General features: G+C 44.7%; 3 protein-coding genes across 4 annotated transcripts; 1 reads left to right on the top strand and 2 right to left on the bottom strand.

Moving 5' to 3' along the window:
* Positions 1-41,698: 41,698 nt before the first annotated feature.
* Positions 41,699-49,919, bottom strand: LOC121553442 (prohibitin-2-like). Of its 2 annotated transcripts, none has more exons than XM_045205383.1 (10): positions 49,815-49,919; positions 46,696-46,828; positions 46,519-46,603; positions 46,309-46,388; positions 46,011-46,195; positions 45,606-45,735; positions 45,303-45,406; positions 44,652-44,729; positions 44,221-44,297; positions 41,699-42,685 (listed from the first exon to the last, which is right to left on the bottom strand). In XM_045205383.1, exons 1-10 carry the CDS (start codon positions 49,833-49,835, stop codon positions 42,664-42,666), a joined length of 915 nt encoding a protein of 304 aa, XP_045061318.1. In that variant the 5' UTR covers positions 49,836-49,919; the 3' UTR covers positions 41,699-42,663. The 2 variants fall into 2 exon arrangements, with proteins under 2 accessions (XP_045061318.1, XP_045061319.1); XM_045205384.1 differs by lacking the exon at positions 41,699-42,685 and adding an exon at positions 42,763-43,165.
* A 729-nt stretch (positions 49,920-50,648) lies between these two features.
* On the bottom strand, positions 50,649-81,481 carry LOC121534107 (retinal rod rhodopsin-sensitive cGMP 3',5'-cyclic phosphodiesterase subunit delta-like). Its single transcript, XM_045205788.1, has 5 exons — positions 81,116-81,481; positions 65,077-65,165; positions 60,086-60,211; positions 57,191-57,296; positions 50,649-51,217 (listed from the first exon to the last, which is right to left on the bottom strand). Exons 1-5 carry the CDS (start codon positions 81,181-81,183, stop codon positions 51,136-51,138), a joined length of 471 nt encoding a protein of 156 aa, XP_045061723.1. The 5' UTR covers positions 81,184-81,481; the 3' UTR covers positions 50,649-51,135.
* A 3,567-nt stretch (positions 81,482-85,048) lies between these two features.
* LOC121534106 (occludin) lies at positions 85,049-112,510 on the top strand. The gene is made up of 8 exons (XM_041840567.2): positions 85,049-85,321; positions 89,869-90,683; positions 90,915-91,085; positions 103,136-103,293; positions 109,056-109,268; positions 111,344-111,515; positions 111,954-111,995; positions 112,105-112,510. The coding sequence occupies exons 2-8, from the start codon at positions 89,889-89,891 to the stop codon at positions 112,204-112,206; spliced, it is 1,653 nt and encodes a 550-aa protein (XP_041696501.1). The 5' UTR covers positions 85,049-85,321; positions 89,869-89,888; the 3' UTR covers positions 112,207-112,510.
* The last annotated feature ends 31,669 nt before the right edge of the window (positions 112,511-144,179 follow it).

Here is a 144,179-nt window from a genome sequence, read left to right as displayed (position 1 = left end):
TTTCTCTTTGCTTATTTGATCTGTCCTTGCCATAACATGGACTTGGTCTTTTACCAAATAGGGCTATCTTCTGTATACCAACCTACCTTGTCACAACACAAAGGTGCGCTAAAATAGGGTTAGAGCAAAAACCTACAGGACGGTAGCTCTCCAGGAACAGGGTTGGAGAGCCCTGATCTAGAACCTTAAAGGGTTCTTCGGCTGTCCCCATAGGAGAACCCTTTTTGGTTACAGGTAGAACCCTTCACAAGGCCGCAGGGCCAGACGGATTACCAGGACGTGTACTCCGAGCATGCGCTGACCAACTGGCAAGTGTCTTCACTGACATTTTCAACCTCTCCCTGTCTGAGTCTGTAATACCAACATGTTTCAAGCAGACCACCATAGTTCCTGTGCCCAAGAACACTAAGGTAACATGCCTAAATGACTACCGACCCGTAGCACTCACGTCTGTAGCCGTGAAGTGTTTTGAAAGGCTGGTCATGGCTCACATCAACACCATTATCCCAGAAACCCTAGACCCACTCCAATTTGCATACCGCCCCAACAGATCCACAGATGATGCAATCTCTATTGCTCTCCACACTGCCCTTTCCCACCTGGACAAAAGGAACACCTACGTGAGAATGCTATTCATTGACTACAGCTCAGTGTTCAACACCATAGTGCCCTCAAAAGCTCATCACTAAGCTAAGGACCCTGGGACTAAACACTTCCCTCTGCAACTGGATCCTGGACTTCCTGATGGGCCGCCCCCAGGTGGTAAGGGTAGGTAACAACACATCCGCCACGCTGATCCTCAACACGGGGGCCCCTCAGGGGTGCATGCTCAGTCCCCTCCTGTACTCCCTGTTCACTCATGACTGCATGGCCAGGCACGACTCCAACACCATCATTAAGTTTTCCGATGACACAACAGTGGTAGGCCTGATCACCGACAACGACGAGACAGCCTATAGGGAGGAGGTCAGAGACCTGGCCGTGTGGTGCCAGCCAGGACAACAACCTCTGCCTCAACGTGATCAAGACAAAGGAGATGATTGTGGACTACATTTACATTTACATTTACCTCCGACCGCAAGGCACTACATCACTGGGGCCAAGCTTTCTGCCATCCAGGACCTCCATACCAGGAACCCCCCCCTTTACGCTGCTGCTATTCTCTGTTTATTATCTATGCATAGTCACTTTAATAACTCTACCTACATGTACATATTTCCTCAATTACCTCGACTAACCTGTGCCCCCGCACATTGACTCTGTACCGGTATTCCCTGCATATAGCCTCGCTATTGTTATTTTTACTGCTGCTCTTTAATTATTTGTTACTTTTATTTCGTATTATTTTATATTGTATTTTTTTTGGTATTCTTTCTTAAAACTGCATTGTTGGTTAAGGGCTTGTAAGTAAGTATTTCACTGTAAGGTCTACACCTGTTGTATTCCGCGCATGTGACAAATCACATTTTATTTGATTTTGAAGTACTCTTCATTTCCCATACAACTGTGCAGTTTCACGTTTGGAGTGGAACCACCAACTATGTCCAACCAGCATCCCTTAAGAGCTGTTGTGGTGTGGGATTATATTTACTTACATTCATTCATTCAATGTTTTATTTATTTGGTCAGGATAGTCCACTCAGTAGCCCTAACAATTGCCACTGCTTTCCAGTGAGTCCTTCTTCCCCATCATTATCCACATATGGGCTATGAACATCACTTAACATTATTTTTTTAATAGTGAGTAGAGAACAGAGTTTACATCAAAGGTGAGGCTGCTGAACTGCCAGACCACGTCAACGGGTTGTTCGTGGTTTTGGGGGAAAACCTCTGCAGTGCGCTGCACCCCCGCTGTCTTTGTCCTTTGCTATTTATCGGATAATGACCGCACGTAGACTAGGGTAGATAAACTAGGCTAACTATCTGTAAACAGCGACAGATTAAGTTCATAAGGAGGCCTAATGCATTATATTAGAATATAATTTCAGTGGCTGGTATCACTTGTGGAAAAGAACTGTTCATGCGCAGGTAAAACAGAAAAAATGTATTTCTTCTGAGACGGAAATACTGACTGTAATGCATTTTGCGATTTCAAATAATTTAAAAATATATATATTTCGATTGTATAAAAATCTTTATTTGGGTGTGATTAGTTATCGGCTGTGTGAAAGTACGTAAAACAGATGCGAAATGTAAATAAATCATATCCTTAATGTTATATTTCTATTAGAAGAAAGCGGAAAGGCAGAGCAAAATGGAGTTAGGTCCAGAGCGCAGCGCCACCAGTAGAAAGAGCTGCATCGTCACTTCTTCTTCTGCGCGGTAACAGTGCAACAAAGGCAATTCGTTGTTCCTCCATGACAGGGTGAAAGAACAGGCATCTTTAATGCGAAATGGCGGACGGTGGAGGAGGGAAGGACAGAGAAATTTGACACTGCGCATTCAAAGCTGCCAGGCGGCGAAAAAAAGACATGGAGCTGGAATCCGGAGTGGATTCCGGACTGCCTCGCTGATGTTTGTTCAGTGTAGTCTGCAGTTCCTGAACTGCCCTTGCTAGTCCGTTTCTTCTCTATTAGATAACAGTTTGAACATAAACTCAGCTGCCTTTATGTATGTTTAAACAGCTACCACAAAATGAAATACAGATGAGGTCAGGACATGTATGAATGCAATTCAATGGCCATAAGACGAAAGGGAGATGTCCAAGACATTTTCACAACACTATACCCTATTAATGGTGACTCATTCAACTCTATATATGTACAGAGTTGTCATGCTTTATAGTCTGCTCTTCCCGGGGATGATAGGCATATGAATAGTCCTGTTAAGTAAAACTAAGCTGTTACTGTTGTGTTATAAATACTCTAATCACAATCAGGGACTGGGACCCCATAGGTAGTCATGACAAAGGTGACCTTTACAATGTTATCAACACCACTGAAGAAGAGGGGCAGCTGTTTCACACACACACACACACACACACACACACACACACACACACACACACACACACACACACACACACACACACACACACACACACACACCACATGCACACATGAGAGAGTGAGTGTGAGAGAATGAGAGAGAGAGTTGGGGTAAGAGAGAGTAAGTGACGGAGAGAGAGTTGGGGTGGGAGTGAGAGATAAGGAGAGAGTTGGGGTGGGAGTAAGAAAGTAAGAGAGAAAGTTGGGTTGGGACTGAGAGAGTGAGAGAGAGTTGGGGTGGGAGTGAGAGAGGGAGAGAGTTGGGGTGGGAGTAAGAGAGGGAGAGAGTTGGGGTGGGAGTGAGAGAGGGAGAGAGTTGGGGTGGGAGTGAGAGAAAGAGAGAGAGAGTTGGGGTGAGAGAGTGAGAGTTGGGGTGAGAGAAAGAGAGTGAGAGAGAGAGAGAGTTGGCGTGGGAGTGAGAGAGAGTGTGGGGTGGGAGAGAGAGGAATGTGTGAGGGAGATAGAGTTGTGGTGGGAGAGAGAGGAATGTGTGAGGGAGAGTGAGTTGTGGTGGGAGAGAGAGGAATGTGTGAGGGAGAGTGAGTTTTGGTGGGAGAGAGAGTTGTGGTGGGAGAGAGAGGAATGTGTGAGGGAGAGAGAGTTGTGGTGGGAGTGAGAGGCATGTGTGAGGGAGAGTGAGTTGTGGTGGGAGAGAGAGTTGTGGTGGGAGTGAGAGGAATGTGTGAGGGAGAGAGAGTTGTGGTGGGAGAGAGAGGCATGTGTGAGGGAGAGTGAGTTGTGGTGGGAGAGAGAGTTGTGGTGGGAGTGAGAGGAATGTGTGAGGGAGAGAGAGTTGTGGTGGGAGTGAGAGGCATGTGTGAGGGAGAGTGAGTTGTGGTGGGAGAGAGAGTTGTGGTGGGAGTGAGAGGAATGTGTGAGGGAAAGTGAGTTGTGGTGGGAGAGAGAGGAATGTGTGAGGGAGAGAGATGTGGTGGGAGAGAGAGGAATGTGTGAGGGAAAGTGAGATGTGGTGGGAGAGAGAGGAATGTGTGAGGGAGAGTGAGTTGTGGTGGGAGAGAGAGGAATGTGTGAGGGAGAGAGATGTGGTGGGAGAGAGACTTGTGGTGGGAGAGAGATGTGGTGGGAGAGAGAGGAATGTGTGAGGGAGAGAGATGTGGTGGGAGAGAGAGGAATGTGTGAGGGAGAGAGAGATGTGGTGGGAGAGAGAGGAATGTGTGAGGGAGAGAGTTGTGGTGGGAGAGAGAGGAATGTGTGAGGGAGAGAGTTGTGGTGGGAGAGAGAGGAATGTGTGAGGGAGAGAGTTGTGGTGGGAGTGAGAGATGTGGTGGGAGAGAGAGGAATGTGTGAGGGAGAGAGATATGGTGGGAGAGAGATGTGGTGGGAGAGAGATGTGGTGGGAGAGAGAGGAATGTGTGAGGGAGAGAGATGTGGTGGGAGAGAGAGGAATGTGTGAGGGAGAGAGATGTGGTGGGAGAGAGATGTGGTGGGAGAGAGAGGAATGTGTGAGGGAGAGAGTTGTGGTGGGAGTGAGAGATGTGGTGGGAGAGAGAGGAATGTGTGAGGGAGAGAGATGTGGTGGGAGAGAGATGTGGTGGGAGAGAGAGGAATGTGTGAGGGAGAGAGATGTGGTGGGAGAGAGAGGAATGTGTGAGGGAGAGAGTGGTGGTGGGAGAGAGAGGAATGTGTGAGGTAGAGAGATGTGGTGGGAGAGAGAGGAATGTGTGAGGGAGAGAGATGTGGTGGGAGAGAGAGGAATGTGTGAGGGAGAGAGTTGTGGTGGGAGAGAGTTGTGGTGGGAGAGAGTTGTGGTGGGAGAGAGAGATGTGGTGGGAGAGAGTTGTGGTGGGAGAGAGAGATGTGGTGGGAGAGAGATGTGGTGGGAGAGAGAGGAATGTGTGAGGGAGAGAGATGTGGTGGGAGAGAGAGGAATGTGTGAGGGGGAGAGTTGTGGTGGGAGAGAGTTGTGGTGGGAGAGAGAGATGTGGTGGGAGAGAGTTGTGGTGGGAGAGAGAGATGTGGTGGGAGAGAGATGTGGTGGGAGAGAGAGGAATGTGTGCTGTAGTTCCACTCATGTCCGTACAAGTCGTGTTTTCCTGATAAGAGCAGAACCATGGCACTGCTGATTTCCTGTGAAAATGAGCTTCCTCTAAATATAGCAGGAATAAGACATTCTAAATGGAGAACCGTGCCTTATCCCCGGGGGCAATATGTGATGATAGCCTTCTGTTTACTTACTTCAACACAGTTGGTCAAAGTTCATTTTAAAGTAAGGTAACCCTACTCAAGTGAATGTGTCCTACTGCACACATGCATAGGCTTAGACATTGTTGTGTGACAGGAATCTCATGAACAGCACACAGCTTGTCTGTCTCCATCGCTGTCTCTCGTCTAAGCACACTCCTTCGTCTCACGCCTTTCTCACTCCTTCTTTGAGTAAATAGTTGTTCTCAAGTTAATTTGGTCACCGGGGCCTACTCCCATACAGCTAGCCCAGTCCTCCTCCTCCTCCTCCTCCTCCTCCTGACCATATATGGGCCTGGCTGAGAGAGAGAGAAAGAGAGAGAGGGAGAGAGATAGAGAGAGAGAGAGAGAGAGAGAGAGAGAGAGAGAGAGAGAGAGAGAGAGAGAGAGAGAGAGGGAAGGGAGAGAGAGAGTAGAGGGAGAGAGAGAGAGAGAGAGAGAGAGAGAGAGAGAGAGAGAGAGAGAGAGAGAGAGAGAGAGAGAGAGAGAGAGAGAGAGAGAGAGAGAGAAAGGGAGAGAGCGAGAAAGAGAGAGAGGGAGAGAGAGAGAGAGAGAGAGAGAGAGAGAGAGAGAGAGAGAGAGAGAGAGAGAGAGAGAGAGAGAGAGAGAGGAGTGAAGGAGGCAACTCCAAGAGGAAATGAGAGGGAGAGAGAGAAAGGAGGGAGGGACTGAGAGTCAGACAGGGCTTCTCAGGGCGAGGACTGTAGGACTGTACCACCACCACAGGACTGTAGGACTGTACCACCACCACAGGACTGTAGGACTGTACCACCACCACCACAGGAATTCACAGTTTGAACTCCTGTCAGAGAGAGAGAGAGAAAGTGGCGGGAAAATATTTATTTGTGTGAGCAATCGGGGGAGGGCTGCACAAACCCAAGACAGATTGTGTAAAACTTTATTTTACAGTGCAACATGTTGACCAATTGTAATAACTCATTATTACACTGTACTACAACAATAAGAAGTAGCCTTCCTGAGAACTGTTCAACTCAGCAATAGAGTACCAATATAATACTAATATCTATTACATAACACTGTGGTAACACCTGCATTGAAACAATGACAGAAAACATCATAGGAAAATTGGAGGGAAAACGTTCTTTGTTGGAGGGCTCAATGCCAATATTCTAAATGTGAAAGGTTGAACACTGAACAATACATTTAATGGCAACAGTTTGTTTCTAAAGACTCCGTGAACAGTCTTTAAATGTCACTTTGAAGAAAATACTTTTGACGGATAAAACGTTTGTAAGTGGTTTAAGGTTTCGGGAAATCACACAGTGTATCTAGCCTCAGCTTCCTGTTGTAAATAAAAGCAAAAGCCTTTGACCTATGTAGTATTTCCTTGATTGTTTTCATCAATTGAATGGAGATAACAGAAAACACCCAACGCTTGTTTTTCCTTTGCAATATGACAGACAGGGTGTTCTATTGTGCACATTTCTTATTTAGTCATCTAAATGTAAGGTCTTACGTCTCTATTGTGCTAGCTACACACTGGAAGTTGACCCAGATTGACTGTTTCTAAAGCAGAGCAACATAGCTGGGTGAAGGTAACATCCTAGGTTGGGCTACTCTTTCTTTTCAACTGTGTTTTCTCAGGCAGCTGATTCATTGATGAAGAATGTGTGTTTTCTCCACCCTGTTAAGATAGAGTGGAAGAAAAAACATCAAGAGTGAAACATAACTGACATTCACAAGTAGGATTAAACTATACAAAACACCTTCACATAAAAAGTAACAGTTGAATATGTATACATTACATTACCTGATGCCAAAATAAGCTTCATTTACCCTCATATACTGTTTCTCAAAGGATAGAGGAGGGATTAAAATGTTTGGAGGCGGGCTCCACACAGAGGGTTGCACAGACACAGTGCAGTACAACTAAAGAGGAATTTTTTTTTCGAGGCCCACAACCTCAAAACATGTAATACAACTATCACTAGTCCAGCTATAGGCCTGCTTTCTGTTTAGGCTCAAAACAAAAGCTTGTGAAACCATGATGCAGTGAGCAGGAGGAGGGTGGGAGGACAGGATCAGGAGGAGGACTGGAGGACAGGATCAGGAAGAGGACAGGATCAGGAGGAGGACAGGATCAGGAGGAGGACTGGAGCAGGAGGAGGACAGGATCAGGAGGAGGATAGGATCAGGAGGACGACAGGATCAGGAGGAGGACAGGATCAGGAGGACGACAGGATCAGGAGGAGTGCGGGGGGACAGGATCAGGAGGAGGGCGGGAGCAGGAAATGCCGCTGAGAGGTTTAGTCAGCTCAGCTAATGCTCCTTTTAGCCTGTCTAATTGACCTGCGTTGCCCTTGGCTATTCTCCCTGGGAAGAATACAGGACTGTAGCTACAGTAGCTATACTTCCATACTGTCTAATTGACCTGCGTTGCCCTTGGCTATTCTCCCTGGGAGGAGTGAGGTAATGTAGCTACAGTAGCTATACTTCCATACTGCAGCAGCCAGGGGAACCACGTGAGGGTAAACTCCACTGGAGGCTAGTGTGATGGATGATGCATAGTGCTTATTGGCCGGCTCTGTGATAAATTGATTTAGTCCTGATATGAGGGATCACATGACCAGCCTCTCAGAGACGCCTTCCCCTTGTGTCTTTCTCCACCCCTCTCTTCCCCTTGTGTCTTTCTCCCCCCCTCTCTTCCCCTTGTGTCTTTCTCCACCCCTCTCTTCCCCTTGTGTCTTTCTCCACCGCTCTCTTCCCTTTGTGTCTTTCTCCACCCCTCTCTTCCATTTGTGTCTTTCTCCACACCTCTCTTCCCTTTGTGTCTTTCTCCACCCCTCTCTTCTATTTGTGTCTTTCTCCACACCTCTCTTCCCTTTGTGTCTTTCTCCACCCCTCTCTTCCATTTGTGTCTTTCTCCACCCCTCTCTTCCCCTTGTGTCTTTCTCCACCCCTCTCTTCCCTTTGTGTCTTTCTCCACCCCTATCTTCCCCTTGTGTCTTTCTCCACCCCTCTCTTCCCCTTGTGTCTTTCTCCACACCTCTCTTCCCTTTGTGTCTTTCTCCACCCCTCTCTTCCATTTGTGTCTTTCTCCACCCCTCTCTTCCCCTTGTGTCTTTCTCCCCCCTCTCTTCCCTTTGTGTCTTTCTCCACCCCTCTCTTCCCCTTGTGTCTTTCTCCCCCCCTCTCTTCCCCTTGTGTCTTTCTCCCCCCCTCTCTTCCCCTTGTGTCTTTCTCCACTCCTCTCTTCCCTTTGTGTCTTTCTCCACCCCTCTCTTCCATTTGTGTCTTTCTCCACACCTCTCTTCCCTTTGTGTCTTTCTCCACACCTCTCTTCCCTTTGTGTCTTTCTCCACCCCCCTCTTCCCTTTGTGTCTTTCTCCACCCCTCTCTTCCCCTTGTGTCTTTCTCCACCCCTCTCTTCCACTTGTGTCTTTCTCCACCCCTATCTTCCCCTTGTGTCTTTCTCCACCTCTCTCTTCCCTTTGTGTCTTTCTCCCCCCCTCTCTTCCCCTTGTGTCTTTCTCCCCCCCTCTCTTCCCCTTGTGTCTTTCTCCACCCCTCTCTTCCCCTTGTGTCTTTCTCCACACCTCTCTTCCCTTTGTGTCTTTCTCCACCCCTCTCTTCCCCTTGTGTCTTTCTCCACCCCTCTCTTCACCTTGTGTCTTTCTCCACCCCTCTCTTCCATTTGTGTCTTTCTCCCCCCCTCTCTTCCCCTTGTGTCTTTCTCCACCCCCTCTTCCCCTTGTGTCTTTCTCCACCCCTCTCTTCCCTTTGTGTCTTTCTCCCCCTCTCTTCCCCTTGTGTCTTTCTCCCCCCTCTCTTCCCCTTGTGTCTTTCTCCACCCCTCTCCTCCCCTTGTGTCTTTCTCCACCCCTCTCTTCCCCTTGTGTCTTTCTCCACCCCTCTCTTCCCCTTGTGTCTTTCTCCACCCCTCTCTTCCCTTTGTGTCTTTCTCCACCCCTCTCTTCCCATTGTGTCTTTCTCCACCCCTCTCTTCCCCTTGTGTCTTTCTCCACCCCTCTCTTCCCCTTGTGTCTTTCTCCACCGCTCTCTTCCCCTTGTGTCTTTCTCCACCCCTCTCTTCCATTTGTGTCTTTCTCCACACCTCTCTTCCCTTTGTGTCTTTCTCCACCCCTCTCTTCCCTTTGTGTCTTTCTCCACCCCTCTTTTCCCCCTTGTGTCTTTCTCCACCCCTCTCTTCCCATTGTGTCTTTCTCCACCCCTCTCTTCCCTTTGTGTCTTTCTCCACCCCTCTCTTCCGTTTGTGTCTTTCTCCACCCCTCTCTTCCCCTTGTGTATTTCTCCACCCCTCTCTTCCCTTTGTGTCTTTCTCCACCCCTCTCTTCCCCTTGTGTCTTTCTCCACCCCTCTCTTCCCTTTGTGTCTTTCTCCACCCCTCTCTTCCCATTGTGTCTTTCTCCACCCCTCTCTTCCCTTTGTGTCTTTCTCCACCCCTCTCTTCCCATTGTGTCTTTCTCCACCCCTCTCTTCCCTTTGTGTCTTTCTCCACCCCTCTCTTCCCATTGTGTCTTTCTCCACCCCCTCTCTTCCCCTTGTGTCTTTCTCCACCGCTCTCTTCCCCTTGTGTCTTTCTCCACCCCTCTCTTCCATTTGTGTCTTTCTCCACACCTCTCTTCCCTTTGTGTCTTTCTCCACCCCTCTCTTCCCTTTGTGTCTTTCTCCACCCCTCTTTTCCCCTTGTGTCTTTCTCCACCCCTCTCTTCCCATTGTGTCTTTCTCCACCCCTCTCTTCCCTTTGTGTCTTTCTCCACCCCTCTCTTCCCTTTGTGTCTTTCTCCACCCCTCTCTTCCCTTTGTGTCTTTCTCCACCCCTCTTTTCCCCTTGTGTCTTTCTCCACCCCTCTCTTCAATTTGTGTCTTTCTCCACACCTCTCTTCCCTTTGTGTCTTTCTCCACCCCTCTCTTCCCTTTGTGTCTTTCTCCACCCCTCTTTTCCCCTTGTGTCTTTCTCCACCCCTCTCTTCCCATTGTGTCTTTCTCCACCCCTCTCTTCCCTCTGTGTCTTTCTCCACCCCTATCTTCCCCTTGTGTCTTTCTCCACCCCTCTCTTCCCCTTGTGTCTTTCTCCACCCCCCTCTTCCCTTTGTGTCTTTCTCCACCCCTCTCTTCCCATTGTTTCTTTCTCCACACCTCTCTTCCCCTTGTGTCTTTCTCCACACCTCTCTTCCCTCTGTGTCTTTCTCCACCCCTCTCTTCCCCTTGTGTCTTTCTCCACCCCTCTCTTCCCATTGTTTCTTTCTCCACACCTCTCTTCCCCTTGTGTCTTTCTCCACCCCTCTCTTCCCCTTTTGTCTTTCTCCACCCCTCTCTTCCCCTTGTGTCTTTCTCCACACCTCTCTTCCCTCTGTCTTTCTCCACCCCTCTCTTCCCTTTGTGTCTTTCTCCACCCCTCTCTTCCATTTGTGTCTTTCTCCACCCCTCTCTTCCCCTTGTGTATTTCTCCACCCCTCTCTTCCATTTGTGTCTTTCTCCACCCCTCTCTTCCCCTTGTGTCTTTCTCCACCCCTCTCTTCCCATTGTGTCTTTCTCCACACCTCTCTTCCCTCTGTGTCTTTCTCCACCCCTATCTTCCCCTTGTGTCTTTCTCCACCCCTCTCTTCCCCTTGTGTCTTTCTCCACCCCTCTCTTCCCTTTGTGTCTTTCTCCACCCCTCTCTTCCCATTGTTTCTTTCTCCACACCTCTCTTCCCCTTGTGTCTTTCTCCACCCCGCTCTTCCCCTTGTGTCTTTCTCCACCCCTCTCTTCCCATTGTTTCTTTCTCCACACCTCTCTTCCCCTTGTGTCTTTCTCCACCCCTATCTTCCCCTTGTGTCTTTCTCCACCCCTCTCCTCCCCTTGTGTCTTTCTCCACCCCTATCTTCCCCTTGTGTCTTTCTCCACCCCTCTCTTCCCCTTGTGTCTTTTTCCACCCCTCTCCTCCCCTTGTGTCTTTCTCCACCCCTATCTTCCCCTTGTGTCTTTCTCCACCAATCTCTTCCCCTTGTGTCTTTCTCCACCCCTCTCTTCCCCTTGTGTCTTTCTCCACCCCTCTCTTCCCCTTGTGTCTTTCTCCACCCCTCTCTTCCCCTTGTGTCTTTCTCCACCCCTCTCTTCCCCTTGTGTCTTTCTCCACCCCTATCTTCCCCTTGTGTCTTTCTCCACCTCTCTCTTCCCTTTGTGTCTTTCTCCCCCCCTCTCTTCCCCTTGTGTCTTTCTCCACCCCTCTCTTCCCCTTGTGTCTTTCTCCACCCCTCTCTTCCCCTTGTGTCTTTCTCCACCCATCTCTTCCCTTTGTGTCTTTCTCCACCCCTCTCTTCCCCTTGTGTCTTTCTCCACCCCTCTCTTCACCTTGTGTCTTTCTCCACCCCCTCTCTTCCATTTGTGTCTTTCTCCCCCCCTCTCTTCCCCTTGTGTCTTTCTCCACCCCTCTCTTCCCCTTGTGTCTTTCTCCACCCCTCTCTTCCCTTTGTGTCTTTCTCCCCCTCTCTTCCCCTTGTGTCTTTCTCCCCCCCTCTCTTCCCCTTGTGTCTTTCTCCACCCCTCTCCTCCCCTTGTGTCTTTCTCCACCCCTCTCTTCCCCTTGTGTCTTTATCCACCCCTCTCTTCCCCTTGTGTCTTTCTCCACCCCTCTCTTCCCTTTGTGTCTTTCTCCACCCCTCTCTTCCCATTGTGTCTTTCTCCACCCCTCTCTTCCCCTTGTGTCTTTCTCCACCCCTCTCTTCCCTTTGTGTCTTTCTCCACCCCTCTCTTCCCATTGTGTCTTTCTCCACCCCTCTCTTCCCTTTGTGTCTTTCTCCACCCCTCTCTTCCCATTGTGTTTTTCTCCACCCCTCTCTTCCCTATGTGTCTTTCTCCACCCCTCTCTTCCCATTGTGTCTTTCTCTACCCCTCTCTTCCCCTTGTGTCTTTCTCCGCCGCTCTCTTCCCCTTGTGTCTTTCTCCACCCCTCTCTTCCATTTGTGTCTTTCTCCACACCTCTCTTCCCTTTGTGTCTTTCTCCACCCCTCTCTTCCCTTTGTGTCTTTCTCCACCCCTCTCTTCCCCTTGTGTCTTTCTCCACGCCTCTCTTCCCCTTGTGTCTTTCTCCACCCCTCTCTTCCATTTGTGTCTTTCTCCACCCCTCTCTTCCCCTTGTGTCTTTCTCCACCCCTCTCTTCCCCTTGTGTCTTTCTCCACCCCTCTCTTCCCCTTGTGTCTTTCTCCACCCCCCTCTTCCCTTTGTGTCTTTCTCCACCCCTCTCTTCCCATTGTGTCTTTCTCCACACCTCTCTTCCCCTTGTGTCTTTCTCCACACCTCTCTTCCCTCTGTGTCTTTCTCCACCCCTATCTTCCCCTTGTGTCTTTCTCCACCCCTCTCTTCCCCCTGTGTCTTTCTCCACCCCTCTCTTCCCCTTGTGTCTTTCTCCACCCCTATCTTCCCCTTGTGTCTTTCTCCACCCTCTCTTCCCCTTGTGTCTTTCTCCACCCCTCTCTTCCCCTTGTGTCTTTCTCCACCCCTCTCTTCCCCTTGTGTCTTTCTCCACACCTCTCTTCCCTCTGTCTTTCTCCACCCCTATCTTCCCCTTGTGTCTTTCTCCACCCCTATCCTCCCCTTGTGTCTTTCTCCACCCCTATCTTCCCCTTGTGTCTTTCTCCACCCCTCTCTTCCCCTTGTGTCTTTCTCCACCCCTCTCTTCCCCTTGTGTCTTTCTCCACCCCTCTCTTCCCCTTGTGTCTTTCTCCACCCATCTCTTCCCCTTGTGTCTTTCTCCACCCCTCTCTTCCCCTTGTGTCTTTCTCCACCCCTCTCTTCCCCTTGTGTCTTTCTCCACCCCTATCTTCCCCTTGTGTCTTTCTCCACCTCTCTCTTCCCTTTGTGTCTTTCTCCCCCCTCTCTTCCCCTTGTGTCTTTCTCCACCCCTCTCTTCCCCTTGTGTCTTTCTCCACCCCTCTCTTCCCCTTGTGTCTTTCTTCACCCATCTCTTCCCTTTGTGTCTTTCTCCACCCCTCTCTTCCCCTTGTGTCTTTCTCCACCCCTCTCTTCACCTTGTGTCTTTCTCCACCCCTCTCTTCCATTTGTGTCTTTCTCCCCCCCTCTCTTCCCCTTGTGTCTTTCTCCACCCCTCTCTTCCCCTTGTGTCTTTCTCCACCCCTCTCTTCCCTTTGTGTCTTTCTCCCCCCTCTCTTCCCCTTGTGTCTTTCTCCCCCCTCTCTTCCCCTTGTGTCTTTCTCCACCCCTCTCCTCCCCTTGTGTCTTTCTCCACCCCTCTCTTCCCCTTGTGTCTTTCTCCACCCCTCTCTTCCCCTTGTGTCTTTCTCCAACCCTCTCTTCCCTTTGTGTCTTTCTCCACCCCTCTCTTCCCATTGTGTCTTTCTCCACCCCTCTCTTCCCCTTGTGTCTTTCTCCACCCCTCTCTTCCCTTTGTGTCTTTCTCCACCCCTCTCTTCCCATTGTGTCTTTCTCCACCCCTCTCTTCCCTTTGTGTCTTTCTCCACCCCTCTCTTCCCATTGTGTTTTTCTCCACCCCTCGCTTCCCTTTGTGTCTTTCTCCACCCCTCTCTTCCCATTGTGTCTTTCTCCACCCCTCTCTTCCCCTTGTGTCTTTCTCCACCGCTCTCTTCCCCTTGTGTCTTTCTCCACCCCTCTCTTCCATTTGTGTCTTTCTCCACACCTCTCTTCCCTTTGTGTCTTTCTCCACCCCTCTCTTCCCTTTGTGTCTTTCTCCACCCCTCTTTTCCCCTTGTGTCTTTCTCCACCCCTCTCTTCCCATTGTGTCTTTCTCCACCCCTCTCTTCCCTTTGTGTCTTTCTCCACCCCTCTCTTCCCTTTGTGTCTTTCTCCACCCCTCTTTTCCCCTTGTGTCTTTCTCCACCCCTCTCTTCCATTTGTGTCTTTCTCCACACCTCTTTTCCCTTTGTGTCTTTCTCCACCCCTCTCTTCCCTTTGTGTCTTTCTCCACCCCTCTTTTCCCCTTGTGTCTTTCTCCACCCCTCTCTTCCCATTGTGTCTTTCTCCACCCCTCTCTTCCCTTTGTGTCTTTCTCCACCCCTCTCTTCCCATTGTGTCTTTCTCCACCCCCCTCTTCCCCTTGTGTCTTTCTCCACCCCTCTCTTCCCATTGTTTCTTTCTCCACACCTCTCTTCCCCTTGTGTATTTCTCCACCCCTCTCTTCCCTTTGTGTCTTTCTCCACCCCTCTCTTCCCCTTGTGTCTTTCTCCACCCCTCTCTTCCCATTGTGTCTTTCTCCACCCCTCTCTTCCCTTTGTGTCTTTCTCCACCCCTCTCTTCCATTTGTGTCTTTCTCCACCCCTCTCTTCCCCTTGTGTATTTCTCCACCCCTCTCTTCCCTTTGTGTCTTTCTCCACCCCTCTCTTCCCCTTGCGTCTTTCTCCACCCCTCTCTTCCCATTGTGTCTTTCTCCACACCTCTCTTCCCTCTGTGTCTTTCTCCACCCCTATCTTCCCCTTGTGTCTTTCTCCACCCCTCTCTTCCCCTTGTGTCTTTCTCCACCCCCCTCTTCCCTTTGTGTCTTTCTCCACCCCTCTCTTCCCAATGTTTCGTTCTCCACACCTCTCTTCCCCTTGTGTCTTTCTCCACCCCTCTCTTCCCCTTGTGTCTTTCTCCACCCCTCTCTTCCCATTGTTTCTTTCTCCACACCTCTCTTCCCCTTGTGTCTTTCTCCACCCCTATCTTCCCCTTGTGTCTTTCTCCACCCCTCTCCTCCCCTTGTGTCTTTCTCCACCCCTATCTTCCCCTTGTGTCTTTCTCCACCCCTCTCTTCCCCTTGTGTCTTTCTCCACCCCTCTTCTCCCCTTGTGTCTTTCTCCACCCCTATCTTCCCCTTGTGTCTTTCTCCACCCCTCTCTTCCCCTTGTGTCTTTCTCCACCCCTATCTTCCCCTTGTGTCTTTCTCCACCCCTCTCCTCCCCTTGTGTCTTTCTCCACCCCTCTCTTCCCCTTGTGTCTTTCTCCACCCCTCTCTTCCCCTTGTGTCTTTCTCCACCCCTCTCTTCCCTCTGTCTTTCTCCACCCCTATATTCCCCTTGTGTCTTTCTCCACCCCTCTCTTCCCCTTGTGTCTTTCTCCACCCCTCTCTTCCCCTTGTGTCTTTCTCCACCCCTCTCTTCCCCTTGTGTCTTTCTCCACCCCTCTCTTCCCCTTGTGTCTTTCTCCACCCCTCTCTTTCCCTTGTGTCTTTCTCCACCCCTATCTTCCCCTTGTGTCTTTCTCCACCCCTCTCTTCCCCTTGTGTCTTTCTCCACCCCTCTCTTCCCCTTGTGTCTTTCTCCACCCCTCTCTTCCCTTTGTGTCTTTCTCCCCCCCTCTCTTCCCCTTGTGTCTTTCTCCACCCCTCTCTTCCCCTTGTGTCTTTCTCCACCCCGCTCTTCCCTTTGTGTCTTTCTCCCCCCTCTCTTCCCCTTGTGTCTTTCTCCACCCCTCTCTTCCCCTTGTGTCTTTCTCCCCCCTCTCTTCCCCTTGTGTCTTTCTCCACCCCTCTCTTCCATTTGTGTCTTTCTCCACCCCTCTCTTCCCCTTGTGTCTTTCTCCACCCCTCTCTTCCCCTTGTGTCTTTCTCCACACCTCTCTTCCCCTTGTGTCTTTCTCCACCCCTCTCTTCCCCTTGTGTCTTTCTCCACCCCTCTCTTCCCCTTGTGTCTTTCTCCACCCCTCTCTTCCCTTTGTGTCTTTCTCCACCCCTCTCTTCCATTTGTGTCTTTCTACACCCCTCTCTTCCCCTTGTATCTTTCTCCACCCCTCTCTTCCCCTTGTGTCTTTCTCCACCCCTCTCTTCCCTTTGTGTCTTTCTCCACCCCTCTCTTCCCCTTGTGTCTTTCTCCACCCCTCTCTTCCCCTTGTGTCTTTCTCCACCCCTCTCTTCCCCTTGTGTCTTTCTCCACCCCCCTCTTCCCTTTGTGTCTTTCTCCACCCCTCTCTTCCCATTATTTCTTTCTCCACACCTCTCTTCCCCTTGTGTCTTTCTCCACCCCTCTCTTCCCTCTGTCTTTCTCCACCCCTCTCTTCCCCTTGTGTCTTTCTCCACCCCTCTCTTCCCCTTGTGTCTTTCTCCACCCCTCTCTTCCCCTTGTGTCTTTCTCCACCCCTCTCTTCCATTTGTGTCTTTCTCCACCCCTCTCTTCCCCTTGTGTCTTTCTCCACCCCTCTCTTCCCCTTGTGTCTTTCTCCACCCCCTCTCTTCCCCTTGTGTCTTTCTCCACCCCTCTCTTCCCCTTGTGTCTTTCTCCACCCCCTCTTCCCTTTGTGTCTTTCTCCACCCCTCTCTTCCCATTGTGTCTTTCTCCACACCTCTCTTCCCCTTGTGTCTTTCTCCACACCTCTCTTCCCTCTGTGTCTTTCTCCACCCCTATCTTCCCCTTGTGTCTTTCTCCACCCCTCTCTTCCCCCTGTGTCTTTCTCCACCCCTCTCTTCCCCTTGTGTCTTTCTCCACCCCTATCTTCCCCTTGTGTCTTTCTCCACCCCTCTCTTCCCCTTGTGTCTTTCTCCACCCCTCTCTTCCCCTTGTGTCTTTCTCCACCCCTCTCTTCCTCTTGTGTCTTTCTCCACACCTCTCTTCCCTCTGTCTTTCTCCACCCCTATCTTCCCCTTGTGTCTTTCTCCACCCCTCTCCTCCCCTTGTGTCTTTCTCCACCCCTATCTTCCCCTTGTGTCTTTCTCCACCCCTCTCTTCCCCTTGTGTCTTTCTCCACCCCTCTCTTCCCCTTGTGTCTTTCTCCACCCCTCTCTTCCCCTTGTGTCTTTCTCCACCCCTCTCTTCCCCTTGTGTCTTTCTCCACACCTCTCTTCCCCTTGTGTCTTTCTCCACCCCTCTCTTCCCCTTGTGTCTTTCTCCACCCCTCTCTTCCCCTTGTGTCTTTCTCCACCCCTCTCTTCCCCTTGTGTCTTTCTCCACCCCTCTCTTCCCCTTGTGTCTTTCTCCACCCCTCTCTTCCCCTTGTGTCTTTCTCCACCCCTCTCTTCCCCTTGTGTCTTTCTCCACACCTCTCTTCCCTCTGTCTTTCTCCACCCCTATCTTCCCCTTGTGTCTTTCTCCACCCCTCTCCTCCCCTTGTGTCTTTCTCCACCCCTATCTTCCCCTTGTGTCTTTCTCCACCCCTCTCTTCCCCCTTGTGTCTTTCTCCACCCCTCTCTTCCCCTTGTGTCTTTCTCCACCCCTCTCTTCCCCTTGTGTCTTTCTCCACCCCTCTCTTCCCCTTGTGTCTTTCTCCACCCCTCTCTTCCCCTTGTGTCTTTCTCCACCCCTCTCTTCCCTTTGTGTCTTTCTCCACCTCTCTCTTCCCCTTGTGTCTTTCTCCACCCCTCTCTTCCCCTTGTGTCTTTCTCCACCCCTCTCTTCCCCTTGTGTCTTTCTCCACCCCCTCTCTTCCCCTTGTGTCTTTCTCCACCCCTCTCTTCCCCTTGTGTCTTTCTCCACCCCTCTCTTCCCCTAGTGTCTTTCTCCACCCCTATCTTCCCCTTGTGTCTTTCTCCACTCTCTCTTCCCCTTGTGTCTTTCTCCACCCCCTCTCTTCCCCTTGTGTCTTTCTCCACCCCTCTCTTCCCCTTGTGTCTTTCTCCACCCCTCTCCTCCCCTTGTGTCTTTCTCCACCCCTCTCTTCCCCTTGTGTCTTTCTCCACCCCTCTCTTCCCCTTGTGTCTTTCTCCACCCCTCTCTTCCCCTTGTGTCTTTCTCCACCCCTCTCTTCCCCTTGTGTCTTTCTCCACCCCTCTCTTCCCTTTATGTCTTTCTCCACCCCTCTCTTCCCTTTGTGTCTTTCTCCACCCCTCTCTTCCATTTGTGTCTTTCTCCACCCCTCTCTTCCCCTTGTGTCTTTCTCCACCCCTCTCTTCCCCTTGTGTCTTTCTCCACCCCTCTCTTCCCCTTGTGTCTTTCTCCACCCCTCTCTTCCATTTGTGTCTTTCTCCACCCCTCTCTTCCCCTTGTGTCTTTCTCCACCCCTCTCTTCCCCTTGTGTCTTTCTCCACACCTCTCTTCCCCTTGTGTCTTTCTCCACCCCTCTCTTCCCTTTATGTCTTTCTCCACCCCTCTCTTCCCCTTGTGTCTTTCTCCACCCCTCTCTTCCCCTTGTGTCTTTCTCCACCCCTCTCTTCCCCTTGTGTCTTTCTCCACCCCTCTCTTCCCCTTGTGTCTTTCTCCACCCCTCTCTTCCATTTGTGTCTTTCTCCACCCCTCTCTTCCCCTTGTGTCTTTCTCCACCCCTCTCTTCCCCTTGTGTCTTTCTCCACCCCTCTCTTCCCCTTGTGTCTTTCTCCACCCCTATCTTCCCCTTGTGTCTTTCTCCACCCCTCTCTTCCCCTTGTGTCTTTCTCCACCCCTCTCTTCCCTTTGTGTCTTTCTCCACCCCTCTCTTCCCCTTGTGTCTTTCTCCACCCCTCTCTTCTGTTTTTCTCTTTCTCTTCTTGCATGCATTACAGTACGTGTAGAGTAAATGGAATGTGTAAAAATTTTTTTTAAGATAAATAGATTTTGGTTAAACCTAATGAACTTGTGTTACTGTGTGTATAACCTACTTTACAGTACCAGCAATTATCCAGGATAAATAAATCAAATCAAAATCCAGGCCTATCATTATGGTTTCTCTCAGTAAATCCAGGCCTATCATCAGTGGTGTAAAGTGCTTAAGTAAAAATACTATAAAGTACTACTTAAGTAGTTTTTTGGGGTATGTGTACTTTACTATTTATATTTCTGACAACTTTTACTTTTACTTCACTACATTCCTAAAGAAAATAATGTACTTTTTACTCCATACATTTTCCCTGACACCCAAAAGTCCTCGTTACATTTTGAATGCTTAGCAGGACAGGAAAATGGTCCAATTCACGCACTTATCAAGAGAACATCCCTGGTCATCCCTACTGCCTCTGATCTGGCTCATTAAACACAAATGCTTCATTTATAAATTATGTCTGAGCGTTGTAGTGGGCTATCTGTAAATGTTTTTTTATTTTTATGGTGCTGTCTGGTTTGCTTAATATAAGCGATTTCAAATGATTTATACTTTTACTTTTGATACTTAAGTATATTTTTGCAATTACATTTATTTTTGATACTTAAGTATATTTAAAACCAAATACTTTTAGACTTTTACTCAAGTAATATTTTACTGGGTGACTTTACTGGGTCATTTTCTATTAAGGTATCTTTACTTTTACTCAAATATGAAAATTGGGTACTTTTTCCACAACTGCCTATCATCATGGTTTCTCTCAGTAAATCCAAGCCTATCCTCATGGTTTCTCTCAGTAAATCCAGGCCTATCATCATGGTTTCTCTCAGTAAATCCAGGCCTATCATCATGGTTTCTCTCAGTAAATCCAGGCCTATCATCATGGTTTCTCTCAGTAAATCCAGGCCTATCATCATGGTTTCTCTCAGTAAATCCAGGCCTATCCTCATGGTTTCTCTCAGTAAATCCAGGCCTATCATCATGATTTCTCTCAGTAAATCCAGGCCTATCATCATGGTTTCTCTCAGTAAATCCAGGCCTATCCTCATGGTTTCTCTCAGTAAATCCAGGCCTATCATCATGGTTTCTCTCAGTAAATCCAGGCCTATCATCATGGTTTCTCTCAGTAAATCCAGGCCTATCATCATGGTTTCTCTCAGTAAATCCAGGCCTATCATCATGGTTTCTCTCAGTAAATCCAGGCCTATCATCATGGTTTCTCTCAGTAAATCCAGGCCTATCATCATGATTTCTCTCCAGATAATCCTTTCTATGTATTAGTATGATGACCCACATCCACTCTCATTAACATGTGTCACACAGGCTGTAAATGTGTGTGTGTGTGTGTGTGTGTGTGTGAGAGAGAAAGTGAGACACAGAGAGCAGGCATGCATTATGTGTATTATGACAATACGAAGTGTATAGGCTTCAGCCTGCCATCTCAGATTCATTGTGCTTCAGTGGACGCACAAATTAAGTCTGAAACCAATAATATGTCAGTTACAGTATGCTGTGTAAACACTATCCTGGGGTATTATTTAATAAACAATCACTCCTTTACGGTTAAGACGCCATTTTGACTATAGAAAATTGTTAATCTCAGCAGGAATTCTTTGTTTTTCTACTGTATCAGTAAACTTAATGTTTTTTAGTACTAATACTTCACGCCACAAACTGATACAAAAGTCTGTGATAGCATTGCAGTATAGTCTGTAAAGTAATTTATTCAGTTTCATAGCATTTTCTTCCAGCGTGATCCACAAACCGTTTATAAGGAAGTGGAACAATTACCTGACGTCCCACAATTTATATTAATTACAGACTATTATATTGCCGGTAGTAAATAAATGTAAATGGGTACACAAAACATGGCCTCAAGCTGAATTCTAGCCTTATTGGAGAGACAAATCATTCATTTATTTCAATAAATCATCAAACAAACAGCCACTGTAGGCCTTGTGACTCATGCACAGTCTTTTCTCTTGGAGTCCTTCACTGAAAATGTGCTATTATCAGTCATTCACAGGGCAGAGTACAACACACAGGAGAATGGTACTTCCTGTTCATATAGAGAAGAGTGAATAAAAGTCTGGGGAACTGTAGCCTGCCATTAACCTCATATGTCCACAGTCTAACTGCACCTTCTGGCTTTGTATTTGAAACATGTGTTCTGTCCATCTTCTTCCCAATTGGACATATTCTAACATGCAGCCTCTCTGCTTGCAGTATGTCTATGGTATATAACCTATGGACATCCAGTTTAAGGCATATAGTGAGAGTTATGTAGCTGTCTAAATAGCATATAAGCCTATGAAGAGGAAGTAATTAGTAGGCCAAAGGGTATTTAAAGAGGCAGAATCTCCCCCAAAGAAAGCCCCAGAAATGTTCTGAAAATAGAAATCCCTAGAACAGGGGTACTCAACTCTGACCCTACGAGGTCCGGAGCCTGCTGGTTTTCTGTTCTACCTGATAATTAATTGCACACACCTGGTGTCCCAGGTCTAAATCAGTTTCTGATTGGAGGGGAACGATTAAAAAATGCAGTGGAACTGGCTTGGAGGTCCAGAGTTGAGTTTGAAGGGGACTAGAAGGTAGAAAGTTAAGATTACATTTTCTTTCAACCTCAGTTCATAGAAAGTGTGATGTATTAGTAAGCTGAGCCTTGAGCATGCATGCACTGCATACAGTTATATCAATCTCACTTCCATTTTCAGTATAACAGCATTCTAAAGAGCTCTTTTATGTGTTAAAAGGAAGTGTCTATGAGACTAACGGCTAAACCATGACGCTTCTGTATCAGGGAATTTCTACTGATTATAACCTTGACCTCCACTCACTTCTCCTCACAAAGTAAAAAAAAAAAAAAGTACTCGCATTACTTTGAGGTAGATTTGTTGACGAAAGGATGGATTGTCAATCTGGTCTAAACCCATGTTTTGTACCCACACAAGGCATGTTCAAAACAGCATGTAGTTTACAGAGAGCAGATATATTTTGTGATGTGTATGTATGAAATTTATGTCACATCAGCTGCTGCAGGAAGAAAACTGGTGCGTGACACAGGAAGAGTGCTCGTCTGTAGCCCGCTGGGTGTGTCTCAGAGATGCAGCATCTCACAGACGCAGCCTAGTGATTCAGCCTAGTGATTCAGCCTAGTGATTCAGCCTAGTGGAACCCAGTAAACGTGCATCAGTGGGCTTTCAGAGGCCATCTTCACATCACTCTGACAAGCACACTGACAGCTGGAACAGGGAGGAGAGGAAGAGAGGAGAAAAACAGAGGGGGGAGGATGGGATAGATGATAAGAGGAAGAGATGAGAAAAGGAAGAGATGATAAGAGGAAGAGATGATAAGAGGAAGAGATGAGAAGAGGAAGAGATGAGAAGAGGAAGAGATGAGAAGAGGAAGAGATTATAAGAGGAAGAGATGAGAAGAGGAAGAGATGAGAAGAGAGAAGAGTGGAGACGAAGAGAGGGGAGGAGAGAGATAGGGCAGCATGAGACATGGAAGAGGAGAGGTGAGAGATGGAAGAGGAGAGAGATGGAAGAGGAGAGGTGAGGATGAGAGATGGAAGAGGAGAGGTGAGAGATGGAAGAGGAGAGGTGAGAGATTGAAGAGGAGAGGTGAGAGACGGAAGAGGAGAGGTGAGAGATGGAAGAGGAGAGGTGAGAGATGGAAGAGGAGAGGTGAGAGATGGTGAGATAGGGAAGAGGAGAGGATGAGAGATGGAAGAGGAGAGAGATGGAAGAGGAGAGGTGAGGATGAGAGATGGAAGAGGAGAGGTGAGAGATGGAAGAGGAGAGGTGAGAGATTGAAGAGGAGAGGTGAGAGACGGAAGAGGAGAGGTGAGAGACGGAAGAGGAGAGGTGAGAGATGGTGAGATAGGGAAGAGGAGAGGATGAGAGATGGAAGAGGAGAGAGATGGAAGAGGAGAGGTGAGGATGAGAGATGGAAGAGGAGAGGTGAGAGATTGAAGAGGAGAGGTGAGAGACGGAAGAGGAGAGGTGAGAGACGGAAGAGGAGAGGTGAGAGACGGAAGAGGAGAGGTGAGAGACGGAAGAGGCGAAGTGAGAGACGGAAGAGGAGAGGTGAGAGACGGAAGAGGAGAGGTGAGAGACGGAAGAGGAGAGGTGAGAGATGGAAGAGGAGAGGTGAGAGATGGAAAAGGAGAGGTGAGAGATGGAAGAGGAGAGGTGAGAGACGGAAGAGGAGAGGTGAGAGATGGAAGAGGAGAGGTGAGAGATGGAAGAGGAGAGGTGAGAGAGGGAAGAGGAGAGGTGAGAGACGGAAGAGGAGAGGTGAGAGACGGAAGAGGAGAGGTGAGAGAGGGAAGAGGAGAGGTGAGAGAGGGAAGAGGAGAGGTGAGAGAGGGAAGAGGAGTGGATGAGAGATGGAAGAGGAGAGGTGAGAGATGGAAGAGGAGAGGTGAGAGAGGGAACAGGAGAGGTGAGAGAGGGAACAGGAGAGATGAGATGGAAGAGGTGAGGTGAGAGAGGGAACAGGAGAGGTGAGAGATGGAAGAGGAGAGGTGAGAGACGGAAGAGGAGAGGTGAGAGACGGAAGAGGAGAGGTGAGAGAGGGAATAGGAGAGGTGAGAGATGGAAGAGGAGAGGTGAGAGATGGAAGAGGAGAGGTGAAAGATGGAAGAGGAGAGGTGAGAGATGGAAGAGGAGAGGTGAGAGATGGAAGAGGAGAGGTGAGAGATGAGGCTGTATAAGAGAGGAAAGATGAACATGGAGGAAGGCAAAAAAAGAGATTTGAGGAAGAGGTAGATAAATTAGAGGAAGAGAGAGGGTAGACAAAGAAAGGGAAGACAGAGAGAGAGGGTATACAGAGAGAGAGGATATACAGAGAGAGAGGGTAGACAAAGAGAGAGGGTAAACAGAGAGAGAGGGTAGACAAATAGAGGGTAGACAGAGAGAGAGGGTATACAGAGAGAGAGGGTAGACAGAGAGAGAGGGTAGACAGAGAGAGAGGGTAAACAGAGAGAGAGGGTAGACAGAGAGAGAGGGTATACAGAGAGAGAGGGTAGACAAAGAGAGAGGGTAAACAGAGAGAGAGGGTAGACAGAAAGAGAGGGTAGACAGAGAGAGAGGGTAAACAGAGAGAGAGGGTAGACAGAGAGAGGTAAGACAAATAGAGATGGAAGACGGTAGACAAAGAGACAAATAGAGAGATGGTTGACAGTAAAGACTGATATCAATTTCAAATCAAATCTAATAAAATGTTATTTGTCTCATGCTCCAAATACAGTGAGGGAAAAAAGTATTTGATCCCCTGCTGATTTTGTACGTTTGCCCACTGACAAAGACATGATCAGTCTATAATTTTAATGGTAGGTTTATTTGAACAGTGAGAGACAGAATAACAACAAAATAATCCAGAAAAACGTGTCAAAAATGTTATAAATTGATTTGCATTTTAATGAGGGAAATAAGTATTTGACCCCTCTGCAAAACATGACTTAGTACTTAGTGGCAAAACCCTTGTTGGCAATCACAGAGGTCAGACGTTTCTTGTAGTTGGCCACCAGGTTTGCACACATCTCAGGAGGGATTTTGTTCCACTCCTCTTTGCAGATCTTCTCCAAGTCATTAAGGTTTCGAGGCTGACGTTTGGCAACTCGAACCTTCAGCTCTCTCCACAGATTTTCTATGGGATTAAGGTCTGGAGACTGGCTAGGCCACTCCAGGACCTTAATGTGCTTCTTCTTGAGCCACTCCTTTGTTGCCTTGGCCATGTGTTTTGGGTCATTGTCATGCTGGAATACCCATCCACGACCCATTTTCAATGCCCTGGCTGAGGGAAGGAGGTTCTCACCCAAGATTTGACGGCACATGGCCCCGTCCATTGTCCCCTTGATGCGGTGAAGTTGTCCTGTCCCCTTACCAGAAAAACACCCCCAAAGCATAATGTTTCCACCTCCATGTTTGACAGTGGGGATGGTGTTCTTGGGGTCATAGGCAGCATTCCTCCTCCTCCAAACATGGCGAGTTGAGTTGATGCCAAAGAGCTCCATTTTGGACTCATCTGACCACAACACTTTCACCCAGTTCTCCGCTGAATCATTCAGATGTTAATTGGCAAACTTCAGACGGCCCTGTATATGTGCTTTCTTGAGCAGGGGGACCTTGCGGGCGCTGCAGGATTTCAGTCCTTCACGGCATAGTGTGTTACCAATTGTTTTCTTGGTGACTATGGTCCCAGCTGCCTTGAGATCATTGACAAGATCCTTCCGTGTAGTTCTGGGCTGATTCCTCACCGTTCTCATGATCATTGCAACTCCATGAGGTGAGATCTTGCATGGAACCCCAGGCCGAGGGGAGTTTGGAATCTGATTGATTGATTGCTTCTGTGGACAGGTGTCTTTTATACAGATAACAAGCTGAGATTAGGAGCACTCCCTTTACTCGTTACCTGTATAAAAGACACCTGGGAGCCAGAAATCTTTCTGATTGAGAGGGGGTGAAATACTTATTTCCCTCATTAAAATGCAAATCAATTTATAACATTTTTGACATGCGTTTTTCTGGATTTTTTTGTTGTTATTCTGTCTCTCACTGTTCAAATAAACCTACCATTAAAATTATAGACTGATCATTTCTTTGTCAGTGGGAAAACATACAAAATCAGCAGGGGATCAAATACTTATTTCCCTCACTGTACAACCTTACCGTGAAATGCTTCCTTACAAGCCCTTAACCAACAATGCTGTTTTAAGAAAATAGAGTTAAGAAAATATTTACTAAATAAACTAAAGTAAAAAATAAATAAAATAAAGCCCTTTGAATTCAATTCAATTCAAAGGGCTTTATTGGCATGGGAAACATATGTTTACATTGCCAACGCAAGTGAAACAGATAATAAACTAAAGTGAAATAATCAGAAATGAACAGTAAACATTACACTCACAAAAGTTTCAAAGGAATAGAGACATTTCAAATGTCATATTATGGCAATGTACAGTGTTGTAATGATATCTCACAAAAAGCATCTTTCGTTTTCTGACACGAAGGAAATGGACCTTCAATTAGCATTAGTAGAACATGTTTATTGAGGGTTATAGAGAAAAGGCAAGGCGAAGCCTTTTGGAGACATGGGTCCCATCATGCCTGGCGAAAACCAAACACTGCATTCCACAGTAAGAACCTCATACCAACGGTCAAGCATGGTGGTGGTGGTGTGATGGTTTGGGGATGCTTTGCTGCCTCAGGACCTGGATGACATGCCTTAATAGAAGGAACCATGAATTCTGCTCTGTATCAGAGAATTCTACAGGAGAATGTCAGACCATCCGTCTGTGAGCTGAAGCTGAAGCGCAGCTGGGTCATGCAGCAAGACACTGATCCAAAACACACAATCAAGTCTACATGAAAATGGCTAAAAAGCTAAAATGTTGAAGTTTTGGAATGGTCTAGTCAAAGTCCAGCCCTAATCCCAATTGAGATGTTGTGGCAGGACTTGAAACTAGCAGTTCATGCTTGAAACCCACAAATGTCGCTGAGTTAAAGCAGTTCTGCTTGGAAGAGTGGGCCAAAATTCCTCCACAGCGATGTGAGAGACTGTTCAACAACTACAGGAAGCGTTTGGTTGGAGTCATTGCTGCTAAAGGTGGCACAACCAGTTATTGCGTAAGGGGGCAATTACTTTTTCACACAGGGGCATGAGGTGTTGTATAACTTTGTTTATGAAATAAATGAAATAACTACGTAATTCTTGTGTTATTTATTCACTCAGGTTCCCTTTATCTAATATTAGGCTTTGGTTGAATATCTGATTACATTCAGTATCAAATACAGTATATGCAAAAGTAGAGAAAATTAGAAAATAGGGGAAAATACTTTTCCACAGCACTGTATCTGTCCTATATATACTGTAGCTCCCCCTATGTATGTAAACAGAGCTCCCCTCCACCCTCCACCCTTCACCCTCCACCCTCCACCCTTCACCCTCCACCCTTCACCCTCCACCCTCCACCCTCCACCCTTCACCCTCCACCCTCCACCCTTCACCCTCCACCCTCCACCCTCCACCCTTCACCCTCCACCCTTCACCCTCTCTCCTCCTTGATCTCCAGCAGATGAAAATGTATGCACTCACTAACTGTAAGTCGCTCTGGATAAGAGCGTCTGCTAAATAACTAAAATGTAAAAATGTAAATGATCTGTCCCTCTCAGCTCATCTTTGAAAGGAGCTTTCCCACTGGGTACAGACGTCAATTAATTGATTCAACCAGTGTGCTATGATGGAACCATCTGAAATTACATGTCCTAGGTGATGGTCCAGGGTCCCCTCTATGTAACAACCACACCGGTAAGTCAGACAAAGGGAGGTAGTGTAAGGTTGCATTTTTATTCACATTTTCATATAAGTAAAAAGGTATCTCTATTGTCATGGCTCTGTGATGTGGTAAGGTTCTTCTGGCACAAAATGGCTGCCGTGGTGGGTGATTGAGGTGGACTAGCTAGCCCAATACATGTAAAAGGCTTTGACATGGAGTGAAAGTACAATCCATTATCAAATGATTACATGAAAAGCAATATCAGTCCACATTAAATAGAAGAGTGATCTCTCATCCTCCCTTCCTCCTCCTTCTCCTACATCCCCCCTCGCTCCGTCCCTCCCAGTATATCTTCTCTCCTCCCTCCTACCCCCGTCCATCAGTCACTTCCTCCCCCCCTTCTCCTCCCTCCCTACTCCCCCGGTCTCCTGTCCTTATCTATAAAGCCCTAGTGCTTACCCCTCAGACAGCCCCGGGGGAGGGCGGGAGGAGAGGGGGTGGGGTGGGGGGAGGGACTGATGGAAGGGTAAGCACTAGGGCTTTATGGATAAGGCCAGGAGACCGGGGGACGCGCACACACACATGACCTCCTCCACTCCTGCAGTAATAATGATGAGTGAGAGGCAGAAGGTGGTGGTGGGGTCTCTCTCTCTCTCTCATATATATATATATATATATATATATATATATATATATATACAGTGGGGAGAACAAGTATTTGATACACTGCCGATTTTGCAGGTTTTCCTACTTACAAAGCATGTTGAGGTCTGTAATTTTTATCATAGGTACACTTCAACTGTGAGAGACGGAATCTAAAACAAAAATCCAGAAAATCACATTGTATGATTTTTAAGTAATGTACTGTAGCCCATCCCAGCCTTGTGCAGGTCTACAATTTTATCCCTGATGTCCTTACACAGCTCTCTGGTCTTGGCCATTGTGGAGAGGTTGGAGTCTGTTTGATTGAGTGTGTGGACAGGTGTCTTTTATACAGGTAACACGTTCAAACAGGTGCAGTTAATACAGGTAATGAGTGGAGAACAGGAGGGCTTCTTAAAGAAAAACTAAAAGGTCTGTGAGAGCCGGAATTCTTACTGGTTGGTAGGTGATCAAATACTTATGTCATGCAATAAAATGCAATGTGATTTTCTGGATTTTTGTTTTAGATTCCGTCTCTCACAGTTGAAGTGTACCTATGATAAAAATTACAGACCTCTACATGCTTTGTAAGTAGGAAAACCTGCAAAATCGGCAGTGTATCAAATACTTGTTCTCCCCACTGTATATAAACAGTACCAGTCAAAAGTTTGGACACACCTACTCATTCAAGGGTTTTTCTTTATTTTTACTATTTTCTACATTGTAAAATAATAATGAAGACATCAAAACTATGAAATACAGTGGCTTGCGAAAGTATTCACCCCCCATGGCATTTTTCCTATTTTGTTGCCTTACAACCTGGAATTAAAATGGATTTTTGGAGGGTTTGTATCATTTGATTTACACAACATGCCTACCACTTTGAAGATGCAAAATATTTTTTGGTGTGAAACAAGAAATAAGACAAAAAAACAGAAAACTTGAGCGTGCATAACTATTCACCCCCCCCAAAGTCAATACTTTGTAGAGCCACCTTTTGCAGCAATTACAGCTGCAAGTCTCCTGAGGTATGTCTCTATAAGCTTGGCACATCTAGCCACTGGGATTTTTGCCCATTCTTCAAGGCAAAACTGCTCCAGCTCCTTCAAGTTGGTGTACAGCAATCTTTAAGTCATACCACAAATTCTCAATTGGATTTAGGTCTGGGCTTTGACTAGGTCATTCCAAGACATTTAAATGATTCCCCATAAACCAATTGAGTGTTGCTTTAGCAGTATGCTTAGGGTCATTGTCCTGCTGGAAGGTGAACCTCCATCCCAGTCTCAAATCTCTGGAAGACTGAAACAAGTTTCCCTCAAGAACAGTTTCCCAGTCCCTGCCGATGAAAAACATCCTCACAGCATGATGCTGCCACCACCATGCTTCACTATGGGGATGGTGTTCTTGGGGTGATGAGAGGTGTTGGGTTTGTGCCAGACATAGCGTTTTCCTTGATGGCCAAAAAGCTCAATTTTAGTCTCATCTGACCAGAGTACCTTCTCCATATGTTTGGGGAGTCTCCCACATGCCTTTTGGCGAACACCAAACGTGTTTGCTTATTTTTTTCTTTAAGCAATGGCTTTTTTCTGGCCACTCTTCCGTAAAGCCCAGCTCTGTGGAGTGTACGGCTTAAAGTGGTCCTATGGACAGATACTCCAATCTCCGCTGTGGAGCTTTGCAGCTCCTTCAGGGTTATCTTTGGTCTCTTTGTTGCCTCTCTGATTAATGACCTCCTTGCCTGGTCTGTGAGTTTTGGTGGGCGGCCCTCTCTTGGCAGGTTTGTTGTGGTGCCATATTCTTTCAATTTTTTAATAATGGATTTAATGGTGCTCCGTGGGATGTTCAAAGTTTTTGATATTTTTTTATAACCCAACCCTGATCTGTACTTCTCCACAACTTTGTCCCTGACCTGTTTGGAGAGCTCCTTGGTCTTCATGGTGCCGCTTGCTTGATGGTGCCCCTGGCTTAGTGGTGTTGCAGACTTTCAGAACAGGTGTATATATACTGAGATCATGTGACAGATCATGTGGCACTTAAATAAAGTCCACCTGTGTGCAATCTAACGAATTATGTGACTTCTGAAGGTAATTGGTTGCACCAGATCTTATTTAGGGGCTTCATAGCAAAGGGGTTGAATACATATGCACGCACCACTTTTCCGTTATTTATTTTTTAGAATTTTTTGAAACAAGTTATTTTTTTCATTTCACTTCACCAATTTTGACTATTTTGTATATGTCCATTACATGAAATCCAAATAAAAATCCATTTAAATGACAGGTTGTAATGCAACAAAATAGGAAAAACGCCAAGGGGGATGAATACTTTTGCAAGGCACTGTAACACATATGGAATCATGTAGTAACCAAAAAAGTGTTAAACAAGTCAAAATATATTTTATATTTGAGCTTCTTCAAATAGCCACCCTTTGCCTTGATGACAGCTTTGCACACTCTTGGCATTCTCTCAACCAGCTTCACCTGGAATGCTTTTCCAACAGTCTTGAAGGAGATCCCACATGTGCTTAGCACTTGTTGGCTGCATTTCCATCACTCTGCCGTCCAACTCATCCCAAACCATCTCAATTGGGTTGAGGTTGGGGGATTGTGGAGGCCAGGTCATCTGATGCAGCACTCCATTACTCTCCTTCTTGGTAAAATAGCCCTTACACAGCCTGGAGGTGTGCTGGGCCATTATCCTGTTGAAAAACAAATGATAGTCCCACTAAGCCCAAACCAGATGGGATGGCGTATCGCTGCAGAATGCTGTGGTAGCCATGCTGGTTAAGTGTGCCTTGAATTCTAAATAAATCACAGACAGTGTCACCAGCAAAGCACCCCCACACCATAACACCTCCTCCTCCATGCTTTACTGTGGGAACTACATGCGGAGATCATCCATTCACCCAAACCGCGTCTCACAAAGACACGGCGGTTGGAACCAAAAATCTCCAATTTGGACTCCAGACCAAAGGACAAATTTCCACCGGTCTAAATATATTTTGATTGGTTTAACACTTTTTTGGTTACTACATAATTCCATATGTGTTATTTCATAGTTTTGATGTCCTCACTATTATTCTACAATGTAAAAAATAGTAAAAATAAAGAAAAACCCTTGAATGAGTAGGTGTGTCCAAACTTTTGACTGGTAGTGTAAAATATTGAACAAAAGTGTAAACGCAACATGCAACAAATTCAACGATTTTACGGAGTTACAGTTCATTTAAGGAAATCAGTCAATTGAAATAAATTAATTAGGCCCTAATCTATGGATTTCACATGACTGGGCCGGGGTACAGCCATGGGTGGGCCTGGCTCCCAAGTGGGTGGGCCTGTGCCCTCCCAGGCCCACCCATGGCTGCGCCCCTGCCCAGTCATGTGAAATCAATAGATTAGGGCCTAATTAATTTACTTAAATTGACTCTCAATTTCTCTCTCTCTCTCTCTCTCTCTCTCTCTCTCTCTCTCTCTCTCTCTCTCTCTCTCTCTCTCTCTCTCTCTCTCTCTCTCTCTCTCTCTCTCTCTCTCTCTCTCTCTCTCTCTCTCTCTCTCTCTCTCTCTCTCTCTCTCTCTCTCTCTCTCTCTCTCTCTCTCTCTCTCTCTCTCTCTCTCTCTCTCTCTCCATTATGGAGTACATGCTGAAGGCAAGGAGGGTCATGTGACTCATTCCCCAAGTGGGGGCCAACCGATATGGTGCACCAGTTTCCACCCATCATGCACCAGCAGAACAGACAGAGGGCATTCTCTAGATGGATGCCTTGAAAGGTGAACATATTTTTTTCCCGGAAGAATCTGTAGGCATTTTCCATACCGAGCACAAATATATTGTATTGAGTATTTATTTATTTTACAGAAGTGCTGGAAAAACAGCATTTCAGTGTGCCCCCTTAACATTTACATTTACATCATTTAGCAGACACTCTTATCCAGAGCGACTTACAAATTTGACACAGCATTGCAGTGTGCCCCCTTGACACAGCATTGCAGTGTGCCCCCTTGACACAGCATTGCAGTGTGCCCCCTTGACACAGCATTGCAGTGTGTCCCCTTCACGCTGATCCCAGACATTTGCCTGGGGGCAACTTCTACCCGGAACCATGTTTGCACATGCCTGGAGATCAAGAATGAGAGACACAGGAGACACAGGGCTGTCCAACAGCTGTTTCATGTTCAACACTTTTCGTGAGAGATTGCTGCAGCTGTATCCTAAATCATGTATGCAAATATTCCCAAATTAAGTTGAGGAATGCAGCGGGGGTTCACCCAGAGTTTGTGAAGACGTAGCTCCATAAGACATAAATCAATTTCTATAGTTTAATACGTTATAGTTCCTTATTGGCCAAATGCCTTAAGTAACATGATGGGGGGATGCTTTCATTCACACAACACTGCACAACAAACAGTGACATCAATCTATATAATACATAGTCATTTATGTACTAGTTTCAATAACTTGCTTTCAATGTCTATCTAAGATATATTATTATGACAAAGACCTTTTGAAATGCATTGCCTTTGGCAAAGGCCAACACTCAAAAACACTTCCTTTATTAGGCAGGAACATCAAAACCACAAAAAGCCAGACCACATTTCATGCCATTTTGGCACAAGCTCTCCTGACTTCATCACACTTATTATGCCCGTGTGTGCCGTTCAGGGTCTGTGTTGAATCGGGGAGATAGCCTTACCCCTGTATGCCACCTGACAAAACAGACACAACATGTGAGAATGGGGACTACAGATAATACAAACTGAGACAAAGGAGGAGGGGGAAGGGGGGGGTCGGACCTGAAAGAAAGCAGTGAAATGTAAATGGCGAGAAGATGAGTCACAGAAAAGAGGGAGAGAGAGAGGGACTAAAGGAGAGGTGTCAAGTTTACTCACAGTACCTCTGTGCGTATGTATTTACATATTCAGCCTGAACCAGTGCACGTGGGAGAAACCATTATGGCAGGAATAGAGGGGGTAAGAATGCTTAGGAATGTGCACCCATTTGGCCAGCGATGACCTTCGAAAGCCTTTAGTATAGCAGAATAATGACATAACATAGCACCCTCAAACTCAACTCTGGACCTGGACGCCAGTTCAACTGCTTCTTGTTTTCACTGTTTCCCTCTAATCAGGGACTGATTTAGCACTGGGACACCAGGTGGCCGCAATTAATTATCAGGTAGAACAGAAAACCAGCAAGTGCTCCGGACCTTGTAGGGTCAGAGTTAAATAGCCCTGACATAGCGGTTCTCTACTGGTGCATCAGGACCCACTGGTTGGTCAGGGCCAGTCCCTCTTGGGTCACGGCTAAAGGAACATGGCTTAGTTTATCTATTGGGTAATTTAAGCCTGTTCAGCTTTAGGTGGGCCATTCATAATGCAAGAACTCTAGGCAGCTGCCAATGATATAAGCAACATCAGCACCTTATTACTAAATACGTCCAGACAGACATTCCTTCATTCCCCTCATGATCACTGTTATGGCATTAGGTCAGCTCTCTCTCACCCTGCTGGCAGACATCTCATTCAGGCTGACTGTTCTCTGTGGCAGATCTTTTCTGTGGCAGGTATACTGACGCTCTTTTGTGGCTCAGAGTTTAAGGATCTTTTGAGAAGAAACATGAGGCTGCAGATTATTCATTCACTCTGGACGGGAATTCACATTCTATCATTCACAGTTTGCTCCGAATTGGAGCCAGACAAGATATGATACTTACTGAGCCCATGTCTGTATAGGAGGAAATGCCTTATAAGCACTGAACAATGGACAGAGAAAAAGGGCCATCTTGGATCAAACACCAACACCATCAGCTGAAATGATAACAGTTATTGGTCCTGTACATTTTTCATCCTGCAATTTTATTTCCAAATGGCCTGAGACATACTTGAGAATAATACCATAGAATAGTCTCCATTAAATGTCTGTTTTGTCTCTGCTTGATGTGACTGTAGAAGGGAACCATTGATGTGACTGTAGAAGGTAACCATTGATGTGACTGTAGAAGGTAACCATTGATGTGACTGTAGAAGGTAACCATTGATGTGACTATAGAAGGTAACCATTGATGTGACTGTAGAAGGTAACCATTGATGTGACTGTAGAAGGTAACCATTGATGTGACTGTAGAAGGTAACCATTGATGTGACTGTAGAAGGTAACCATTGATGTGACTGTAGAAGGTAACCATTGATGTGACTGTAGAAGGTCACCATTGATGTGACTGTAGAAGGTCACCATTGATGTGACTGTAGAAGGTCACCATTGATGTGACTGTAGAAGGTAACCATTGATGTGACTGTAGAAGGTAACCATTGATGTGACTGTAGAAGGTAACCATTGATGTGACTGTAGAAGGTAACCATTGATGTGACTGTAGAAGGTAACCATTGATGTGACTGTAGAAGGGAACCATTGATGTGACTGTAGAAGGTAACCATTGATGTGACTGTAGAAGGTAACCATTGATGTGACTGTAGAAGGGAACCATTGATGTGACTGTAGAAGGGAACCATTGATGTGACTGTAGAAGGTAACCATTGATGTGACTGTAGAAGGTCACCATTGATGTGACTGTAGAAGGTCACCATTGATGTGACTGTAGAAGGTAACCATTGATGTGACTGTAGAAGGTCACCATTGATGTGACTGTAGAAGGTAACCATTGATGTGACTGTAGAAGGTAACCATTGATGTGACTGTAGAAGGGAACCATTTAAGAGCACTGTGAGTCTTCTATCCCCCTTCTTGTCCCTATCTAAATGATAGAAAGAGGAACAATTGTTCCCTGCAGCCCTCTTCAGTTCAAACTACGTACTGCAACCTCACGACCAAGCTGTTCACCCCTGCCCTTAGGCACAGATCTAGGATCAGCTTATCCTGTCCAGTCCCTAACCATAAGGGAGACTAAAATAAAAACGGACATTAGATCAGTGTCTAGGGGCAACGTCACCACACTGCCTGTTGGCATTTTCAGTCAGGACCATAGCAGTTTTTTTTGGCGACACTCATTTCAAACAAAGAGAATGAAAAGGGTATCACACAGCCACACTCCTCTCCTTCAGCACTTCACGTCATCCACTCAATTTGATCGCTGGTTATAAGCATTGTGGTTTTTAAAGTCAGTTTCCAACTGAGCCGACATATGCAGCACAATCGCGTTTATGGAAACGAAGGCTGTTCTGACAGGCGTGGTTGTGGCTAGATATGTTTGAGTCGCGTCTGGGACAATTTTAGCATTTTAGCTAACCCTAACCTTAATGTAATTATCCTAACCTGCTACATTAATTATCCTAACCTGCTACATTAATTATCCTAACCTGCTACATTAATTCTCCTAACCTGCTACATTAATTCTCCTAACCTGCTACATTAATTCTCCTAACCTGCTACATTAATTCTCCTAACCTGCTGCGTAAAGCTCCTCTGACCTGCTATGAAAAGTAACTTCTGCTGGACTCCATCTGGAACAGTGTGGGTTCCGAATAACTCGATACTCCACATGCAGCGTTTACCATGAATGGGATCTCAACAAACGCGGGAACATTGCCTTAAAAAGCCACAATAGCCTATAATTTACAGCTAAGCCCAGTCTAAAGTCAACCCCTAGACCCCACATCCAGCTTCAAAGAGCTCTACTACGGAGCTCTCCGCCCCTCACTGGGGCAGCGTTTCCTGGGGCACACTTCCTCCTAGTCAGAACAGGATGCAGTGGTTCATCAAAACAGCTAAGTACAGCAGAGCGGACAGAGGGGAGCTCTGGGGTGGGCTACACACACACACACAGAGCTCTGAACACACAACTTGGAGAATGTTGCTAGATCATTTATTGTGGATTGATCTAACCAAATCTACTCAAATCTATCACATACTACACTAGGTTTGGCACCCTATTCCAGAACAACCCTAATTGTCTTTCTCAATTATCAGATCCGCGAGGGAGAAGCAGGTTGAAACCAGACGCTGCGAAGTGAGCCGGGATGCTGGGACAGACCATGTGACCACGTGAGTGAGGAAGCAACTGAACATACCCACCAGTCAGCAACCAGGCCAGCATCATCCATAATGACCCACCAGTCAGCAACCAGGCCAGCATCATCCATAATGACCTGCACGCTCAGAAAGCGGGTTAATCTCTAGCCTCTAGCCTGTTCACACACTAAAGCACAAGACCCCTGTACGACCACCTGGCTCTGCCTGACCACCTGGTTGAAAAACAGAGATGTGCTGCAGTGCATGAGTGATGACAGACAGAGGCTGGCTGCACCTGAGGTGATTACGGTACTCCGTGGAGACCGCAAAAACACACACACACACACACACACACACACACACACACACACACACACACACACACAATGGTCACAAACACACCACACAATTTACAAAAGCACACAGTCATTTTTTGGAAACACACACAACATACATAACACTCAGGAGAACACAGGCGCACACATTACATTTGAGTCATTTAGCAGATGCTCTTATCCAGAGCGACTTACACCAGTGAGTGCATACGATTTCATACTAATGCCATAATGCCATTAATACAGGTCCCTGGATACCCAATCTTTTTAATGAGCAATTACTAAATGTCTTCTAATTCTATGAACACACAGGATCAAATGGACCACATGATAGAGCAGATCTGTCTATAGTGGTCCAACGGTTGATCCTACCACCTACCTGATGTGGCCTGGTAAATCAAAAATCTGTTCATATGGAGAAACACTGCATGGTAAAACTGACCAGAGAGCAGTGGAGCTTAATGACAGTGTAGGGTATACAGTAGAGAGACGGAAGCATGTACACACACACACACACACACATAAACACACACTCAAACACACACTAGAGAGGCTAAAGAGAGTACATAGAGATGCTAATGGAAAGCTAGCCCCGTCTCTGGATTACCCTCAGAGCTGATAATCCTGTGTGTCCTTGGAGCCCTGTGCAGCCCTCTCAATGACACTGCGCACACACACACACATTTACCCTCAGCCACAGACAACCAGATGCTATGCCACACACACACACACACAAACACACACACACACACACACATTTACCCTCAGCCACAGACAACCAGATGCTATGCCACACACACACACACACACACACACACACTTACCCTCATTCGTTCTACCAGACACACAGAAGCTCCAGCAGACAGTAGCTGATGTAATGGGGATACAGTCCAGACAGTGATTTTATATTCCCATTACATATGTGTTACTGAGGTCGTACGTAGTAAAGTACACCTACAAATGAGAGAAAGGAAACCACTGTCAGAACACAGATCTTTGCCTGCATGTCAGCTACTGCAGTCTGCTGCACATTCAGACAATGACAGAATGAGAACACAGAACACAGAACACATTATGGTGCTGTGTAAAAACTGGAACATTGTAATAAGGCTCAAAGAGCGGGACTGAAATAGCTGCTGCTGAGCCGGTAGGTGTGGTATCATGGCAACTAGAGGCTCAGGTTTTATGTCACAGCAGATCCCCATGGCAACCGGCCCAGATCGCCTGTCACAGCGTGAGGTCAGTGTTTCTATGGAAACACACCAGCTGAGCAGTAAGCTGCTGCTGCTGCCTCCCCTCCTTTCTGATCAGAGTGAGCGAGTGAACAGGAAAGTGGGGGGAGGGGGAGGGAGAGAGAGAGGGAGAGAGAGAGAGAAGGAGAGAGAGAAGGGGAGGGAGAGAGAGAGAGAAGGAGAGAGAGAGAAGGAGAGAGAGAAGGGGAGGGAGAGAGAGAGAGAAGGAGAGAGAGAAGGGGAGGGAGAGAGAGAAGGAAAGAGAGAAAGGGAGGGAGAGAGAGAGGAGAGAGAGAAGGGGAGGGAGAGAGAGAGAAAAGGGGAGGGAGAGAGAGACAAGGGGAGGGGGAGGGAGAGAGAGAGAAGGAGAGAGAGAAGGGGAGGGAGAGAGAGAAGGGAGGGCGAGAGAGAGAAGGAGAAAGAGAGAGAGAAGGGGAGGGAGAGAGAGAAGGGGAGGAGAGAGAGAGAAGGAGAGAGAGAGAGAAGGAGAGGGAGAGAGAGGAGGGAGAGAGAGAGAGAGAGAGAGAGAAGGAGACAGAGAGAGAGAGAGAGAGAGAGAGAGAGAAGGGGAGGGAGAGAGGAGAGAGGAGAGGGAGAGAAGGGGAGGGAGAGAGAGAAAAGGGAGCGGGAGAGAGAGAGAGAGAGAGGGGCGTCAGTAAGAGAAATATGCATATTCAGAACTGCCTGTAATAGTAGCAGACTTACAGGAACAGGCAGCTAGCACACAGGAACAGGCAGCTAGCACACAGGAACAGGCAGCTAGCACACAGGAACAGGCAGCTAGCATACAGGAACAGGCAGCTAGCACACAGGAACAGGCAGCTAGCACACAGGAACAGGCAGCTAGCACACAGGAACAGGCAGCTAGCACACAGGAACAGGCAGCTAGCACACAGGAACAGGCAGCTAGCATACAGGAAGCTAGCACACAGGAACAGGTGCTGCCTGCGGTCAAAACTGACCCATTAAACAAAGCGTTACCTCTAAACCTCTCCTGTATGCAGTGCTTCTACAAGCACAAGCATCCTGGCAAACACACACGCAGAAATACAACCTTCATTGCACAGAGATTGTACACCACAATCATTCACGTCGGTGCACATCCACAATACATGCAGCAGCAGCATGTCTGTGATTAATGTACAAGTTACTAAGATGTTATTACTTAAAAACCTACATTGAAAACCTGCATTGTTAAATTATGTCATAGGATTGCATGAAGCCTGAAAATGATTACATTATAAGATTTGATCAAATAACGACCAAGGCTTCTCTGCAGTGTCCCTAGATTATATCAAGGTTTAAGGAGTTCCATAGCTTTGCAAGGGGCGCCATCAGGTGGGGAAAAGGTGGAACTACACCATGTCATAGAGCAAGGACTTGTCATTTGAGAATAAAATCAATTCGGAATTGAATTTGGGGGGAAATGAAATTTTGTAAATAGCTAAAATACTTAACAATAAATGATCTGTGGGTCATCTGTTTATTCTAAATCATTCATAAATATGATCATGAACTGCTAAACTATTTGTAGAGGAACAGCAGATCATCGGTGGTGTGATAATGGACATTGTAGTGTGGACTATCAGGGTACAGGCCATTTGAATGGGCGGCTGGTCCTCTATGGATCTACAACAGGGGTGGGAAACATTCGGCCCATTCGATCTGGCCCGCCGGGACGTTTAAGGAAAAAAATATTATTTAAAAAATTGTTTAAAGAATTATTATTTTGGGTAAATAAACTCTCCAGGCCACTCTTGAACGTTTTAAACTAGATAGAAAGTTTGTAGAAATTATAATGGACCTATATACGTTTTCAAATAACTATCCTTTTTCTGGCACGCAAATTGCTTTTGACGAACAAATCGGTCCCCCCAAAAAAATCTGTGCAGCCCTCAGCTGAATTTTTTAATCCCAATGTGGCCCTCGAGCCAGAATTATTACCCACCCCTACTCTACAATGTTCAGTTAGTTTTAGCATGTTGAGCAATAGCAGACACCCTTCCAAAAATACCACTTCCAATGTTTTCCTTACAATTTACGCAGCTCATTGGTGCCCTTTAAAGAACGCAAATACAAAGAAACCAATGGGAGAGCTGTACGTGATTACGTCTTGCTGGGGGACAGTAGAAAGGATTGTGCCATAACTGAGTAACTTATCAAAACCCTTTGTATTGAGACTCGAAATTGAGCTCAGGTGCATCCTGTTTCCATTCACCATCCTTGAGATGTTTCTACAACTTGATTGGAGACCACCTGTGGTAAATTCAATTGATTGGACATGATTTGGAAAGGCACACACCTGGCTATATAAGGTCCCAATGTTGACAGTGCATGTCAGAGCAAAAACCAAGCCATGAGGTCAATGGAATTGTCCGTAGAGCTCCGAGACAGGATTGTGTCGAGGCACAGATCTGGGGAAGGGTACCAAAAAATGTCTGCAGCATTGAAGGTCCCCAAGAACACAGTGGCCTCCATCATTCTTAAAAGGAAGAAGTTTGGAACCACCAACATTCTTCCTAGAGGTGGCCGCCCGGCCAAACTGAGCAATCGGGGGAGAAGGGCCTTGGTCAGGAAGGTGACCAAGAACTCGATGGTCACTCTGACAGAGCTCCAGAGTTCCTCTGTGGATATGGGAGAACCTTCCAGAAGGACAACCATCTCTGCAGCACTCCACCAATCAGGCCTTTATGGTAGAGTGGCCAGACGGAAGCCACTCCTCAGTAAAAGGCACATGACCGCCCGCTTGGAGTTTGCCAAAAGGCACCTAAAGGACTCTCAGACCATGAGAAACAAGATTCTCTGGTCTGATGAAACCAAGATTGAACTCTTTGGCCTGAATGCCAAGCGTCACGTCTGGAGGAAAGCTGGCACCATCCCTACGGTGAAGGATGGTGGTGGGAGCATCATGCTGTGGGGATGTTTTTCAGCGGCAGGGACTGGGAGACTAGTCAGGATCGAGGGAAAGATGAACGGAGCAAAGTACAGAGAGATCCTTGATGAAAACCTTTTCCAGAGCGCTCAAGACCTCAGACTGGGGCGACGGTTCACCTTCCAACAGGACAACGACCCTAAGCACACAGACATCACAGGAGTGACTTCGGGACAAGTCTCTGAATGTCCTTGAGTGGCCCAGCCAGAGCCCGGATTTGAACCCGATCGAACATCTCTGGAGAGACCTGAAAATAGCTGTGCAGCGACGCTCCCTATCCAACCTAACAGAGCTTGAGAGGATCTGCAGAGAGGAATGGGAGAAACTCCCCAAATACAGGTGTGCTAAGCTTGTAGCGTGATACCCAAGGCTGTAATCGCTGCCAAAGGTGCTTCAAAGTACTGAGTAAAGGGTCTGAATACTTATGTAAATGTGATCAGTTTCTTTACTATAATAAATTTGCAAAAATGTCTAAAAGAGTTTGTTTTCATTATGGGATATTGTGTGTAGACAATTTAATCAATTTTCGATTAAGGCTGTAATGTAACAAACTGTGGAATAACAAAATGTGGAAAAAGTTAGGGGTCTGAATACTTTCCGAATGCACTTTATATCCTATTGTTTTGGCAATATCGCAATATTTTTGTGCTAGTTGGCTGTTCATGCATAACAACTCCACTATTTTTTCCTTCACAGCTTGTTCTCCATCTTTTTAAATAGGAAGCCAATTCAGTTTCATCACTTTTATTTCCATGACTGATAAACTCATTTTCTCATGGCTCTCTCTTGTCCCTCTGCAGCAGACATATGGTGAGCAATAGGTTTGGAACATCGAATCGCAATAAAATCACCGTTTTTGAATAACAATACATATAGAATCGTGATATCTTATCGTGAGGTCCCTGGCAATTCCCATCCCTATTATGAGGCTGATGTTCTACAGGCCACAGAAGGGGAGCAGTGGGCCCAGATTCAGAGGCTGATGTTCTACAGGCCACAGAAGGGGAGCAGTGGGCCCAGATTCAGAGGCTGATGTTCTACAGGCCACAGAAGGGGAGCAGTGGGCCCAGATTCAGAGGCTGATGTTATACAGGCCACAGAGGGGGAGCAGTGGGCCCAGATTCAGAGGCTGATGTTACAAGCCACAGAGGGGGAGCAGTGGGCCCAGATTCAGAGGCTGATGTTATACAGGCCACAGAAGGGGAGCAGTGGGCCCAGATTCAGAGGCTGATGTTATACAGGCCAGAGGCAGAAAGCAAAAACGGTTTAAGCGCCACAAAATGGGTCTACATGTAGGCTTCTTGTGCATTTGGAATGTTCATGTTTGTTTCCATTTTGAAAATGTTCCTTCGTGTTTGTGCCCAATGAACACTCCCCCAGGATTAAACATCAGTGCATGTATTAGTCAACAAGTATATATTTTCGATTCCCATCTCAAGGATCACCAGGGGAGTATACAGCAGCAACAACACTTTCAATCCATTAAAGGAAAGTCATGTAGATGCTTTAATTCCACTGTGGATGTACAGCTAAAGATTCCCCTAGTACAATAACAGGCTGTACTGTTACCTAATATGTCTGATTTAGTCATGGGAACATCTCATTTCTCAGAAGAACTGAACAAGTGAGTAATTTTATAACAGTACTTACATAATGTGTGTTTTTCTAAACAAACATGCACCTACACACACACGAGGACATGTAAAAAGATGTTGAAATAAAGCATATTTATTGTGCTGTCCACCATTATTTTCAGTCATGTTTCAATCCCCTCTAGGTGAACAATGTAATAACACTTGGAAGAACAAAGCCTTTCTGTCAGCTCCAAACTAGTGGATGGAATATTTTTTGCACACCTTTGATCGCCACGAGGAGTAGTGCTGTTCCCCAGCAGAGGTGTATCGGAGAACATGGTCATCATTGAACAACACAACGACACAGGGCAGCTAGGCCCAGCAGTTAACAACAGTAGTTACATAGAAAAGAGAAGACCTAAGTCATCATTAATTACACAAGCACAGCTTTAAATAACAAACAACCGTACACCGTTCCAGTTCAGTCTTTGTCCATGCTTACACTTGACCAAGTACACATCCGATGCACCAAGGCTACGTTTAGACAGGCAGCCCAATTCTGATATCTTTTCCCACTAATTGGTCTTTTGACCAATCACACCAGATCTGCTTCAGAGCTGATCAGATTGATCAAAAGACCAATTAGTAAAAAATAAAGATCAGAATTAAAGAGTCTAGTCCTGCTGTCCTCAAAAAACACATGTACACAAACAGATCTAGGGCCAGACAGAACAAGTAGGGTTGTTACCTATATCATTACGGCATCATCTGCACAGCTTATTGATAACGGAGCAGCTGATTACGTTGCTATATGCTAGTGCCATTTGGTTTGATTCCACAAAACACTATTGATTCTAAATCCCATTAAAGATATCATCCATGCGGGTTCCATCTGAATCTAGCCATGTCAGATACACAGCACTAGTCCCCATAGGTTTACTGTCCAGAGCAATCCAATGCTTTACAGTCTTCATCAGCGAGTTGGTAAGCCACTTGGATACAATCAGAGATATAGGCAGGTGGACAGAGAGAGACCGACACAGGTCTTAGCTGTAGAGGTAGCCTCAGACAGGTGGAACGCTAGAGGCTTCTCAAAAGCCTACTTCTTCCCCAGAGACAGACTGAAATGAAAGCAGAGGGGGGTTGCACGTGTTAATGATAAATACTATTCTTTATAGTCATTTTCTAAAACCAAAAGAGGATTCACGATAAGGCAATCATAAGGGGGAAAACATAACAGCAACGCAAATTAAAAAGGAAGATTTGGATAAAATGTAATTTAAAGCACTCTAAAAAGTGCTTGGATGACACAAAATGGTGATGTGGGATTTAGTAATGAGTGAGAAAAAGTCATATATTTGTGCATTTCTTCAAGGCTCTGACAAGACACTGACTTCAGTAAACATGTCATCAACACACACCTGATGGACAGAGGGTTGCTTTGCTGACATGTTTCTGAATATCTCTTATTACGTTTGTCTTTGTATTATTGTCAACTGCATAATAATAATATAACATGTATTTGAGGAAGGAATGACAGGCGTTTGGCACCAGGTTCTGTCTCCGTTTCTGTGAACAGTTATACATGGACACTGAAGATCCTTGGCAGCATTAAGATAAGAGGAAAATTATTTCAGTGTGATACAGAGTTCGACCAGTCATTCCCATTCCAGTGACCAGGCAAAGCAGTGAGATGGAGAGCAAAGACCAGGGTCGTGTTCATTAGCGTACACCGTAACAAAACATGTTAATGTTTTGTAAGGAAAACTAGCGTTTCTTATTGGATAGTCCTTTCCCGTTTCAGCCTGTTGTCTTCCATTTGGTGCCTAATGAACACCCCTGGTGGTCGGTCATAGGTCAAAGCTGTGAAAATGACATGGCATGCACACTGGAGGGAATGTGAGAAGAGCAGTCATTAAATGTCATGGTTTTGCTAAAAATAAAAATAAATGTTCTCTTTGAGCTACAATTGCGGCTTCAAAAAAACTCATTCAGGGCATCTTTAGGGAATTCATACTTTTCCATAGGAATTGTGATAGCGCAGGAATGTATTTTTCCAATATTGCCATTGATTTTCCCCAGCACCTGTAATGCACTACACAGTGTGCGAAACTGTGGATGTGAACATTCATGCCAGAGCTGACCTTGAGGCAACTCAAACAAACCATCTGGGTAATGTTGAGCCATGCAAGAGAGGACAGAGCCAGACTAGGACATGATGACGTGAGAGTGAAGCTAAGAGAGAGTGAAGCTAAGAGCCAGTATGAAAATGTATGCACTCACTAACTAAATCGCTCTGGATTAGAGCGTCTGCTAAATGACTAAAATGTAGAGTGAGGCTAAGAGAGAGTGTGAGGCTAAGAGAGAGTGTGAGGCTAAGAGAGAGTGTGAGGCTAAGAGAGAGTGTGAGGCTAAGAGAGAGTGTGAGGCTAAGAGAGAGTGTGAGGCTAAGAGAGAGTGTGAGGCTAAGAGAGAGTGTGAGGCTAAGAGAGAGTGTGAGGCTAAGAGAGAGTGTGAGGCTAAGAGAGAGTGTGAGGCTAAGAGAGAGTGTGAGGCTAAGAGAGTGAGGCTAAGAGAGAGAGTGAGGCTAAGAGAGAGAGTGAGGCTAAGAGAGAGTGTGAGGCTAAGAGAGAGTGTGACGCTAAGAGAAACATACTTGTTAAAAGAGTCGTCTTGAAGGTTGAGGACCAGGTTGTCTGCAGAAAGGTACACCTTGTTCTGGGACGTTGCCACCTGAGACAACAGAACAGACAACACACACTGTTGAAAACACAGCGTCACAGCTAGTCTTGCAGCAGCTCATAGTATGAGGGTAAACAGCCATCCTTCAACCCCATTGGCTCAGAAAATAATCGAAGATACCGATGTAACCAGCTAACTGCACTGTGGGTTACCATAGCAATGAGAACCAAACAGCCACAACAAGAACAGGCTGCTAAAATGAATGACCCCATTCTGACTGGAACAATAACATCAAAGGTTTAGTAAACATTTCCTCCATACTTAATTAATAAAGTAGTTATGAGGACATAACTCAATTGATATCCAATTCCTTTATACAGGAACAAGGCCATGATTAGAACTCACAGTCTTAGCAATGGCCTGGGCAGCTCTGATTCGTCGAAGCTTCAGATATCCAGGATTCTTTGTCACTGCTTGTCCCAACTATAGCACAAACACAAAAGAGCCAGAATGAAGGAATGCTTAATGAAATTCATATAACATGTCAAAACTATTACAATGTAAATTGACATTCAATCCGTCTGCCTGCATATTTCAAGACATGGCATATGAGGGTGCAGTGAGATACCCGATGGATTGGACGATACTTTTCTCGTCAATCATCTTGGGAAAACATGTACGGTATACTTAACTGGAAATCAACCAATTCTCTGTCGTTAACACAATGGAAAGGTCAAAAGCTTTATTATCTAAATGTTGAAAGTGCGTGGGCGACAGAGAGAAACAAAATGGTGCAGTTTGAGGCCATGTGGCGGAGAGTGATGCGGGCGCTGGAGATGGGGGGGTGAGCAGGTGGGTCAGGGCAGGGGTGATGTTGTGGATGTTGGTGTGAATGTTTTTTATTGTACAAAAAAAAAAGGAATTCATAAAACACGTTAAAGTCAATAAAAAACAATTGTAGACTAGAATAATCAGCCTGGGTTTTGAAGTGACGTGAGGTCATGCGAAGAGGAGGGGGCAGATTGTCTGAAGGTTGTGGTGAAGTTGACGTGTTACCATCTTGGCAGCCTCCGCCTCTCCCTCCGCCTGAATAATCTTGTGTCTCTGGTCCTGTTTGGCTTTCTCCACATAGAACTGGGCTCTCTGGGCCTCCTGTTGGGCTGTAAAGACACACAAGCTTTGTTTAAACTCAATGCATGTTCTCACACACGGTAGCGTACTGGGAACCTCCCCCTTCACACACACACACACACACATATATATGCAGACAACCTAAAACACAGGCAAGTATGCACCCACAGACAGCCATATAACCCCCCCCCACACACACACACACACACACACACAATGGGTACGCACCAACTTGTTTGGCCTCTACAGCAGCAGTGTACTCCCTGCTGAAGCTCAGCTCTGTGATGGCCACATCGTCCAGGATGATGTTGAAGTCTTTGGCTCTCTCAAACAGATCCCGTCGAATCAACAAGGACACCTACAGTAGACACCAGAACGCAGCACAGACTTATAAACCCCGTCAAGAAAAAGGCTAAACATATGCAGGAGTTCAAGTTTCAATCTACTGTGTGTTCATTTTTTAAGCAGAGACCGGCAAAGTACACAACCTTGGTCCCATATAATCCATCACTTCTGTGTGGCAGCACCTGTGCTCCCTGAGATGAGCTGTAGGCTACCTGTGCTCGTCCCTGTGCCGTACCTGTGCTCCCTGAGATTAGCTGTAGGCTACCTGTGTGAGTCCCTGTGCCGTACCTGTGCTCTCTGAGTGATGAGCTGCGAGGCATTGAACTTGGCCACCACGCTCTTCAGCACCTCGTTGACGATGGAGGGTAGTACTCTCTCATCATAGTCCTTCCCCAGCTGCTGGTACATGGCGGGCAGGTTGGCAGCCACAGGACGGGACAGCACACGCAGCCCAATGTTTATCATCTGCAGATCTACACAAGGGAAACAGAGAGAGAAGTTACAGGGCTGTATCTTCTTTACTGATCTGCTGGACATAATGTATTGGTCTACTTGTGTCCATCCCTCCATTTCAGCCATCATGTACCTTTGCTTCCAGTTAGTGAAGCGATCTTCCTGGGCCTGGCTCTGATGTCATAGATGATTGGGTACTGGATCCATGGTAACCTGAAGAACAACAAAAACTGTTCAGTTACAATACGGTCATGTGAATTCAGTTTTGCTTCAAGTTGGAGCCTATTAAACATGACGACCCTGGCTTTATGATAAACCCCTGAGACAGAGTCAGGCAGTGTACCTGAAGTGCAGTCCCTCAGCCAGCACTGTGTCCATCTGCATCCCCCCGATTCTGTTGAAGATGATCGCTCTCTGACCTCCATCCACTGGGAACAAACCATTTCACACAACATTAGAGGGGTGCTCTCATGATTGTGATAATAGTGTTACCCATTCCACAACCAGAGGTTAAGCCTACCTGTGAATGTAGCCTCTTTGACGCCATAGGCCAGAGCTCCAGCCCCAATGAGCAGCTTGAGACCCATCCCTGCTCCCTTGCCCCCCGCGCCAGACATACGACCAGCAAGGTCCCGCAGGTGTGTCAGGAGGCGCTGGGAATACCGAACAAGGACGTCATGTTAGGTATCTGACAGAGCCCCTTTCTCCACAAATTACTACATGGCTTCCTCTACACTTGTTCAGTTATTAGGCCAGTAATACAGTCAACATTGGAGGGCTTGTTTGATGGTCCAGTTAACACCACTACCCCATCTGGTGGTCTTGAGGGGTACTTGTGGTCAGGACCTGCCTGTCATTTCATATTCACCTCGAATATTGACCATCTCTAATACATTTTAGTAATTTAGCAGACACTCTTATCCAGAGCAACTTACAGTTAGTGAGTGCATACATTATTTTTTTATTTTTCATACTGGCCCCCCGTGGGAATCGAACCCTGGCGTTGCAAGCGCCATGCTCTACCAACTGAGCTACACGGGGCCCATATACACTGCTCAAAAAAAATTAAGGGAACACTTAAACACAATGTAACTCCAAGTCAATCACACTTCTGTGAAATCAAACTGTCCACTTAGGAAGCAACACTGATTGACAATAAATTTCACATGCTGTTGTGCAAATGGAATAGACAACAGGTGGAAATTATAGGCAATTAGCAAGACACTCCCAATAAAGGACTGGTTTTGCAGGTGGTGACCACAGACCACTTCTCAGTTCCTATGCTTCCTGGCTGATGTTTTGGTCACTTTTGAATGCTGGCGGTGCTTTCACTCTAGTGGTAGCATGAGACGGAGTCTACAACCCACACAAGTGGCTCAGGTAGTGCAGCTCATCCAGGATGGCACATCAATGCGAGCTGTGGCAAGAAGGTTTGCTGTGTCTGTCAGCGTAGTGTCCAGAGCATGGAGGCGCAACCAGGAGACAGGCCAATACATCAGGAGACGTGGAGGAGGCTGTAGGAGGGCAACAACCCAGCTGCAGGACTGCTACCTCCGCCTTTGTGCAAGGAGGAGCACTGCCAGAGACCTGCAAAATGACCTCCAGCAGGCCACAAATGTGCATGTGTCTGCTCAAACGGTCAGAAACAGACTCCATGAGGGTGGTATGAGGGCCCGACGTCCACAGGTGGGGGTTATGCTTACAGCCCAACACCGTGCAGGACGTTTGGCATTTGCCAGAGAACACCAAGATTGGCAAATTCGCCACTGGCGCCCTGTGCTCTTCACAGATGAAAGCAAAAAGCAGGTTCACACTGAGCACATGTGACAGACGTGACAGAGTCTGGAGATGCCGTGGAGAACGTTCTGCTGCCTGCAACATCCTCCAGCATGACCGGTTTGGCGGTGGGTCAGTCATGGTGTGGGGTGCCATTTCTTTTGGGGGCCGCACAGCCCTCCATGTGCTCGCCAGAGTTAGCCTGACTGCCATTAGGTACCGAGATGAGATTCTCAGACCCCCTGTGAGACCATATGCTGGTGCGGTTGGTCCTGGGTTCCTCCTAATGCAAGACAATGCTAGACCTCATGTGGCTGGAGTTTGTCAGCAGTTCCTGCAAGAGGAAGGCATTGATGCTATGAACTGGCCCGCCCGTTCCCCAGACCTGAATCCAATTGAGCACATCTGGGACATCATGTCTCGCTCCATCCACCAACACAACACCACAGACTGTCCAGGAGTTGGCGGATGCTTTAGTCCAGGTCTGGGAGGAGATCCCTCAGGAGACCATCCGCCACCTCATCAGGAGCATGCCCAGGCGTTGTAGGGAGGTCATACAGGCACGTGGAGGCCACACACACTACTGAGCCTCATTTTGACTTGTTTTAAGGGCATTACATCAAAGTTTGATCAGCCTGTAGTGTGGTTTTCCACTTTAATTTTGAGGGTGACTCCAAATCCAGACCTCCATGGGTTGATACATTTGATTTCCATTGATAATTTGTGTGTGATTTTGTTGTCAGCACAATCAACTATGTAAAGAAAAGTATTTAATAAGATTATTTCATTCATTCAGATCTAGGATGTGTTATTTTAGTGTTCCCTTTATTTTTTTGAGCAGTGTATTATGGAACTGTGGATTGTGCAAGTCATCGAGTACTGAATGTGCATGTAAACTAGTCACGTTTATGTTCAAGTAGCACTTAAATCGACGGGGCTCCCGAGTGGTGCAGCGGTCTAAGGCACTGCATCTCAGTGCTTGAGGCGTCACTACAGACCCCCTGGTTCGATTCCAGGGTGTATCACAACCGGCCGTGATTGGGAGTCCCAATTGGCCCAGCGTCGTCCGGGTTTGGCCGGTGTAGGCCGTCATTGTAAATAAGAATTTGTTCTTACATTTTAGTCATTTAGCAGACGCTCTTATCCAGAGTGCATACATTATTTTTTTCATACTGGCCCCCCGTGGGAATCAAACCCACAACCCTGGTGTTGCAAACGCCATGCTCTACCAACTGAGCTTCTAAATAAAGGTACAAATAAAAATAAATGTATTCCACGTAGAAACGGATAGGCAAGTTGCCTGCATGTGTGATGACATTGAATGAATGACTTGGAATATGTGTTGGTTCTGTTAGCTAGTTATCATATTTTGGTAACTGCCTGTCAGGCTCGTATGTTATTCCAAATACCAATATTTTCCCACACTTCAGCAAGAAGTTAGTTAAGTTTAACTAGCTAGGAAATATTATCAAAGGCATTTAAGTTAGCTAGCATCTGATGCAACGTGAGAACTGGCCTGTTTCTAGCTGGTTAGCGAACAGTTTAGCTAAGTTGGCATTGGCAAACCTTCACTTCCATATGGAATCTAAAAAATACTTGCTATAGTTTGATAGTTAGCGGTCATAAGCTTTGCAGAGAAGATATGAGTCTTAAAAACGACCTGCCAAGCTAGCCAATTAACCATAGCTAACTAGCTATTAGCTAACGTTTGCTATCTATCTCTCTCCTCTCTTAAGTATAGCCTATAAGTCATAATATAACACACGTCTGGAATACAAACAGCGTTTACAAGCTGACACTATAACAAGTAAATCTTGCCTATGTCTATAGTAAGTACGGTTGATAGTTATTTTAAATACTCACGTTGGGCTCTTTATTCTCCATGCTTGCAGTGCAGTCGATATCCAAGGTCGTCACAACCAACCTCACTCATTTAGGTGTAAGGCTTTCTGGGACTTGAAGTTCACTGCAGCTATAAATTACATAGCCACCCTGTGGTGGGCTAGTCTGTATTTTATGAAACAGGCTTGCATTCAATAGAGTACAATCAAAGGTAACTGCCCACGGGTTTATTGAAAATAGTTGAGTGTCTGTAGTCAAAATATGAATGAATGTTTAGTTCGAATTTGCATATAGGTGCCTCATACACTTGCCAAGTTTGGGATCCCAGGAGGCAAAATATATTGCATGAACCACTTCATCATTCTGTTGCAGATATTTTTTTATTTAACCTTTATTGAACTAGGCAAGTCAGTTAAGAACACATTTTTATTTACAATTACGGCCTACACCGGCCAAACCCGGACGACGCTGGGCCAATTGTGCGCCGCCCTATGGGACTCCCAATCACGGCTGGTTGTGATACAGCCTGGAATCGAACCACCTGTGGACGTCGGGCCCTCATACCACCCTCATGGAGTCTGTTTCTGACCGTTTGAGCAGACACATGCACATTTGTGGCCTGCTGGAGGTCATTTTGCAGGGCTCTGGCAGTGCTCCTCCTTGCACAAAGGCGGAGGTAGCAGTCCTGCTGCTGGGTTGTTGCCCTCCTACGGCCTCCTCCACGTCTCCTGATGTACTGGCCTATCTCCTGGTAACGCCTCCATGCTCTGAATACTACGCTGACAGACACAGCAAACCTTCTGCCTTAGACCGCTGCGCCACTCGGGAATTAAACTTCACCAACCACAAAGAAAATAATTAGTGGACATATTTTAATCCATAATTCATGTAGTAATAAACAGTCTATTTTACAGGATTAGTTACAGCAAAAAAAAAATAATGCAAACAACGAGAATATCAGCAACCACAACTGGAAGCAAACATCAAAAACAAAAAGTGACAATGGAGCAGTGTACATCGCAGGGTGACAAGGAAAAAATAATGTACAAATAAAATAATTTACAGGTTTCTTGCCATGAGCATCATCTTTGCCCATACATATATAGATATTTACATACAAAAAGTATCGTCTGCCAAGAAGCCAGTGTGATCTTGATGACTTTGTTGGATGTTGGTTTCTTCCTGCATTGTTCCCTTTATTGCTGCGGTCACCCGTCACTGTAAAGAGAAATACGTGGCCTCCTGTGACCATTGGATAACAACAATCAGCTGTGTATGCATGGTCCTGGTTTCCCCCCCACTTCAAGGATTAATAGAAAATAAAAAACGAAGGTGTTCCTCTTCAGACATAGAAAAGTCGTACTCGGGAGGTGCTGACGTGAAGATCGTCATCAAAGAACTTGGTCTCTATAACAACGTTTCCACTACAAGGGAGAGAAACGAAGAAACATTACAATTCAGCACACGCTAACCTCTACCTGCAAAACATGAGACAAAGCAGTCCCATAACAAGGACATTGCAGTTTACAGGAAGTTTGGTGTAGAATAGATAAAGTATTGTAACGACCCTGTATTGTGTTCTGTGTTCATGGATGTGTTATCGTTCTCATGGGTACTAGCAGGGGTTAAATATGCCAGGACAGATGGAAAGGTTGGGGGGTATGATGGGTAATCCCGCGGGATTTTGGGAATGATTAAATAGGGGTTACGGTCTCATCTCTCTCTTCTGTTCGGGACCCTTGATTTGACATGTTCTATTTGTGTATGTTTGAGGTTTAGCGGCGTGGGTTGTGGCCTGAACAATAGCCCATTTAGGAATAAACCTGTGTTCTGCCTGTACACCTGGTGCCCGTCTCTCTTTTACTTTATGACCCAGCTGGGTCATTACATTGGTGTCAGAAGTGCTTTCGAACGACGGGATAGATCGAGATTAGGCGAGTTAGCTGTTTCAGTATAGGCCGTGGTTAGCTTTAGCGTGACTCGCATCTACGGTCAGGATGATCGGGGCGAGGCGGAAAGTTAAGGAAGAGTCGGACAAAGTGGCCGTTGTGGGCTCGGGTGTACCCGGTCGGGAGGGTCAGGCGATGACGGCTGTAGAAGAGCTGGAGAGCCACATGGCGGGAGTTAAATTGTCAGTCAGCAAGATGGCAGAACGGGCGGGTTTTCCTTCAAACCGCTCGACCAGAACAGACGTCACGGCGACGGAGATATCGACGTCACCGCGTGCGGAAATGGCTGGACCTCCTTATGTAAACAGAGATGGCAGCGCCCTATTGCCATTAGCCACGGTAGCGGCTAAACTCCCAAAGTTCAATGGACAAGGTAAATGGGAAGTTTTTTTCACTCAATTCGAGTTGTTGGCTAGAGCCGGGAGGTGGTCTGACGAGACGAAAGGGTTACAGCTTGCCCTGAGCCTGTCAGAGGAGGCGTCGGAATGCCTGCTAACGCTAGCCCCCGGACGAGAGGGGCGACTACGGTGCGCTAGTGGAGGCATTGGGGGGGCCGTTTCGGCAGCGATGCACAGCCCAACATGCTGCGGATTGAACTGAATAACAAAAAGAGACTTCAGGGGGAATCATTAAAGGCGTTGGCAAGTGATATTCTGAGCCTGACCAGGCGGGCTTATGCAAATATGTCGATTGGGGTGCAAGACGAGCTGGCACGGGACAGTTTCATTAGAGCGCTCTCCCCCACCGAACTGGGTAAGCATGTGCAGATGTCGGACCCAGCATCTCTGCGGGCTGCAGTGGAGATAGCCAGGAAGAGGGAGCTGATCTGGGGTGAGGGAGTGAGAGTGGAGGTTGCCAGTCAACCAGAGGTGAGAGCAGCGGCGGCCGGGGTGCTGGGGGTCACCAAACCAGAGTGGGTCGACGAGTTGGGAGGGTTAGTCAAGACCGCTCGCTTGTCATTGAGAAGGGCTCCAGACAACATCGCAGTGTCAGCTCAACTTCCATTGTCTGCTGGGGTTGTGGCCAGACTGGCCACATTCAGCGGGAGTGTGGCAGATTCTCCAGTCAACAGGGAAACGACAGCGGGTTCTCGCGCAGGGGGCAGCGCGGGCCCATTCCTCCGCCCCGAACCCACAGTAAGCAGAAGATGTACCCAGCAGTGCAGGCAAGAGGGTGGGGACCTGCTTCCCCAGGGTGTAGCGGCCACCGTGTTTCCTAGTCCGGTAGTTGTGGTGGGACGTACCACCATTGGGGACTTCTGCAATGTCATCGTCAAGGTAGAGGGGGTGGAATGTTTGGCCCTGGTCGACACGGGCTCTACAGTAACCCTGGTGAGACCAGACATACTACCTGTTGGGGTGCGGGTGGAGCCGACCTTTGTCCAGCTACGGACTGTCACGGGGGAGCTAGCCCCCATGTTAGGGAAGTGTCGGGTGTCTGTGACTGTGGGGGGAGAACTGTGGGGTGTCCGGTGTGGGTAGCAGCGGTACAGGACCCCTGTATACTGGGAATGGACTTTTGAAAAACTGTGGGGCTCAGTTGGACTTAGCTTCGGGCACTTTGAGGCTGTCGGGGGGCCCACAGTGGGAATGTCGCCTACGGGAGGGCCAGCAGGGGGCAGGGCTGTCCCTCCGTCTTCCTCCAAGCTTGCCGAAACTCCACTGGTCGTCCCGGCTGCTCCTTGGTCGTTGTTCCATCCCAGCAGCTGTCTCCGGCGGCAACGACCTTCACTCCCCATAATGGTGCAAGCACAGGCATCCCAGTAGCCCAAAACACACTGGCTCCTTCACCCCATCAGCCCGACGGGGGAAGGAGGAAGTTATCGACGCCGTTGAGGCTGTGTGGCTGAAAAACTGTCAAGGTCTGGACGAGGGACAACAGAGACAATTAAAGCAGCTGCTGTTTGACTTTAAAGATAGCTTCGCTTGGGGGAAGATGAGGTAGGGCAAACGCACCTGGTTCAGCACGACATCGACACTGGGGACAACCAACCCATTAAAATTCGGCCCCGTCGCATTCCCCTTGCCAAGAGGGAAGCAGCAGCCACAGCTATTGCTGACATGTTGCGGGCTGATTTCATTGAGCCATCAGATAGCCCGTGGTCCGCGCCGGTCGTCATGGTGCCTAAGAAAGGGGGTAAACTTAGGTTTTGTGCGGACTACAGGGGCCTAAATTCTGTCACCATTAAAGACTCTTACCCCATACCGAGGATCGATGAGTCGCTAGACCACGTCAGAGGGTCCTCGTGGTTCTCTTCCCTTGATCTGCGCAGCGGCTACTGGCAGGTGCCCTCTCGCCTGGGGCACGTGAAAAACGGCCTTCTCCACGGATAGGGGCCATTGGCAGTTCAAGGTGCTGTGCTTCGGGCTTTGTAATGCTCCTGCCACCTTTGAGAGGCTCATGGACAGAGTGCTGGCGGGGGTTCCGAGAGACGAGTGTGTCGTGTACCTAGACGACATATTGGTACATGGCACGTCGTTTGAGGGGGCACTGGGGGCACTTAGGCGAGTGCTGGAGAGGATCTCGGGGGCGGGGCTAAAATTACACCCGGAAAAGTGCCATTTCATGCAAAGGGAGTTGGCGTTCCTGGGTCATCAGCTGGGTGGTGAGGGTATCAGCACGTTGCCAGACAAAGTGGAGGCTGTGAGGGGGTGGCCAATTCCAAAGGAAAAAAAGGAGGTTAAGAGCTTCCTGGGTCTGGCATCCTACTATCGTAGGTTTGTGAAAGGGTTTGCGGGGATAGCAGCTCCTTTGAACCACCTTCTCAAGAAGGACACTGTCTTTCAGTGGACCGAAGAGCACCAGCGGGCGTTTGAGGCCCTCAAACGTGCCCTGGTGGAGGCCCCTGTCCTGTCCTCACCAGACCCAAACCGTCCGTTTATTCTGGACACCGATGCAAGCAATGAGGGCTTGGGGGCCGTGCTGGCTCAGCGTGGTTCTGACGGGGAGCACGTAGTAGCTTATTACAGCAGAACTTTTGATAAGGCTGAAAAACGCTACTGCGTGACAAGGAGGGAGCTTTTGGCTGTCGTGGCAGCAGTACGCCATTTCAAGTACTACCTGGGGGGCCTGCCGTTTGTGGTGCGGACGGATCACTCCGCCCTGCAGTGGCTTCTCTCCTTCAAGGAGCCAGAGGGTCAGATCGCCCGCTGGTTGGAGGAGCTGCAACCCTACGACTTCCAGGTGGAGCACAGGGCCGGCCTTCGCCACAGCAATGCAGACGCCTTGTCCCGCCGCCCGTGTGCTGAGGACGGCTGTGGGTACTGCGCCAAACGGGTGGAGCGAGAGAGGGAACTGTGCATGGAGGAGGGAGTCACCGCCACGGTGAGTCAGCTGAGGGTGACAGAGTGCCGGGAGCTTGAGGCTGTGGACGTCGGGGAGTGGAGGCGTCGCCAGGAGGAGGACGCAGAGCTGCGTCCTGTGCTGGGGTGGGTGGAAGAGAGAAGACGACCGCCATGGGGGGAAGTAGCCCCTCTATCACCAGTCACCAAAGGACTCTGGGCTAAATTCTCAGTCCTTAGAGTGGCTGAGGGAGTGCTCCAGAGGGGGTGGAAAAAGCCAGCTACTGGAGAAATGACGTGGCAGGTAGTGGTTCCCAAAAAGGCTGCAAGGGAGCGTGTTACAGCAGCTTCACGGGGAGTAGGCGCAGGGCATTTTGGGGTCTCCAAAACGTTAAAGCGCGTACGTAAAGGCTTCTATTGGGCCAGGCACAGGAGGGATGTGGAGGACTTTTGCAGGCAGTGCGATGAGTGTGCTGCTAAGAAAGGACCTCCAGGTCAGTCACACGCCCTCCTACAACAATTCCCAGTAGGGGAGCCCATGGAGAGACTGGGGGTAGACATAGTTGGACCGTTTCCAATCACAGACAGCGGTAACAGGTGGATTCTAACTGCTATGGACTACTTCACCAAATGGCCAGAGGCTTACGCTCTCCCAGACCAGGAGGCAGAAACAGTAGCTGATGCATTGGTAGGGGGAATAATCAGTCGGTTCGGGGTGCCACAGTCTATACACAGCGACCAGGGGAGAAACTTTGAGTCACGGGTGTTCTCAGAGTTGTGTAGACGGTTAGGCGCGGAGAAGACGCGCACTACTCCGCTTCATCCCCAGAGTGATGGGCTGGTGGAAAGATTTAACAGAACATTAGCACAACAGCTGGCTATCGTTACCTCAAAACACCAGAGAGATTGGGACACCCACTTACCGTTTATTCTCATGGCATGTAGGTCGGCTGTTCAGGAATCGACTGCGTGCTCCCCCAGCGCTACTAATGTTAGGTCGTGAGTTGCGCACCCCAGCCGAACTGACGTTTGGCCACCCTCCTGATAACGACGACGGGGTTTTGCCTGGCCCGAACTATGTTCAGTCGACTGCAGAACCGGGTTAGAGGCGGCTCACACCTTCGCAAGAGAGCAACTCGAGAACGCAGGAATGCGCCAAAAGCGCCACTATGACTCACGCGCTAGGGGGAGGCACTTTGGAGCGGGAGAACGCGTGTGGCTTCACAACCCCACGCGCAAGAAGGGGCGGTGCCCAAAGCTGGACAGTGCCTGGGTGGGGCCGTGCCTGGTGATAGAGAGAGTGGGGGAGGTGACGTACGGGTGGAGGTTCCCCACGGGGCAGGAAGGTGGTGGTCCACCGGGACCGATTGGCGCCCCTACAGAGGGAGGAAAACGGTAGGGAATGGAAGTGAGGACTCTGATGTGAGCACACGGGGACAGTCTAGCGAGGAGACTCTAATGCAAGCTGAGCCTGGGACGGGGGCTGCCTCTTCGGGGGTGCTGGAAATGACATTGGGGCAGATGAGTGTTCTGGGGGTCCACCAGTGAGAGTCAAGGGAAGGCACAAGAGACTGATGCGACCTCCGGGTCGCTTTTAAGGATTTTGTTTTGTAACCCTAGGGGCTAGGGTTTAGAAAGGAGGGGGCTATGTAACGACCCTGTATTGTGTTCTGTGTTCATGGATGTGTTATCGTTCTCATGGGTACTAGCAGGGGTTAAATATGCCAGGACAGATGGAAAGGTTGGGGGGTATGATGGGTAATCCCGCGGGATTTTGGGAATGATTAAATAGGGGTTACGGTCTCATCTCTCTCTTCTGTTCGGGACCCTTGATTTGACATGTTCTATTTGTGTATGTTTGAGGTTTAGCGGCGTGGGTTGTGGCCTGAACAATAGCCCATTTAGGAATAAACCTGTGTTCTGCCTGTACACCTGGTGCCCGTCTCTCTTTTACTTTATGACCCAGCTGGGTCATTACAGTATGAAGGAATATTTGGATGTAGCCTCATGACTTATTCAAGATGCAGCCTAGTGAGTGACAGTTCTATACTACTGACAAACAATTGCACAACACAAATGTAGGACAATGACCAGAAGTCCCAACAACGCATGCAGAGAAATGCAAAAAGGCTGAAATAGTTTATAAAAAAAATATATTAACTCTTACGTTAAAACATTTGCGGGCATCATCTGCGACTCTGGAGCCGCCTCTATCAAAGACTGCCATGTGTTTGTGGAGTTGGGAATCACAAAGCCAAACTCAAAGAACCATTCTGCAGGTAGAGGAGAGAGCCATCCAAAATACATTAAATGAGTGTTTATTCACGGATATGGTATTCTTTAGTACATACAGGCAGAAAGGAAGAGGCGATGCTAGAGGGATAACTGAGCCCAAAATCTATCTTCTCCAGCAGGTGGCGTTGACATTAATCTTTTCGCTCACCAAGCGAGGAGTTTTTGTATGGAGGTCAATGAGTGTCGAATTTGGTTAACAACAAATGTACTGGCTTATTTACTATGCGTGGCTTATTAGACCGAATACAAGTTTCGTAATGATTAGGTTGTTACGAGTGTATTGATATAAGTAGGACACATGAAATCCTGGCAACTACAAAAAAACATCGGAATTGTGCCTGGTCGACACTAGTTACCACAGCCACAAAGTCATAAACCCCACCTATTTCTAAAATGTATCTTCTTAAAATTTGATTTTAAACCTCACACTACCCACACTGCTAACCTTATGCCTTACACTAATCTTATTTTTTACGATATAGCCAATTTTGATTTTGTAGCTGTGGTAACCATCGTGCCTGTTGTTCACACGCGTATCTGTCCTCTCATTGGCTAGAATGGTCCCACCTGATCTTGCCTCCTCCCGACTGCCATTTTTGAAGACATTTACTTGTTAGAGCGACCAGATGGTCAATATAATGGATAATCTGTGATACAGGTAACTGCAAAGATGAGGCATACAAAGTATATTGAACAAAAATATAAATGCAAATTGTTGGTCCCATGTTTCATGAGCTGAAATAAAAAGATCCCAGAAATGTTCCATATGCACAAAAAGCTTTCCATCCCTGTCACTGAGCATTTCTCCTTTGCCAAAATAATCCATGTCTCAAATTGAGGGAGCGTGCACTGCAGGAATGTCAAACAGAGCTGTTGCCAGATACGTTAATGTTAATTGGTCTACCATAAGGCCAACATCGTTTTAGAGAATTTGGCAGTACGTCCAACCTGCCTCAAAACCGCAGACCACATGTAACCACACCAGCCCAGGACCTCCACATCCGGCTTAATGGTGTCGCATCCCTCCAACGGAGTTGCAGACACTTCTAGAATCTATACCAAGGCGCATTGAAGCTGTTCTGGTGGCTTGTGTTGGTCCAACGCCCTATTAAGGTATTTGTCTGTAATTATGGCCTTTTGTGGGGAAAAACTAATTCTGATTGTCTGGGCCTGGCTCCCCAGTGGGTGGGCCTATACCCTCCCAGGCCCACCCATGGCTGCACCCCTGCCCAGTCATGTGAAATCCATAGATTACGGCCTAATGAATTTATTTCCTTCTATGAACTGTAACTCAGTAAAATCTTTGAAATTGTTGCATTTATATTTTTGTTCAGTATATATTGAAAGCAGTTGCTTTCACACAGGTGTGGTTCCTGAGTTAATTAAGCTATTAACATTCCGTCATGCTTAAGATCATGTATGAAAATGCCCAATACCCCATTATTTTGGCTACCATGGAAAGAGGAGTCTCAAAAGAGCATAGCAGGTTTAATGTGTGTGTGTGTGTGTGTCTCAGTCACCAGATCTCAACCCAATTAAACACTTATGGTAGATTATGGAGCGGGGCCTGAGACAACATTTTCCACAACCATCATTATTTTTATTTTTTTATAGAATTTCTCGTAGACAAATGGTGTCGCATCCCTCCAAAAGAGTTCCAGACACTTCGAGAATCTATACCAAGGCGCATTGAAGCTGTTCTGGTGGCTTGTGTTGGTCCAATGCCCTATTAATTTTTTTATTTTTTTTATTTCACCTTTATTTAACCAGGTAAGCCAGTTGAGAACAAGTTCTCATTTACAACTGCGACCTGGCCAAGATAAAGCAAAGCAGTGCGATAAAAACAACACAGAGTTACATATGGGGTAAAAAACATAAAGTCAAAAATACAACAGAAAATATATATACAGTGTGTGCAAATGTAGCAAGTTATGGAGGTAAGGCAATAAATAGGCTATAGTGCAAAATAATTACAATAGTATTAACACTGGAATGCTAGATGTGCAAGAGATTATGTGCAAATAGAGATACTGGGGTGCAAAAGAGCAAAATAAATAACAATATAGGGATGAGGTAGTTGGGCGGGCTAATTTCAGATGGGCTGTGTACAGCTGCAGTGATCGGTAAGGTGCTCTGACAACTGACGCTTAAAGTTAGTGAAGGAGATAAGAGTCTCCAGCTTCAGATATTTTTGCAATTCGTTCCAGTCATTGGCAGCAGAGAACTGGAAGGAATGGCGGCCAAAGGAGGTGTTGGCTTTGGGAATGACCAGTGAGATATACCTGCTGGAGCGCAGACTACGGGTGGGTGCTGCTATGGTGACCAATGAGCTAAGATAAGGCGGGGATTTGCCTAGCAGTGATTTATAGATGGCCTGGAGCCAGTGGGTTTGACGACGAACATGTAGTGAGGACCAGCCAACAAGAGCGTACAGGTCACAGTGGTGGGTAGCGTATGGGGCTTTGGAGACAAAACGGATGGCACTGTGATAGACTACATCCAATTTGCTGAGTAGAGTGTTGGAGGCTATTTTGTAAATGACATCGCCGAAGTCAAGGATCGGTAGGATAGTCAGTTTTACAAGGGCATGTTTGGCAGCATGAGTGAAGGAGGCTTTGTTGCGAAATAGGAAGCCGATTCTAGATTTAACTTTGGATTGGAGATTCTTTATGTGAGTCTGGAAGGACTATATTGGTGTTTCCTTTATTTTGGCAATTACCTGTATATAAAAAGCATGATTATTGAAACAGAAAAAAGAGACTAGTACCTTCTAAGCACTGGCCTTTGAAGAAAACCTTCTGCTCAAGGCGGAACTTTTCCAGTTTTTCTGACGAAGAGAAATTTAACTCTCTGGACACAGCTTTGCACTTGAGGATTTTCTTGGGGACTCGAGCTGCAAGGAAATGAAAGGGACTGTCAACCTACTAATTAGGAGAGAAAAAAATGCAACACAAACAACAACATCATGGGGCCTCATTTATAAACCGTGCATACAGTGCCTTGCAAAAGTATTCATCCCCCTTGGCGTTTTTCCTATTTTGTTGCATTACAACCTGTAATTTAAATTGATTTTAATTTTATGTAATGGACATACACAAAATAGTCGAAATTGGTGAAGTGGAATGAAAAAAAAAAACTGAAAAGTGGTGATTGCATATGTATTCACCCCCTTTGCTATGAAGCCCCTAAATAAGATCAGGTGGAACCAATTACCTTCAGAAGTCACATAATTAGTTAGATTGCACACAGGTGGACTTTATTTAAGTGCCACATGATCTCAGATATATATATATATATATATATATATATATATATATATATATATATATATATATATATATATATATATATATACACATATATATACAGTGGGGTAAAAAAGTATTTAGTCAGCCACCAATTGTGCAAGTTCTCCCACTTAAAAAGATGAGAGAGGCCTGTAATTTTCATCATAGGTACATGTCAACTATGACAGACAAATTGAGAATTTTTTTCTCCAGAAAATCACATTGTAGGATTTTTAATGAATTTATTTGCAAATTATGGTGGAAAATAAGTATTTGGTCACCTACAAACAAGCAAGATTTCTGGCTCTCACAGACCTGTATCTTCTTCTTTAAGAGGCTCCTCTGTCCTCCACTCGCTACCTGTATTAATGGCACCTGTTTGAACTTGTTATCAGTATAAAAGACACCTGTCCACAACCTCAAACAGTCACACTCCAAACTCCACTATGGCCAAGACCAAAGAGCTGTCAAAGGACACCAGAAACAAAATTGTAGACCTGCACCAGGCTGGGAAGACTGAATCTACAATAGGTAAGCAGCTTGGTTTGAAGAAATCAACTGTGGGAGCAATTATTAGGAAATGGAAGACATACAAGACCACTGATAATCTCCCTCGATCTGGGGCTCCACGCAAGATCTCACCCCATGGGGTCAAAATGATCACAAGAACGGTGAGCAAAAATCCCAGAACCACACGGGGGGACCTAGTGAATGACCTGCAGAGAGCTGGGACCAAAGTAACAAAGCCTACCATCAGTAACACACTACGCCGCCAGGGACTCAAATCCTGCAGTGCCAGACGTGTCCCCCTGCTTAAGCCAGTACATGTCCAGGCCCGTCTGAAGTTTGCTAGAGTGCATTTTGATGATCCAGAAGAGGATTGGGTGAATGTCATATGGTCAGATGAAACCAAAATATAACTTTTTGGTAAAAACTCAACTCGTCGTGTTTGGAGGACAAAGAATGCTGAGTTGCATCCAAAGAACACCATACCTACTGTGAAGCATGGGGGACCAGGACGACTAATCCGTGTAAAGGAAAGAATGAATGGGGCCATGTATCGTGAGATTTTGAGTGAAAACCTCCTTCCATCAGCAAGGGCATTGAAGATGAAACGTGGCTGGGTCTTTCAGCATGACAATGATCCCAAACACACCGCCCGGGCAACGAAGGAGTGGCTTCGTAAGAAGCATTTCAAGGTCCTGGAGTGGCCTAGCCAGTCTCCAGATCTCAACCCCATAGAAAATCTTTGGAGGGAGTTGAAAGTCTGTGTTGCCCAGCGACAGCCCCAAAACATCACTGCTCTAGAGGAGATCTGCATGGAGGAATGGGCCAAAATACCAGCAACAGTGTGTGAAAACCTTGTGAAGACTTACAGAAAACGTTTGACCTGTGTCATTGCCAACAAAGGGTATATAACAAAGTATTGAGAAACTTTTGTTATTGACCAAATACTTATTTTCCACCATAATTTGCTAATAAATTCATTAAAAATACTACAATGTGATTTTCTGGATTTTTTTCCCTCATTTTGTCTGTTATAGTTGACGTGTACCTATGATGAAAATTACAGGCCTCTCTCATCTTTTTAAGTGGGAGAACTTGCACAATTGGTGTCTGACTAAATACTTTTTTTCCCCCACTGTATGTATATATATATATATATATATATATATATATATATATATATATATATATATATATATATATATATATATATATATATATATATATACACACACACACACACACACACACCTGTACAAGCAAGCGGCACCATGAAGACCAAGGAGCTCTCCAAACAGGTCAGGGACAAAGTTGTGGAGAAGTACAGATCAGGGTTGGGTTATAAAAAAATATCAGAAACTTTGAATATCCCACGGAGCACCATTAAATCCATTATTAAAAAATGGAAAGAATTTGGCACCACAACAAACCTGCCAAGAGAGGGCCGCCCACGAAAACTCACAAACCAGGTAAGGAGGTCATTAATCAGAGAGATAATCCTGAAGGAGCTGCAAAGCTCCACAGCGGAGATCTGAGTATCTGTCCATAGGACCACTTTAAGCCGTACACTCCACAGAGCTGGGCTATACGGAAGAGTGGCCAGAAAAAAAGCCATTGCTTAAAGAAAAAAATAAGCAAACACGTTTGGTGTTCGCCAAAAGGCATGTGGGAGACTCCCCAAACATATGGAAGAAGGTACTCTGGTCAGATGAGACTAAAATTGAGCTTTTTGGCCATCAAGGAAAACGCTTTGTCTGGCACAAACCCAACACCTCTCATCACCCCGAGAACACCATCCCCACAGTGAAGCATGGTGGTGGCAGCATCATGCTGTGGGGATGTTTTTCATCGGCAGGGACTGGGAAACTGGTCAGAATTGAAGGAATGATGGATGGCGCTAAATACAGGGAAATTCTTGAGGGAAACCTGTTTCAGTCTTCCAGAGATTTGAGACTGGGACGGAGGTTCCCCTTCCAGCAGGACAATGACCCTAAGCATACTGCTAAAACAACACTCGAGTTGTTTAAGGGGAAACATTTAAATGTCTTGGAATGGCCTAGTCAAAGCCCAGACCTCAATCCAATTGAGAATCTGTGGTATGACTTAAAGATTGCTGTACACCAGCGGAACCCATCCAACTTGAAGGAGCTAGAGCAGTTTTGCCTTGAAGAATGGGCCACGCTTATAGAGATACCTCAAGAGACTTGCAGCTGTAATTGCTGCAAAAGGTGGCTCTACAAAGTATTGACTTTGGGGGGGTGAATAGTTATGCATGCTCAAGTTCTGTTTTTTTTGTCTTATTTCTTGTTTGTTTCACATTAAAAAATATTTTGCAACTTCAAAGTGGTAGGCATGTTGTGAAAATCAAATGATATATCCATTTTATTTCCAGGTTGTAAGGCAACAAAATAGGAAAAATGCCAAGGGGGGTGAATACTTTCGCAAGGTATACAAAATATACCCCAAAATGTGCGTGGCAAGTTCACGCAAAAGATGGCAATTATAAAAAAAGAATTGACAATGCGTAATTTTAGACAATGCATAAGCACATCTTCTAGTGGTTGAAATATTGAATTGCAAGTAATGAATTTGTTCAAATCGGGGATATGATGAAAAGCATATTCATAAAACAGTAAAAAAATTAAACAAGAATACAGCCATTTACCATTACTGAGAAGATCAAAAAAGTTTACTTTTAGAATCTAAAATAATTCGACATAGGAATCTTTTTCCTATTTATTTTATATTCATAACCATTGCAGAATATATTCGTCACCTTTTCTGGCCATGATGGGTTCATATTCCTGAGGGAGCCATACAACAAATTACCACGCGCATCTCTCATTTAATTAGACCTAGTAGCCTAGTAAATAGATAGGCTGTATGTATTTCAAGTTTTGCAATATCATAGGCAGTGCGGTTTATAATACCGTTATGCAGTCGAATTTAACAGGTGAACAGTTTATATTTTACATTGAAGTAGGCCTTAGTAAGCTACTGTACTGTAATTGCATTTTTTTTAGTAGCCTGCCTTAGACAATGTCTAACAATTCGCGGACAGTCCATATTTAGGTTGGAGGAAAAGTCAATGCAAAACATAGTTGATTTCAAACGTTCTGCAGACAAGTCCACAACAATTTGCCATTGTTTTCCTCATTCAGAAACTGACAGTCCTTTTTCAGATACAGCATAAATTACTGCTGAAGATTAAAACATCCTGCCAACACAGTAAATACACCGATGGCTTTCCGTAACATAGTTGACAGTATGGGTAGGCTAAAGTATTGGTGTGCGATCGGAGCGCGACATCAATGCCCATTTAATCTCATAGCCTATACCAAGGCAGCACATGGAAATCCAATAATCTATTGATAAAATAAATATTGAAAGTCTTTTGCATGCCGTGGCCTAATGCCAATAGTTCCAAATTATACCTAAAATAAAAGGGCGTTATTGTCACCACAAAAGGAGAATGGAGAGCGTTTTTCAGGCGGAGTACTAATGCTAGTTCACGCACGTAGTTTTATGACAGGTCTGATTTATAACGAGAAACATGTTTATGTATGGAGTTTGCCAATTTTATAAATCTCTATAATTGTTGTACGTGCGCAATTTTCAGAAATGGCGCATGCAGACATTATACATTGACAGGTCCCTGATGTTTACCTAAAGCTAGGCTACTTTCTCACATAAAATACATGTTCATTTTTCTATTGATTCTAATATACAACATTGAACATGGCACAACATGACATAACTGTGTAAAGGTAAATTGCTAACAATCATTTTGGGCGTTTTGACATTGGTTAGGGGTTCAAGCTCTTAAGGAAAAACCGTCTGACTGCTGGGTTTGGTTAGAACCGAGTGGTCATCTTGGTAGTGGTTGGAAGATACAGCCTAATAATCCACGTTCACACCATGACGGAGGAAAGATGACAGTTAACCAGCCAGGAGATTCCAGTACCTTCATGTTCGACCCCAGGAAGAGACAGATCCTCCGTTCCCTGCCACAGCACCTTCCCCGTCTCAGCGTCACGCAGGTTCATCCAGTTTCTGGCAGAGGGAGTCAAGGAAAACTACGGACACAGCCATGTACTTACATCAGGCAACAGTAGCCTTGTCTAGGTTCTGGTTTCTGGTCTGTACTGTTTGTGTCTGCGGCTCGTGGCAAACTTTTGAATTTTCCCTCAGGGCCAGGGATCAATGAAGTAACGCCAGTATTCCTCAAGGTGGCACCCAGGATAACAGGAAACCCATCAAGTTATGAACGTTTAGTGGAAGCCAACTGACAGACAATTCAAACAGTAGCCAAGCCCAATCACAAGGAGGAAATACACAACAATATATAACCTTTGATCTCTCGGAACCAACAGGTAATCCAGAAGTACGCAACAGATGTTCAACTCAGTCTCGAAAAGAAAAAAAGCTATCCAACGGACACAAGTCTTCTTGATAATGCAACTAGTACTAGTAGCCAAAAATGAACTGTCTAGGCCTATTTTTATACTTCCAAAAATCTTATTAGACAGCCGACGTTTGTGGCTCTAGTTATTTACACCAGCTCTCACGCCATGTTATTTTATTGGAGTGGCCAATTCTAGTGTCTTAAAGCCGAACATGATTATGTAGCTACTACTAGCTAACCTCTTCTAATAGGTCAAGTGGTGCAAGCCGAGTCAAATGTGTAACATGACAGTTCTCCAGCTGGTGCAAGTGCCAACGGACAGAGCAAAGAGTTTCTAACTCGGCTCTGGAAGCCAACCTGAAGATATGGCTGTTTTGTGTCAACTAGATGGTACTCCATGTCAGATGCACCTGAACCCCGTTCTCAAGACCATCTGTGCTGCTCTCCCCCCCCCCCCCAACAGGGTGTCAGTACCAGCCCTCCTCAGGACACAATGCCATTCAGTTCACGTGACTATTTCACGACTAAGGGCTTCAAACATGACTATTTCGTGACTAAGGCCTTCAAACAGCGAAACAGAATAAGGAGGAGCAAAGTGTCTGTCAAGCAATTCCCCAAACGGGATAAATTCTTTCAAACTAATAATAAGAGGCTAAATATAGAATGACCAAACTTCAAAACAGCAGGTAGGAAAATACAAGTTGTGAAGTGAAAATGGAAACAAGACGCAACCAACTCCAACACGGAGCTTAGCTAGCCATCTGCTGTGGAGCTAGCACTGTCTTAGCGAGATGAAACGTGTGGTGCTTTTAATAATAATTTCATCCTTTCAAATCTGACAGACTGCAGCCCAGCAACACCTGGGGTCAGCTCAGTCACCAACCTCCCAGCAGCTTCCAAATCATCCTAGAATGATACTCAGTCATCTCAATAGAAACGTCATCAGAAAACATAGGCCTACTACCTCAGTTTTACTAGCCTGATCAGTCTGGTATACACAAGGCTACCGTTTTACCCCTTCATTCAAACTCTGTACATGACTGGGATGCTTTGTGTGAAGTGGTTTGTTAGGTAATATTTTGGCTGTGGACTTCGTGCCGTCTGTCTCCTACCTCCTACATCATTTAATTGATTTGAACACAGTTGTCAGTCCTGCTGGACAATGACATTTCTACATTTTAGTCATTTAGCAGATGCTCTTATCCAAAGCGACTTACAGTTAGTGAGTGCATACATTTTCATACTGGGGGGCAAAGCAGCTTAGCAGCGTCTACCCATCTAACGTTTTATGAATGGATTAGAATACGATCTGTCCTGCTGCTTCAATGTGAATTATATATTTAATTTTAATTTTATTTATTACGCTCATGAACTGGCTGCAGAGAACAATTCAGGAAAACGTTGACAGTACATTCCAAGGTCAAAGACTAGGGCCTAGACAACACAAACTTCTTCATAATAGGCCTGGTTAGAGATGTCAGCTAACTGCAGTTATATTAAAGCCCGGTGGTGAAAGAGGTGACAGATGTCTCCAGGATCACACCTACTGAGATCCCTGGTGCTAAGCAGAGAAGATCCACAGGGGGGACAGACCCAACACACTCAAACATGGTTCTTAATTAGCCCCTAGATGCACGCTAGCCTCACTTAAGCTCCATCCATTTTTAAAGAGTAGCTTTAAAAAAGGTCCATGCAGACGTTAAAAAAAAAATCTCAATATCAAATATTTTCTGTGTAACAATTAAGTACCTTACTGATTATTTTCAATGAAAATGGTCAAAAAGAAACAAAAGTAGCTTCTTAGCAAAAAGCCATTTCTTAAGCAACAATTTTGCTAGAACTGTCTGGGAGTGGCCTGAGTGAGGGGCCTAATGGGAGGGGCCTAATGGGAGGGGCCTAATGGGAGGGGCCTAATGGGAGTGGCCTGAGTGAGGGGCCTAATGGGAGGGGCCTAATGGGAGTGGCCTGAGTGAGGGGCCTAATGGGAGGGGCCTAATGGGAGTGGCCTGAGTGAGGGGCCTAATGGGAGGGGCCTAATGGGAGTGGCCTGAGTGAGGGGCCTAATGGGAGGGGCCTAATGGGAGTGGCCTGAGTGAGGGGCCTAATGGGAGGGGCCTAATGGGAGGGGCCTAATGGGAGGGATATGTAACCTGACAACTAGCTGTTAATGGAAGGCAAACTCTCTTTGTGACGGTCTATTAACACAACGAGTCCCACCGTGACGCCAGCGCGTTTTGGACTTCTAACCCTTTTAAACATCGTGTTTGAGCTACCGACTTCTGCATCCATAGATACCAACCATTAGTCTGTGATTAACGGGGGCTGAGCTAGAGCGCTGTTTGTGAGACAAGGGCAGATCCCGAAGGGGCCCCGTGTCTTTTTACAAAAACGGCTGCAGAGCCCCGAATGGTTTGAGCTACACACTATTAAAAGCTATCTATAAAAAGCGGAGACTCTCACTAACATGTAACGTGTTCTGCTCTATGACGCTCACAAGCTACAAAAGAGTCGTTAGAAGGTAAGGGGTTCTTCTACATAGAAGATCATAGGAAATCCTAGGACATAGTGTCTATAATACTGTAATAAGCTCACATAGTTGCTGTCAAACTCCACACAGTTGTCACTGACTAGTTGGATATTGATTTCCCACTGAGAAAACAATTTCTGTATTTACAGCATTCAGATAAATTCATTTTGATCAGATTTTTGCTTTTGTTGTTGAGATTTGTCAATAAAACTCATGAATGCAACTGTTTATGTCGAATTGTTTTGTGTTCTACTTAGAGCCCTGGTTGTCCTGAAAAGAAAATGGTAAAACACTTAATTGTGAGACTAAATATAAGGGCTGGACATGCAGACAAATGAAAAGTCTGATAAATGAAAAGCAGATTTTTGCTTGGGTCTTGGGACTGATAGGGTTAACTTGTATCACCTGGTGATGTGGCCAGGTGGTCCAAAATCCCCACCCATGCAAACAAGCTGAAATTTAAAGCGGTCCTTTCAAAACAAATCTTACACTAAAAGAGCATTATCATAATTTTCACAATTTCACAGTAATATTCCAACCTCAGTGTGGAAATATATATAAAACACAGGAAAATCACATTTTTGACTGCACATGCAATAAACAAGAGACATATAAAGTCATGACGTATGCAATATTGCATGAACTATCAAATGAAACCATTGCAAATAAATACATCTCATTGCATAATTTGTGTACATATAATCTTCAGAAATGCAATCGAGACTTTTCTGAAGTCCCAAAGCTCAAATATCCTACCCCTACACCAACACAGACTTTCACTGTGAGGTTAGCCAGTCCTTGCGTTCACACAGTTCTGTGAATCAGTTTGTTTCAGGGACAGATTAAATGCATGTCAGGTCCACTCAGGGGAAGCAGAAGCTGGCTGCAGTGCACACTGCATTCTCCTCCGAGGCCAGCCTTTGCCTTCCTTAGGGACATAACAGTCACCGATGTTGAAGCACAGTGCTCCTGTACAGGCCAGGATGCCCAACGCAGCAGCATCATAAATACGTGAGTCATGTAGCCTGTGGACTTTTAGTCTGAGATGTATGTTTGTCTAATTAACCGAACTGCCGAGAGGTTTTTCCATACAATGAACTACTGTAGTGTGCTATGGAGAGGCGGGATCCTCAGCACGACTTGGGTAATAGTTTATAGCCTAGTCCTATGGTACACAATACTGGGTTATTCATGGTGCAAGGCAGTTCCCAGGAATCAAAGCATCAAATAATCTGATTAGGCAGCACAAGGGAATCACACACAAATCACACTTTCATAATTTCAGGTTATACCTACATTCATTACAGAACTTGGAATATTATACTAGACTTAGAAACTTTACTAACTGAAAGCAATTATGATATTCTCGTCAACACAGTCTGCAAACAAGCAAATTGATACTGAAGTTGAGTTGTAGCTCCTCTTGTGACTTCTTTGAATTCTCCCTGCTGTGATACAACTTCTAGTGCTTTCTATAAATATCCTCATTGCATAAGACAATGACCTACAGGTCAAAAAGCTGGTCATGCTGGGGAAGACTTCTAACCTCCTTAACCCGATAGTCACCATACGGCACACAAAGTGATACACAGAAAACTCTGATCAGCCTACCACTCTGATCAGCACACGTCAAATAAATCTTCTAGATTAATTTGATGGAAAAACCTTGAGAAATCTGTGTGAATGTAGCCTGTTTCTTGGTGATGTTGTAATCACGATTAATCTGATGCTCGTTACCTAACTTTTAAGGAGGGGGAAGGAAGGAGTTTTTGGTTTTAGTTCAAAGATGGCGAATTACTCAGAGTACAAATCGATTGCTTGGTCTCAGGAGGATCAGCTTAAAGTTGAAACAGCTTGACTATCCTCTCTATGTTCCTATGCAATCCACAAAAATAAAAATAAATGTCTTTGCAAAAGTCCTAAAATCCGTTACACAGCGGATGCGTCATAATACCCATAGAACCTAGCGGTCAAACACAGAAATGGTTCCTAAGTCTTTAAACCACACATTTTTCCCATAGGGGATTTTAGAACCACTTCAAAACAAGGTCTGTGTTTCATGTAGGCTTTCCCTGGCATGACGTTTTGATAACCATGTAAATCTCTCTAGGACAAGGTGACTTTTATCTATATATCTCTATATCTATACATATATATTCGGCTCCCTTTACTTTCAGATTCGAAAATGCTAATTCCATCAAAGTAGACATCATGCTAGACTATACATTCCTGCAAGCTCCTACACGTCATCTCTAGCTGACACCTTTGCTGTCAGCTAGCTAGCTACCTTGATACAAAATGAAAGATATATTGAATCATTTACTGTTCCATATTTTATTTTACTAATATTTGTTGGCTTATTTATGCATTTGGTCTTGTGTCTTGTACAAAATACTGTCCTAGTAGCAGTTAGATATTGACATTGTGCCATGAATACTAGGCAAAAAATTTTTTTGCAAAGCTAGCTAGTTAGCTAACCTACCTAGATGATATTGGCAACATACCCTTATTTTACCAGATCCTCTTCTCCTTCAGCTTGTGGTCTATATATAATCCCTTATCATTTCTGCCAACTATATGAACGAGATTAAATCTATTTCAATTCGTGGTGTCAGAATGCACTGCTGTATTAAAGCAATTCAGAACTAACTTGTTGACACGTTCTGTTGCAGATTCAAAGCCAGACTAACTAATTGCAGAATTTAACAGGTTATGAATGAATAACCATATTTAATGACAAGAATGCACCTAGTCACCCATCAATTACGTCACACACCTGAACTCCAACAATTACATTGTTTTAAAGAAATCTAACCAGTAAACAACGCATACATATACATCTGACAAGAAGTAAAGCTTAAATGATTTATTCATCAACAAACCTGGCACCATATTAACTATTATTACTATCCGAGAGCACACAAGATTCTTCTGCTTTTCCATTTGAGGAATTAGACCAGCACAAATAAAGTGTAAAACGGCATATTGTGATTTTTGGTGGGTGAGTTACAAATGAAGAAATAACTGGATGCGGAAGGTAGGCTTAATACACACTGAACGAAAATATGAACTCAACATGTAAAGTGCTGGTCCCATGTTTCATGAGCTGAAATAAAAGATCCCAGAAATGTTCCATACGCACAAAAAGCTCATTTCTCTCAAATGTGCACAAATTTGTTTACATTCCTGTTAGTGAGCATTTCTCCTTTGCCAAGATCATCCCACCCACCTGACATGTGTGGCATATCAAGAAGCTGATTAAAGAGCATGATCATTACACAGGTGTCTCAAGTTGAGGGAGCGTGCAATTGGCATGCTGACTGCAGGAATGTCCACCCGAGCTGTTGCCAGATAATTGAATGTTCATTTCTCTACCATGAGCTGCCTCCAATGACGAGAATTTGGCAGTACGTCCGAACGGCTTCACAACCGCAGACCACGCGTATGGCGTCGTGTGGGCGGGTGGTTTACTGATGTCAACGTTGTGAACAGAGTGCCCCATGGTGGCGGTGGGGTTATGGTATGGGCAGGCATAAGCTACGGACAACGAACACAATTGCATTTTATTGATGGCAATTTGAATGCACAGAAATACCGTGACGACATTCTGAGGCCCATTTCTTTTAAGGTATCTGTGAACAACAGATGCATACAGTGGGGAAAAAAAGTATTTAGTCAGCCACCAATTGTGCAAGTTTTCCCACTTAAAAAGATGAGAGAGGCCTGTAATTTTCATCATAGGTACACATCAACTATGACAGACAAAATGAGAAAGAAAATCCAGAAAATCACATTGTAGGATTTTTAATGAATTTATTTGCAAATTATGGTGGAAAATAAGTATTTGGTCAATAACAAAAGTTTCTCAATACTTTGTTATATACCCTTTGTTGGCAATGACACAGGTCAAACGTTTTCTGTAAGTCTTCACAAGGTTGTCACACACTGTTGCTGGTATTTTGGCCCATTCCTCCATGCAGATCTCCTCTAGAGCAGTGATGTTTTGGGGCTGTCGCTGGGCAACACGGACTTTCAACTCCCTCCAAAGATTTTCTATGGTGTTGAGATCTGGAGACTGGCTAGGCCACTCCAGGACCTTGAAATGCTTCTTACGAAGCCACTCCTTCGTTGCCCGGGCGGTGTGTTTGGGATCATTGTCATGCTGAAAGACCCAGCCACGTTTCATCTTCAATGCCCTTCCTGATGGAAGGAGGTTTTCACTCAAAATCTCACGATACATGGCCCCATTCATTCTTTCCTTTACACGGATCAGTCGTCCTGGTCCCTTTGCAGAGAAACAGCCCCAAAGCATGATGTTTCCACCCCCATGCTTCACAGTAGGTATGGTGTTCTTTGGATGCAACTCAGCATTCTTTGTCCTCCAAACTCGACGAGTTGAGTTTTTACCAAAAAGTTCTATTTTGGTTTCATCTGACCATATGACATTCTCCCAATCCTCTTCTGGATCATCCAAATGCACTCTAGCAAACTTCAGATGGGCCTGGACATGTACTGGCTTAAGCAGGGGGACACGTCTTGCACTGCAGGATTTGAGTCCCTGGCGGCGTAGTGTGTTACTGATGGTAGGCTTTGTTACTTTGGTCCCATCTCTCTGCAGGTCATTCACTAGGTCCCCCTGTGTGGTTTTGGGATTTTTGCTCACCGTTCTTGTGATCATTTTGACCCGACGGGGTGAGAACTTGCATGGAGCCCCAGATCGAGGGAGATTATCAGTGGTCTTGTATGTCTTCCATTTCCTAATAATTGCTCCCACAGTTGATTTCTTCAAACCAAGCTGCTTACCTATTGCAGATTCAGTCTTCCCAGCCTGGTGCAGGTCTACAATTTTGTTTCTGGTGTCCTTTGACAGCTCTTTGGTCTTGGCCATAGTGGAGTTTGGAGTGTGACTGTTTGAGGTTGTGGACAGGTGTCTTTTATACTGATAACAAGTTCAAACAGGTGCCATTAATACAGGTAACGAGTGGAGGACAGAGGAGCCTCTTAAAGAAGAAGTTACAGGTCTGTGAGAGCCAGAAATCTTGCTTGTTTGTAGGTGACCAAATACTTATTTTCCACCATAATTTGCAAATAAATTCATTAAAAATCCTACAATGGGATTTTCTGGATTTTTTTTTCTCAATTTGTCTGTCATAGTTGACGTGTACCTATGATGAAAATTACAGGCCTCTCTCATCTTTTTAAGTGGGAGAACTTGCACAATTGGTGGCTGACTAAATACTTTTTTGCCCCACTGTATACTAATGATCGGCTGTCCAGGGGGTAACAGCAAAGAGCTCAATGTCTTCCTGCAGTAAAGTAAGCACACTGTTGACTCAAGAGATGCTAGTCCGTCTCTCTGAAACCTCTCAAAAAGCCAGACCAAAATAATACAGCTAGCTAGGGTAGCTACAAGTCAAGTAGTAGGCTACTTGAAGTGGGCTACCCTCACCCTGACACAAACAAACATTATCAAGAACTCCTAGCTTCACCATCTAAGTTAGCTGGCTAGTTAACTAGCAAGCTAGACAGTTGGTTTATAAAAGCTAAACTTGTTTTTTATGAATTTCTCATGCATTTAAATTGCTAGAAAAATAGACCTCTAATGTAGCCATCTAGCCAGGCTAATGTTGCTAACTAGCTTGCTAACCATGAGCTACCTGGCTAGATTGATAACAGGTAGTGTAAATTGTAAACTTGCCCAAGACAATTGTCCATTTAAATAAATGTCACCAATTCATTCATCACAAAATTTGGCTAAGATTAGATAGTTAATCCAGAGATTCTTACTTTGCCTCAATTTGGCAGTCTCGTCCAGATCATCATGGCCATGGTGAGTGACGTGAAGTTTGAGACAGGTATTTGTAGTTCTGTATGATAGCCACATTAGCAGCTAATTAGCATTGCATACAGGCAAATATATTGATAAAAGTCACCTTGTCCTGGGCCTCCCGAATGGCTCAGTGATCTAAGGAACTGCATCGCAGTGCTAGAGGTGTCACTACAGATCCGGGTTCGATCCCGGGCTGTATCACAACCGGCTGTGATCGTGAGTCCCATAGGGCAGCGCACAATTGGCCCAGTGTCGTCCGGGTTAGGGGAGGGTTTGGCCGGAGGGGCTTTACTTGGCTCATCGCGCTCTAGCGACACCTTGTGGTGGGCCGGGCGCCTGCAGGCTGACCTCGGTTGTAACGTGAACAGTGTTTCCTCCGACACATTGGTGCGGCTGGCTTCCGGCTTAAGGGGGCAGGTGTTAAGAAGCGCAGTTTGGCGGGTCATGTTTCGGAGGACGCACGACTTGAGAAAAATAGTAACCTTGTCCGAGAGAGATTTGCACGGTTATCAAAACGTCACGCCAGGGTAAGCCTAAACGAAACACAGCCCTTAATTTAAGTGTTTCTAAAACTCCCTATAGGAAAAATGTATGTTGGAAAAACGATTGGAACCATTTCTGTGTTTTACTGCTAGGTTTTATGGGTATTATACTGTGGTACTCTAGGAGTATGCAGCCGGTCGTGGCTCAATGCAGTGCCTGGTAGCACGCTAACCTCAGTCACCAGGCCTGTTAGGAGGACCATAAGGCAGCAAATCCCTGTCCTTGCAAATCAAGGATTTAAGAATGAGAAGCCTAGAAAATGAAGCTTGCCTTGCAGGTCACGAATACACAGCCTGCTACAGGAGTCAGGATCCCTTACCTATTCAACACTGAATAGGTCTACCCTCAGTGCTACCAAGTCATGTTTAAAGTACAGGGTGTAATTAAATAACGATGGATCTTCAGTCTTCCGAGTGAAGCCGGTGGCAGTAGCGTAGGTGTGATTATTCTCGTCCGCATTACCGTGCCTATTTTGGGACCGGTGGCTTGTGCTAGCCTATGTAAACCAGAGTAAGGGCTTCTATCCGAGCTAGGAGAGATGCACAAACATTACCCCTGGAAGGTACATAGAATGGTAATCAAACAAGCTCCTCAAATGAGCTCCTCCACTATGTTTTAAAAGATCAGGGTAGACTGTCACATTTCCCATTCTGCCCTGCCAGCAGCTCCAGTTACCTCCTACAGGTTTAGTATAGATCAACTTCCCAGTCAGACACACGCCTTGCATTGTCTGTGATGAATAAAGTTAGACACAGGGCAGGCGGTTGTAATTCCTAACTTCCACTGCCCTTCTTCTCTCCCACTGACTACCTGCACAGACTCTATGCCCATCCTCAGGATTCTACCACACTTTACATTCACGCAATCATTTATTTGATTATAGTGATTCATATTGCTGCTATATTGTTTATTAGGGGTTCCCTTTACATGGTCAAATAACTCAAGCATAAATTGGTAACTTTTTTCTCTCCAAATTAGGCAAACAGAAACTACAGGCCATGTGTAACTTTGTCAAAAAAGAATGGCACCGATTGGCCTATAGGTGGTGCTGTTATATGCAGTCTCACTTAAACCCTCATATCTGTCACCCCGTGTGACCTAGAGACTTGAAACTTTTTATGTAAGTGTCTTTCCTCATGCTGAACAAATTTGCCTCAAGGACCCATAAGGTCAGTCAGGATCAATGACTGTGTGTGAGTGTGTGTATGTATGTATGTATGTGTGTATGTGTGTATGTGTGTATGTGTGTATGTATGTATGTATGTATGTATGTATGTATGTATGTATGTATGTATGTATGTATATATATATATATATATATACATATACATATACACACACATATACATACATACATACATACATACATACATACACACACAGTCGTGGTCAAAAGTTTTGAGAATGACAAGTATTGGTCTTCACAAAGTTTGCTGCTTCAGTGTTTTTAGATATTTTTGTCAGATGTTACTATGGTATACTGAAGTATAATTACAAGCATTCCATAAGTGTCAAAGGCTTTTATTGACAATTACATTAAGTTTATACAAAGAGTCAATATTTGCAGTGTTGACCCTTCTTTTTCAAGACCTCTGCAATCCGCCCTAGCATGCTGTCAATTAACTTCTGGGCCACATCCTGACTGATGGCAGCCCATTCTTGCATAATCAATGCTTGGAGTTTGTCAGAATTTGTGGGTTTTTGTTTGTCCACCCGCCTCTTGAGGATCGACCACAAGTTCTCAATGGGATTAAGGTCTGGGGAGTTTCCTGGTCATGGACCCAAAATGTCGATGTTTTGTTCCCAGAGCCACTTAGTTATCACTTTTGCCTTATGGCAAGGTGCTCAATCATGCTGGAAAAGGCATTGTTCGTCACCAAACTGTTCTTGGATGGTTGGGAGAAGTTGCTCTCGGAGGATGTGTTGGTACCATTCTTTATTCATGGCTGTGTTCTTAGGCAAAATTGTGAGTGAGCCCACTCCCTTGGCTGAGAAGCAACCCCACACATGAATGGTCTCAGGATGCTTTACTGTTGGCATGACACAGGCCTGATGGTAGCGCTCACCTTGTCTTCTCCGGACAAGGTGTTTTCCGGATGCCCCAAACAATCGGAAAGGGGATTCATCAGTAAAAATGACTTTACCCCAGTCCTCAGCAGTCCAATCCCTGAACCTTTTGCAGAATATCAGTCTGTCCCTGATGTTTTTCCTGGAGAGAAGTGGCTTCCTCGCTGCCCTTCTTGACACCAGGCCATCCTCCAAAAGTATTCGCCTCACTGTGCGTGCAGATGCACTCCCACCTGCCTGCTGCCATTCCTGAGCAAGCTCTGCACTGGTGGTGCCCCGATCCCGCAGCTGAATCAACTTTAGGAGACGGTCCTGGCGCTTACTGGACTTTCTTGGGCGCCCTGAAGCCTTCTTCACAACATTTACATAATTTAGCAGACGCTCTTATCCAGAGCGACTTACAAATTGCAATTGAACCTCTCACCTTGAAGTTCTTGATGATCCGATAAATGGTTGATTTAGGTGCAGTCTTACTAGCAGCAATATCCTTGCCTGTGAAGCCCTTTTTGTGCAAAGCAATGATGATGGCACGTGTTTCCTTGCAGGTAACCATGGTTAACAGAGGAAGAACAATGATTTCAAGCACCACCCTCCTTTTAAAGCTTCCAGTCTGTTATTCTAACTCAATCAGCAGGACAGAGTGATCTCCATCATTGTCTTCGTCAACACTCACCTGTGTTAACGAGAGAATCACTGACATGATGTCAGCTGGTCCTTTTGTGGCAGGGCTGAAATGCAGTGGAAATGTTTTTTGGGGGGATTAAGTTCATTTTCATGGCAAAGAGGGACTTTGCAATTAATTGCAATTCATCTAATCACTCTTCATAACACTCTGGAGTATATGCAAATTGGCATCATAAAAACTGAGGCAGCATACTTTGTGAAAATTAATATTTGTGTCATTCTCAAAACTTTTGACCACGACTGTACATGAATGGACAACGCCATCGATCACGTGACAACATTCTCTCCTATGTGAAGACAATAGCGCATTGAAGCCAAATTAAGTCGGTTAAGATGGCGTCTCATGGAGACATAACATGTGCACTTTGAGCTATTCCAGGAAGTGACGTTGCAGGCTAGCTCAGTGCTGCCCCCTCATTGAGTACCTCAAGTTGAAGGCCGACCAGGGCAAGCTGCCATTAGCAACTAAATTATCCTTTTAACTTTTTCTGTGTGCGATTTTAAAATAAATTGGTTCAAGGACATACATCTGGTGTATTAGAAGTAATTATGATTGTCTTCTAAACTTTTTTTTTTATTTACACGAAGACTGACATTTTTTCATTCACTAAAATGGGGGGATCCTGTTTTCTGCTAATACACAATACACCACCCAAAGGACATCCAGCCAACTTGACAACTGTGGGAAGCATTGGAGTCAACATGGGCCAGCATCCCTGTGGAACGCTTTCGACACCTTGTAGAGTCCATGGCCCAACAAATTGAGACTGTTCTGAGGGCAAAAGGGGGTGCACCTCAATATTAGGAAGGTGTTCCTAATGTTTTGAACACTGTGTATAGTCTAGTGAGCGTGCGTCAGTGCAAGATAGATTCAGTGCAGATAGTTTGTGTACCATTAATTGACTATTTAGCAGTCTGACTATTTAGCAGTCTTATGGCTTCTGGGTAGAAGCTGTCTCGGAGCCTTTTAGTCCAAGAGCTGATGTTCCGGTACCGTTTGCCGGGCAGTAGCAGAGTGAACAGTCTATGGCTTGGGTGGCTGGAGTCTTTGGCAATTTTTCAGGCCTTCCTCTGACATTGCATAATATAGAGGTACTGGATGGCAGGGCGCTTGGCTCCAGTGATGTACTGGGCGGTCTGCACCACCCTCTGTAGCGCTTTGCGGTCAAGGGTGGTGCATTTGCCGTACCAAGCGGTGATGCAGCCAGTCAAGATGCTCTCAATGGTGCAGCTGTAGAACTTTTGAGGCTCCAAGGGCCCATGCCAAATCTTATCAGCCTCCTGAGGGGGAAGAGGCGCTGCCGTGCCCTCTTCACGACTGTGCAGGTGTGTGTGGACCATGTTAAGTCTTCAGTGATGTGGACGCCAAGGAACTTGAAGCTCTCGACCCGCTCCACAACAGCCTGCTGAATACTGTGCTTGTGACAATAGTTCACACAGATTTCAGCTATAATTCGAATCAGAGTTAAACTATTTGTTACATTCAAATTCCTAAACAAAACCACGTGTCCATGCAAGTCATTTGTTTATTGGACAAAATTGCTCACGTTAAATCCATTTATGATTATCATAAAGGGCCGGCAGGTAGCTTAGTGGTTAAGAGCGTTGTGCCAGTAACCGAAAGGTCGCTGGTTCTAATCCCAGAGCCGACTAGATGAAAAATCTGTCGATGTGCCCTTGAGCAAGGCACTTAACCCTAATTGCTCCTGTAAGTCGCTCTGGATAAGAGAGTCTGCTAAATGACTAAAATGTAAAATAAAGCATCACTTCATGATTGCTTTCGCTTTGGCCTTCCAACAACATGCGGGAGGGAAGAGCGCAAAAAATAGCCGCTCTAACTGCGACGTGAATATTCTATATTCAGTAGCCTATATCCGTGGTATAGCCAGTCTCCCCTAATCTGCATCAGATGTGCTCATAAACGCACTGCTACTCACAGAATGTTTCAGAGTTATGATGCTGCGTGCATTTCCAATGCTTGCAGTCAAACAACCAATAATAATGTATGACTCTGGTTCTTAACGTTCTTAACCTGTGTTTGGTCACGACAGAGTTATCACCTGCTGCGAACCGCACCATGGTACGAATGGAATCAGACTGAGACCCCCCTCTTTGAGCGAACCCACAAGGGTACTCCCTGTATACCCACGACTGTGTGGCCTCACACAGTTCCAACTCCATCATCAAGTTCACTGACAGTAGTAGTCCTGATTACCAACAACGAGGAGACGGCCTACAGGGAGGAGGTAGGCACTCTGACGGTGTGGATTTCAGGAGGAACCAGGCTGGGCACGCCCCATCCTCATCAGCTGGGCCGCCGTGGAGGCTGTCAAAAACGTTAAGTTCCTCTGCGTACACATCTCCTAGGAGCTGAAATGGTCAAACCACACAGACGTGAAGAAGGCCCGACAGCAACTCTTCAATCTCAGGAGGCTGAAGAAATTTGGCCTGTCCCACGAGGGCCCTCACAGTATTCTACAGAAACACCATCGAGAGCATACTGTCTGGCTGCAGCACCAGGTGTCGCAGGACGGCCAATAAGATCACCAGGGACTCAGCCACCCGAGCCACGGCCTGTTCTCCCTGCTTCCATCAGTCAGACGCGGGCAGTACAGGAGCAGACTGGCCAATAGCTTCTACCCCCAGACCATCATGCTGCTGAATAGTCAGCTACTTGCTCCCCCGGACTTCCTACCTCCACCCACATCTACCCTGCCCCCACCACAATGGACATACACTGAGTATACCAAAGATTTAGGAACACCTTCCTAATATTGAGTTGCACACCCCATTTTGCCCTCAGAACAGCGTCAATTCGTCGGGGCATGGACTCTACAAGGTGTCGAAAGCATTCCACAGGAATGCTGGACCATGTTGACTCCAATGCTTCCCCCCAGTTGTGTCCAGTTGGCTGGATGTCCTTTGGGTGGTGGACCATTCTTGATACACAGGGGGAAACTGTGGAGCGTGAAAATAATATAATAAAAGATGCCACACCCCAATGGACATTTACATTTATCATTGTCACAGTTGTAAACATGCATATATTATTTGTTATTGTTGAATTCACACCTGAACTGTTGGCGCTTGGCGCTTAATAATTCCCTGTACCCAGCAACTACTACATCTGTGACCCTGTGCATGTGACTAAACAAATAAAAATCGAATCATAGTGCATTGTTTAGTGCACTCCCGAGTGCGGATAGCGTTCACACAAGTCCAAACGAACCGAACTGACGGGAAAACAGCACCAAACCAACTTGGTGTGAAAGCCCCCGAAAACTTGAAACTGATGCTGTAGTAAAGGATGCTCTTGCACAAGTAATAGGCAATGCATGACAATTGGCCAATACTGTTCCGTATGCATGAACAGCTAACGCTACAGACACTGAGCGGGAGCATCAGCAAATGACTACCCAAGTTTGGTGCCAGTCAGAACCAGTCAGCTAACTAGCGACGGCAACCATTCAGCTAACACCTAACCTATGTTTGCATGTTCAATTAAATGCACATCTAAATAGCTTCTCATTGTGCAATTTGACTGCTCCTTATCAACTTATCCAAAGTAGTTGGCTAAAGTTAGCCACCACATCTATGAGCTGAGTATATAGCTAGATATCTAGCTAGTGGTGAGGCCTGTTACTGTTAGCTAACGTTAAGCTAACTTGACAGCAAACTAACGTTAGACTCAGAACATGGCCAAGAAAGACACTAGCAACCCCACTAACGTTACCTGCTAGTTAGTTAATAAACCATCAATAGACTGAAAATATTAGCTAACTTGGCTAACGTTACCTAGACTAGCCACCCACGCCTTGCTAACGACGTAACGGTAGCCAACGTGGTACAGTAAGGGCAGTACTACTAGCTAGCTATGCCAGTTACGTTAACTGCAGACTGTAGCCAACTAGCTAGCTAAACAAACCTCAATTAATTGAAAAGGATACAGCTTAAACCCCTTCAGAATCTCCTTGGCTCTGTCTTCGGTTGAAGACATTATGTCGGAGTCGGACATCTTCAGTTTCGTGAGTGTAGAAAAAACTGCTAAAAAACTGAGGTAGCTTGTGATGTTACTGTACGCGTTACCAAGCTAATGTAAATGCACCTGAAAATGGCATAAAGTCCGAGGACTCTTGCAATATCACATTAACCTCCAGCAGATCCAGATTTAATCTCACTGGGAACTGCTACAGTACTGATCCCTTAATCAACCTACCTAAATAGATTTTGGTCGGAGATTGACAGCTAATTCGTCCGAACACCTTGCGCGGTAGCAAAGCACGTTACAAAACAACAAATGAAACCGGGCGTCTAGGGAGGGATTTGGCTGGGGAGACGCGTCACCAGTGGCAACGCCAAAGGCCGAGGCAACGCCCCCCTTCGGAAGAGCGGTCTCTTTTCTTGCACGAGTGCCACATGCAGAATCATTGCAAGATAAATCATACAGATATTTGAGGAGCACCTCTCAATTTGCAGACACAAAAGGTATGCATCCAGTGTAGGGGCTGTTGCACCTGTGCTTTAAATCAGATTGTAGATAGAACCATGAACAAATAGTATAATTACACAATCCTGAGTTTGCAAGTGAAAGATAAATTGATGTTTTTAGAGATGAGAATGTCTAGCAATTTAAAGTGCATAGAGGCAAGGTCTTATACAGTTGGCCTAAATCATCACTCAGGGGCACTCACACAGGCCTATGTCTGCAAACAATGTCCTCCTCTAATTTCCCAACAGCAACAGGTGTCAACAGTGGGACACTTTCCAGCAGCACCCTGCCAATCTCTGCACCTGGTTCAGTAATGCCAGATTACCTGCTGTCTCTCTGATCACCTCTGGACTAGTATGACATATTATACAGCTGTTTCGCTGTCTTTGTGTCAAGAAGTCACCCAACTGCAACGTCATAAATCTGCAGGCCTCAAAAACTGAATGAATGGAAAATATTAGCGCAGTGTAATTCCTTGTAATTAGATGGTGCCAATCTTTCCCATTCATTAGGGATTGAGGCCTGCAAATGTATCCTAATATACACATGATAGGCCTACTACTACATGGTCACCCAACATGGTATACTGGGGAATATGGACACGAGTCAACTTAAGACCACTTACTCTGTATACATTGTAAAACATCTGACTAACCTTTTGGGATAAACTATCTCTTTAAGGATATAGGCAGAAACCTGTCAGTCATCACAGTGCTTCATATTGGCTTGTTAGCAAGGTGCAATTCCCAACACAATCAAAGGTGACTACAATACACGAAAGGGACTGAGCATAGCTAATGAACTCAATCTTCAAGATAATGGCCTTTGGCCACTGCCAGACAAGTAGGCGGTAACATTTCCTTCAGTATTCACATAAGCCTCTCAGTGTGCTCCAGCTGAGCTCCTCATCAATGAATGAATGAATGTCATTTATCCCCAGAGAGGAAAATTGTAGGTTTGCCATCAGCTGCAGACACTGACATACAGTACATTACAGAGACTCACCGGTACACAGAACACAGAAATTAACCAGGAAGAATACTGGTAATAATGCTGTGACGGGACAACACCAGTTTGCGGGGCCACAGATGGCCATCTAGTGATTACAGAATGGACTCACACCCTCTGAGGAGCATCAGATTAAAAGGGGAAAGGTCCTATTGAAAAAAAAATGGGGTACTCTGTCAAACATACTTTCAGTAAAACAGATAATGGTACAGATTATTTTAAATAAAAAGAAAACTGTTAGTGGAACTGTCTGTGACTGTTTACCTCATAAGAAATATATTTGGTGCTAATGTACTGTCTATGAGAAGTTAATATTGTATTTCAGTAAAATGTGTGCATTTTCTTGTTTACTTAATGCTGGTGTGTCATTATACTGCGTTAACAGGCAAGTGATACTGTGATGTCAAGATTCTTACAGTACCCAAAAGCTATAGCAAGGTGGAGACATCCACCAAAAACAAAACACGTACGGTCTCTACTGGGAATGAATGAATAACTAGGCCACCTCAGATATCCAAAGAATTAGGCAACTATTGAGAACAAAAAATAGAATAAAAAAAGAGAGTAAAACAGAGAAATGTAGATCATGTCGTGCATTTGGCAAAGCGGGTCAGTAGATAAGATCTACACTGAGTGTACAAAACATTAGGAACACCTTCCTAATATTGAGTTCCACCCCCTTTGGCCTTCAGAACAGCCTCAAGTCATCGGGGCATGGACTCTACAAGGTGTCAAAAGCGTTCCACAGGGATGCTGGCCCATGTTGACTCTAATGCTTCCCACAGTTGTGTCCAGTTGGCTGGATGTCCTTTGGGTGGTGGACCATTCTTGATACACATGGGAAACTGTTGAGCATGAAAAATCAGTGGTGGAAAAAGTACCCAATTGTCATACTTCAGTAAAAGTAAAGATACCTTAGTAGAAAATGACTCAAGTAAAAGTGAAAGTCACTTTTAAAACCAGTAAAATACTACTTCAGTAAAAGTCTAAAAGTATTTGGTTTTAAATATACTTAAGTATCAAAGGTAAATGTAATTGCTCAAATATACTTAAATCAAAAGTAAAAGTATAAATCATTTCAAATTCCTTATATTAAGCAAACCAGAAGGCACCATTTTCTTGTTTTATGAATTTACGGATAGCAAGGGGCACACTCCAACACTCAGATATAATTTACAAACGAAGCATGTGTGTTTAGTGAGTCCGCCAGATCAGAGGCAGTAGGGATGACCAGGGATGTTCTCTTGATAAGTGCGTGAATTGGACCATTTTCCTGTCCTGCTAAGCATTCAAAATGTAACGAGTACTTTTGGGTGTCAGGAAAAATGTATGGAGTAAAAAGTACATATTTTTAATTAGGAATGTAGTGAAGTAAAAGTAAAAGTTGTCATAAATATAAATAGTTAAGTAAAGTAAAGTACAGATACCCCAAAAAACTACTTAAGTAATATTTTAAAGTATTTTTTACTTAAGTACTTTACACCACTGTGAAAAACCCAGTAGCGTTGCAGTTCTTGACACACTCAAGCCGGTGCGCCTGGTAGCTACTGTGATACCCCATTCAATGGTACTTAATTATTTTGTCTTGCTTGCCCATTCACCCTCTGAATGGCACGCATACACAATCCATGTCTCAATTGTCTCAAGGCATAAAAATCCTTCTTTAACCGGGCTCCTCCCCTTCATCTACACTGATTGAAGTGGATTTAACAGGTGACATCAATAAGGGATCATAGCTTTCAACTGGATTCACTTGGTCAGTCTATGTCATGGAAAGAGTAGATGTTCCTAATGTTTCGTACACTCAGTGTACAACGCCAGTCCCTCTGTGTAGACTCTGGGCCACATGTACAGCACATCCCATAGGATCCCACTGTCTTTGCTGGCACGGAATTTGATGAATGGCATTCATGCAATGCAAATTGGTTCAAAAAGGGTAGTAAAATGGATGATCAAAGCAGCTGTACTGACTTGCCTCCATCATGTTGTATACAGGTTGCAATTGCAATAATACTATTTGGATTTGGGATGGATGAGCCTACATGAGTGCAAAGTTTGCACCTGTTATTTTCTGGTGGAAATAAAAATCTGACCAAACCAACTATAAAGTCAAGTTTTTATATAATGTTTAATTTATCATTTTTAGTTTTTACGTTTATCTTGAACGGGAAAAAGTTCTGAAAAAGCAAACGAAGTGAATTTGGTCTATTGGTTGTTACATGGTAATTGCATACTAATATAGACAAATAGGCTACCTACCTGTAAAAATGTATGAGAAAATGCACAGAACTAGTGTTTTCAGAATTCAATTAACCAATGGACTATTTCTCTCATCACACACTGGGTAGTCGACTAGTCTACAAATCACACCTACTTCCAGACAGCGCAGGGTTGGGCGGTCAACCAATGTCCTTGGAAAGCACAACAAAGCACTTGTTCACAGACACAGAACCGTCTCTGCGCGTGGGACGGGACGAAAGAGGGAGCCACCACATCTAAAGCAGGTCACTAATAAAGAGGTTAATTTCGTTGCCCAGTTTATTTCAACCTCTCTGGTCTACATCTTTACGGATACAAAGTAAACTTGCAAAACAACGGTGATTTCGGCACTGCCTTAAGCGCCAACACCCGTCTGTTTTTCCCCTTCTACTTTCAGGTAAGTGAAATGGGCGTTAAGTCGACTTTTAAACCGTTAGGAAGCGAAATAGTAACCTATATAAATGGGTAGACTTCATTTTAACATTTAGTTTGAGGACTTTTCCCACTGATTTGTACACTCTACAGGGGTTCAAAGTCAACAGTTTAGAAGACCTAGTGTTCAATTGACTACATATTGAACACCATGTCTTCTAGACCAGGGTTTCCCAAACGCGGTCCTGGGGCCCCCACTGGGTGCACGTTTTGGTTTTTTGCCCTAGCACTACACAGCTGATTAAAAGCTTGATGATGAGTTGGTTATTTGAATCAGCTGTGTAGAGCTAGGGCAAAAACCAAAACGTACATCCAGGGGGTGTAGGACCTAGTTTGGGAACCCTTGTAGAGTGTACAGTAAGTGGGAAAAGTCCTCAAACTAAATGTTAAAATGAAGTATACCCATTTAAATAGGTTATTATTTCGCTTGTAAATGTTTTAGGCTACGTTTTGAGTATTTTATCATTAAAATATAGGTTTTCTTTTGGTCCATTGTCAACTGTTCTGTTCTCTCACACAAGCTCGCAATTGTGCCTGCTCTGAGAGAGGTGAAGTGTGCTCGTGGGGCTTGAGGGGGGCTCTCACAGGTGGGGCCTGTGGGGGTTTCCATTTGCATTGTTAGTAGCTTTTCTCTGTTATTTCAGTTATTTCAATTGTACATCCTGTATTAGGAAAACATGCCTAGTGGTTGACATGGTTGACTCTTCAAAAAACCTGATCTTATTTCTTACATAAAATCAGATAGCCTATAATGGGAACATCTCAGGCTAAAAAGTTTAAATAAATTGGCTTTATACCCATTTGTGTTCTCTAAGGGCGAAACATTCAGTTATTTAGCCCTGTATTGAGATATTGTGAGAAAGTATTTGCTTGTACTGCTTAATCCTTCATTTCGATTTATTATAGTGCTCCTCTCTGAGTGTTTTGAATAGCGGTGTAACTAGAGTAGCCTACTACTAGCTGTGCCAAAGTGCCCCAGCCTTAGCCTACATTAGGCAGGGGGATAATCGTTTTTGACAGATGTGAGGCATGTGATTCAGGGTTGTAATTCTGTTATCAAGAAGAGATGATTGAGTGTGTGGCTGTCTGCACTGGATGACAGCAGCTCAGTGAGTAGTGGGTGGCTGATCTTTGACCCCAGCTAAACAGCCTCCTCTATCACTGTGGTGTTTGGTTGAAAGACCATTGTCTGTTTCATCGAGGCAACATTTACATGGAGCTCTGAGCTGTAGGCTGCTGTTAAACTGTATTGTATTATTTTATTTTATTTATTTGACCATTTAAAAACACAATACAACCACATGTGGATACAACCAGGGATGGAAATGAAGCTGTTAACAAACACTGTATACCCTCAAAACCTGGTTAAAACGATAATTGTGATATCATGGATGGTCAGTCCTTGCATCCATAGCCCAGTCTATGAATTTGAGAGTGGAAACATTTCTCCAGGCCCATCCCTCTGCTTTTTATCAAAACAGAGGCGGGGAGAGGCTTTGTTATTGTTTCAATTAAGGACTTTAGCTTTAAAGCATTTTGCCCATTTAACCATTTCTAAAGGTTTGCCTTAAAACTCCCAAACATAGGGGTGGGTTTGGCTCTTCTGTCAACATGTCCAGTCAGAGGTGTTTCTTTTGGTGAGGCAGTATCACCACGTACATGCAGAGCAGAGGCCTGGAAAGGTGTGATGGACCCAGGTGTCTAAACTTTACACACTGCAGAGGAAGTTATTTCCAATATGCTGTGATGATGATTGAAGCTACTAGGCAGGCTATTGATAAACAAAGGTGGAACCCCCTTCAGAAGACACCTGATCCTCCTGCCCAAATGTACCCCTCCCTCCCACAGTATCCACACAAGAGAGCTCTTGTTGGATCCTTTCTTTACTGTGGCCAGTTTTTTTTCTTCCTAAATACTATGGCAACCACAATTCCCTCACCTAGAAGTTAGAAGTCTTGACTTTTCCCCTCACCCTCCAAAGACAAGAAGTTAGGGCGCGAGGAAGGGAGGGAGGGGTAAGAGGCGGTGAGGGATGACGGAATGAAGGATATGGAGTGGGGGATGGGATTATGGGAGGAAGGGGGGAGAGGATGAGGGAAAGGTGTCTGCGAAGGAGGCTCTCAGGCAGGCGAGACCCCTGCTGAACTGAGTCATAAAGACAGAGAAGTAATGGCTGTACTGGGTTGAGCCAGGCCTGTCTGTTTTGTTTGTCCTCCATGATGTAAAGCTTTGGGCCGTTCACAGTGTGTCTGTGAGTGTGACTGTAAGGAAACAGGGAGTTCTTCACCCCAGCAGACAGGCAGACAGGCAGGCGGGAAGACAGGCAGGCGGGAAGACAGGCAGGCGGGAAGACAGGCAGGGAGGAAGACAGGCAGGGAGGAAGACAGGCAGGCGGGAAGACAGACAGGCAGGGAGGGAGGAAGACAGGCAGGGAGGGAGGAAGACAGGCAGGGAGGGAGGAAGACAGGAAGACAGGCAGGGAGGGAGGGAGACTGGAAGACAGGCAGGGAGGAAGACTGGAAGACAGGCAGGGAGGGAGGAAGACAGGCAGGGAGGGAGGAAGACAGGCAGGGAGGGAGGAAGACAGGCAGGGAGGGAGGAAGACAGGAAGACAGGCAGGGAGGGAGGAAGACAGGAAGACAGGCAGGGAGGGAGGAAGACAGGCAGGGAGGGAGGAAGACAGGAAGACAGGCAGGGAGGGAGGAAGACTGGAAGACAGGCAGGGAGGGAGGAAGACAGGAAGACAGGCAGGGAGGAAGACAGGAAGACAGGCAGGGAGGGAGGAAGACAGGCAGGGAGGGAGGAAGACAGGCAGGGAGGGAGGAAGACAGGAAGACAGGCAGGGAGGGAGGAAGACAGGCAGGGAGGGAGACTGGAAGACAGACAGGGAGGAAGACTGGAAGACAGGCAGGGAGGGAGGAAGGGAGGCAGGGAGGGAGGAAGACAGGAAGACAGGCAGGGAGGGAGGGAGACTGGAAGACAGGCAGGGAGGAAGACTGGAAGACAGGCAGGGAGGGAGGAAGGGACGGCAGGGAGGGAGGAAGACAGGAAGACAGGCAGGGAGGGAGGGAGACTGGAAGACAGGCAGGGAGGAAGACTGGAAGACAGGCAGGGAGGGAGGAAGACAGGCAGGCAGCCTCCTGATAATGTCTTGTACTACTGTTATCTAATGAATTTAGCCACACACTGTTCTTGCACAGTGCTACAATGTGTCATGATAAATAGATGGAACAATGCAGTCTTTTGATGTCAAAGACTGGCAAGGCCTCCTCAGCATCAGCAATAAAATAAATACTTCACATCTGCACTTCACAAATGTAAACATCTTTAAATATTTGTTCTTCTTTAATTAAATCAGCTTGTTGTGAATTCCAACCTCTTGCCTGTAGACTATTGTAAAATAATGGCCATTGTTAAGTCTGTTTATACTGTGGACTAGCAGTTATGTGTGGCCTAAATTCAAAAGAAAACCAAATTTGGCCGAAGATGGGATATGACGTGTTCAAAGGCAGCAGGACAATATGAGGGATTGAAGGAGTCTCCCACTGCCCATGGGGCCGGGTGAAAAGCAGCATTGTGCTGGGTTGGGCTGCTGTCTGAACTCTGGTTCCTGGTACCAACGTCTCCATGCTGGTTCTGACTTTGCTGGTTCATAGAACTCAAAGCAAAGGTAATCTGTAAAGTCTTTATGTTTGAAATGATGACCTGGTGCACCCCCTCTAAATAACTTAACGTTGGTACTGTTCATAAAAGAGAACAGACATTGGACTGCTGTCTGTAAATGTACAATCAATCATCAAACACATCTGTTTTATAAGTCATACATGTTGGGACCAGTCAATAACGAACATCTAATAGGAATATAATAGCAATGCACTAACATATTTATTTAATTATATTACTGTAAAGCTTGCCAAGTGTAATCATGTAGATACATTATATTAGTGTAAAGCTTGCCAAGTGTAATCATGTAGATACATTATATTAGTGTAAAGCTTGCCAAGTGTAATCATGTAGATACATTATATTAGTGTAAAGCTTGCCAAGTGTAATCATGTAGATACATTATATTAGTGTAAAGCTTGCCAAGTGTAATCATGTAGATTCATTATATTAGTGTAAAGCTTACCAAGTGTAATCATGTAGATTCATTATATTAGTGTAAAGCTTTCCAAGTGTAATCATGTAGATTCATTATATTATGGGTCCTGTGTAGCTCAGTTGGTAGAGCATGGCGTTTGCAACGCCAGGGTTGTGGGTTCATATGAAAAATGTATGCACTCACTAACTGTAAGTCGCTCTGGATAAGAGCGTTTGCTAAATTACTAAAATGTAAAACATGTAAATATTAGTGTAAAGCTTGCCAAATGTAATCATGCAGATTCATTATATTAGTGTAAAGGTTGAGATGAGCAAGGTCAAGTGTAATCCTGTACATTGCCACACCTCATCAAAGCTATGTCTCAGTGCTGTTGTGCTGAGTGTCCACTAGCATATATTTTGTCTCTGTAGGTCCCTGCCATCTTTGAGAGATGTTTGAGAAGCAGCGTTACGACAGCCCTCCCGTCTACAGTCCTCCATACAGCCCGGCCTCCAATGGCTACGGCCCCCCACAAAGCTACCACCCGCCCAGGAGTGAGTTTGACCCCTACCCACCCCCACCGGGCTCCTACTACATGGAAGAGAAGCCCCAACACTTCTACAAGTGGCTCTCTCCTCCTGGCATCGTCAAGGCCATGTTTGGCACCATCATAGTGCTCTGTGTGGGGATCTTTGCCTGTGTGGCCTCCACGCTGGTCTGGGACATGCAGTACGGGATGGGGGGGATGGGCTCCTACGGCGGAGGGATGGGCTATGGCGGTGGTTATGGGGGAATGGGCGGCGGTTATGGCTCCAGCTACGGCTCTGGCTATGGAGGAGGCTATGGAGGAGGCTATGGAGGAGGCTATGGTAACTATGGTAACTCCTACCCGACACCTTACTCGGCCAAAACCACCATGATAGCTATGGCGGCCATCAACTTCTTTGTGGCGCTGGGATTCTTCGTGGCCAGTTTCTCTAAATCGACCACGTTCAGGAGCAGGAAGTTCTTTCTGGTGGTTCTGGTGGTCAGCGTCATCATGGCTGTCATCCAGGGCATCATCACCATTGTGTACATCGTGGGGGTGAACCCAATGGCCCAGAGCTCTCAGAACATGATGTACAACCCCATGCTGTTGATGTGCCAGAACCTGTACGGAAGCAGCTATTCTAATATGGGAGGAGTCGGGGGTTTCGGCATGTATAACCAGTACCTCTATCACTACTGCTACGTGGACCCACAAGAGGTAGACCAACAGTTATACTACCTGTGTAATGTATCATTTGATTGTTGTGTTGTTGGTGCTCTGAAGATGTAGAATTAGTCTATGATTACACGTGTATCCTTAACCCTTATTGAACCCTTATACTATGTATTTTTATCCCTTTAAGCCTTAAATAACAAACTAGTATTTTCAGATCGTTTGCGAAATAACTGACTTACGTAAACTCCTTGATGTTGGATGTGTCTCCTCCAGGGTGTAGCCATGGTGTGTGGGTTCCTGGTTACCGCTGCGTTGGTCGTGGCTGCTTTCTTCTCACACAAAACCAGAGGCAAGATCTGGCGCTACGGCAAGCCCAACATCTACTGGGAACAGCCCCCTGAGACTGGAGGCCTAGTTTCTGAAGGCAGAGATGTGAAGGACTGGGTAAGGAAAACTCATACTGGTATGAATATCATGCTCATACTCTTGATTGATTGATTGATTGATTTTATTTGCCAGTAAAAATAATAATAACATATACACAGTACATATATTGAAAAGATATGACAGGGATATCACAATAAATGTGACGGGGATATCACAATAAATGTGACTGGGATATCACAATAAATGTGACTGTGATATCACAATAAATGTGACGGGGATATCACAATAAATGTGACGGGGATATCACAATAAATGTGACTGGGATTGTGACAGGGATATCACAATAAATGTGACAGGGATATCACAATAAAGTCAGACATACAGTGCATTCGGAAAGTATTCAGACCCCTTGACTTTTTCCACATTTTGTTACGTTACATCCTTATTCCAAAATTGATTAAATTGTTTTTTTCCCCTCATCAATCTACACACAATACCCCATAATGACAAAGAAAAAACATGTTCTTAGAAATGTTAGCAAATATCACATTTGTGTAAGTATTCAGACCCTTTACTCAGTACTTTGTTGAAGCACCTTTGGCAGTGATTACAGCCTTGAGTCTTCTTGGGTATGACGCTACAAAAGTTTGGCACACCTGTATTTGGAGAGTTTCTCCCATTCTTCTCTGCAGATCCTCTCAAGCTCTGTCAGGTTGGATGGGGAGCATCGCTGCACAGCTATTTTCAGGTCTCTCCAGAGATGTATGATCGGGTTCAAATCCGGGCTCTGGCTGGGCCACTCAAGGACATTCAGACTTGTCCCGAAGCCACTCCTGCGTTGTCTTGGCTGTGTGCTTAGGGTCATTGTCCTGTTGGAAGGTGAACCTTTGCCCCAGTCTGAGGCCCTGAGCGCTCTGGAGCAGGTTTTCATCAAGGATCTGTCTGTACGTTGCTCCATTCATCTTTCCCTCGATCCTGACTAGTCTCCCAGTCCCTGCCGCCGAAGAACATCCCCACAGCATGATGCTGCAACTACCATGCTTCACCGTAGGGATGGTGCCAGGTTTCCTCTAGACGTGACGCTTGGCATTCAGGCCAAAGAGTTCAATCTTTGTTTCATCAGATCAGAGAATCTTGATTCTTATGGTCTGAGAGTCCTTTAGGTGCCTTTTGGCAAACTCCAAGCGGGCTGTCATGTGCCTTTTACTGAGGAGTGGCTTCCGTCTGGCCACTCTACCATTAAGGCCTGATTGGTGGAGTGCTGCAGAGATGGTTGTCCTTCTGGAAGGTTCTCCCATCTCCACAGAGGATCTCTGGAGCTCTGTCAGAGTGACCATCAAGTTCTTGGTCACCTCCCTGACCAAGGCCCTTCTCCACCGATTGCTCAGTTTGGCCGGGCGGCCAGATCTAGGAAGAGTCTTGGTGGTTCCAAACTTCTTCCATTTAAGAATGATGGAGGCCACTGTGTTCTTGGGGACCTTCAATGCTGCATAAATGTTTTGGCATCCTTCCCCAGATATGTGCCTCGACACAATCCTGTCTCGGAGCTCTAAGGACAATTCCTTCGACCTCATGGCTTGGTTTTTGCTCTTGACATGCACTGTCAAATGTGTGACCTTATATAGACAGGTGTGTGCCTTTCCAAATCATGTCCAATCAATTGAATTTACCACAGGTGGACTCCAATCAAGTTGTAGAAACATCTCAAGGATGATCAATGGAAACAGGATGCACCTCAGCTCAATTTCGAGTCTCATGGCAAAGGGTCTGAATACTTATGTAAATAAGTTATTTCTGTTTTATCTTTAATAAATGTGCAAATATTCTAAAAACCTGTTTTTGCTCTGTCATAATGGGGTATTGTGTGTAGATTAATGAGATGTTTTATTTATTTAATCCATTTTAGAATAAGGCTGTAATGTAACAAAATGGGGAAAAAGGGAAGGGGTCTGAATACTTTCCGAATGCACTGTATTTCCATTGTGGTTCCTTTTTAGAGTAAAGACAACCGACACTGGTATGAATACACAAAGTATGAGCAGAATGTATGTGTTTTTAGATGCTCCCAGTTTTAATGCAGTAATATTTCATTTACTATGGGTCTTTGTCAGGTTGAACATGATAAGTTACTGTGACTAATCTATCCTCTCTCCCTAATCAGTTATAACACATTAAGAAATGTTAGATTTTTGACAGTTAGAATTGCACAATACCTCAGTCAGTTACAATGTTTTCTTTACCTGAGGTAAATTCAAAATGGGAATCAAAACAGACTTTGGAATGCGAGGTTGCAGTTCCCTGCTTTTACTTTATGAGTTGAAAGTCCACGAGGAGGTTCATCATTTCGTGCTTTTTATGACAGAAAATGTCAAGAGAGTAAAAAAAACATGATACAGTATAATTCCATAGTGGGGGCTTGGTTTAGGTGTGTGTGTGTTTGCACGTATCTGACTGTGCCCCTGTATGTCAAAGGGTATCAGTCAATACGGTGAGTATAGTATTAGCTGTGACACATTGACTGGCCATTGATTGATCTCAACCCAACATCGTCCTCTTGTGCACTTACTCTCATTTCCTGTCTCTCACCTCAACCTCCTCTCAATTACCAGACAACCGAGAATTGTCTGATTGTAAAATGTTGGCCACGCTTAGGAAAAATCAAACTAGTAACCTTTAACCCATGCCCTACTCCAGTTTCACATTTTAAGAGCAGCCTTTTGACTCCTCAGGTTAGTTTTATAGCTGCTAGCTATGGCTACAGTGTTGCCACTCTGCTGAGGGGCTGTTGCTAACAGGCTGGTAGCATGGCTGTTTGTGGAGCTCATAGTTGCTGTTTGTTCAGTCTACCTGGTTTCACTCTGGCTGATCATTAACTAGTATAAACAGGTGGTTTCTAGAGCTCTTATCTAACGCTGCCTGCCTGGCTGGCTGGCTGGGGTTTTAAACGCCAACAACATGCCAGGGTTTCATGTCAACAAAATGCATTGTTACCAGGGTTATTGGTGAACTAGTACTGATCTAGATCGGTGATGTGTTGTTGTTGACAGATTTGTGGCATGTGAACGTAGTCAATGTAAGCAGTCGCAAGTCAATTTCACTTAATCCTAAATTAAATTAGCAAATTATTCGCATTTGAATGGAATTGTAATTTATTTCCTGTCATTGACTGACGGCAAAAGGAATGGGTCCCATCCCTCCTTGTTATGTTGTGTTAGTCCAGCAGGGTTGGGGTAAATTCCATTTAAATTCCAGTCCATTCAGAAAGTAAACCAAATTTTAGTTCAAATTTTCCTCATTTAAGAAGCATTGCAGAGAATTTGAATAAACATTTCAGTATACTTCCTGAATTGACTGGAATTCAACATGTAATCTACCCCAACCCTGTACTTCAGTAATGCTTTTTTACGAGGGGTGTTATCTAGTTGTTTGTTTGTGGTGAGAGTGGTTGTCACAGAGCATACCCACAGATGGCCCTGGACAGAGGTGTGGAGAGGAGAGGAGAGGACAGGACAGGAGAGGACAGGACAGGAGAGGACAGGACAGGACAGGACAGGAGAGGACAGGACAGGACAGGACAGGAGAGGAGAGGACAGGACAGGACAGGAGATGAGAGGAGAGGAGAGGAGAGGACAGGACAGGACAGGAGAGAACAGGACATGTAGTATGTACTACAGTATCTATCAACCCATGCTGTGAGTCACCCCACACTGGTTCAATGACAGTTACTTTGACTCCCTCAGCCCACTGTGCCCAGGGCCCTGTCTCTGTCTGATGACCTCACCCACACTGGCCTCATTCAGCCTGACCAGGCTCCTTTGTCCTCCGACAGATGATGTCACAGGTTCTGCAGATGTAGGGCTGAATAATGTGGTAAAATGTTAGACCAACCTTGACTAGTAGACAACATGATGACGTGCGTTGGTTGACAGTTTATAACAATGTTCAATGCACAGTGCATTACCACAGTTGTCCAAACTAAAGCTTTGCTGTTTGAGTCTGACATCTTGTTTTTTTTTTATGCCCAGTGCAGGCTAGTGTTTCGAAGTGCTTGGCTAATACATTGATTTGGATGAAGACGTCGCCATTGAAACTGGCTTTCAGTATATAGCTAATTGCATTTGTTTCTCTTTAGTATTCTCTGCAAATCCTGCAATTAATATTTAATTGAGTGATACTCATTATAACTCCTTCTGGTGCTGCCTACTTCTTTAAGTCAAGGAATAATGCAGCATTAAAGGTGCAATATGCAGAAATCACTCCGCCATTTCCTGGTTGCTAAAATTTGAATAGTTCACCTAATTTCAGTTTGTGACTAAACAAGCAGTCATTGTGTAAAGAATCATTGTACCATCTAAACCACACGGGAACATAGTAATAACACACATAGAACAGATCTACCCTTACTTAGAGTTGCTTTCAATGAGAATGACAGATCTATAACTCACATTTCTATGTTAATTCGGTCGCCCAAAAAGTTACATATTTCAGCTTTAAACATTACTTAATAGTTACAGTAAGTATTAACAAATGTAGGGAAGGACTTCCAAATAAAGAATTATCAGCTGTAGTCCCGTGTGGCTCAGTTGGTAGAGCATGGCGCTTGCAATGCCAGGGTTGTGGGTTTGATTCCCACGGGGGACCAGTACGAACAAATATGAAAATGTATGCACTCACTACTGTAAGTCGCTCTGGATAAGAGCGTCTGCTAAGTGACTCAACTGTAGATAAAAATAAGGGGTGTGGTTGGTTGCAGCTTATTTACCCTCTACCATGCTCAGCTGTGGGAACATAGCAGCTGGCTCTCCCTCCATCTCTGCCCCATGCCTGCTTTCCCTCTCACCTTCCCTCCCTCTCACCCTCCCTCCCTACCCCAGGTCCTAGGGGCTCAGACATTCCTTCCCTGCTTATTTAGGCAGCTCACGGCCCAGCACCACTCTACTCCATGCAGAGAGGGGCATTGTTGGAATTCCTAGATGACTTGCCTTGTGCTCTTCAAAAGGTGGCCTTCTTCCTGGTTCCTGCAGCTGCGGGGAAGTGCTGCCTGTACCCCACCCAATGATTGTTTCTTTCTATCAGCAGGTCTGCTGTTGTTACAGAGAGCCTGCACTGTGAAGTTAGTAATGCAGTGCACATGTCTTAGGAACGGTAGCCTACTACGTTAGATGATCACACTCACACACTCACACACACACACACACACACACACACACACACACTATAAATTGCGTTTTTAGCGACAGAGATTAAATAATGTGACAGATTGCCTAGGCCTGCAGTGTGTCCCCATACTGAGGCCTTTATTGTGGAGACGACCTTCACACCAACTTTCCACTCACACAGGAAGGACTTGCTGATATAGATGAAGACTTCCTTGTTTACATCCCAGAGGCCTCTCCCTTTGTATTGAGGGAAAGGAAATAGGAGTTTGTCTGTTGCAGGTGTACATGAGACTTTTCTTTGTTTCTACAGAACTCAGTCAAATGTAATCTCACACAGTGTCAATATACACCTCATTTTCAGCAATTAGATTACAAAACTGTCTCTGATATTGATCACCAATATTTACATTTCTCAACAGAATGTTTGTGGAAATGGATGAATAGCGCATACATTATCCCAAAATGGTGTCAGTTTGTCACAGGACTAAAGCATATGTAATAGAGTACCGCAGAATGAGTCATTATACCCATAGAACCTAAAGGTCAAACAGGGAAATGGTTCCAATCGTTTTTCCATCGTTAATTTTTCCCATAGGTTATTTTTGAAACACTTAAAATAAGGGCTGTGTTTCGTGTAGGCTTACCCTGCTGTGATGTTTTGATAACTGTGTAAATCTCTCTAGGACAAGGTGACTTTTATAAATATATTTGCCTGTATTTCCCCCCAAAAATGTAATGCTAATGTGGCTATCATAAGGAACTACAAATGCCATAACGTTCTGGACGAGACTGCCATATCCAGGCAAAGGTAAGAATCTCTGGATTAACTATCTAATGTTAGCTAAATGTAGCAATTAACCTCTACGGGGTCGGTGTCCCGTATACGGGACGGTTGAGCTATCTTGCGCTAATGTGATTAGCAAACTTTCTAGGACATAGACATGTCTTATATGACAGAAAGCTTAAATTCTTGTTAATCGATGTCACGGTCGTCTAGGAGCGAAGGAGACCAAGGCGCAGCGTGTGCAAGAAACATGACTTTATTATCTTAACGTATCTAATTACAAAACAAAAGACGACTCATGAAGTCCACGGTTACACTGACCGAAACGGAACAAAAACCCACAAACACAAGGTGAAAACACACAGTTTAAATATGGCTCCCAATCAGAGATAACGAGCCGACAGCTGACACTCGTTACCTCCGATTGGGAGTCATATGACTAACAAGAACAACCAAAACCAAGCACACCCAAATACCCAACATAACCAAACCAAACCCAACAAAACGAATACACCCTGGCTCAAATACAAAGTCCCGGAGCCAGAGTGTGACATAACCCCTTAAGGTGCGAACTCCGGGCGCACCAGCATAAAGTCTAGGGGAGGGTCTGGGAGGGCGTCTGTCCACGGTGGCGGCTCTGGCACAGGTCGTGGTCCCCACCCCACCATAGTCACTACCCGCTTACGTAGCCTCCTCCCAATGACCACCCTCCAATTTAACCCCACTGGATTAAGGGGCAGCACCGGACTAAGAGGCAGCACCGGACTAAGGGGCAGCACCAGGATAAGGGGCAGCACCAGGATAAGGGGCAGCACCAGGATAAGGGGCAGCACCGGACTAAGGGGCAGCACCGGACTGAATGGCGGATCCTGGCTGGCTGGCTCTGGCGGATCCTGGCTGGCTGGCGGATCCTGGCTGGACGGCTCTGGCGGATCCTGGCTGGACGGCTCATGGCTGGCTGACGGATCTGGCTGCTCATGGCTGGCTGACGGATCTGGCTGCTCATGGCTGGCTGACGGATCTGGCTGCTCATGGCTGGCTGACGGATCTGGCTGCTCATGGCTGGCTGACGGATCTGGCTGCTCATGGCTGGCTGACGGATCTGGCTGCTCGTGGCTGGCTGACGGATCTGGCTGCTCATGGCTGGCTGACGGATCTGGCTGCTCATGGCTGGCGGAAGGCTCTGGCTGATCCTGTCTGGCGGAAGGCTCTGGCTGATCCTGTCTGGCGGAAGGCTCTGGCTGATCCTGTCTGGCGGAAGGCTCTGGCTGATCCTGTCTGGCGGAAGGCTCTGGCTGATCCTGTCTGGCGGAAGGCTCTGGCTGCTCCTGTCTGGCGGAAGGCTTCGGCTGCCCCTGTCTGGCGGAAGGCTCTAGCGGCTCCTGTCTGGCGGAAGGCTCTAGCGGCTTCGGTCTAGCGGACGGCTCTGAAGGCTCATGGCAGACGGGCGGCTTTGCAGGCTCAGTACAGACGGGCGGCTTATGCAGCGCTTGGCAGACGGGCAGTTCAGGCGCCGTTGGGCAGACGGGCAGTTCAGGCGCCGTTGGGCAGACGGGCAGTTCAGGCGCCGTTGGGCAGACGGCAGACTCTGGCCGGCTGAGACGCACTGGTGGCCGGATGCGTGGTGCCGGAACTGGAGGTACCGGGCTGAGGACACGCATCTCAGGGCTAGTGCGGGGAGCAGGAACAGGACGCACAGGACTCTGGGGACACACAGGAGGCTTGGTGCGTGGTGTAGGCACTGGTGGTACTGGGCTGGAGGCGGGGAGGTGGCGCCGGAAATACCGGACCGTGCAGGCTTACTGGCTCCCTTGAGCACTGAGCCTGCCCAACCTTACCTGGTTGTATGCTCCCGTCGCCCGACCAGTACGGGGAGGTGGAATAACCCGCACCGGGCTATGTAGGCGAACCCGGGGACACCATGCGTAAGGCTGGTGCCATGTAAGCCGGCCCGAGGAGACGCACTGGTGGCCGGATGCGTGGGGGCCGGCTTCATGACATCCGGCTCAACGCTCAATCTAGCCCGGCCGATACGTGGAGCTGGAATGTACCGAACCGGGCTATGCACGCGTACAGGAGACACCATGCGCTCTACTGCGTAACACGGTGTCTGCCCGTACTCTCGCTCTCCACGGTAAGTACAGGGAGTAGGCGCAGGTCTCCTACCTGACTTCGCCACCCTCCCTTTAAGCCCCCCCCCAAGAAATTTTTGGGTAGTACTCTCGGGCTTCCAGTCTTGCCTCCGTGCTGCCTCCTCATATCGCCTCCTCTCGGCTTTAGCTGCCTCCAGCTCTTCACGAGGACGGCGATATTCTCCCGGTTGTGCCCAAGGACCCTTTCCATCCAGTATCTCCTCCCATGTCCATGAATCCTTTATAGGCGTCCATGAATCCTGTGTATGTGGGTCCTGTTGCCGCTTGACACGCCGCTTGGTCCTAGATTGGTGGGTTTTTCTGTCACGGTCGTCTAGGAGCGAAGGAGACCAAGGCGCAGCGTGTGCAAGAAACATGACTTTATTATCTTAACGTATCTAATTACAAAACAAAAGACGACTCATGAAGTCCACGGTTACACTGACCGAAACGGAACAAAAACCCACAAACACAAGGTGAAAACACACAGTTTAAATATGGCTCCCAATCAGAGATAACGAGCCGACAGCTGACACTCGTTACCTCCGATTGGGAGTCATATGACTAACAAGAACAACCAAAACCAAGCACACCCAAATACCCAACATAACCAAACCAAACCCAACAAAACGAATACACCCTGGCTCAAATACAAAGTCCCGGAGCCAGAGTGTGACAATCGAACTGCACTGTCCAATTTACAGTAGCTATTACAGTGAAAAAATACCATGCTATTGTTTGAAGAGAGTGCACAACAACAACAAAAATTAGCACGGCAACTGTTTTGATACATTCACCTCTGAAGGTAAATAATGTACTTACATTAAGTAATCTTGCTCTGATTTGTCATCCTGAGGGTCCCAGATATAAAATGTAGCATAGTTTTGTTTGATAAAATCAATTTTTATATTCAAATTTAGGAACTGGGTTCCACAGTTTGAACCCCTGCTGTCTGTGGCTCCACACCCACCCCGCCCGGCAATCTAGATGTGTGAAAGTTAGTGTATAAGTTAATGATCCATCATGTATGACATTCCTGGGAGTGTGTAAACTTACATTTTGTATTTCCATATAATTTTAGTATGTTCTCTATAGTTATGTACTTGAAAATGTATCAATTGACCAATTCAGCACATTTGGGCAGACTTGATACAAAATAGTATTGCAATGCTTCACTAGATCAATCTGAAACTTTGCACACACACTGCTGCCATCTAGTGGCCAAAATCTAAACTGCAATATTATATTGTGGCCTTTCTCTTGCATTTCAAAGATGTAAAACAAATATATGTTTCTTTGTTTGTATTATCTTTTACCAGATCTAATGTGTTATATTCTCCTACATTATTTTCACATTTCCACAAACTTCAAAGTGTTTCCTTTCAAATGGTATCAAGAATATGCATATTCTTGCTTCAGGTCCTGAGCTACAGGCAGTTAGATTTGGGTATGTCATTTTAGGCGAATATTGAAAAAAAGGGTCAGATCCTTAAGAGGTTAATAAATAGGCTACATTTCTTTTAAATTGACAATTCTGTGAACTGTCTTGTTTAAATTGACACACTACCTGTTAGCAAAGGTATCAGCTAGAGATGACATGCAGGAGCTTGCAGGGATTTGTAGTTTTGCATGATGTCTACTTTGATTTTAATTAGCATTTTCGAATCTGAGAGTAAATAGAGCTGAATATATTGATAAAAGTCACCTTGTCCGAGAGAGATTTACATGGTTATCAAAACATCACGCCAGGGTAAACCTACATGAAACACAACCTTTATTTTAAGTGTTTCTAAAATCCCCTAAAATTAATGGTGGAAAAACGATTGGAACCATTTCCCTGTTTGACGTCTAGGTTTTATGGGTATTATGACACCTCCACTGTGGGGCTCTGTAGGGTTCCTTTGTGCTTTTTGCATCTACAACAGAGATGTGACATTTCTGGTTGCATTACATGCGTTCTGGCAGGAGTGTAGTAAATCCTATGAATTATCTTAAATTGCTGTAGTTTATAACTTAGTTTGTAGGAGCAGGTTTGAACATTTTCACATATTTATGACCAATGGTTCTCCTCAATTTCTTCCTTTAGTTCTGTTTCCCATTGTTTCCTTATAGGTTCTGAACCATCAGGTAGAGTTTCAATCAACTGTTGATATAATCTGGCAATCAACTTTTTTGGCATAACAGCTTCTTTCATTATTTCTTTCTATGCTAGATTTCTGAGTTGTAAGAACTTAAAGAAATCGGCCTTGGATAATCCAAATCTTTCTTATAATTAATTGAATGACAGTAGAGATCCATCCTAGTGCACATGTTCAAAATTCATGATGCCACTTTGGAACCAGGACTTAAATGTGTTATGATTAAACACTGGAGGTATACGGATGCCTGGCGATATTGGTTCTTCCCACCTCATGAATTTATGTTCCTTTTTTCCAAATACTAATTGAATTGTCTGTTTTTTCTGCTGCAATGCCTTGGACCCGAAGTAGTGAATATATTTTAGATCATACGGTATTACATTTGTGGCTTCAATAGTCCTCCATGCACAAGGATAGTCTGCTGTCCATTTATTTAAGTGAAAGCAGTTGTGGATCCCAGTAATACATCTTCATATGAGGTAGTCCAAGACCTCCAGCTTCATAGGGTAAGTGTAAAACAGTCAGTTTGACTCTTGAGGTCTTTTACATTCCAATTAAAGTTGGAGAGCAGGCCATTTATTTTATTTAAAAAGATGGATGGAATTTAAACTGGAATAAATACATCAACCTTGGTAATATATTCATTTAGATTATGTTGACCCAACCTAACATAGAAATAGAGAGAGATCTCCATCTCTGAACATCATATTCAAACCTATCTATTAAAGGAGGGTACTTGATTTGATATGCCTCCTCCAGACTGCATGGTATCAGTACACCCAGGTATTTCATAGGTGTCTTTGCCCATTTCCACTTAAATGTACTTTCTAAGCTTGAGAAGTCATGATTATTTCAGTCTTCTCCCAATTAACTTTGAATCCTGATACAGCACCATATGTGTCCAACAGTAGTAAAATAAATGACAGAGAATGTTCTGGTTCAGATAAATAAAGTAAAATGTAATATGCTTACAATGATGTCACATTTTGATCTCCACCAATCTCTATTCCCCAGATTGAGCCACGAGTTCTAATTATTGATGCTAGGGGTTCTGTTGGCTAATGAAAATAAATAGCTAGACAAAGTACATCCCTGTCTTGCAAGCCCTTTCCTTAGCTAACGTAGATGTTCAAATGGAATCAAGGCCAACTGTCATATCATAAACTTTCCTACTGTTTCATGTCATTGCAGTTACGTCAATGATAAGACTGGAGCTGGACAGAGAGAGCTTCCTGCTAACATAGCTAACAGAATAACACTAATGGTCATTTTTTGGGGGGACAGTAACTAAGGGAAATGGGTCTGTGGTGATTGTTGGTAACTTGGCATGGTGTCCTCTTGAACCTGGTAAATCAAGCACGTAATCCAAATTTCACTCAAGACCCGGTCTGGCCAATTATATGCCTGGCCGACTGCTCAGCCAGACTTAAAAGAGTCATTTTTAAAAGTGCCATTCCAGTATCCTTGGAGAACAATAAATGGGGGCAAAGTCAACACAGCTCCCCCTTTTAGCCTCATAGAATCAGGCCTATTAAAGTGAATCACTGTCTAATTCCATGCATGCTCACATAATGCCCTGTAGTAAGAAGGGGCCCAGTCTCGTGTATCCTGATACTATAGGTTGTGGAGAGGAGGCCTAAAGTTGCTCAAGCTTCAAATATTTCTGAAACAAACTCTTTGAATCGAAGTCTCTGCCTGTCCTCTACATTACTTTCAAGGTCCAAGACTAGTATTTCTTTTTATTCCAGGTCTTTACCAGAGAGGATGCTGTGTAACGTTATGGTCATACTAGGAAGTTAGCATGAAAACAGGCTCCTGACCTCTTTGTTTTTTTTGTTTGTCATTGTGCTGCTGACGGAGGCCCCTCTCTGTGCGTGTTTCCTGGCTGCTTTAGGTTAACAATGTGGAGGACGGACAAAGTACAGAGGATGCACCTACCGTGGTGCTGTCAGAGAAGTCCGTCCCCCTCAATGCCTCAGCCAATAGCATCATCTCCTACCCAACCAAGGCTGACAGCAGGGTATACACTGGAGACACTTACAACAACAATGTGTGAGTAAACAGACAAACAACATCGCCTCAGCCCTGTTCCAATGCATCTTTTCTTTTCTCTCTTCATCGGTTATATCCTCCCTTTCCTTGAACATACTCAAATAAAATTATTTATCACATGCGCCGAAATTTCAAACAATCTGTTTTCGCTTTGCTATTATCAGGATTTTTATTTATTTAATCCATTTTAGAATAAGGCTGTGACGTAACAAAACGTGGAAAAAGTCAAGGGGTCTGAATACTTTCCGAAGGCACTGTATGTACATGAAGGCAGGGTAAAGTGACCAAGCATCAGGATAGACAATAATAATAAGAGTAAAATAAAGAACCGAGTAGCAGCAGCATATGTTGAGTGTGTGTATATACAGAGCCTTCAGAAAGGATTCATACCCCTTGACTTATTCCACATTTTGTTATGTTACAGCCTGAATTCATAATGGATTTTTTTACCCATCTACACACAATACCCCATAATGACAAAGTGAAAGAAAACATGTTTTTAGACATTTTAGCAAATGTATTGAAAATGAAATACAGAAATATCTACCGAGCAGTGATGCAGCCAGTCAAGATGCTCTCAATGGTGCAGATGTAGAACTTTTCGAGGGCCCATGCCAAATCTTTTCAGCCTCCTGAGGGGGAAGAGGCGCTGTCGTGCCCTCTTCACGACTGTGCGTGTGTGTGTGGACCATGTTAAATCCTTAGTGATGTGGGCGCCAAGGAACTTGAAGCTCTCGACCCGCTCCACTACAGCCCTGTCGATGTGGATGGGGGCGTGCTCGGCCCTCTTTCTCCTATAGTCCACGATCAGCTCCTTGGTCTTACTGACGTTGAGGGAGAGGCTGTTGTCCTGGCACCACACTGCTAAGTCTCTGACCACCTCCATGTAGGCTGTCTCATGGCCGTCGGTGATCAGACCTACCATCATCGTGTAATCAGCAAACTTGATGTTAATCTTGGAGTCATGCATGTCCATGCAGTCGTGGGTGAACAGGGAGTACAGGAGGGGACTAAGCACACACCCCTGTGGGTCCCCGTGTTGAGGGTCAGCGTGGCGGAGGTGTTGTTGCCTACACTCACCACCTGGGGCCGGGCCGTCAGGAAGTCCAGGATCAAGTTGCAGAGGGAGGTGTTCAGTCCCAGGGTCCCTAGGTTGGTGATGACCTTGGAGGGGACTACGGTGTTGAACACTGAGCTGTAGTCTATGAACAGCATTCTCACATAGTTATATCCCCTCTTGTCCAGGTGGGAGAGGGCAGTATGAAGTGCAATTAAGATTGTGCCATCTGTGGATCTGTTGGGACGGTTTGTGAATTGGAGTGGGTCCAGGGTGTCTGGGATGATGGTGTTGATGTGTGTCATGACCAGTCTTTCAAAGGCTGGTCATGACACAGATATGAGTTGTGAGTGCTACACGGCGATAGTCATTTAGGCAGGTTACCTTGTAATTTTTGGGAACAGGGACAATGGTGGTCAGCTTGAAACATGTTGGGATTAAAGACTGGGACAAGGAGAGATTGAAAATGTCTGTGAAGACACTTGCCAGCAGGTCTGTGCATGCATTGAGAATACGCCCTGGTATTCTGTCTTTCTGCGAGTGTTAACTTGTTTTAAAATTTACTCATATCGCGGAATAGCGAGATCACACAGTCATCTGAAACAACTGGGGCTTTCACGCAAGACTCTGTTGTATTCTTCAAAGTGAGCATAAAAGGCATTTCGCTTGGGAGGTCTGCATCACTAGGCATCTCACTGATGGGTTTCCCTTTGTAATCGGTTATCGTCTGCAAGCCCTGCCACATACGACGAGTGTCGGAGCCGGAGTAATGTAATGTAATGTTGTTTTGCATGTTTGAGGTTGTAGCGGGCTTTCTTGCATACGTCTATGTCTGTGTCCCGTTCCATGAAAGCGGTAGCTTTAGCCCAGCACGGATATTGCCTGTAATCCATGGTTTTTGGTTTGGATGCGTTCGCATAGTCACTGTGGGGACGACGTCGTCTATCCACTTGATGAATCCCGTGACTGATGTGGTAAACTTCTCAATGCTATCAGATGAATCCCGGAACATATCCCAGTCTGTACTAGCGAAACAGTCTTGTAGCCTCGCGTCAGCTCCATTGGACCTCTTCCGTATTTAGAGCATCACTGATACTTCCTGTTGTAGCTTTTGTTTGTAAACAGAAAGTAGGAGAATAGAGTCATGGGAGGACGAGGGAGGGCATTTCTCTGGGTAGAATAAAAGTGGTCTAGAGTTTTAGCACCTCTGGTTGCGCAAGATATGTGTTGGTAGAAGTGAGGTAGAACGGTTTTAAGTCTCCATTTGTTAAAGTATCCTCCTACCAGAAGCACTGCCTCTGAGTAATCGGTTTCTTGTTTGTTTATGGTCCCATACAGTTCCTTGATTACCAAAATGTTTGCTTGTGGAGGGATGTAGACAGCCATGATAATTACGGATTAGAACTCTCTTGGTAGCTATAAGGGTCTGCAGCTTACCATGATCTATTCTATATCAGGTGAGCTAAAGCTCCAGATTTCCTTCACACTGGAAGCAGCGCACCAGTTGTTGTTTATAAAGAGGCACACCCTTCCCCCTTTGGACTTGCTCGAGGCCATCTTCATCCGATCGTGCCGCTGCATGGAGAAACCACTGAGTTCTACGTATATAGAGTCATACAGCCACGTTTCTGCAAGGCACATAATATTGCTGCTTTTTGAAGTCTCTCTGATAGGAGACTCTCGAGTGAAGCTCATCCATCTTATTCTCGTGTGACTGGACATTTGCCAATAGAACGGAAGGGAGTGCCGGTCAATTTTCTCTTTGTCCTAGTCTCGCCAGGATGCCGGCCCATGCAGCCCCGTCTGCTGCGTCTACGCCATGAAACAAAGATCCAGGATGAACTTTCTGTACAAGAAAAGTCAAGATAAACACGAAAAAGTCACTAAAGTCGGTTTGGAACTCGTAGGATGTCTCCCTTCTCCGTCGGCGCCATCTTTCTGTATTCTTTCTTAGAGAATTTAGAACTAAATCTTGCGCAACTATATACAAATAAGAGAATGTACTGTACTTCAGCTTGTAGGCTGTGTGTAACTGAAAGTAAAATGAGGTCGGTTTGAATGGGTTTACAGTAACCTGCACCATTCCTTCCTCCCTTCGTAATCACTGATCTGACGCAATGGGGATGGGTGTGAGACAGGAAGTAGCTTTCACCTATCCGCCAGTGATGTCAGATCATTGATAACTTCCAGGAAGGACAGAAGGAAGGATGCATGTTAAATGTTTAGGTACAGACGCCCTTCTCTGTGAGAGTTACACATGCCAGGTCAAGTGTTTGGTTACGTGCCAGGTCACGTGCCAGGTCAAGTGCTCTTATTTGGTCTTTATTTGCGAAGGGGTTGCACAAGACTTGGTGCTGTGCAGTAAACAATGCCTCCATCAGGCCATATGTCAAACAATAACCTACTTCATGAAGTCCACTGTCTGGGACAGGAGAGTGCTGTATAGCAACCGCCCTCGGAAGTATCACGGAAAGTCAACACACACATCTATAAACTGGCTTTATTGAGAGTTGAGGCTTATAAATAGTTCAAACAGTTATTGGCACAATAATAATGGATGCATGCTTATAAATCATTATAAACCAATCAAATAGACTGTATAAGAAACGTTTTAGCTCTCACCATATATCACTGCAACCCTTATTGATGCTTTGTATGTAATGCTGATAAAACTCATAAAACAGAGGAATGCTAGCCTCAAGACTTCCCTGACCTCGTTGACATAATCTGCTAGTTTGTCATAGGGTGCTCTGCTGTAATATCATAGCTACTTCCATTGAGCCCCTGAGATGAAACCTTAAATCCCTGCTAACTCAACAGTGAACTTGTGTTCCCCTCCTTTAATTAAGGAAATCCGGAGTCTGTCTCTTCCGTTTGTCCAGTGGTTTCAGTGACGTGTGATCAGTTATATTCATGTACACTACCAGTCAAAAGGACACATCTACTCATTCAAGGGTTATTCTTTATTTTTTTACATTGTAGAATAATAGTGAAGACATCAAAACTATGAAATAACACATGGAATCATGTAGTAACCAAAAAAGTGTTAAACAAATCAAAATATATTTTATATTTGAGATTCTTCAAATAGCCACCCTTTGCCTTGATGACAGCTGTGCACACTCTTGGCATTCTCTCAACCAGCTTCATGAGGTAGTCATCTGGAAAGCATTTCAATTAACAGGTGTGCCTCCTTAAAAGTTAATTTGTGGAATTTCTTTCCTTCTTAATACGTTTTAGCCTATCAGTTGTGTTGTGACAAGGTAGGGGGGGTATACAGAAGATAGCCCTATTTGGTAAAAGTCCATATTATGGCAAGAACAGTTCAAATAAGCAAAGAGAAACAACAGTCCATCATTACTTTAAGACATGAAGGTCAGGCAATCCGGAAAATTTCAAGAACTTTGAAAGGTTCTTCAAGTGCAGTCACAAAGACCATCAAGCTGAGGACCGCCACAGGAATGGAAGACCCAGAGTTACCTCTGCTGCAGAGGATAAGTTCATTAGAGTTACCAGCCTCAGAAGTTGCAGCCCAAATAAATGCTTCACAGTGTTCAAGTAACAGAGACATCTCAACATCAACTGTTCAGAGGAGACTGTGTGAATCAGGCCTTCATGGTCGAATTGCTGCAAAGAAGCCACTACTAAAGGACACCAATAATAAGAAGAGACTTGCTTGGGCCAAGAAACACGGTGGAAATTTGTCCTTTGGTCTGGAGTCCAAATTGGAGATTTTTGGTTCCAACCGCCGTGGCTTTGTGAGACGCGGTGTGGGTGAACGGATGATCTCCGCATATGTATTTCCCACCGTAAAGCATGGAGGAGGTGGTGTTATGGTGTGGGGGTGCTTTGCTGGTGACACTGTCTGTGATTTATTTAGAATTCAAGGCACACTTAACCAGCATGGCTACCACAGAATTCTGCAATGATACGCCATCCCATCTGGTTTGGGCTTAGTGGGACTATCATTTGTTTTTCAACAGGACAATGACCCAACACACCTCCAGGCTGTGTAAGGGCTATTTTACCAAGAAGGAGAGTGATGGAGTGCTGCATCAGATGACCTGGCCTCCACAATCCCCCGACCTCAACCCAATTGAGATGGTTTGGGATGAGTCGGACCACAGAGTGAAGGAAAAGCAGCCAACAAGTGCTCAGCATATGTGGGAACTCCTTCAAGACTGTTGGAAAAGCATTCCAGATGAAGCTGGTTGAGAGAATGGCAAGAGTGTGCAAAGTTGTCATCAAGTCAAAGGGTGGCTATTTGAAAAATCTCAAATATAAAATATATTTTGATTTGTTTAACACATTTTTGGTTACTACACGATTCCATAGTTTTGATGTCTTCACTATTATTCGACAATGTAGAAAATAGTAAAAATAAAGGAAAATCCTTGAATGAGTAGGTGTGTCCAAACCTCTGACTGGTAGTGTACATCATTGTTGTTTTTCCCTAGAAGTAGATCAGAAACCATTGGAAGGTCATGGCTGACGTGTTCTTGGTTGTGTGTGACTAGAAACTAAGGTCATAGAAACTAAGGTCAAAACAAAGGTAATTTTTGGTACATAAATCAGAGGTATTCAGGCATTCAGAGTGTTTTTGGTAGATAGAGCAGAGGTATTCAGGTATTCAGAGTGTCTACCATGTTATATTTACATGACACTACTTGTTGAGTTTATATTGAATGTTATTGTTGTGCCTCAGGTATTCGGAGCATCTGGCTAGCCGTCCCTCGGACCAGCCCTCCCAGGGGGCCAGTTCCAGCCCCTCTGAGGAGGCAGGGGGGGTCAGGAAGCCCTCGGCCAAAAGGGGCAAGAGGAGCCGGCGCAACCCTGAGCTGGACGAATCACAGTACGAAACCGAGTACACCACGGGAGGAGAGACTGGCAACGAACTGGACCCAGAGGAGTGGGAGAGGTGAGACACACGCAGGGAGGCAGGCAAGGCGCACACACTCACATGCATGGACGTTCACACACACGCACACGCACACGCACAAATGTATCTACGCATGACTGTATGTCACTTTAGATAAAAGCGTCTGCTAAATGGCATATATTATATAGTATTATAAACTGGGTGGCTCGAGTCCTGAATGCTGATTGGCTGACAGCCATGGTATATGAAAACATTTATTTTTACTGCTCTAATTACATTGGTAACCAGTAGCAATAAGGCACCTTGGGGGTTTGTGATGTATGACCAATATACCACGGCTAAGGGCTGTATCCAGGCTCCGTGTACTTTCCACAGAGGGTTCTACATGGAACCCAAAAGGGTTCTACCAGAAACCAAAAAGCGTTCTACCTGGAACCAAAAAGTGTTCTCCTATGGGGCCAGCTGAAGAACCCCTTTTGGAACCCTTTTTTCTAACAGTGTAGCAGTCTGAGCTGGTCTTGTTCGGTCCAGTAGAGTAGCTAATCTCTCCTGGCATGCCATTCCACATGAGGTTGTAATTGGAAATAACGAGAGAATTGGGCCAAAGGTGTAAGGTGTGGGGGTCAGTGGTGGGTAGGTAGTTAGTGAGAGAGCAGCTGTATTTGGCTGCATCCACCTCCACTCTACCTTTCCTCTCCCTGAGACTGAGAGGGCCCTGGTGAGAGAATTGGGATCTGAAAACCATTGTTTGACTGGTGTAAAACAGAAGGCATGAAGCCCTGGCCTGCTGTGCTGTGTATTACAGGAACACTCAGTTCCCGTAATGGTCGAGAAGTGGCCAAAAAGGAAGCGGAGCTTCTCAGTGAAATATGCTGAGTGTACAGCAAGACAGAAGATGATCCTAATACTGTTGATCATAGTACAATCGAGTTGTATTGATCAAATACACTACATGACGTAAAGTATGAGGACACCTGCTCGTCGAACATCTGATTCCAAAATCATTGGCATTAATATGGAGTTGGTCCCCCCTTTGCTGCTATAACAGCCTCCACTCTTCTGGGAAGGCTTTCCACTAGATGTTGGAACATTGCTGCGGGGACTTACTTCCATTCAGCCACAAGAGCATTAGTGAGGTTGGACACTGATGTTGGGCGATTAGGCCTGGCTCGCAGTCTGCGTTCCAATTCATCCCAAAGGTGTTTGATGGGTTTGAGGTCAGGGCTCTGTGCAGGCCAATCAAGTTCTTCCACACCGATCTCGAAAAAACAATTTCTGTATGGACCTCGCTTTGTGCACTGGGCATTGTCATGCTGAAACAGGAAAGGGCCTTCCCCAAACTGTTGCCACAAAGTTGGAAGCACAGAATCTTCTAGAATGTCAATGTATGCTGTAGCGTTAAAATGTCCCTTCACTGGAAATAAAGGGCCTAGCCTGAACCATGAAAAACAGCCCCAGACCATTATTCCTCCTCCACCAAACTTTACAGTTGGCACTATGTATTGGGGCAGGTAGCGTTCTCCTGGCATCCGCCAAACCCAGATTTGTCTGTCGGACTGCCAGATGGTGAAGGGTGATTCATCACTCCAGAGAACGCGTTTCCACTGCTCTAGAGTCCAATGGCGTCGAGCTTTACACCACTCCAGCCGACGCTTGGCATTGTAGTGAGTGTTGCAACCGATGACAGATGATTTTTACACGCTATACGCTTCAGCACTCGGCGGTCCCGTTCCATGAGCTTGTGTGGCCTACCACTTCGCGGCTGAGCCGTTGTTGCTCCTAGACGTTTCCACTTCACAATAACAGCACTTACAGTTGACCGGGGCAGCTCTAGCAGGGCAGAAATTTGACGAACTGGCTTGCTGGAAAGGTCGCATCCTATGACAGTGACACGTTAAAAGTTACTGAGCTCTTCAGGAAGGCCATTCTACTGTCAATGTTTAACTATGGAGATTGCATGGCTGTGTGCTTGATTTTATACACCTGTCAGCAATGGGTGTGACTGAAATAGCCGAATCCCCTAATTTGAAGGGGTGTCCACATACTTTTGTATATATAGTGTATGTGTTAACAATGTCTAACAATATTCTCTTACCTCGTCTCTCTCCCCTCAGCGTCTACCCAGAGATAATGTCAGACGGCCAGCGTCAGGAGTACAAGAGGGAGTTTGATGCCGACCTGAGGGAGTACAAACACCTGTGTGCTGAGATGGACGACATCAGTGACCAGATGAACAAACTCAGCAGGCAGCTGGACACACTGGACGAGACCTCCGCCCAGTACCAGGTGAGACACCAGAGGGAGACCAGTGGAGGCTTGTGTCAATGTAGTATTTTTTAAATATAAATCTTTAAGTATTGTTATTATTTTTGAGAGTACAGCGGGAAATGTGGAGAGGGAAATGGGGAGACCTAGTCAGTTGTACAACTGAATTGATTCAACTGAAATGTGTCTTCCGGATTTAACCCAACCCCTCTGAATCAGAGAGGTGCGGAGGGCTGCCTTAATCCACGTCTTCGGCGCCCGATGGAGACAGATAGTAGGGTCATAGACAGAGGGTGGCCGAGACGGGGCATATGTGGTCCGGATGGTGGAGGCTGGTGTCAATTTAAATGGGAGGACAGGCTCAATACTATGAGCTGTCCTTCCTTCACCAGCCTCCACTGAGATCCGCATGCAGAACCAGGGAGAAATACTTCTTACTTTCCATATTCTTAACTTCAGGTTGTGGCAGAGGAATATAATCGACTGAAAGACGTTAAGAGGGTGAGCAGACCTTTCTAGCAAATCACATACATTGTAATGATTGAACATTTATCACCCCATAATAGAGACGATGAAACAATGTATGTGTTTTCTCTCTTTTCCTCTCCAGACACCAGACTACCAGGCTAAGAAGTTGGAGTGTCGCAGGCTGAGACACAAACTGTTCCATATCAAACGTGTGGTCAAGGCCTACGACAAGAGCCTTTCTTAAAGGCACGCTCTCCCTCCAACCCAATCCACCCCCTCCTCTGTTGTCATGACAACACAACACTCCTGGACTAAGACTATGCAGAACACTGAGATTACGTAGAACGTTGAAAACCAAAGCTGCCTTCTTGGCACGCACACACACACACTGTGAACACACACACATCCACATCCCTGCATGCACACATGCTCATACACACACATTCATCCATCAATAAAAAGGACGAATAACAGATCCACACACACACACCCGCACACCCACAAAAACACTCACACACATGCACACACACACACACCCACACACACAAGCAAACACACACCCACAAACACACACACACACACACACACACACACATCCACACACCCACATACGCACACACACACAGAGACAGACAGACAGAGACACATACACAGACCCACAAACACACTCACACACATACACACACACACACACAATGAACATTAATGGCTTGGACATGTGATTCCTTCTGCCTCTACTCATTTCAGACCAGTTCTTATTCTCTATGTGGATTGCTTCATAGACAGTATCGTACACTGTGGAGTTGAAAGTATCGTACACTGTGGAGTTGAAAGACTATATTCATAACAGTTCACACGTAATACATAAACCACCAGCACTGCCATGTTCCTAACTGTGCCTAGTAAGTAGCATTGTGGTACATGCTTGCCTTGAAACACTGCAGCCTATTTGACTGGATGGGTGTGGTTATAAAAGGTTACTTCAATGTCGTTTGACCTGAGGTGGTCTGTGATAAAGGTATCGGGCCTTTGCTGGTTCCTGTTTGCTTTAGATAGGGGATAATGTGCATTGTTTTGTCTCCACAGATAAGGCAGTATCACTGAGCGTAGAAAAGGGCGAGTCGGACTGCTGAGTATGCACCAAACATACTAGAACAAAACTGTGCTGTGTGCTTCAAGCACTCCACAAAAGAAAGCTAAAATACCTGCTGTTTTCTCTTACAAAGGGCTGAATTCTACCTTATATTAAGACAGTTGGAGGACCTGCAGTATGTGAACACTCTCTCAGGTGCGTTCGTAAATTCGCTCTGGCTATCTACTCCGATTTCAGAGCACTCTCTTCTGAGTGTGCCAGAGCACAGAATAATGAATTATGAACGCTCAACACCCGTTGGATATGACCGGTGTCAGTAAACGTAGGCAAAAAAAGCGTAATTAAATTGTTGCCAGCAGCGCAGTTACAGTCACCAACGCTCTGGATAACATGAAAACAGCCTAACCAGCTCTGCTAGGGTGAGTAAAATGGTCAGAGTGAGGTTGTTCTCTCAATTGTGTCTGGAAGTAGCTAGCCAACGTTAGCCAGTTAGCTTGGGTGCTTGACTGCTGTTGTGAGGTCAGAACACTCGGATCAACCCTACTCCTCGGCCAGAGCGTCCAGTGTGCTCCCTGAACGCTCCGAGAGCGAAACACTCTGAATTTAGGAATGGACAATCTGACAATGCCCCACTCTGAGCATACTCTGGCACTCCAGATTGAATTTACGAACACACCCTCTGTTGTGTATTGCCTTGACAACCTGACTGTTATGTTTGAGAAAAGTAGGGCTCTGCATGCAACATTGTCAGTGAAATTAGTATTGTATTGAACTGTGTCTGCAGTTAATTTCCAAGCAGTCAGACCACTGTATTATAACAAATCACCAACTAGACTTCTTCTAAATCTATTGTCAATTGTGATTAACTGTATATTTTGTATATATTTTGGAGTTAAACAGGATTGAAATGGTGAAGTATTTACTAATAACACAGGATCAAGAGGAATAAAACACTTTGTATTTGTGATATGAATTCTTCATGTTAAGGAGCCGTCTCTCTGAATTTATGCCACATTAACGTGCTAGTCGGAACTAGGAAAAGCTGACATTTCCGACTTGCTAACTGGTTGAACGCGGCACGTGAATAACTACAACCAGTTAGCACGTCGGACATTTCTGAGTTTCCTAGTTCCAATTAGTATGTGAACATTATATAGTGACACTTTGGTCATTTTGTACTTACTGAAGAGACAAATGAACTGTTGTCCAGGGTGTTTTCTCAGTGGTCATTCACAATGCACTGATGCTATGCACATATAAACAATGACAGGGGCAGTATTTTATGAACAATATTTGTCTCATCATGTGCTCTTTAAACACTATGGGAAGCATGCATCAATGTGGTAAATATGTCAATAAGCTCAACTTGGTTTAGATTTGATTTCTCTGTCATGATATAATGATTACCTGTTGATTGTTATGTGTTGTCACTGCTCTGCTACACTCCCTCTGCAAGGTAATGCTTCTCAATGTCAGTTAGAAAATGATTTACAGCTATTTGGATTATTTGTTATTAATTTGTATTTTCTATGAAGAACGGATTGTTCCCCCCCCCCCCTTTATGAGTCCTTTATGTTGATATGAATTTATTTCCTTTCATGTTACTGTAAAATCTATATTATTTGTTTTATAACCAAACACTTGTAAAAAGGCATAATTTCTAAAACGTATTGATTACCATGAAAAAAATAAACGTATGTAATTCTTTAAAAACGGTAATGTAACAAATACAGTATCCAGGAGCCCTTTCCTTTCCTTTCTCCAACTGCCATCTTAAACCATAATGCTGGTCAAGTTACCAGCTTGTTAGCCAGCTAAACATGACTGGACTAGGCTGTTTGTTATCAAACAAATATCTAGCAGCCTGCAAGTGGAAGGGGAAAACATTTAGGCCTAGCTCTGGTAATACAGTATATCATAACTTTTGAAGGTTTTCTGCATTGTAAAGTCTGCCTAATCAGACTTGGCCGTGCTCATGGTTCTCACAGGTGAGGTGCAATTAAGCGGTCGCTACCTCGTTCTTCAGTGAATCCAGAAACTCTTGGAGGATAGAGGGGGAGAATCTCAATTGGTTTGGCTCGACTCCTTGCAACCTCTTCTCCGTCCTCTCCTCGCCTGCTTTTGAAAGAGACTTTCATATTTTTCAAATGGCCTCTTATTGATCAGATTTTCACAACTAATTTACCAATCACATCAGGTTTAAGAGCCTCCTTACTTTTTCACCTGTAAACCGCTGGTGAATAGTGAAGACAAAGGCCCAAAATGCATTGGTTTTATCAACTGTTATCAACTTCCACTGTCCTCCAAGAGTTGCTGAATTTCTCCTTCACTCTCACAGGTGAGGTGAAATGATACAATGTATCGACTTTGCTAGTCGATGATTGCTGCTCAAATAATTAAACATTTATAACAACAGCCGGAGCGAACCGGACATGAAACAATAACAACGTTAACAACGCTCTTTGGTAGGAATACAGGTACCCTACAACAGTGGTTCCCAACCAGGGGTACAAGGACCCCTGGGGGTACCTGGCCTATCGCAGGAGGTATTTGAGAAGACTCATGAGACCACAGGCCTGCTGGTAAAATGCAAGAGGGGGTACTTCAGGGTTACTCCGGGAAGAGCAAAAATTAAGTTGGTGGCACAGTAACCGAAAAAGGTTTAGAACTACTGCCCTACAGTAATGTAGTTCTTGATAAAGCTCAACAGTGTAGGACTACCTCATGTTTGCCCAATAAAGAGTGCTGTGCTGTGCCTGTTTCTAGACAACTTTGCAGTTTTTTTCTTTTTGAGGTGTTATTTTATCAGCTATAGTCTAATCAAGCCAGTTCTCAAGCCTTCTCAGGACTTTGGGACATATAATATTCTACATTTCCATAGATATAACATGCTTACATGCTTTAAAAGCCTTATCTAGTATTTTCAAACATTTTAGGTGTTATTCCCAAATGTCGCTCATGTCTGACAGTTTGCAACAGTCACATGCTCATGCCCCATACATCATAAAGTAATCTGTTACTGCCCTCTGTTGGTGGTCTGAAATCCTGTTAATAGATGTTTGCAAACATTGTCGCACAAGTTGGTGGCAGAACAAGGGGAGAGCTTATAGAATGCCAGCAAAAAAAGCCTCTATTTACATGTTGCTAATGAGTGCATTTCACACTACTTTTGGAATATAATTTGATTTTAAGGTTCGTATGAATGTCCTGCTTAATAATGTTTGTGTCATCACAAATCAACTGCATTATACATAAATACTTCAACTTCAACCAGTAAAATGGCTCTTTGGCTAGCTTTTGCTACAGCCTATATCAATGGTCGATAGCATTCTAGCTAACAACAGCTGCATCCAAAATAGTTATTTTGCAAAGATCACAGCCAAATACGTTCTTACCAACTGTTCAAGCAAGAATCAAAACATCATTGTAAGTGTATGAGATCCCCAAAAAGTGATTTTGTTTAGAAGTAATAACAACGTATGGGCTATGTTGAATGTCGCAAATGGCGAAGGCTTTCTTACTGCCGCCAAGAGTTGCACTCATCTGTGCGTGATGTCAGTGTGTCGTGTACTGGAAAAGGGTCTATTGGGCAAAGTATTTCATGATTTGGTGCTCAGGACCATAATTCATCTTTATTGTCCCCCAAGATGAAATCGGGGAGGGGACTGTAGACCTGTCTCCGTGTCCGTCCTTAAGGATGTTCGTACGTTCTTTTGTCACACGCAATATCTCAGACAGCACTGGCCCGATTTGGTGAATGATGCGTCTTGCCATAGAGATCGGGCACAAAAATATATATACTGATTGGCCAGATGGTGGCGCTATAACAAGTGATTGAAAATGCAAATTCTGAACGGTCACGCCCCTAATTCCATTTGACCTAAAGTCATGAAATTCGGTGCATACAGTGCCTTTGGAAAGTATTCAGACCCCTTGACTTTTTCCACATTTTGTTACGTTACAGCTTTATTCTAAAATTGATTAAACAAATGTTTTTCCTCAGCAATCTACAAACAATACCCCATAATGACAAAGCAAAAACAGGTTTTTAGAAATGTTTGCAAATTTATTAAAAATTAAAAACAGAAATACCTATTCAGAACCTTTGCTATTAGACTCGAAATTGAGCTCAGGTGCATCCTGTTTCCATTGATCATCCTTTAGATGTTTCTACAACTTGATTGGAGTCCACCTGTGGTAAATGCAATTGATTGGACATGATTTGGAAAGGCACACACCTGTCTATATAAGGTCCCATGGTTGACAGTTCATTTCAGAGCAAAAACCAAGCCATGAGGTCGAAAGAATTGTCCTTAGAGCTCCGAGACAGGATTGTGTCGAGGCACAGATCTGGGGAAGGGTACCAAAACATTTCTGCAGCATTGAAGTTCCCCAAGAACACAGTGGCCTCCATCATTCTTAAATGGAAGAAGTGTGGAACCACCAAGACTCTTCCTGGAGCTGGCCGCCCGGCCAAACTGAGCAATCGGGGGAAAAGGGCCTTGGTCAGGGAGGTGACCACGAACCCGATGGTCACTCTGACAGAGCTCTAGAGTTCCTCTGTGGAGATGGGAGAACCTTCCAGAAGGACAACCATCTTTGCAGCACTCCACCAATCAGGCCTTTATGGTAGAGTGGCCAGACGGAAGCCACTCCTCAGTAAAAGGCACATGACAGCCCACTTGGAGTTTGCCAAAAGCCACCTAAAGACTCTCAGACCATGAGAAACAATATTCTCTGGTATGATGACATCAAGATTGAACTCTTTGGCCTGAATGCCAAGCATCATGTCTGGAGGAAACCTGGCACCATCCCTATGGTGAAGCATGGTGGTGTCAGCATCATGCTGTGGGGATGTTTTTCAGCGGCAGGGACTGGGAGACTGGTCAGGATCGAGGCAAAGATGAACGGAGCAAAGTACAGAGCGATCCTTGATGAAAACCTGCTCCAGAACGCTCAGGACTTCATACTTGGGCGAAGGTTCACCTTGCAGGAGTTCCTCCTGGTCTCTGAATATCCTTGAGTGGCCCAGCCAGAGCCCGGACTTGAACCCGATCGAACATCTCTGGAGAGACCTGAAAATAGCTGTGCAGCAATGTTTCCCATCCAACCTGACAGAGCTTGAGAGGATCTGCAGAGAAATGGGAGAAATTCTCCTAATACAGGTGTGCCAAGCTTGTAGAGTCATACCTAAGAAGACTCAAGGCTGTAATCGCTGCTAAAGGTGCTTCAACAAAGTACTGAGTAAAGGGTCTGAATACTTAGGTAAATGTGATATTTCCGTTTTGTTTTACATTAGCAAAAATTGATAAAAACCTGGTTTTGAACTGTCATTTTTGGGTATTGTGTGTAGATTGATGTGGATAAAAAACAATTTAATCAATTTCAGAATAAGGCTGTAACACAACAAAATGTGGGAAAAGTCAAGGGGTCTGAATACTTTCTGAATGCCCTGTAGGTCCCTCTCCTCACAAGGAACAATTTTGCCTCAGGCACTCATAAGGTCCACAATGATGAATTTTCTGCCATTTAGAATTTTGTGAAAAACACTTAAAATGCTGCTCCTCTGACACTGAATGACCGATCTGCACGAAACTTGACATGTGGCATCTATGTACAAAGGTCTCTCAATGCACTATTTTTCAGACTAGTACTTAAAACAACATGGCCAATAAATATTCACGTGGGCGTTGTCTAGTCTTGGATTAAGAATCACTTTTAATTGAGATTATCCATTAACAATGCTTTTAAATCCAGGAGTAGGTTTAATCTGGGTCCCGCAATCTGTCTCTAAAAGTAAAAACGGGGCTAATACGTTATAACAGAATATATGATTAACATGAACTGTATGGGTGGACTTTTCCTGCAGTCAATCGCCCTCTAGTGGCCTCATGGGTGGAATGTAATTAATATTTTTCATAATGTAATAATTATAACACTTTTTTAAACAGCCGAAAATCCAGTGTTTCGATGTCAAACAGTTTGTTATGTTTCAGTCTTCTGTGATGTATATAAAGTCTAATTTTGTGATGCAAACTCAAAATTGAATACATTTAAACACTGTATCTGACATGGTACAGGTACCTTCTTTTTTTAAGCCCATAACCATGTGTGTGAAGTGTATACTTTTGTTTCTAAGTAGATTTGTTTAAGACTACCAAGAAACACTCCGTGTGACCCTGATTTAGCCCACTGCAGTAAAAGGTTAATCAAGATCATGTTTTGATAATATAAAGGCAAGTATCTTCATTTAATATTCTGTTTGCTTTGAAGGAAAAATGACCACACAACCACATTGGTCTTTGAGATGGTCCTTTATTCATTGGGCTATAAACAACATTTTGCATCACTGACATTCTCCATACCTGGCGCCAACGAAGGTGGCGGCCTCGCGACTAGCTCTTAGGAAACTTTGCAATATGTATATATGTATATATTCTTAAATTCCATTCCTTTCTTAGATTTGTGTGTATTGGGTATATGTTTTGAAATTGTTAGATATTACTTGTTAGATATTACTGCACTGTCGGAGCTAGAAGCACAAGCATTTCGCTACACCCGCAATAACATCTGCTAAACACGTGTATGTGACAAATAAAATGTGATTTGATTTAGACTCATGAGACCCAATAAGTTATTTCAAGCAGAAAACAAATTAATATGGAGTGCATCTCCTCAAGCAAAGCATTAATTAGAAAATTATCTTAATTATACTGTCATGGCTACCTGTTTGGACTCTGATTCGCCATAACGGAGGAAAGTTACAAAATGCTCACAGTTGCGTCCAAGGAGGTCATATTTTATTGTGCGACCCCTCATTTTGTCCACCTCCTCCATAATGACGTCAGCCCTCCTTGGTTTGTACTTGCCATCCCAGTAGTTGTTGATTTTGTAAGTATTCCCTGCTGCCACATCCTTTAACGTCTGTATTGTAATCGTGCCTTTACAGGAAAGACTGCCGCTGGATGAGCTAACACTGCAGAAAGCTACTCTTGAATGGCCATCTACAAAACAGGAAGAAATTAAAAAGTGAGTGTGTGTGTGTACACATGTAAGTGTAATTGTGTGTTTTGATTAGAGAAATAAAGAGGCAGACAGAACTCAGCAGATACTGTATCTGACTGAATAAATTCAAAAGGTTCTTACTCTATCAACCATGTTCAGATATCAGTTTTACTGTGCTGTTAACATTTTACTTCAGATGATGTTTACACTCTCCCCCAATTCTGGAATTGGAATATAGGCTTCCACAAATACATTTCCAGAAAAACATATCTGGAGTTACCAAATGGATGACCTCTCCATTTCCAATGTACAGAGCCCAGTGTTTGTATGTACCTCTGTTTATCTCAATCATGTCACCAATTCCACACAGTCCTGTTTTACAAATATATTTTTTCTCACCCCTAACCCTAAGCCTATCCCTAATTCTAACTCTAAACCCCCTAGAAATAGCCTTTTTCCTTGTGGGGACCGGTAAAATTTCCCCAGCTTGGTCAAATGTTTGTTGTTTACTATTCTTGTGGGGACTTCTGGTCCCCACAAGTATAATTAAACATGTCCACACACACACACACACATTTGATGATACTGTTGATTAATATTAATTAGCATTATTCAAAGATCAACAACAGTACTTACTGTGGTAGAACTCCTGGTTTGTACAGTGGGGAAAAAAGTATTTAGTCAGCCACCAATTGTGCAAGTTCTCTCACTTAAAAAGATGAGAGAGGCCTGTAATTTTCATCATAGGTACACGTCAACTATGACAGACAAATTGAGAATTTTTTTTTCCAGAAAATCACATTGTAGGATTTGTAATGAATTTATTTGCAAATTATGGTGGAAAATAAGTATTTGGTCACCTACAAAACAAGCAAGATTTCTGGCTCTCACAGACCTGTAACTTCTTCTTTAAGAGGCTCCTCTGTCCTCCACTCGTTACCTGTATTAATGGCACCTGTTTGAACTTGTTATCAGTATAAAAGACACCTGTCCACAACCTCAAACAGTCACACTCCAAACTCCACTATGGCCAAGACCAAAGAGCTGTCAAAGGACACCAGAAACAAAATTGTAGACCTGCACCAGGCTGGGAGACTGAATCTGCAATAGGTAAGCAGCTTGGTTTGAATAAATCAACTGTGAGAGCAATTATTAGGAAATGGAAGACATACAAGACCACTGATAATCTCCCTCGATCTGGGGCTCCACGCAAGATCTCACCCCGTGGGGTCAAAATGATCACAAGAACGGTGAGCAAAAATCCCAGAACCACACGGGGGGACCTAGTGAATGACCTGCAGAGAGCTGGGACCAAAGTAACAAAGCCTACCATCAGTAACACACTATACCGCCAGGGACTCAAATCCTGCAGTGCCAGACGTGTCCCCTTGCTTAAGCCAGTACATGTCCAGGCCTGTCTGAAGTTTGCTAGAGTGCATTTGGATGATCCAGAAGAGGATTGGGAGAATGTCATATGGTCAGATGAAACCAAAATAGAACTTTTTGGTAAAAACACAACTCGTCGTGTTTGGAGGACAAAGAATGCTGAGTTGCATCCAAAGAACACCATACCTACTGTGAAGCATGGGGGTGGAAACATCATGCTTTGGGGCTGTTTTTCTGCAAAGGGACCAGGACGACTGATCCGTGTAAAGGAAAGAATGAATGGGGCCATGTATCGTGAGATTTTGAGTGAAAACCTCCTTCCATCAGCAAGGGCATTGAAGATGAAACGTGGCTGGGTCTTTCAGCATGACAATGATCCCAAACACACCGCCCGGGCAACGAAGGAGTGGCTTCGTAAGAAGCATTTCAAGGTCCTGGAGTGGCCTAGCCAGTCTCCAGATCTCAAACCCATAGAAAATCTTTGGAGGGAGTTGAAAGTCTGTGTTGCCCAGCGACAGCCCCAAAACATCACTGCTCTAGAGGAGATCTGCATGGAGGAATGGGCCAAAATACCAGCAACAGTGTGTGAAAACCTTGTGAAGACTTACAGAAAACGTTTGACCTGTGTCATGTAGTGATTGTGGACTACAGGAAAAAAAAAAGGACTGAGCACGCCCCCATTCTCATCGACGGGGCTGTAGTGGAACAAGTTGAGAGCTTCAAGTTCCTTGGTGTCCACATCACCAACGAACTATCATGGTCCAAACACACCAAGACAGTCGTGAAGAGGGCACGACAAAGCCTATTCCCCCTCAGGAGACTGAAAAGATTTGGCATGGGTCCTCAGATCCTCAAAAAATTCTACAGCTGCACCATCGAGAGCATCCTGACTGGTTGCATCACCGCCTGGTATGGCAACTGCTTGGCCTCCGACCGCAAGGCACTACAGAGGGTAGTGCGTACGGCCCAGTACATCACTGGGGCCAAGCTTCCTGCCATCCAGGACCTCTATACCAGGCGGTGTCAGAGGAAGGCCCTCAAAATTGTCAAAGACTCCAGCCACCCTAGTCATAGACTGTTCTCTCTGCTACCGCACGGCAAGCGGTACCGGAGTGCCAAGTCTAGGTCCAAAAGACTTCTCAACAGCTTCTACCCCCAAGCCATAAGACTCCTGAACAGCTAATCATGGCTACCCTGACTATTTGCACTGCCCCCCCACCCCATCCTTTTTACGCTGCTGCTACTCTGTTAATTATTTATGCATAGTCACTTTAACTCTACCCACATGTACATATTACCTCAACTACCTCAACTAGTCCCCGCACATTGACTCTGCAACGGTACCCCCCTGTATATATAGCCTCCCTACTGTCACTTTATTTTACTTCTGCTCTTTTTTTTCTCAACACTTTTTTTTGTTGTTGTTTTATTTTTACTTTTTTTGTTAAAAATAAATGCACTGTTGGTTAAGGGCTGTAAGTAAGCATTTCACTGTAATGTCTGCACCTGTTGTATTCGGCGCATGTGACCAATAAAATTTGATTTGATTTGATTGCCAACAAAGGGTATATAAAAGTATTGAGAAACTTTTGTTATTGACCAAATACTTTTTTTCCACCATAATTTGCAAATAAATTCATTAAAAATCCTACAATGTGATTTTCAATGTGACTTTTTTTCCCCACTGTATGTGAATGTCTCACTGTTGATTGTGCCTTGTGAAAAAAACCTAGTCCTTAGATTACAAGATCCAAAACCTACATCCTGTTATTCAACTTACATCCTGTTATTCAATTTACATCCTGTTATTCAATTTAACTCTTTGAGACCCAAGCGTTTTTGCAACTAGCTCTACCTCTTGCTTATGTTTGTTTCTCAATAAAATGTTTTTTACACGATCACTACTTCAGACAGGAAACACCACGTAGAAATATGTTTAACCATTTAATTAAAGAATGAATAATGCAAGTCTTGGATGCAACAGCAAGTCTTGGCGACATGGGCTCTGCTCCTTCAGGTTAGCTCACTGCAGAAAGCATTGTTTAGATATGATCAAATAGACCAGCTAAAGCCATCCTACCATTACAAGACAGTATACTCTGAGTGAATATTAACCATGTGCAGTATGACCTGTGCAACGTATGTCTTATATTTCTCTTATGACGCTCCGCAGGATTCCCTCGCAAGATAAGCTGCTATCTTGGCATATGGGAATATTCTACATATCTTACTAGCAACAGTAAGCAGTACGAACCCAGCCGCCCTGGAGACACACTGAAACTAAATGAGTAATCATTTGGTGGGTCTACATTAAAATATGTCCTTATCTAGCAAGCAACCTTAAGCAATAACACAGCCAACCACCTGTAGCTATATGCAATGTACTTTAAACCAAGTAGCCAGCAAAGTCATCAACATGTAGGCTATTGACCATGTCTGACGCCATCATAGCGAACTTAATGAGGCATGATACTAGCAGGTAACCTCATCGTGTTTAGGAGTCTTCAATAGACCAGCGAATGACATTGTACCATTACATGGTTGTCTACCATGCATATGTGTGATTGCTAACTATGTAGGTACAATGTTAGCTAGCTAGCTAACATTAGGCTATAACTAGCAATGCAAATGGATTTTCTATTACATCACAAATCATATACGTAACGTTGGCTAGCGAGCCAGCAAGCTAACGTTTGCTAGCTAGCTAACAGTACGCTTTAACTTGAAATGAAAACAACTTTCTGACAAAATGAGAAACGTATAATATCTGAAAATGTACTGTTGCTAGATTCTTACCCATATACATGTAACATTCAGTTTTGTTAGTAGCTATATCTTGTTTGGCCCGTGTTGTGTCAAGTCACTCCGATTCACGCTGACCGTGTGCTAGCAAGTAGCCCATCACAACTGTTTTGTCGATAGCGCCTGCTAAATTTAGGATAGCAATGTTGTTGAGAGCAGTAGCAACACTTTTGCAGTTCTTCATGGCTAATGTTATATCTTTCAAAAAAGCCGCAGTAGCAGAGGTTATCTACACATACTGAGCAGCTCACGTTATAGACAGAAACATGCTACAATCCAAACTCATCTCCCAGCATGTCCAGCCCATCCATTATCTCAGCCAATCATGGCTAGCGGGAAGGTTGCTGTATTTTTCCGTGGCTAAACCAACTAGGCTCATAATAAAAAAGTAATAGTCTTATTTACAGATTGGATACAAGTTTGTTATTAAGGTACATGAAAGTTTGCATGTTCCAGAAGGCATTTCTGCCAAAAAAAGTTTTTTTGTTTTGTTTTTTTAGACGTTCAAATGCCTCTGATGTGAAGTAGTGACATGCGACATACACCTAGCTTTCTGAAACGGGTCACAATTGCTATATAAAATCTATTAAAATCCAACAGTTGTGAAGCTGAGGAACCAAAAAATAGAAGTGGTACTGGCTTTCATTAACTAGTTAATGTATTGGTTGAATAAAGTTTAAAGTGGCCTCCCGAGTGGTGCAGTGGTCTAAGGTATTGCATCGCAGTGTTGCGGCGTCACTACAGCCTTGAGTTCAATCCCAGGCTGTGTCATTAACAGCCGTGACCGGGAGTCCCATAAGGTGGTGCACAATTGGCCTAGCGTCGTCCGGGTTAGGGGAGGGTTTGGCCGGGGGGGCTTTACTTGGCTCATCGCGCTCTAGCGACTCCTTGTGGCAGGCCAGGCGCCTGCAGGCTGACTCTGGTCGTCAGTTGAACGGTTTTCCTCTGACACATTGGTGCAGCTGGCTTCCGGGTTAAGCGAGCGGGTGTTAAGAAGCGCGGTTTGGTGGGTCATGTTTCGGAGGAAGCATGACTCGATCTTCGCCTCTCCCGAGGACGCTGGGGAGTTACAGCGATGAGACAAGCTCGGAAACACAAAATTGGGGAGATAAAGGGGGTAAAAATTACAATAAATGAATAAATAAATGTTAAAAAGTGTAAAGTAACATTATGAATACTTTAGGCTTAGGGGCTTCGCCTTAGCCTTAGCTGCCCCGTGGTCAGACCATATTGTGCAGGAGTGGCTTCGGGACAAGTCTCTGAATGTCGTTGAGTTGCCCAGCCAGAGCCCAGACTTGAACCCGATCGAACATCTCTGGAGAGACCTGAAAATAGCTGTGCAGCAACGCTCCCCATCCAACCTGACAGAGCTTGAGAGGATCTGCAGAGAAGAATGGTAGCAACTCCCCAAATACAGGTGTGCCAAGCTTTGTAGTGTCATACCCAAGAAGACTCGATGCTGTAATCGCTGCCAAAGATGCTTCAACAAAGTACTGAGTAAAGGGTCTGAATTCTTATGTAAATGTGATATTTCCATTTCGTTTTTTTTTTACATTAGTAAACATTTCAAAAGACCTGGTTTTGCATTGTCATTTTGGGGTATTGTATGTAGATTGATGTGGATTAAAAACAATTTAATCATTTTCAGAATAAGGCTGTAACACAACAAAATGTGGGAAAAGTCAAGGGGTCTGAATACTTTCTGAATGCCCTGTAGGTCCCTCTCCTCACAAGGAACAATTTTGCCTCAGGCACCCATAAGGTCCACAATGATGAATTTTCTGCCATTTAAAATTTTGTGAAAAACACTTAAAATGCTGCTCCTCTGACACTGAATGACCGATCTGCACGAAACTTGACATGTGGCATCTATGGACAAAGGTCTCTCTAGCAAAAATTTCAAAAAACCTGTTTTTGCTTTGTCATAATGGGGAATCCTGCGGACATGATTGAGATACACAGAGGTACATTGGAAATGGAGAGGTCATCCATTTGTTAACTCCAGGTATGGTATTTTTCTGGAAATGTATTTGTGGAAGCCTATATTCCAATTCCAGAATTGGGGGAGAGTGTAAACATCATCTGAAGTCAAATGTTAACAGCACAGTAAAACTGATATCTGAACATGGTTGATAGAGTAAGAACTTTTTGAACTTATTCAGTCAGATACAGTATCTGCTGAGTTCTGTCTGCCTCTTTATTTCTCTCATCAAAACACACAATTACACTTACATGTGTGTACACACACATACTCACCTTTTTTCTTTCCTCCTGTTTTGTAGATGGCCATTCAAGATCAGGTTTATTCAGTGCTGGCTCATCCAGTTTTTCCTGTAAAGGCATGATTACAATAGAGAAGTTAAAGGATATGGCAGCAGGGAATACTTACAAAATCAACAATTACTTGGATGGCAAGTACAAACCAAGGAGGGCTGACGTCATTATGGAGGAGGTGGACAAAATGAGAGGTCGCACAATAAAATATGACCTCCTTGGAAGCAACTTCGAGCATTTTGTAACTTTCCTCCGTTATGGCGAATCAGAGTCCAAACAGGTAGCCATGACAGTATAATGAAGATAATTTTCTAATTATAGCTTTGCTTGTGGAGATGCACTCCATGTTAATTAGTTTTCAGCTTGTCTTATTCCTTGTAGGCCCTTTTCCAGTACACGACACACTGACATCACGCACAGATGTGCGCAACTCTTGGCGGCAGTAAGGAAGTCATTGCCATCTGCGCCCATTCAACATAGCCCTACGTTTTTTTATTTATTCTAAACAAAATAACTTTTTGGGGTTATCAAAATCAAATTAAAGTTTATTGGTCGCGTACACAGATTTTCAGATGTAATCACAGGTGCAGCGAAATGCTTTTGTTTCTAGCATCAACAGTGCAGTAATAAATAGTAACTAGGGGTGTAACGATCCATCTACTACATCGATGTATCGATTTATATTCATATGATCCAACTACATCGATCTGTGCTCGGCGAGTTGGCATTTTGGACAACATATATCGATCTAACATCGTTTTAAAATGTAATAAATCGATTGTATCGATACTAGGAAATAACCCATTGGATTTAAGCACGTCAGACTTTATATGCAGGGGTGCACATAACTGGTACGCAGATACGCAAGCGCGACAAAAATCAGGAATGCGTAATGCCACTTGTGTTACTACTGTCATGAGCCCTCTCACTCCACTGGGTTACCACCTTAAGTTGTTTCCACTCTGCTCACCACTCTCTCTCTACTCAGCCTAACTAGCTCCACCTGTCCCTGCTCTGCTCGGCTCTAATTACTCTGCCAGCTGCGCTGCATTACCCACTAACCTCTCCCAGTATTTATAGCCCTGTCTTTCAGCTCTCCTTTGTCAGATCGTCTGCAAAGCTCACACCCGGAACCTGTTTGCTCGCGCTTCTGGCTCACCCTGGTTTTGTGACCCCGGACCTGCCTGTTTTTTGGATACTCTTCTGCCTCAGGAGATCCAGACCTGCTTCTGCCATTACGACTCCTGACTACTCTTCAATCCCGGACTTCTGGACCACCAACCACCGGCGTCATCGGACGCATCGCTGCCACTGGGGGGAGGCACAGACCCAGCACATCGGACGGGATAACCCCTGGAGCCTTCACTCACTCCCTACATCCCTTTCCCTTTAAGTTTAAATAAACTTTCTGGTGTGACGCAATTGTGGTCCTCTTGTCGTCTGTCTGAACCGTGACAACTACGCGCCTTTGCGTACTTGACCGATCTTCTCATCTAACCTTACACATGACATGTTGCTTGTCAACTACTGTCAGGGATGTCCAAAAAGCAACAGACATTAAGCAGATTCTTTGGCGTTTCGCCACCTACAAAGAAACGCCAACTGGAGCCAGAGCCGAAGAAAATACTTTTTTCGGAAAAGTGGCTTGAAGCTAACGATGAGCGCACTGAAATGTGGTGCAAGATTTGCCGCTCAAATCCACATCTAGCAGACAAAACAGGTGCATTTTATAAAGGCTCAAAGAATTTCAACCATCCTTTATTTGACAAACATGAAAAGAGCAAGGAGCACACGAATGTGGCGCAAGCCATTGCTAAAAAGCTAGCCGAGAATAAATGTCCAGTCGCCGAGACAAGCTGAATGAAGAACAGCGGCAAGCTCTGTTTAATATTTTTCTCTTTCCATAAAGCTAAACACGCACGTCCCATGTCTTCCTATTCTGAGGATGTTCCTTTACTGAATGCTTTTTGATGGATCTGAGGACATCACAAAAACTGAGCAGGAAATAGTTTACATTGTGTCTGTGTCCAGCAACGGAGAGTTTACTTCTGACTTTATTGGACTGATTGAATTGGGTGCTGACCGAACCGCACAGGCCATAACAGACGGACTTGTGAGACTTTTGGTAAGTTTCATAATACCAGATGGTCTGCATGGAGTCATGAAACACTGTTAAAAAATATCAAGACTATTGCCAGCCATTAAAATGCAACTGGTTACCAGGTATTTATTTCAGTCACACTGGTTGAATTTTTTGGCTAAAGGTTACTGAATCGATTTCAAGTCACTGAATCGTTCGGATCGTATCGTTCTAAATGAACCAATATCGACCTTGAATCGTATCGACAACCACGAATCGTGATACAAATCGAATCGTTGTTAAAACGAATCGTTACACCCCTAATAGTAACACAAAAAACATGGAAGAAATAACACCCCAAAAATTGTAAAACTGCAAAGTTGTCTAGAAACAGGGCGACCGTGTCTGAAGAACACTGTCTGATTGTGTTCTCTGCACAGCCCCCTTCATTGGGCAAACATGAGGTAGTCCTACACTGTTGAGCTTTATCAAGAACTACATTACTGTAGGGCAGTAGTTCTAAACCTTTTTCGGTTACTGTGCCACCAACTGAATTTTGCTCTGCTCGGAGTAACCCTGAAGTACCCACTCATGTGCATTTACCAGTAGGCCTATGGTCTCATGAGTCTTCTCAAATACCTCCTGCGATAGGCCAAGTACCCCCAGGGGTCCTTGTACCCCTGGTTGGGAACCACTGTTGTAGGGTACCAGCATTCCTACTAATGAGAGTTGTTAAAGTTGTTATTGTTTCATGTCCGGTTCGCTCCGGCTGTTGTTATAATTGTTAAATTATTTTAGCAGCACACATCGCCAGCAAAGTTGATACATTGTATCATTTCACCTCACCTGTGAGAGTGAAGGAGAAATTCAGCAACTCTTGGAGGACAGTGGAAGTTGATAACAGTTGATAAAACCAATGCATTTTGGGCCTTTGTCTTCACTCTTCACCAGGGGTTTACAGGTGAAAAAGTAAGGAGGCTCTTAAACCTGATGTGATTGATAAATGGGTTCTGAAAATCTGATCAATCGGAGGCCATTTGAAAAATATGAAAGTCTCTTACAAAAGGAGGAGAGGCGAGGACGGAGAAGAGGTTGCAAGGAGTCGAGCAAAACCAATTGAGATTCTCCCCTGCTGTCCTCCAAGAGTTGCTGAATTTCCTCTTTACTGAAGAACGAGGTAGCAACCGCTTAATTGCACCTCACCTGTGAGAACCATGAGCACGGGCAAGTCTGATTAGGCAGACTTTACAATGCAGAAAACCATTCAAAAGTTATGATATACTGTATTACCGGAGCTAGGCCTACATTTTTCCCCTTCTACTTGCAGGCTGCTAGATATTTGTTTGATAACAAACAGACTAGTCCAGTCATGTTTAGCTGGCTAACAAGCTGGTAACATGACCAGCATTATGGTTTAAGATGGCAGTTGGAGAAAGGAAAGGAAAGGGCTCCTGGATACTATATTTGTTACATTACCGTTTTTGAAGAATTAGATACGTTTATTTTTTTCATGGCAATCAATACGTTTTAGAAATTACGCCTTTTTACAAGTGTTCGGTTATTAAAAAATATATATAGAGATTTTAGAGTAACATGAAAGGAAATAAATTAATATCAAAATAAAGGATAAGGGGGGGGGGGCAACAATCTGTTCTTCATAGAAAATACAAATGAATAACAAATCATCCAAATAGCTGTAAATCATTTTCTAACTGACATTGAGAAGCATTACCTTGCAGAGGGAGTGTAGCAGAGCAGTGACAACACATAACAATCAACAGGTAATCATTATATCATGGCAGAGAAATCAAATCAAAACCAAGTTGAGCTTATTGACATATTTACCACATTGATACATACTTCCCATAGTGTTTAAAGAGCACATGATGAGACAAATATTGTTCATAAAATACTGCCCCTGTCATTGGTCAATATGTGCATAGCATCAGTGCATTGTGAATGACCACTGAGAAAACTTCAGTAAGTACAAAATGACCAAAATGTCACTATAAAATGTTCACATACTAATTGGAACTAGGAAACACAGAAATGTCCGACTTGCTAACTGGTTGTAGTTATACAGTGGAGGCTCCTCAGAGGAGGAAGGGGAGGACCATCCTCCTCAGTGAATTTCAGAAAAATACAAATAGTGAAACATTAAAAAGCTGCTCTCCCGCAAGGGACCTGAGGTGGCAGAATGGAGTGCTCGGGTTGGGGTGTAGGGTTTCAGCATAGCCTGAAGGTATGGATGGGCAGTTCCTCTTACTGTTCCATAGGCAAACACCATGGTCTTGTAGTGGATGCAAGCTTTGACTGGAAGCCAGTGGAGCGTGTGGAGGAGCAGGGTGACATGAGAGAACTTGGGAAGGTTGAAAACCAGGCGGGCTGCGGCGTTCTAGGTAAGTTGTAGGGGTTTGATGGTACAAGCACGGAGCCCAGCCAACAGTGAGTTGCAGTAGTCCAGACGGGAGAGGACAATTGCCTGGATTAGGACCTGGGCCGCTTCCTGTGTGAGGTAGGGTCGTACTCTACGGATGTTGTAGAGCATGAACCTGCAGGAGCGAGTCACTGCTTTGATGTTTGCAGAGAACGACAGGGTGTTGTCCAGGGTCACACCAAGGTTCTTTGCACTCTGGGAGGACGACACAGTGTAGTTTTCAGCCGTGATGGAGAGGTCTTTGAGACACCCAGCCCTGAGAGGGTTGAGAGGAGGATCTGATGGTTCACGGTGTTGAAGGCAGTGGATAGATCTAGGAGGATGACAACAAAGCAGAGAGAGTCAGCTTTGGCAGTGCAGAGAGCCTCGATGACACAGAGAAGAGCAGTCTCGGTTGAGTGACCCGCCTTGAAGCCTGACTGGTTAGGGTCAAGAAGATCGTTCTGAGAGAGATAACGAGAAAGTTGATCAGAGACAGCACGCTCAAGTGTTTTGGAATGAAAATAAATTTTGACATCAGATGAGTCAAGTGTTGGTTTCTTGAGGAGGGGAGCGACTCGGGCCGTTTGAAGTCCGAGGGGACGCAGCCAGTGGTCAGGGATGAGTTGATGAGGGAATTGAGGAATGGGAGAAGGTCTCCAGAAATGTTTAAAAAACAGGTAAAAATCCACCTTATGGATCAGCGGGGACTGTGAAGAGACACATGTACAGGTACAGACACAGGTACAGGTACAGACACACAAGCGCTAGCACACGCTAGCTACACACACGAACATTGTAATATTGTTGAATGGTGGTATTTTACATTTTGTATTGTAGATATGTAGTGGTGTACTAATGTTATATGATGTACTGTTTTATCTTTTGTTTTATAAGTAATGTAAGTGCCTTAATGTCTGTTCTGGATTTGGGGATTGTGAAGAGACCTCTGGCGGCATGTGTTGTGGGGTATGCATGGGTGTCCAAGCTGTGTGCTAGTAGTTTAAACAGACAGCTCGGTACATTCAGCTTGTCAACACTTCTTACAAAAACAAGTAGTGATGAAGTCAATCTCTCCTCCACTTTGAGCCAGGAGATATTGACATGCATGTCATTAACGTTAGCGCCCCGTGTACCTTTAAGGGCCAGCCGTGCTGCCCTGTTCTGAGCCAATTGTAATTTTCCTTAGTCCCTTTTTGTGGCACCTGAATGTAACAAATACATAACGTATCTAATTCTTTAAAATTTTTCATGTAACAAATACAGTATCCAGGAGCCCTTTCCTTTCCTTTCTCCAACTGCCATCTTAAACCATAATGCTGGTCAAGTTACCAGCTTGTTAGCCAGCTAAACATGACTGGACTAGGCTGTTTGTTATCAAACAAATATCTAGCAGCCTGCAAGTAGAAGGGGGAAAATTTAGGCCTAGCTCTGGTAATACAGTATATCATAACTTTTGAAGGTTTTCTGCATTGTAAAGTCTGCCTAATCAGACTTGCCCGTGCTTATGGTTCTCACAGGTGAGGTGCAATTAAGCGGTCGCTACCTCGTTCTTCAGTGAATCCAGAAACTCTTGGAGGATAGAGTGGGAGAATCTCAATTGATTTTGCTCGACTTGCAACCTCTTCTCCGTCCTCTTCTCACCTCCTTTTGAAAGAGACTTTCATATTTTTCAAATGGCCTCTTATTGATCAGATTTTCACAACGAATTTACCAATCACATCAGGTTTAAGAGCCTCCTTACTACTGCCCTACAGTAATGTAGTTCTTGATAAAGCTCAACAGTGTAGGACTACCTCATGTTTGCCCAATAATGGGGGCTGTGCAGAGAACACAATCAGACAGTGTTCTTCAGACACGGTCGCCTGTTTCTAGACAACTTTGCAGTATTTTTATTTTTGAGGTGTAATTTTATCAGCTATAGTCTAATCAAGACAGTTCTCAAGCCTTCTCAGGACTTTGAGACATATAATCTTCTTCATTTCCATTGATATAACATGCTTACATGCTTTAAAAGCCTTATCTAGTATTTTCAAACATTTGAGGTGTTATTCCCAAATGTCTGACAGTTTGCAACAGTCCCATGTTCATGCCCCATACATCATAAGGTAATATGTTACTGCCCTCTGTTGGTGGTCTAAAAACCTGTTAATAGATGTTTGCAAACATTGTCGCACAAGTTGGTGGCAGAACAAGGGGAGTGCTTATAGAATGCCAGCAAAAAAAAGCCTCTATTTACATGTTGCTTATGAGTGCATTTCACACTACTTATGGAATATAATTTGATTTTAAGGCTCGTATGAATGTCCTGCTTAATATAATGTTTGTGTCATCGCAAATCAGCTGCATTATACACTGCTCAAAAAAATAAAGGGAACACTAAAATAACACATCCTAGATCTGAATGAATGAAATAATCTTATTAAATACTTTTTTCTTTACATAGTTGAATGTGCTGACAACAAAATCACACAAAAATTTTCAATGAAAATCAAATTTATCAACCCATGGAGGTCTGGATTTGGAGTCACCCTCAAAATTAAAGTGGAAAACCACACTACAGGCTGATCCAACTTTGATGTAATGTCCTTAAAACAAGTCAAAATGAGGCTCAGTAGTGTGTGTGGCCTCCACGTGCCTGTATGACCTCCCTACAACGCCTGGGCATGCTCCTGATGAGGTGGCGGATGGTCTCCTGAGGGATCTCCTCCCAGACCTGGACTAAAGCATCCGCCAACTCCTGGACAGTCTGTGGTGCAACGTGGCGTTGGTGGATGGAGCGAGACATGATGTCCCAGATGTGCTCAATTGGATTCAAGTCTGGGGAACGGGCGGGCCAGTCCATAGCATCAATGCCTTCCTCTTGCAGGAACTGCTGACACACTCCAGCCACATGAGGTCTAGCATTGTCTTGCATTAGGAGGAACCCAGGGCCAACCGCACCAGCATATGGTCTCACAAGGGGTCTGAGGATCTCATCTCGGTACCTAATGGCAGTCAGGCTACCTCTGGCGAGCACATGGAGGGCTGTGCGGCCCCCAAAGAAATGCCACCTCACACCATGACTGACCCACCGCCAAACCGGTCATGCTGGAGGATGTTGCAGGCAGCAGAACGTTCTCCACGGCGTCTCCAGACTCTGTCACGTCTGTCACATGTGCTCAGTGTGAACCTGCTTTCATCTGTGAAGAGCACAGGGCGCCAGTGGCGAATTTGCCAATCTTGGTGTTCTCTGGCAAATGCCAAACGTCCTGCACGGTGTTGGGCTGTAAGCACAACCCCCACCTGTGGACGTCGGGCCCTCATACCACCCTCATGGAGTCTGTTTCTGACTGTTTGAGCAGACACATGCACATTTGTGGCCTGCTGGAGGTCATTTTGCAGGGCTCTGGCAGTGCTCCTCCTGCTCCTCCTTGCACAAAGGCGGAGGTAGCAGTCCTGCTGCTGGGTTGTATATATATATATATATTTATTTATTTTTTTGCTCCTAAACTTATTCTACTCTCAACCTCTCCGATCATTTTCATGATGTCCATCCGGTTTGCTTCTAAATGCCATATCTTTCTAACTGTGCTCTTTCCCAAAAGCTCCCAACATACAACCTATATACTTATTATGGACACAGTATGCTTACATTATTAGCTATCTTTGTTATTATTTGTTGTTATTTGTTATTAGTCCCATCCTTCAACTCTATTCAATACCTCCCATCTATCTCTTAACACCATCCATATAGGATTTCTATTTGCCATATATATTTCAACCATACTGTGATGTTTTACAAAAGTTCTGAACCTTTCTATTCTCATTGCTTCTACAGATTGTGAATTAAAAATAAACATTTTTGCTAAAAGTATTATTATATTATTGATTGATTGACTATGACTTTTCAGATCACCCAGTAATGCTATCTGCAAGGTTTTTAGAAATGTTTGCAAATGTGTTAAAAATAAAAAACAGAAATACCTTACTGACATAAGTATTCAGACCATTTGCAGAACATTTCTGCAGCATTGAAGTTCCCCAAGAACACAGTGGCCTCCATCATTCTTAAATGGAAGAAGTTTGGAACCACCAAGACTCTTCCTAGAGCTGGCCGCCCAGCCAAACTGAGCAATTGGGGGAGAAGGGCCTTGGTCAGGGAGGTGACCAAGAACCCGATGATCATTCTGACAGAGCTCTAGAGTTCCTCTGTGGAGATGGGAGAACCTTCCAGAAGGACAACCATCTTTGCAGCACTCCACCAATCAGGCAGTTTTTTGGTAGAGTGGCAAGACGGAGCCACACCTCAGTAAAAGTTACAAGACAGCCCGCTTGGAGTTTGCCAAAAGCAACCTAAAGACTCTCAGACCATGAGAAAGAAGATTATCTGGTCTGAATGCCAAGCGTCACGTCTGGAGGAAACCTGGCACCATCCCTACAGTGAAGCATGGTGGTGGCAGCATCATGCTGCCACCACCATGCTGCACCATCGAGAGCATCCTGACTGGTTGCATCACTGCCTGGTATGGCAACTGCAGAGGGTAATGCGTACGGCCCAGTACATCACTGGGGCAAAGCTCCCTGCCATCCAGGACCTCTATACCAGGCGGTGTCAGAGGAAGGCCTTCAAAATTGTCAAAGACTCCAGCCACCCTAGTCATAGACTGTTCTCTCTGCTACCGCACGGCAAGCGGTACCGGAGTGCCAAGTCTAGGTCCAAAAGACTTCTCAACAGTTTCTACCCCCAAGCCATAAGACTCCTGAACAGCTAATCATGGCTACCCTGACTATTTGCACTGCCCCCCCACCCCATCCTTTTTACGCTGCTGCTACTCTGTTAAGTATTTATGCATAGTCACTTTAACTCTACCCACATGTACATATTACCTCAACTACCTCAACTAGCCGGTGCCCCCGCACATTGACTATGCAACGGTACCCCCCTGTATATATAGCCTCCCTACTGTCACTTTATTTTACTGTATATATAGCCTCCCTACTGTCACTTTATTTTACTTCTGCTCTTTTTTTCTCAACACTTTTTTGTTGTTGTTTTATTCTTACTTTTTTGTTTAAAATAAATGCACTGTTGGTTAAGGGCTGTAAGTAAGCATTTCACTGTAATGTCTGCACCTGTTGTATTCGGCGCATGTGACCAATACAATTTGATTTGATTTGATTTGATCATGCTGTGGGGATGATTTTCAGCGGCGGGGACTGGGAGACTAGTCAGGATCGAGGCAAAGATGAACGGAGCAAAGTACAGAGAGATCCTTGATGAAAACCTGCTCCAGAGCGCTCAGGTCCTCAGACTTGGGCAAAGGTTCACCTTCCAACAGGACAAAGACCCTAAGCACACAGCCAAGACAATGCATGAGTGGCTTCGGGACAAGTCTCTGAATGTCCTTGAGTGGCCCAGCCACGGCCCGGACCTGAACCCGATCGAACAGAGACCTGAAAATAGCTGTGCAGCAATGCTCCCCATCCAACCTGACAGAGCTTGAGAGGATCTGCAGTGAAGAATGGGAGAAATTCTCCAAATACAGGGGTGCCAAGCTTGTAGCGTCATACCCAAGAAGACTCGAGGCTGTTATTGCTGCCAAAGGTACTTCAACAAAGTACTAAGTAAAGTGTCTGAATACTTATGTAAATGTTATATTTCCATTTTGTTTTGCATTAGTGACAATTTCTAAAAACCTGTTTTTGCATTGTCATTTTGGGGTATTGTGTGTAGATTGATGTGGAAGAAAAACAATTTAATCAATTTCAAAATAAGGCTGTAACACAACAAAATGTGGGAAAAGTCAAGGGGTCTGAATACTTTCTGAATGCATTGTAGGTCCCTCTCCTCACAAGGAACAATTTTGCCTCAGGCACCCATAAGGTCCACAATGATGAATTTTCTGCCATTTAGAATTTTGTGAAAAACAATTAAAATGCTGCTCCTCTGGCACTGAATGACCGATCTGCACGAAACTTGATATTTGGCATCTATTGACAAAGGTCTCTCAACACACAATTTTTCAGACTAGTACTTAAAACAACATGGCCAATAAATATTCACGTGGGCGTTGTCTAGTCCTGGATTAAGAATCACTTTCAATTGAGATTATCCATTAACAATGCTTTTAAATCCAGGAGTAGGTTTAATCTGGGTCCCGCAATCTGTCCCTAAAAGTAAAAACGAGGCTAACACGTTATAACAGAATATATGATTAACATGAACTGTATTGGGGGACTTTTCCTACAGTCAATTGCCCTCTAGTGGCCTCATGGGTGGAATGTTATTAATATTTCTCATAATGTAATAATTAATAAACCTTTGTTTTTGTTATATTGCAGTCTTCTGTGATGTGCATATAAAGTGTACTATTGGGATCCAAACTCAAAATTAAATACATTTCAACTCTATATCTGACATGGTACAGGTGTCTTCTTTTTAAGCCCATAACCATGTGTGTGAAGTTTATACTTTTGTTTCTAAGTAGATTTGTTTAAGACTACCAAGAAACACTCCTTGTGACCCTGATTTAGCCCACTGCAGTAAAAGGTTAATCAAGATCGTGTTTTGATAATATAAAGGCAAGTATCTTCATTTAATATTCTGTTTGCTTTGAAGGAAAAATGACCCCACAACCACATTGGTCTTTGAGATGGTCCTTTATTCATTGGGCCATAAATAACATTTTGCATCACTGACATTCTCCATACCTGGCGCCAACGAAGGTGGCGGCCTCGCGACTAGCTCTTAGGAAACTTTGCAATATGTATATATGTATATATTCTTAAATTCCATTCCTTAGATTTGTGTGTATTGGGTATATGTTGTGAAATTGTTAGATATTACTTGTTAGATATTACTGCACTGTCGGAGCTAGAAGCACAAGCATTTCTCTACACCCACAGTAACATCTGCTAAACACGTGTATGTGACAAATAACATTTGATTTGATTTGATTTAGACTCATGAGACCCAATAAATTATTTTCTAGATGTCTTTGCTACAGCAGCTCTAGAAACACAAGCACCAACAGCAGCCAGTACACCAAACAGGCTTGGAGTACCAGTTAACAAATCATTCATGAAGTCATCTGCCTGCAAGGAATAAGACAAGCAGAAAGCAAATTAATATGGAGTGCATCTCCTCAAGCAAAGCATTCATTAGAATATTATCTTAATTATACTGTCATGGCTACCTGTTTGGACTCTGATTCGCCATAACGGAGGAAAGTTACAAAATGCTCACAGTTGTGTCCAAGGAGGTAATATTTTATTGTGAGGCCTCTCATTTTGTCCACCTCCTCCATAATGACGTCAGCCCTCCTTGGTTTGTACTTGTCATCCAAGTAGTTGTTGATTCCGTAAGTATTCCCTGCTGCCACATCCTTTAACGTCTCTATTGTAATCGCGCCTTTACCGGAAAAACTGGATGAGCTAGCACTGAAGAAACCTGATCTTGAAGGGTCTCTGAATGTCGTTGAGTGACCGAGCCATATCCTCCATAATGACGTCAGCCATCCTTGGTTTGTACTTGTCATCCAAGTAGTTGTTGATTCTGTAAGTATCCCCTGCTGCCACATCCTTTAACTTCTCTATTGTAATCATGCCTTTACAGGAAGGACTGCCGCTGGATGAGCTAACACTGCAGAAAGCTACTCTTGAAGGGCCATCTACAAAACAGGAAGAAAGAAAAAAGTGAGTGTGTGTGTGTGTGTACACATGTAAGTGTAATTGTGTGTTTTGATGAGAGAAATAAAGAGGCAGACAGAACTCAGCAGATACTGTATCTGACTGAATAAATTCAAAAAGTTCTTACTCTATCAACCATGTTCAGATATCAGTTTTACTGTGCTGTTAACATTTGACTTCAGATGATGTTTACACTCTCCCCCAATTCTGGAATTGGAATATAGGCTTCCACAAATACATTTCCAGAAAAATATCATACCTGGAGTTACCAAATGGATGACCTCTCCATTTCCAATGTACAGAGCCCAGTGGTTGTATGTACCTCTGTTTATCTCAATCATGTCCGCAGGATTCCCTCGCAAGATAAGCTGTTATCTGTTATCTGTTATCTGTTATTTCTCATATGACGCTCCGCAGGATTCCCTCGCAAGATAAGCTGTTATCTGTTATCTTGGCATATGGGTATATTCTACTTATCTACAAAATAGATTTTTTTTTTTATCCTCATCAATCTACAAACAATACCCCATTATGACAAAGCAAAAACAGTTTTTTTAATTTTTTTTTGCTAATTTATCAAAGAATTATAATATGGAAATATCACATTTACATAAGTATTCAGACCTTTTACTCAGTATTTTGTTGAAGCACCTTTGGCAGCGAATACAGCATCGAGTCTTATTGGGTATGACACTACAAAGCTTGGCACACCTGTATTTGGGGAGTTGCTACCATTCTTCTCTGCAGATCCTCTCAAGCTCTGTCAGGTTGGATGGGGAGCGTTGCTTCACAGCTATTGACCGCGGGGCAGCTAAGGCGAAGACCCTAAGCCTAAAGTATTTATAATGTTACCTTACACTTTTTTTTTTTATTGATTAATTTATTTTAATTTTTACCCCCTTTATCTCCCCAATTTTGTGTTTACGATCTTGTCTCATCGCTGCAACTCCCCAGCGTCCTCGGGAGAGGCGAAGGTCGAGTCATGCTTCCTCCGAAACATGACCCACCAAACCGCGCTTCTTAACACCCGCTCGCTTAACCCGGAAGCCAGCTGCACCAACGTGTCGGAGGAAAACCGTTCAACTGACAACCAAAGTCAGTTGACCCGGACGACACTGGGCCAATTGTGCTCCACCTTATGGGACTCCCGGTCACGGCTGTTAATGACACAGCCTGGGATTGAACCCAAGGCTGTAGTGATGCCGCAACACTGCGATGCAATACCTTAGACCACTGCACCACTTGGGAGGACACTTTACACTTTATTCAACCAATACATTAACTAGTTAATGAAAGCCAGTACCACTTCTATTTTTTGGTTCCTCAGCTTCACAACTGTTGGATTTTAATAGATTTTATATAGCAATTGTGACCCGTTTCAGGAAGCTAGGTGTATGTCGCATGTCACTACTTCACATCAGAGGCATTTGAACGTCTTAAAAAAACAAATGCCTTCTGAAACATGCAAACTTTCATGTGCCTTAATAACAAACTTGTATCCAATCTGTAATTACGATTATTCATGTTTTATTATGAGCCTAGTTGGTTTAGCCACGGAAAAATACAGCAACCTTCCCGCTAGCCATGATTGGCTGAAATAATGGATGGGCTGGACATGCTGGGAGATTAGTTTGGATTGTAGCATGTTTCTGTCTATAACGTGAGCTGCTCAGTATGTGTAGATAACCTCTGCTACTGCGGCTTTTTTGAAAGATATAACATTAGCCATGAAGAACTGCAAAAGTGTTGCTACTGCTCTCAACAACATTGCTATCCTAAATTTAGCAGGCGCTATCGACAAAACAGTTGTGATGGGCTACTTGCTAGCACACGGTCAGCGTGAATCGGAGTGACTTGACACAACACGGGCCAAACAAGATATAGCTACAAACAAAACTGAGTTTTCCATGTATATGGGTAAGAATCTAGCAACAGTACATTTTCAGATATTATACATTTCTCATTTTGTCAGAAAGTTGTTTTCATTGCAAGTTAAAGCGTACTGTTAGCTAGCTAGCAAACGTTAGCTTGCTGGATCGCTAGCCAACGTTACGTACATGATTTGTGATGTAATAGAAATCCATTTGCATTGCTAGTTATAGCCTAATATTAGCTAGCTAGCTAACATTGTACCTACATAGTTAGCATTCACACATATGCATGGTAGACAACCATGTACAGTGGGGGAAAAAAGTATTTACTCAGCCACCAATTGTGCAAGTTCTCCCACTTAAAAAGATGAGAGAGGCCTGTAATTTTCATCATAGGTACACGTCAACTATGACAGACAAAATGAGGAAAAAAATTCCAGGAAAATCACATTGTAGGATTTGTTATGAATCTATTTGCAAATTATGGTGGAAAATAAGTATTTGGTCAATAACAAAAGTTTCTCAATACTTTGTTATATACCCTTTGTTGGCAATGACACAGGTCAAACGTTTTCTGTAAGTCTTCACAAGGTTTTCACACACTGTTGCTGGTATTTTGGCCCATTCCTCCATGCAGATCTCCTCTAGAGCAGTGATGTTTTGGGGCTGTCGCTGGGCAACACAGACTTTCAACTCCCTCCAAAGATTTTCTATGGGGTTGAGATCTGGAGACTGGCTAGGCCACTCCAGCATGATGTTTCTACCCCCATGCTTCACAGTAGTATGGTATTCTTTGGATGCAACTCAGCATTCTTTGTCCTCCAAACACGACGAGTTGAGTTTTTACCAAAAAGTTCTATTTTGGTTTCAGCTGACCATATGACATTCTCCCAATCCTCTTCTGGATCATCCAAATGCACTCTAGCAAACTTCAGACGGGCCTGGACATGTACTGGCTTAAGCAGGGGGACACGTCTGGCACTGCAGGATTTGAGTCCCTGGCGGCGTAGTGTGTTACTGATGGTAGGCTTTGTTACTTTGGTCCCAGCTCTCTGCAGGTCATTCACTAGGTCCCCCCGTGTGGTTCTGGGATTTTTTCTCACCGTTCTTGTGATCATTTTGACCCCACGGGGTGAGATCTTGCGTGGAGCCCCAGATCGATGGAGATTATCAGTGGTCTTGAATGTCTTCCATTTCCTAATAATTGCTCCCACATTTGATTTATTCAAACCAAGCTGCTTACCTATTGCAGATTCAGTCTTCCCAGCCTGGTGCAGCTCTACAATTTTGTTTCTGGTGTCCTTTGACAGCTCTTTGGTCTTGGCCATAGTGGAGTTTTAAGTGTGACTGTTTGAGGTTGTGGACAGGTGACTTTTATACTGATAACAAGTTCAAACAGGTGCCATTAACACAGGTAACGAGTGGAGGACAGAGGAGCCTCTTAAAGAAGAAGTTACAGGTCTGTGAGAGCCAGAAATCTTGCTTGTTTGTAGGTGACCAAATACTTATTTTCCACCATAATTTGCAAATAAATTCATTAAAAATCCTACAATGTGATTTTCCGGATTTTTTTTCCTCAATTTGTCTGTCATAGTTGACGTGTACCTATGATGAAAATTACAGGCCTCTCTCATCTTTTTAAGTGGGAGAACTTGCACAATTGGTGGCTGACTAAATACTTCTTATCCCCACTGTATTATCAAAACAAGATCTTGATAAATTTTTTACAGCAGTGGGCTAAATCAGGGTCACATGGAGTGTTTCTTGGTAGTCTTAAACAAATTAACTTAAAAGTATAAACTTCACACACATGGTTATGGGCTTAAAAAAAGAAGGCACCTGCACCATGTCAGATATAGAGTTGAAATGTATTCAATTTTTAGTTTGCATCCCAAAATTAGACTTTATATACATCACAGAAGACTGAAATATAACAAAACCGCTTGACATCGAATGTAAAAATTTTTGGGATAATAATTATTACATTATGAAAAATATTCAGAACATTCCACCCATGAGGCCACTAGATTGACTGTAGGAAAAGTCCTCCCATACAGTTCATGTTAATCATATATTCTGTTATAATGTATTAGCCCCGTTTTTACTTTTAGAGACAGATTGCGGGACCCAGTTTAAACCTACTCCTGAATTTAAAAGCATTGTTAATGGATAATCTCAATTGAAAGGGATTCTTAATCCAGGACTATACAACGCCCACGTGAATGTTTATTGGTCAATAGCGGCCATGTTGTTTTAAGTACTAATCTGGAAAATAGTGTGTTGAGAGACCTTTGTCCATAGATGCTACATATCAAGTTTCGTGCAGATCGGTCATTCAGTGCCAGAGGAGCAGCATTTTAAGTGTTTTTCACAAAATTCTAAATGGCAGAACATTCACCATTGTGGACCTTATGAGTGCCAGAGGCAAAATTGTTCCTTGTGAGGAGAGGGACCTACAGGGCATTCAGAAAGTATTCAGACCCCTTGACTTTTCCCATATTTTGTTGTGTTACAGCCTTATTCTGAAATTGATTAAATTGTTTTTTATCCACATCAATCTACACACAATACCCCAAAATGACAGTTCAAAACCAGGTTTTTATAAATTTTTGCTAATGTAAAACAAAACGGAAATATCACATTTACCTAAGTATTCAGACCCTTTACTCAGTACTTTGTTGAAGCACCTTTAGCAGTGATTACAGCCTTGAGTCTTCTTAGGTATGACTCTACAAGCTTGGAACACCTGTATTAGGAGAATTTCTCCAATTTCTCTGCAGATCCTCTCAAGCTCTGTCAGGTTGGATGGGAAACATTGCTGCACAGCTATTTTCAGGTCTCTCCAGAGATGTTCGATCGGGTTCAAGTCCGGGCTCTGGCTGGGCCACTCAAGGATAGTCAGAGACTTGTCCTGAAGCCACTCCTGCACGGTGAACCTTCGCCCAAGTATGAAGTCCTGAGCGTTCTGGAGCAGGTTTTCATCAAGGATCTCTCTGTACTTTGCTCCGTTCATCTTTGCCTCGATCCTGACCAGTCTCCCAGTCCCTGCCGCTGAAAAACATCCCCACAGCATGATGCTGCCACCACCATGCTTCACCATAGGGATGGTGCCAGGTTTCCTCCAGACGTGATGCTTGGCATTCAGGCCAAAGAGTTCAATCTTGATGTCATCATACCAGAGAATATTGTTTCTCATGGTCTGAGAGTCTTTAGGTGGCTTTTGGCAAACTCCAAGCGGGCTGTCATGTGCCTTTTACTGAGGAGTGGCTTCCGTCTGGCCACTCTACCATAAAGGCCTGATTGGTGGAGTGCTGCAAAGATGGTTGTCCTTCTGGAAGGTTCTCCCATCTCCACAGAGGAACTCTAGAGCTCTGTCAGAGTGACCATCGGGTTCTTGGTCACCTCCCTGACCAAGGCCCTTCTCCCCCGATTGCTCAGTTTGGCCGGGCGGCCAGCTCCAGGAAGAGTCTTGGTGGTTCCACACTTCTTCCATTTAAGAATGATGAAGGCCACTGTGTTCTTGGGGAACTTCAATGCTGCAGAAATTTTTTGGTACCCTTCCCCAGATCTGTGCCTCGACACAATCCTGTCTCGGAGCTCTAAGGACAATTCTTTCGAC

The sequence above is a fragment of the Coregonus clupeaformis genome, chromosome 20, assembly GCF_020615455.1.
Source record: "Coregonus clupeaformis isolate EN_2021a chromosome 20, ASM2061545v1, whole genome shotgun sequence".
NCBI lineage: Eukaryota > Metazoa > Chordata > Actinopteri > Salmoniformes > Salmonidae > Coregonus > Coregonus clupeaformis.
The sequence above is the reverse complement of the archived record's forward strand: the minus strand, read 5'-3'. Positions and strand labels throughout refer to the sequence as shown.

Bases quoted from the DNA above. Each gene is read 5' to 3' on its own strand.
- LOC121534107 (XM_045205788.1), bottom strand. From the start codon at position 81,183: ATGTCCGACTCCGACATAATGTCTTCAACCGAAGACAGAGCCAAGGAG. The intron at 65,166-81,115 runs GTATCCTTTTCA...TCCCTCTGCCAG, and splicing joins ATTCTGAAGGGGTTTAAGCT to AAACTGGATGAACCTGCGTG. The intron at 60,212-65,076 runs GTACTGGAATCT...ATTTCCTTGCAG, and splicing joins TCCTGGGGTCGAACATGAAG to CTCGAGTCCCCAAGAAAATC.
- LOC121534106 (XM_041840567.2), top strand. From the start codon at position 89,889: ATGTTTGAGAAGCAGCGTTACGACAGCCCTCCCGTCTACAGTCCTCCA. The intron at 90,684-90,914 runs GTAGACCAACAG...TGTCTCCTCCAG, and splicing joins GCTACGTGGACCCACAAGAG to GGTGTAGCCATGGTGTGTGG. The intron at 103,294-109,055 runs GTGAGTAAACAG...GTTGTGCCTCAG, and splicing joins GACACTTACAACAACAATGT to GTATTCGGAGCATCTGGCTA.
- LOC121553442 (XM_045205383.1), bottom strand. From the start codon at position 49,835: ATGGAGAATAAAGAGCCCAAC. The intron at 45,407-45,605 runs GTGCGTACCCAT...GTGTCTTTACAG, and splicing joins TGTAGAGGCCAAACAAGTTG to CCCAACAGGAGGCCCAGAGA. The intron at 44,298-44,651 runs GTGAGTTCTAAT...CTGTTGTCTCAG, and splicing joins CCCAGGCCATTGCTAAGACT to GTGGCAACGTCCCAGAACAA.